Source organism: Rhinolophus sinicus, chromosome 3 (genome assembly GCF_057876585.1).
Source record: "Rhinolophus sinicus isolate RSI-liver-muscle chromosome 3, RSI-T2T, whole genome shotgun sequence".
Taxonomy (NCBI): domain Eukaryota; kingdom Metazoa; phylum Chordata; class Mammalia; order Chiroptera; family Rhinolophidae; genus Rhinolophus; species Rhinolophus sinicus.
In genome coordinates, this window is record NC_142503.1 from 6,694,517 (window position 1) to 6,838,353 (window position 143,837).

General features: G+C 47.0%; 2 protein-coding genes and 1 long non-coding RNA gene across 6 annotated transcripts in view; 1 reads left to right on the forward strand and 2 right to left on the reverse strand.

The window, feature by feature from the left end:
• Positions 1-15,015: 15,015 nt before the first annotated feature.
• ANKRD33B (ankyrin repeat domain 33B) lies at positions 15,016-83,158 on the forward strand. 4 transcript variants are annotated; one of them, XM_019746028.3, is made up of 5 exons: positions 15,016-15,569; positions 15,665-16,747; positions 55,306-55,435; positions 68,630-68,770; positions 76,525-83,158. In XM_019746028.3, the coding sequence occupies exons 2-5, from the start codon at positions 16,382-16,384 to the stop codon at positions 77,361-77,363; spliced, it is 1,476 nt and encodes a 491-aa protein (XP_019601587.2). In that variant the 5' UTR covers positions 15,016-15,569; positions 15,665-16,381; the 3' UTR covers positions 77,364-83,158. The 4 variants fall into 4 exon arrangements, with proteins under 4 accessions (XP_019601587.2, XP_074185175.1, XP_074185176.1 ...); XM_074329074.2 differs by having other exon boundaries at positions 15,016-15,565; XM_074329075.2 differs by having other exon boundaries at positions 15,016-15,561.
• LOC141570733 (uncharacterized) lies at positions 68,765-76,528 on the reverse strand. Its single transcript, XR_012495180.2, has 3 exons — positions 75,930-76,528; positions 73,794-74,042; positions 68,765-71,221 (listed from the first exon to the last, which is right to left on the reverse strand). It is a non-coding gene; the product is annotated as an uncharacterized LOC141570733 (long non-coding RNA).
• A 15,295-nt stretch (positions 83,159-98,453) lies between the features above and the next one.
• DAP (death associated protein) overlaps positions 98,454-143,837 on the reverse strand; it is a 49,146-nt gene continuing 3,762 nt past the window's right edge. The window contains exons 2-4 of the mRNA XM_019746019.3: positions 137,645-137,741; positions 101,722-101,764; positions 98,454-100,383 (exon numbers count right to left, since the gene is read on the reverse strand). Coding sequence (XP_019601578.1) covers positions 100,270-100,383; positions 101,722-101,764; positions 137,645-137,741 — 254 coding nt within the window. The 3' untranslated portion in view covers positions 98,454-100,269. The remainder of the gene's footprint in view (positions 100,384-101,721; positions 101,765-137,644; positions 137,742-143,837) is intronic.

The window sequence follows — 143,837 nt, forward strand, 5'->3', positions numbered from 1 at the left end:
TGAACAGGTCATCTGAAGGTTGACGTATAGCTTTGCCTTTTCCTATAATTGATTGCCATTAGTTGAGGTTTTTCTTATCAATGCCTGGACAGAGTTTTGAAAGGTACTGCTAATGAGGCACGAGTATTTTCCTTTGATTTTTCTTCCACTCAGTATCTGCAAAGTCCAGCATTTTTGGAGTGTCACTCAGGGCACAATCCCACTGATGCTTTTCTCCTATTTGGCTAATTTATTTTGGAGAGTTTTCATCTGGCTTCTAAAATATCATGAGCTTTTGTGATGATCTCTAAGACCGAGAAAACCACATTTCTTTTCTTGGGCCATTGTGCCTAGTAAATTTTTAGGCTCAATCTCTTCAATTGGTTTACTTATCACAAGTAATAGGAAAAGAGGGGCGTTAAATCAAACTTTTTTTTTTTTTTCAAAATTTAAAGTTTGATGCCCTAAGCTAATTCAGCTAATCACTACTTGCTTGAAAACTCAGACTGGCTTAAGAAAAATCTGATTTTTTTTTGTTTTGTTTTTTTTGTTTTTTTTTTTATTCTTCTTCAAAAGAAACTTTGGCAGCTGGCAGAACGTAAATTTTCACATGAGTTTCTCCACCACAAAAGGTTGTCTTTTGTTGATGGTGTTTTACTCTTGGTGATAGAAAAAGCTGAATCTTACAAAACCTTCAGCACTTTGTAGATTCCTGATATTCTTTGATTTTTCTTCCACTTAGTATCTGCAAAGCCCAGCATTTTTGGTGTGCCACCCAGGGCACAATCCCACTGATGCTTTTCTCCTATTTGGCTAATTTATTTTGGAGAATTTGCACCTGGCTTCTAAAATATCATGAGCTTTTGTGATGATCTCTAGGACCGAGAAAACCACATTTCTTTTCTTGGGCCATGTCTTGGGCCTATATGCCCCAGAAAATTCTCCTGTGCAGGAAAAACAAATAAACATACAAAAAGTCCTCTTAAAATATTTTCACTAAAGTATCATTTAAATCAAGAATTTCTGTCCTAGTTACATAAGATTTTTTGGAACTCCAACATACTGGTAAAAATACTCCTTTTTATTTGTTTTGCATGAATCCATATATGACATTGTCAAAAATTTTTGATGTCATCTTTAACTGCCCTCCCTAAAAGAAAAAAAATAAGTAAAAATGAAAGATTTTGACATAAACACCTGGTCCCACACTTGTAGAGTGATGAAGGCTGTGGTGGCTGGTGTAGATACCCAGGCAGGTCTGAAACTCGGAAGGCTGAGATCACCTTCGATTTCTAAGGACTGTGTCCTTGGCTTAATTCCATCACATCTAGTGGTACTGTGGGAAGATTGAAATCATCCATCTCTCTCGACAATAGTCTAATGTCATCCATCCAGGGTCGAGGGCAAATGCTAACCTCCTATACAGACAGAAGATGGTCCCAACTTCTATTTTTATCCTTTATTACAGTATACGTAAAATTCAATGTTATTTTAAAAATGTATACATATTTATATTTAAACAGAAAGTTCATATACTGTGCAGTAAGACACAGCAGAACAAAATTCAGTTTTACACTCCAGGTGAACAAAACATGTTTCCTTAACATATGAGTTTCGGCTGCAGGCTTTCTTGCTTTATTTTCTGCCTACCCCTACCATTCAGGAGACTTGTTATTGATCCTCTGTAGTTTGTGTTATGAAATAAATACATGTTTTTAATTTTCCAAATATAAAATTAAATCAAGATGACTAATATGTTTCACCAAATGTCACACACCTGCCATCCAGATTCTGACATCCTCCCCCACCAAATACTTCCATAAGAAGAAGTGCTCAACATGAAGTGACCTAGCAATGAATCTCAGGGAAGCAAGAGTTAGTTTTGAATCTCAACTATGCTGATTTTCTTAAATGAATGTAAAACCAAAATATTGAAATAGGCAGTCCTCAGGTTATAAATGAAGATGTGTATTAAAATTTGTTAGTCATTTATTTGGAATACAGAATCATGTCTCCATTAAACAAAATGTAATAAATAAATAGATAAAGGCTCACCAAGGCCCCATATCTATGTCAACTGAATTATAGTGAAGAAGTGACTTACAACTCGTGTGGACTCATGTAGATAAAAACCAGCCCATCCTCAAGTCTGGATGCTGGGGGCAGGAAACTCTAAATAGGAAAATTTGTGCTTCAGTGGAAAACTATGCATAGTTTACCTACAGGACAACCTTCCAGGTGTCTGATTCTAGTCTTCATTGTCTTTGAGCTGTTTCCATCTCAGTAAGTTGTAGGTAACTTTCCCAGGGCTGCAGTAACAAAGTGCCACAAACTAAGAGGCTGAGAACAGCAGAGAACACTCATTCGCTACCAGTTCTGGAGGCCGGAAGTCTGAAATCCAGGTGTCAGCAGGAACATGCCCTTTCTAAAGACCCCAAGAGACAATCCTTCCCCACCTCTCCCAGCTTCTGGTGGTGGCCAAAAAAGTTGGTGTTCCTGGCGGATAGACGCATCCGCCTTATCGTTGCCTCCGTCTTCACAGGGGGTTGTCTCTGTGTGTCTGTGTCTTTGCGTCCAAATTTCCCTCTTCTTATAGGGACAGCAGTCCTATTGGGTTTAGGACCCACCCTCATCCAGGATGAGCACATCTTACCTTGATTACATCTGCAAAGATCCTATTTCCCTATGAAGTCCCATTCACAGGTTCTGGGCGGACATGGATTTTTGGTGGACATTCTCCAACCCAGTGTAGTAACTGACAGCAATGCAAACCAATTCTTTTTTGTCGACATGCACATTCTGTCCTGTTCGAAGAGGTTCCATTGACTTCTCTCCCTCCCACCTGGAAAAACCAGTGTTGCCTTCATTTAGCACATTCATTTCAATATTCTTGATTTATAAATGTGTCTGCTCTTAAGATTCTCTTTTAAATGAGTTGGAACATCTGCCTAGTTCCTTCATTTGTTGAATAAAATCTTTAATAAGAGTTCAGTTTTAAATCTGTGTGAGTCATGATTTTACTTTTCTTTTTAAACAAATATCATCTTTTAACAGTGAAAAGAGGAGGGGAAAAAATGCACAAGGGAATTCCCTTTCCCTTCCATGGGCCCTGGGCCAGCCCTGAGCAAACCACTGAAGTAGGTCCAAGCTGTCTTGAGCAGTCTCTGACTTCCACTCCTCAACACCTACTTCAGACTTCCAGGAGGCGTCTTCTCAGGTTCCCAGTCCTGCAACCTGAGCGGTTGGCCCTCACCTGGGACCTGAGCACCTGATTCAAACGCTGCCTCCTGAATCCATCTCATGGTTCCCGGGGGAGCTAGTTGGGAGTAACTGACCCCTTCCTTACTAAAGGTCTCCATTATCTCCCACCTTTTAAAGAGACAATGCTTAAAAATAATAAAGATAAAAATAGAAAGACGATGCTTGCTAACCCACTTTAACCACTATTTAGTATGATTTCAAGTAATGTAATGAGATTCTGTTCCTACTTTTCCCAGTTTCTTCCTCTTTTATTGCTGAATTCACAGTGTCTAAGTCTTCTTTAAAAAAAAAATTTCTTCCTATGGCAAAGCAACATGCAGATGGTTAGAAAGTCAGCTCTTATACATTGGGAAAATTTTCAGATGAAACATGCATTTGTATTCTTAAACTGCTTATTTTTTTGGAAATGGGCAATTTATTTGTTTTACATTTTTCTTATTTATAAATTTTTCTATTTCAATTTTTGGAAGATGATTTGGTCTAAATTTTCAAGAGCCTTGGAAGGTATATAAATAATTCCACATATAGTAATAATTAAAAGGCTATAAAAAGAGAGTTGGGTCAAGATACACACACACACACACACACACTCACACACACACACACGGATGCACTGTGGTCTAAAGTAGTGACCACTGGAAATAAATTACAGGCTCATCAACACCGGGTTGTTTGAATAAATGATGGTGTGATTACACAGTTGGGTGCAACCACTAAGAAGCATGTAGATTTGTATTTGTTAGCATGTATGGTGGTTTGCGGGGGCTGTGGTAACAAAGTACCACAAACCAAGTAGCTTCAAACAGAAATGTGTTGTCTCAGTTCTGGAGGCTGAAAGGCTGAAATCGGGTGTCAGCAGGGCCAGGCTCCTTTGAAACCTGGAGGGGAGGGGACTTCCATGCCTCTTCCAGCTTCTGGCGATGGCCAAGGATTCCGGGTGTCCCTTGGCTTGCAATGTCATGATGCCACTCTGCCTCTGTCCTCACATAGCCTTCTTGTACATGTCCCTTCTCTTTTTAAAAGGACACCAGTCATATTTGGGTCATACTCCAGTATGACCCCATTTTAACGATTTACATCTGCAATGACACTGTTTCTAAATAAGATCCCATTCTGAGGCCCTGAGGGTTAGGACTGCAATACGTGCATTTTAAGGGAACACAGTTCAACCCATCAGCATGGAATTGTATCTACAACATATTTTTCAGTAGAAAGAGCGGGTAAGGAGATAGTATGCACAGTACTACTGCACTGAACTATGGGAGAAATCCTGGTGGAATCACACAGATTGGTGGGGCATTATGTGTCAACTTCCAAGGATGACCAGAAGGCCCTCTGTACTTGTTAAGAACTGGTTCTGATTGGGGAGGCCTTTTAAGTCAGAGTTTGCATATTTCATGGCATTCACCCAAACAGGGCTTGATGTCAGGTAAATGGACTTTGGCTCTGGAAGGTTTCGAAGATATAAATATTCACCTGAGACCAGGGAATGTCCATGGTTGTGCTGTGGGTGGCTCTTCCACCTTCGGGGTTGGAAAGCAGCACCTCTGGCAGGAAAGATTAGGTCTGCCCCAGGAAGGGTTTGGAGGAAGGAGTTGGAGGAAGGTCCTAGAGGACCAACTTGCCCCACTAATTGCCAAGGGTAGGAACACAATAGGGCTTTCACATGTCATGATGGAAGGGAGCTGGCAACTCCAGATCAGGCCTGTGGTTGCAGAAGTCTGTAAGGTTCTGGAAGCTTTTCCACGTTTGTTATTCCTGTGCTCCTCTGCCAGGCCACAAGGAAAGAAGGCAGCAGATGGAAGGGGTCCCATTTCCCAGCTGGTGAAGGGCCCCAGGTGTGGCAGGGCTAACAGTGGTTGTGTTAAAGAGGAAGGTGACGTTGCCGCCACAGCTGATGGGAAGCCGGGCAGTGGCCCTGGACATCCTGGAGGTGGCCCCATGTAGGTCCACCAAGGCCTCAACTTTGTGGCCCCCTGGTGGCACTGGGGGCTTGGAGAGTATGATGATGACATCGCTGCCTAATCTCTTTACCATCTTTCTCTGCTTCAATTTTTAAACTTCCAGAATTGCACCTGGGTCTCGGGGACCAGTACTTCCTGATGGAATGTGGCGTGACTGGAGGCTACGCAGAGCAGAGGGGCACGGGAGCTCATCCTTCAGGACGGTTGAGCAGGAGAAACAATGTGCCTGTGTTCTAAAGAGCAGCAGCAGTCATGCCAGTTCTAACACTTATGTAATGCTTATTATGTGCCAGCCGCTGTGTTAAGCGTTATACACAAATTAGCTCATTTCATCCTCATTAACCAAACTCCATAGAAGGAGCTATTATTTTCTCTGTTCCAGAGAAACTGAAACCTAAAGAGGCTAAACAGTAGCTGAAGGCTATTCTACTTGACAAGGGAAGCTCGTGTGTTTCCTATGAAACAGGGTGGAGGGGGTTGGTGGGGTGAGGGTTAATAATACGCCCAAAGAGGGCTCACTGGCGATTGAGATCTCCTGGGCACGCGCTTCATCATCAATAGCGTTCTTTGGGTTAAAATGTGCAGTAATAAGTCTGAGGGACACACAGGGTGGGCATTCCCTATCGGTGACCTGGCTGAGGGGAATTTGGGATAAACAGTGATATCAGTAGTGGTTAAGCTCCGAGCCCACACGAAATGCCTGAACCATGAGCACTACTAGAAACAGTCCTGAATCCCAGATCACCAAGGGATTTGGAACCAGAGGGGCCGCTCCCTCCTCCCACCCCTGGGTGGGTGGAGTCAGGAATTCATTGGCAGTGAGAGGATGGAGAGGGGGCTGGGCTCTAGCACAGAGGGTTCCCAGGATGCCTTTGGTATAGGAGGGGCCTCCAGATACAGGGGTTAGAAGGACTTGTGGGGTAGGGAGAGAGCTGGGCCTCTGCGATTGTCTTTCCTTCCACAAACGTTCCTGAGTGCTAATGAGTAATAATAGCTGATATCAACCATGAGCTTGTTCAATTACAGGCTGCCTGTTAAACCTTTTCCATGTATGGTTTTTCCTCAATCTTCTCTTACAACCTTGTAAGGCAGGTGTTGCTGTCCCTGGAGGGGGATCTTGAGCCGTAGAGAGGTTAAATTTCTTAACCAAGCTGAGACGCTGAGCTTTTTGAACAACGGGTCTCCAGGTGGCGCTCTCCAGGGCACTGGCTGTGCTCTTACGTGGAGCTTCAACGAACTCCGGAGCCCTTGGTGTGGGGAAGGCCAGGGATGAAATGAGACGGCCTGGAGAGGAAGGACACACAAGAGCCCTGTGGACCGCTGACATTGGAGTCGGGCTGCCTGCTGAGACCGAGTGGGGCGGGAGCGGGTAAAAGAATGGTGAGCACCAAGAACAGATACCAGAATTTCCGAGTGGGTCTAAGAACCCCCAGTGTGGAGACCACAGCCACATTTTTAGGGCCATTCTTTTTTAGCAGGCAAACTTTCCAGGGCAGTTGAGTAGCCTGGGCGATGATGCCAGAAGCAGCGTGTTAGGCGTGACCCCAGGGGAGGGGTTAACTGCCTGTGGCTGGTGGGTGGTCAGGGGTAAGGCCTGGAAGCAGAGAGTCTGATAAGAGAGGAATTTATGTGAGAGCTTGTAGAATTAACCTGCGTAAGGGAAAGGAAAACGCAGAAATGAGGGTGTGGTGCTGGGTGGTAAAAGAAGGGGTTGGAGGTTGGGGGATTTGGCAAGGCCTAGGAGCAAGGACAGGTGAGGCACAGATCCGCTAAGCGTCCATATCTCGGTGGGAAATACGTGGTCCATGAAGCTGCCTGAAATGTTTTCAGGTAGACCGAAAACAAAGGCAGTCTTTTCTAAATTCACAGAAAAGTGCCGGATGTGTAGAATTCTACCATCTCTATTTCAAGGGTCATTTTACACCACCATTTTTACTTTGTACCTTGTAGTGCCTGCTACTCTGGAGTGGCACACATTCACAGGTGACCATAAGGGTGAACCAGTGGCAAGTAAACATTGCTGAGTCCTTACAGAGAGACAATCATGCTTCGTGCAAGAGCTCTATGCATTAAATAAATTTTAAATTGCGAATAAATGAGTAAATACAAAAAAAAAAAAGAGCTCTCTGCACTTGCATATTGGATGTGAGTGGGGGGACACGTGATTTTATGTAGGGATGTCGTCACATTTTCTGCTGGTGAGAATGATCCTGGTTCATATGGTGGGATTTAATGGATGCTTATCAGCAGTGTCCCTTTGAGGGCTCCCTGAAGTCTGGGAAGCCTGAGAAATAGAGACAGGAAGTAGGTAAGGGGATGCTGCGAGGACGCCCAAAGCATAGAGCCCTAAGAGGCCTGGTTTGGGGAAAAGAGAAATTAAGTTCACTTTGAGATATTTTGGGGATTTAGAGAAAATGTCTTAAAAAAACAGACTGATAAAGTTTTCAAATCTTCAAAGGGTAGATTTTATGAGCCATATGGAAAAGTGATTTGGTTTCATTCCTCTGACAATCTAGGGAAGGGAGATTTGGGCCCAAGAACATGGTGTTCAGAGTGGAGAGTGACATGACGAGCAGTGATAAACTGTACGTCAGAGAGAGCTAGAGAATATTATAAGTCAAATCCACTGTGATACTCTGAACTCTGCAGCATGGGACATACTCCTGCCGGTTTGGCACTAAAGCTCTTCTGGTTGGTACTGGTGGGATTCAGGCTGGGAGAGCGGGGACAAGCAGAACCTGTCAGCCACACGTGTGTAAACCAAAATTAATTTTAGACTGTAACAAAGGTTAATAAGCATTCACTTGAGTGAAAGTAGCTACAGCCTGAGAGACACAGATCCAAGTAGTAAATTAAACTGTGTTCCTCCAAAGGGGAGGCTGCCTTTTATAGCAAAAGTTCCTACCCAGGTTCCCAATTAGGTCTGTTTATGTAAACAAGGTGTCCAAATTATGCAGTTCTGATTGGATGGGCAGGTCCCAGTCCATTGGTGGAGTCACGAAACTAGGGTTTCCATGTAATGGTTGACTCAGACGGTGTAAACAAGTGGGCGGAGGGAAGCTGGGAGTTCAGTCTGAGGTTCTTCCCCTTTAAAGAGGCCCTGAGGTGCCCCTGTCTGCAAATGGCTGCCAGGCTCTTATTTATAAAATGTGGGCCCTCGGTTGACCAGGGGGTGTCCATCTCAGCAGATAAACTCCTTTTTGGGATTCATGTCAAATGAATCTTTCTTCTTGGGATCCACAGTGACAAGACGATAACAGTGACCTGGGCAACCTTTTCTGTACCCCAGCGCCCCAATGCACATGCACTGTTAGGCTTGAACGAGGCTTGAAATGAGTTGAAGTATTGACTTTTATATGTTCCTCCAGTTCTACTGCCAACACATTCAGTCTGACACAAAAGCAGCCACTGTCCGTTCACGATGCCTCCCGTGTTAGGTCATTAAGACCCCGGTTTGGTTGCCTCACATTTTGGGTCATAACGACTCTGGTCTGGCTGCTCCACTGTCTACATTTGAGACCTTTTTTGAGGTCAGTGACATCGTTCAACCTTTCCAATTTGAGTGATTCATAGTCCCAGTGGTTGGTAGCTCTCAGGGGACACTGACTGCAAATCTTGTGCCACAGAGGCAGGCACAGGCGTCTCATCAGGAGGAGGAATTATAAGCTTTTCAGAGCAGGACTGTGTTGACTGCTTTTCTATCCATGAAATCAATACTTAATTCAAAAGTACTGTCGAAGAGACTTTCTGTGAGGGATTGGAGAGGAACAGGTCTGTGCTAAGAAAGAAGAAACCAGAAGGCAGGTCTCAAAGGGGAGATGATGCCTGCAGTCTGGTGAGGGGGACTCAGGAGTCAGCTGCCATCGCAGCGAGTGTGGGCATGAGTCACTGGAGGGGAGGATTCCATGGAGGAAATCTGTGAGGAAATGTGCATATTGAGACATTGATTGTGCATCTGGGGATATTTTGGGTCCAAGAATAAAATGTCAAAATGTTCTGGTGAGTCGTTGAGAGATCTATACTCTTACAGACATGGAACCAGAGGCAGTCACATTCAAGTACAAAAAACATGCCGATGAAAAGTAATAGCTGTTGGCTCAACCACAGTCTAGGTCCTAAAGGGGTGGATATAGTTCCCGAAACTCTGGTCCTCAGAACTGATGAGCTAATCGCTTCCAGTTTGGGTGGGATGGGGAGGTTGCTTTAGATGTAGGATCACAGGAAAGCTGGTGTTGCTCAGCCGTCTCCTTCATTGATTCATTCTGGAATGCTTCCTGAGCATAGTCGGGCATGTGCTGCGGTAGGTATTGTATAACTCAGAATGGTGTCTGTCCTTGAACTCCACAGTCCAGTTCACAGGCCTTCAGCCTTGCCCCTCTGCCGTCTATGTGGACAGAACTCCCACCATCTACCCCTTTCTGGAGCCTCAGGGCCCTGGGGGTATGGAATATGGGGTGGGGGGATCCCCACGCCCAGCTGTGCACTGGAGAGCTGGGGTGACTACAGTGTGGGCGTCCAGAGTCAGTCCTAGTGACGGTGTCTGTGTGTTATGCAGATGGTCACTGTTCAGGCAGAGAAGCTGGCTCAGTCAGGGCTGGAGCTGTCCAGCGAATGTAATAGAAAAGAAGCCCCTGCAGACCCCTGGGGCGGCAGTGGGGTGTGTGCAGAAGTAGATGACAGTGATTCAAAGAGTAACAGGGAAAACTGAGAGGGGAGACATGGCCTTCTCACTTTACAGACTCAGGGTGTTTGGGGGTTTGTCCAAGAAATATGTGTTACTTTGGTAACTTAAAAAAAAGCCCCTATATTTCTTAGATGAGTAAATGAAAGATGAAAAATGGAGCTTGTTGAAGGAGATCTTTCTTGCAGGATTCAGCTGTAAAGGCAAGGTGGGCTGGGGGAAGGAAGAGGAGGGTGTGGAGGAAAGCAGAGTCTATTTTAAGGTGGAGATCTGAGTGGGTGTGCCTGTAGGGGCGGGGCGCCTCTAACACTGGAGATTGAGACATAACAATGGTCAGGATGCTGTGAATCTCAGGTGGGGGCCAGGTGGTGGAATCCGGGGTGCACATTCTGGAGGAGATTGGTCCCATTTTCTCTGCAGAGCAGGAGGCGAGGGCCTTTGAGTAGGCTGGAGGGTTGGGCTAGAGAGGAGTGGGGGAAGATTTGAGAAGGGCACTCTGGGGACTGGAAGGAGGCGGTGGCAGGTGTCGCACCCCAAAGCCCACACTGCTGGAGCTGGGGCTGAGGCAGAGAGGAGACTAGAGGCACACAGCTCCTGGGGCTGGTAGAAGGACTAAGCATATGTAGGTCCATGCATGACGCCTATCTATCCTTGCTGTTTCACAAGCTATGCCTCTTGAAGCAGCACCCCCAGGACTGGGTGAGACCCAGAGTCTCTGTGGTTTGTGCCCCCAGCAGTCTGAATATGGTGGTTACACACCACCACATCTTGTACTGGGATGGGAGACCAGGGTCATGTAGAAGCCTTTGGTTGAGTAGGTCTTTTAATAGCTTTTCACATCATATATAATTCCCTAAATTCCCATCTCTCTCTCTCTCTGCCCCTCAGAGACCTAGCCGTTTCCCTGAGTAATCAGCAACCCACAAGTCAGCAGAAGACCTGACTAATGGTCACGCATCAGGACCTCTGGCCGGCTAAAGGTAACATCTTGACCTAAGTTAGGATTCAGTTCCTGAGTCCCAAGGTGGAACGACACCTGGCTACTTTACCATGAGACCAGACAGAGGGACTCCAGAAAAGACCTCAGAACTGTCCTCAAGACCTGAAGAAAATATTCATTACCCTTACCTCACCTCTGACCAATCAGCTCCTGACACGAACCCGAACCCCTAACCATGGTGTCCTGTGATTTTTGCTCTATGTAACCTGTAACCTACACGCCATCGGGGAGCCAGGTCTTTGAGCACTACCTCTCCTGTGTCTGGGTTTGGTGTCAATCCCTAAATAAACCTTTCTTTGCTGCAAACTCCTGTTTGTATCTTATTTGGCTTTGATGCGTACAGGCAAAGGAATTCCTGTGGTTTGGTAGCAGCGTCTTTCTACCTTTGGTGGTGTGTCTTTTTAAAAAAATTCCTGAAGATCTAAATACTTGGAAGTGTAAGTGGCTAAAGAAAGTTCAGGTTCCTGCTCTGTGCTTGAACTTGTATAAATTGACAGATGGGGCCTGGTCCAGCAGGCCATGCCTTCTCTTTTCTTTAACAGGGATTTGTCGGGATTTGTCCAGCATTAACCAAGATGGTGACACACCCTCTTAGATGCTGGGGATTAAAAGACCCTAATAAGGCATGGTCCTGGTAGTTGGTGAACTCTCAGGTTATAAGAAGGAAGATAGTTTTGCAAAAAATTATTGGAAAACGGTAATAAGCTATTAAAGGGGAATGAACAAAGGGGCAGTGATGAAGGGACAGCAGTGCCTTGTACTGGGGTGGGAGACCAGGGTCATGTAGAAGCCTTTGTTTGAGTAGGTCTTTTAATAGCTTTTCACATCACATATAATTCCCTAAATTTGCCTTAAAATTCCAACCACTTTTTTTTTTCTCCCAAGTCAAGTTGTCCTTTCAAACTCAGTTGCGGAGGGTGCTGCTCAGCTTCAAGTTGTTGTTCTTTCAGTCTTAGTTGTGGAGGGCACAGCTCAGCTCCAGGTCCAGTTGCCGTTGCTAGTTGCAGGGGGCACAGCCCACCATCCCTTGCGGGAGTCGAGGAATTGAACTGGCATCCTTGTGGTTGAGAACCCGCGCTCCAACCAACTGAGCCATCTGGGAGGCAGCTCAGCTCAAGGTACCATGTTCAATTTTTAGTTGCAGGGGGTGCTGCCCACCATCCCTTGTGGGAGTCCAGGAGTTGAACTGGCAACCTTGTGGTTGAGAGCCCACTGGCCCATGTGGGAATCAAACCTGCAGCCTTCGGAGTTAGGAGCAAGGAGCTCTAACAACCTGAGCCACCGGGCGGGCCCCCAACCACTTTTATTAAGATGAGGACCCAAGGGGTTTTGTCCTTGAAATAAACATGGCTTCTCTAGACCCCATTACTGCGAATTCCTGTCAAGAGCTGGACAAAGGCAGAAGAATTGGCAGTTAGGTGCACACATGCATATACTTCTTCCAAATATTTAACCACAAAGGCAGAAATCCTGCCTAAAAGAAAATGAAGTTCTTAAATGGTTACACCAGCTGCTGTCAACTGAATTGAGTTAGGGCCAAACAACAGCTAATCTCTTTAATAGGGAGATCCAAAAATACACACAGAGACTTTTCTTTGCATTTCTAAGCGGATCAGAAAGGTAACCTAACTACTAGCAGTTCTATAGATTGATCTCAGGGTACTCTAGAATGCTTCCACTTTTTGCAGTCAACTCAGGGAAATTTGCAGAAACTCCAAGCCAAATAAGTTCGGTTTATTTAAAATGTTTTTAAAAAACCTGTGACTAAGAGACGTCCCATCCCCCACTCACTTCTAATTTTTCACATAGGGATCAGAGTTGCTGGAGGGGCCTGCTGCAAATCTGAGGGGACTGAGCTTCTCCAAACTCCATCCAAGAAAATAATTCTCTGAGAGGAAGTGGAAGTGAGAAAGTAGAGCATCTCAGCCTTCATGACGCCAAGCCTAGGGTCTCCTTCCTGGGCCCCAGACCCACTCACTGTCCAGGCCCCGCCCCCAGGTTTTTTTCTTTTCTTTTTTTTTTTTGGACACCAACCTAGGCACTGGCCTGTTTTCTTTTATCTGTGGCCGTCACTCAGTCCAGACCTGAAGAAAGCAAGATTCAAGCCTGCCTGGGGTGCTCTTCCGAAGCCACCAAAGGCAAGCACACAGATTTTATTCTCCTGTTAACGAACTTTATTGCCACTATTCACGGGACAACAGGGTTAACAAAATGGATAAAAGTGCTCAGTTTTTTCTTCTCCATTTGCAAACACTCTCTCTCTCTATATTCTGGCCGTGCAGCACTCAACACAGGCAGCATAACTAATGTGTTTTCTTCATTTGGCCTTTTAGTACCGTCAAGGTGAATGGATACTTTACTTTTAATAATAATGAAAGTTAACACTTATTGGGTGCTAAATTCCAGACAATAAACAAAGGTTTAAAATCACTCTCCCATTCAATGCTCATCCAGCCTGGAGGTGGGACCCCAGTTATTTTGTAAACAGTGGGTGGGTTTGTCTCACCCTTAGGTAACCCCCTCCCACTTTGCATTCCAAACAAAGTTTGGGGATGGTGGCCACTACAGGGACCTTCCCTTTGCAGTCTTTAAACACTGTAATTTTGAAAGATCTTCCTATTGTAGGTATTACAGTTAGGCAGCCTGTTTCAGAAATATAACTGAAGTAGTAGATTTTTTTTTAATGGCCCAAAGACAATTTTTTCAACTAAATCAACAAATTGTGTAATTGATGTATATGAGACTTTAAGAAGTCATAAATTAAAATAGTTCACTGGAGCTAAAAATTCTTGGATAAAATACAATTTTCCAAAATGTTATTTATTTTAAAAGTCATCCTGAGTGCACTGGCAATTTCGATAAGCTACTTTCTCCTTCCTATGTAGATTTTGTACACATAATAAATAAAAGTGGACTTCACTAAAAAATACATATGCTTAATTGTGTGTTATTTGAGCAATGTTAAAAATTGCTTGTCTTTGTGGTTAATACGGAGGGTGGGTCAGGGGGTGGCCAGATCCAGGTGTGAACTGCCTGGCTTCTACAGCCGAGGTGGTGTCACCAGGTGCATTTCTAAAGGAGGAAAATGATCAGCTTGGGTCTGGAGTCTGAGCACTCACACACCACTACCTCTTACTTGGTGTGGAATGTTCCAAAAGCTTATCTTTAAAGGGAAAAGCACTGGAGTGCCATTGGGACTCAAATTTCTAACAAGGAAAGGAGGAAGTGGTGTGCTCTGAAGACAAAGCCTGAATTCCGTTGCTTGGTGACCGGGCAGACGAGGACCGAGGGAGAGGGCCGCGCTCCACGCTAGCGCTGCAGCAGCCTTCGGGAGGACCCGGGGCCCCATCCACCCGGACCGGTCACAGCCCGCTGAGCTTCTTACTTTAATACCACAGAGCCACTAGCAAGCCCGACCTTGCCACAGGAGCGAGGAGGCTGCAACTGGTAAATCCCCTACTTCACTTAACAAGCCTCTGGAAATGCTAAAACAGCTGTCAGCGTGAAAAGGGGAAATTCCCGGTGGGAATTTATGTAAATGTGGCCAGTTACAGAAAAAAGTATCAAATGCAACCCATGATTTGGGGTATTTTTGGCTGCGGAAAGAAAGCCCCCAGTGCAGAAGGAAGCCAGTGCGCTCAAGTTCACGTTTAGCTCTGGGTGCGCTCAGGCATGGACGTGTCCTCCAGGTGCTGCGGACGCGTTTCTGGGCCAGCACGAAGGACACTGAAGGCCCTGGTGACCACCAGGGCGGGCTGGCCCAGCGCCTCGTATCACAGGGGCTCAAGAGGCCTCACAGCTCACACCTCTCTCTCCTCACCTCCCATCCATCTCGAGTATTTTTGACCGTGTTCCCCTCCTGCCCAGACCTGGGGTCCTCAAGCTCGTGGCTGCGTCTGCCCCGGTTTGTTCACCTTTGGGCTCCGACGGCTGGCGGCTGGTGGGCACGTTGTCAGGAGCGGTGGAAAAAAGGGAAGGAAAAGAAGGAAAGAGGACAGAGAGGGAGGTGCTTCCCCTGTAGTCTCCGCATCACCCCTGAACCCGCGATGCTATCTGTCAAAGATGCAGCACCCCCAATCCAGGCTCGGGGTGCGTCCTCACCACTGCGTCCCCATGCACAGCCTTCCCACGAGGATTTAGCCCACGGTTCATCTTCTTCCCGGAGGTTAGGTGCTCCCCGCGGCAAATCCTCATCCCCAGCACCGGGACAGACGGGTAGAGGCCAAGCTCCAGCCCGGAGGGCGCTGAGAGTGGACCGCGGCGGTCGCCTGCGGCCTTGCTCTCTGCATTTGGCAGCCAGCCGCGGAGTCAGCGCCCTGTGGAAGCCTCACCGGGTTAATCTGCCTCAACTGTGTTTCCCGCACGGTGACTTTGGCTAGGGGTCGGGGAGGGGAAACCCTTCAACGCTCTGGCCCGGAGCAGCCTTTTCCCACCGAAACATCCCCTCTTGAGCCTCCGGGACGCCTTCCCCGCGTCGGTCTTTCAGGAGCAATATGCAAGCCACAGGTGGCCTGGCTTCTGCTTAGTCTGGGGAGTGCGGATTCTCCCCTCGGAGTTGGAACTTGGCATCCCGGAGTTCCCAGCTCCCAACCAAACGTCCGCAGCGCCGCCTGGGTCCCGGACCCCCACGGTGGACCACACCTCCCTCCGTGCCCAGTGCACCCCGGGATTCTCCAGTATGTATGTATGTATATATGTATGTATTATTTTGCTTCCCCTCCTTTTTTTGCTTTGTCTCCCCCCCCCCCCCTTTTCTCTCTGTCTCTTTTTTTGGTTTAGAGATTTTCTGGTCTTAAGCCTGGAGTGGAGCTAGCCCTGGAGCCCAGACTTCTGGGGAGGTGACAAATGGGTTCGGTGCCACCGACGCCGAGAAACTCCCCCGCCCCCGCTCGCAGGCCACACGCCCTGTGCAGCCAGCGCCGGGCCTCCAGGGTTTGGATGTTCCGGACGCGCTACGCGGGCTCAGCCTGCGGCGTCCCTCGACCTCCACCTTCGTCCTAATCTTGGTGGCCGCCAGAGGGGAGGGCGGGGCCACCTGCCGCCCGCGACACTGACGTTCGGCTTCTTATAGCTTCTAGCTCTCCCGCGCGAGCACTTCTCGGCTTCCGGGCAAAGCAGCCGGGCGCATTGTCCGCGCGGTGCCTAGAAGCCCCGGCTACGTTTTTAACTTTTGCCAGGAACGGGACGCGGGGCAGGGGACGTGGCGCTGGCACCTCCCCCTGCGCAGCCGCCCCGCCCGCTTCTCCGCCGGGTCTCCGCCCGCGCCCGCCGGCGCCCGCCCGCCTCCCGCCCGCCGCGCTCGGAAAGCCCCCGCGGCTCCTCCCACCCACGAGGGGCTCTCTCAATCCTCCAGTGACTTTAGTTCTCTAGCTCAGCCGCCTGGCGCTCGTTTCCGCGGGCCTGGAGCGCGCAGAGCACGGCCTTTCTGGGGCCGCAGGGGACAAGGGACGGTGACCCTTGTGCGCTCCCCACGTCCGAGTCTCCCGGCCCGCCAGCATGGTGCTGCTGGCGGGGCCCGGGCCGGAGAGCGGCGGGGCGCTCTGCGTGTCTCCGCAGCCTACATCCTCACCTCGGGACGCGCAGGCCGGCGAAGACCCCGCTGAGTACGAAGAGTACGAGGACTTCTCGCGTCTGCCCGACACCAGCAGTTACGCCTCGGACGACTCCTTCTACCCTCCTGTAAGCGAAGAGGAGTACGGCGCCGTAACCGCCTTGAGCGTCCGGGAGGGAGTCCCGGAGGACGTCCCCGAGGCGGCGACCCTCCTGCGCGCCGCCTGCTCGAACGACGTGGGCCTGCTGAAGGCGCTGGTGCGGAGGGGACCGCGCGTCGAGGAGGTGCGGGAGACGGATCCCAACGGCCGGGTAAGCCTGCAACCCGATGGGGTTCGGGTCCTCTCTGCCTGTCCTCCCATTCCCCGCGCCACGCCAGGCCACGCGGATCCCGACACTCTCCAGGTCCCGCGGTGACTTTGCTACTGCAAAGAGAGGCTTTTCCTCGCTCTTGGGCGTGAGGCGCGCGTGGAGCCTTGAGTGGCTGCCCCGTCCCAGGCTGGGGGAGGGGTTTGATTTGTCGGAGGTCACAGTCCCCGGGAGAAGCCCATCGTTCCGCGTCCTCACAGCGTCCTCTTCTCGTCCCTCCGCTCCCCACCCCGGTCCTCTGGTCCCTGAATCTCCTCTGGGGCCGGCTGGAAGCCTCTGGGTTGGAAACCTCTCGTTGGGTGTCTTCAACCTGGGCCCCCTCTGACTGTTAACTTCCTCGCCTGCAGGGGACAACCCCTTTCTCCCAGAGCCCCAATTGCCCCCCTCAGACCCTCGCGCTATCCTTTCCGTTACACCTCCCAGCGTGGGTTGGCTCTTGGCCTGACCAGGGTTCGGGGTACCTCCCAGATGGTCTGCTTACCACCCGCCACCCCACGCCCGGCTGTGCCTGGTGACCAGCCAGCGTGATCTCCCACTGATGTCCCCACAGTCACCGCCGCGACCCAGTGCCACTGCCCTCCCTCGCTCTGGCCTGGGGAACCCAGCGGAGGGGTGGACACCCTCCCGGTAGGGCAGGTGGGGTGAGGAAAGGCACAGCAAAGAACATTTAGAAAAGGAAAGAAAAAGTTGGCTTGTAAAGACTTGAGATGGGCTGGCTCACCAAAAACAACCCACCAAGCACTTGGAGGGAAAAACCACAAGTGACCACTGTGATCAAGTGCTGGGTAGTCTGTGCTGTGTGGACAAGTAGCGGTCTCACCTGATTGTGACATTCCCCAGGTCCCTAGGGATCTGCGGCCTCAGCCCAGCACAAATCAGGAGTGCAAACGCTTTTACTTGGAAACTTGTGTGACCCTGTGCTTTTGGTTTATCAGGGCCCAGTAGTTTGTCTCTGACTGGTCTGCGCTGGACTTAAACGTGCAGGAGCTGGGAGTGTCACGCCTGTGTCTAACTTGACATCGCATTTGAATTTGGGGAAGGGCCAGTGCTTGTTGTAATGTGTCAGGCAATGCTGGCCCTGAGTCCCTTAGGACTAAGAGAGCCAACGTGGGACCCTCATGGGCGGCATCACCTTAGTCTTGTTGGGTGGTAGTGACTGCTCACACCCCTGCCCTCCTCTGGCCTTGCTGGGGTAATGGGTTTTGAGCTTCCTGAGGCACTAGGGGCTGTTTCTCCAGGTGTACTTTCACTTTTTCTAGGTGAGTTTTCTCGCACAGATATTTATATCAGAGACCTCTTTTTCCTGAATTCCGCAGGGATCTGGAAGAACACGGGTGGCATAGGTGTCTCCCGAGTCCTGGGCAGCCCTGGGTATCCAATGGGCTGGGATGGGCACAGGCAGGGCCTCGCTTGCTGAGCCCCCACACTGAGGCTCCACTGGGCTCAGATTTGTTATTTCCATTGGGGATAAAAATTTAAAAGTTTGAAAACAGTTGCCTCGGAGCCAACTGAGAACAGTGGGACCCATCCCCAGGGGGCTTGGGCCTGACACACTGGGTGCTGGGTGCTTTTGAAAGCCCCTCCCTTAGCATAGTTAGGGGAGGGCAATGGAAAGGGGATGCTGGCCCCAGCCTCTGAGTGGCTCTGTGCCTCAGTTTTCTCATTGTAAAGTGAGGGCTAAGGACAGCTCATACCTCCGGGGACTGTGAGCATGAGATGCCCTGTCACACAGCACTCTGACATGGCCCTTGTTTCCTTTGCCATCTTGTCCTGTTTCTCACTCTCCTGCCTTCTCCTTGCTTGGAAAAGTGCATCCTCCAGCTTTTTTTTCCCCTTCTGCCAGGCAAAGCTATTTTTCTATCTGCTTTTCCTTTTGATTGAGAGCCTCCCTTTGTTTCTCTGCTTTAAGTCTCCTCCTCTCTGCTTCCCACCAAATCGTGATGGAGAAATGGCACATGGGCTGCAAACCGGAAGACCCCTGGGCTCTTTCATCTTCTGATCAGAAGGAGCGAGTCCTGTGTTCTGTGCTCTGAGGAGGGAAGGCGAGAGCTTCTGTTCTTCCCATGACTTCTAGATGCTATTGATCAAACGGTCTCTGTGTTCCTGGAAAACAGAAAGAATATAATGTCCCAATGTGCAAATGCACAACCCCGTGGCAAGTGGAGTGTAGTGAGTCACTGTATAGTGTTCTTTGCAGACCTACTGTGTGCAAGGAACTGGTTAGGGACTCTAGGAGATCAAAGATGAACCGAACAGTCTCTTCCTTGGAGAGTCTTAACCTTTAATTAGGTTGGTACAAAAGGAATTGCGGTTTAAGAGGTTAATAATTGCAAAAACCGCAGTTACTTTTGCATCAACCTAATAAGGTAGTTGAGACGAGAACTCAGCGATAATGCCTGGTGCTGATGGCCAGAAGTGGGCTGTCAGGAGCTATGTGGGGTAAGTGTCTTGGATGTAGGGAGCTGAGGACAGTCCTGGATGCCCCAGTAGGGGAGACTTTTGGAGGTGGTGGCAGGAGAACGTTCTAGTCAGGCAGACGGAGCCAAGAGAGCGATGGCAGGTACAGTGTGGTTGGTCGTGGCATGGCACAGGGGCGAATGTGGGAGCTAAAGCCAGAGAGGCTGACCTGGGCCACGTGATGAGAGACTGTTCAGGAGTAGCTGGCTAAAAAATAGGAAATTGGGAATCAAACTGGTTTCAGCTTGTCCACTTTGGGGCCACACGACTCGCTCACTGCCTTACCTTAGGGGCATCTTCTCTGGGAGGCCTTTCTTCCTACTCTGCCTATGCCAGCAGCACCCGGAGCTGCGTAAGGGCCATCCAGGGGTTCAGGGATTGAGGATGGTTATTTGAGAGAGTAGGTAACGTTTGAATAAAGATGTAGAGAAGGTATGGGGAGGGGAGCACTCCCGGCAGAGGGAACAGCAAGTACAGAGGCCCTGAGGCAAGAGCCCTTTGGGCCTGGTCTACATGCTCATTAAAATTACCGTGTTTCCCCAAATATAAGACCTGGCCGGACCATCAGCTCTAATGTGTCTTTTGTAGCAAAAATTAATATAAGACTCGGTCTTATTTTACTACAAAATAAGTATTTTACTACAAGTAAAATAAGATCGGGTCTTATATACTGTACTATACTATACTATAATATAATACTGGGTATAATATAATATAATATAATATAATGTAATATAATACCAGGTATGATACAATATAATATAATATAATATAATATAATATAATATAATATAATATAATATAATATAATACCGGGTATAATATAATATAATATAATATTGGGTCTTATATTAATTTTTGCTCCAGAAGACGCATTAGTGCTGATGGTCTGGCTAGGTCTGGTTTTCGGGGAAACATGGTAGAGGCAGTTAAAAACCTCCCAGAAAACCCTAGAGCTTTGGTTGGAGTAGAGGGGTAATTGCATTAACTGCGGAATGAACAGCTCACAGTTGCAGCCCCCAGTCAGCTTCTTACAGTGTAGAAGAGAAATGTGAAGGCTTTGAAAAGTTTTCTGGGCTGTGTTTGTTGAGCTTCTGGTCTCTGGTCAGTTAAGAAGGGAGTTCTGTCCGAGCTGACAGATGCTTGATTGGGTTGGAGTAACGAAGGATCAACGTGGTTTGTTTAAGAAAATTTGTTCTTTCCTGGTTCCTGAGATTGGTAGAATACTGGCTGCAGCTCAACGCACAATTTTCCTTCTAAAATATTTATTGTTCTAAAAGGATTACATAATTTAATATGCATCATGTAAATATTTGTCAAATAATTCTCCAGTAACATTCAAAGTGTGCTCTTGCTGTCTTTCAGATTTATGTTCCCTTTGACCCAGGGACAGTGAAAGCTGCCGTATTCTTGTTCTAATTCTTCTGCTTAAGGTGGCTCTGGAGACAGACCTCAATGAAAGGAAGTGTTTGTGCTGTCTTCATTGTTACAGGGCAGTCTGAGTGTCAGACAGCTCTTGAACCCAATAGGCCCAATTATGCTAAATTTAAAGTGCTGCATTTTTTTCTTGATGTAATTCTTCTGATGCCTGTTAAATTCCAGAGCCTCTGATGAAATTTTTCAGAGGCCACTCCACCCATTTTTTTCTATTGGCTCAGCAAAGCCCATCGCATACCCAGTATGGGGTGTGTGTGTCGGGTTGGTCTTCCTTGATTCTTGAGGGACTTAAGTGTTTTTTATTTTTTTTATTATGTAAATATATATATGTATAATATGTGCATTTCTTTTTATGTGGGAGATATTAACTTATTCTGTACATGTGATTTGTGTACTTTAAAAAAACAACATTATATTATTATTATTATTATTTTTTAAGTCAAGTTGTTGTCCTTTCAATCTTAGTTGTGGAGGGTGCTGTTCAGCTTCAAGTTGTTGTTCTTTCAGTCTTAGTTGTGGAGGGCACAGCTCAACTCCAGGTCCAGTTGCCAGTTGCTAGTTGCTAGTTGCTAGTTGCAGGGGGCACAGCGCACCATCCCTTGTGGGACTCGAGGAATTGAACTGGCAACCTTGTGGTTGAGAGCCCACTGGCCCATGTGGGAATCGAACCGGCAGCCTTCGGAGTTAGGAGCACGGCGCTCTAACCACCTGAGCCACCGGGCCTGCCCCACTTAAGTGATTTTTAGACTTGTAGTGGTGATCAGGACCTTCATCTTGACATGTACATGAGAAATTTTGTGGTTGGTTTTTTGAAGGCCACACAAGATGCATCAACTTTGGAATCACCTTCCCCTAAAATGAGAACCAAGTTGTGTGCAGTTCACAGCTCGCCTTTCCGAATTGACCAGGCCTCGGTATTCGTGGCCGGTATGTGTGTAGCATGGTCTAGTTAGTGAGCACAGAAAGTGAATTCTGGCCTCACTCCTTCCCACATGTAAGTTGAGGGCCATCAAGCCCAGGGAAAATGGGGGAGAAGGGAGAACGAGCCGATTAGACTGGGGGCCCACGTTCTCTGGAGCAGAGAAGGTGTCAGCTAAAGTGAGCCTCGGCAGGCCTGGGCTTGTGGTGGACAGCCGCTGCCTCTTCCACCTTCACTGAGCATGGCGGGGGCGCTCTGTGCCCAGTAGCAGTTGAAAGGCTGATGTGGTGGTTTTTTTTTTTTAAAGGACTTAATTGTTTTTAGAGCAGTTTTAGACTCACAGCAAAATTGAGGAGAAGGTACAGAGATTTCCCGTACACCCTGGCCCCCACACATACAGAGCTGCCCCATTATCAATGGCCCCCTCCAGAGTGGGACATCTGTTACAAATGATGAACCTACATTGACACATAGTCACCCAAAATCCATAGTTCACATGGTGGTTCATTCTCGGTGGTGTGCATTCCATGGTTTGGGCAAATGCATAATGACATGTATCCAGCATTATATCCTAAAAAGTACCCCATGTGTTTACACACAAGTACATCAGTTACCTGTGGCCACAGCAATGCCGCATAACAAATAACTATGAAACCTCACGCATGTATACAACAGTACACATTTTGCTAAGGGTGGCCCACCTCAGCTGATCTTGCTGGTTTTGCCTTCACCTGGGGTCAGCCACAGATGGCAGGGAGGGCCAGGAAAGTCTTGGCTGGGTGACTGCTTCGTGTGGTCTCATCCTCCAGGAAGCTGGCCTGGGCTTATTCTCCATGGCAGGCGCAGGGTTCCAAGACAGCAAGCAGAGCCACTAAGGTTTAATGTCACTTGCTGAAGCCAAGTGACAAGGCCAAGCCCAGATTTAGCCTCTTACGTATGAATTTGCTTTTGTTTGTATAGCATGTTATTCACTAACCTGAGGTGTTTCTTAGTTTATTTTAAATTTATTTGTATTAAGGAAGATTTCAGATTAGTACCCAACTAGAGGATACCAAGATCCTTCATGTCCTACCCATCCGGCATCAACAAGCATCACCTCCTGAGGGCCTGTTTTAATTATGACGGGAAGGGTTACCTTTCACGCTGTTTTTGTGTGTTTGTGTGGACGAAGGTTTCAGGAGTTTAGAAGGACCACCGTCACGAGATTTTGGAGCTGGAAGGGATTATTGGCCCCCATCATTTTGTAGTTGAAGAAAGGAAAGTGGGGCTCAGAGAAGAGGGTACCTACAGGCGACAGGAGCGCTGGGTTCTAGAAGGACCCCAGAGCTGCTCGTGATGCCCGTTTAAACCCCCATGGGTCTCTCCAAGGGGCTTCTGAGCTTTCCACCTTTGCCTCCTGGCTGCTCCTGAGAAATGGGCCAGCTAGAAATTTGGTGGGTGGTTGGGTGATTTTGAACATGCAATTTCCATCCTGTACTTGTGAAGAAAGACTAAGGGAGAGGTGTTATAAAAATCTAAAATAATAGGGTATATGAACTCTTTTGGGATCTCATTGATTCATCTACAACTCTTATCAATATAATAAGCAAGCTATTACTCAGAACCATTTTGAATGACAAGTTCTGGTAGATACGGTTACAATATAGGAAAAGCTGTATTATTTAGCTAATTATAAGTTACTAAAATTCAAGCTCTCCTATCAGACCCTTAGGTCAGTAATTTTTGAATGGTTGTAGGAGTATTCAGATTTTCTCTTTCTTCCTGAGTCTGTTATGGTAACTTTCATTTTTCTAGGAAATTGCCGTGTTTCCTAATTTTTAAAGGTTCATAGTATGACTTTTTTTAGAGTTCTCTTTTTAATCTCTCCTATAACTGTATTATATCCTGTTTTTCTATATCTTTCAACTTGTGCAGTTTCTCTTTTGTGACAAATATTGTCAAAAATATCTATTTTATTAGCCTTTTCACAGAATCAACCATTGCGCTAGATCTTTCTTCACTATGTCATCAATTTCTCCTTTTCTTTTTATTATTCCTTCAGGTTAAATTCTACCTATAACTTTCTCTCAAAGAATCACTTTGGCTTTTCCCACAAATTTTGGTAGATAGTATTTTATTATTGTTCTGTTCTCATTTACATTATGATTTCCTCTGTTTTTTGACTTAGAAGTTATTTAGAATTGTGTTTAAATTTTTTAATATATATTTTAAAGCTTTATTAAAAGGTTTAAAATATTATAAAGCTTTCGATTTTATTTTAATATTATAAATTATAAAGCTTTTATAATTATTTAACCTAATTCAGAGAATACGGTCTGTATGATACTTCTTTGAAATGTCCTGATGAGACTGGCTTTACAGCCTGTTGGACCAGTGATTCTAAATCATAACCACGTGACATTCTATGGTTTCTCCAAATTAAGTCAAAACAGTTACATATGTAAAACAATATGTGCTTCCCTTTAATTAAAAGAAATAAGGATGTAAAGAAGTTGTTAAAATATGTGAACAAAGAAAACGTTTCATTGAAGACAATTGGGAAGTATTATACTCCATTTAGACAGTCTGGTAGACTGATGGTGTGTGTGTGTGTGTGTGTGTGTTTGTGTGTGTGTGAGAGAGAGAGAGAGAGAGAGAGAGAGAGAGAGAGAGAGAGAGAGAGAGAGAGATCAGCTTTTAGGATGAAGCAGGATGTTAAGAACCCTTGATGTCATTCAGTGAGTATATACATAAAAGAATTTGGAAGAGACTGTTTTTAAATGGTGTTCCTGAATTTGAAAGACATTGAAGGTGGATTTCACTTATTTCTGCTAAGTCAGAAATAAGGAAATTAGGGTAGACGTGAAATCCCAAGTGATTTGGTGGCAAAATTGGATTGGAGTGGTGGGATTTGGGAGCAATTTCAAAGTAACGTAAAAACAAACGTGTGCTTCTGGAGGCATATAGACGTCAGCTCTGAATGAGTTCAGATCCCAGGTAGGCATGTGATGGGGTGGGGCGTCTCCTCTGGCTTCTGTTTCTGAGGTTTAACTGACTTGAACGAGACCACACCTAGCGAGGGAGGCACAGGTAGGAGGTGTGGAGGTGAGGCCCAGGAAGAGGCAGGAACTGTGCTCATGCGAGGTGCCCAGTAAAGGGTGTTAAATAATCTTATAGTAGCACATTTTCTGAGACAAGGCAGGGCGCATGAAGTTGGTTTAAAAATAAAGGAAGATGGAAATTAGGCTGAGTGGGAAAAGTCCATCTCAGCGGATTATATGCTGTATGATTCCTTTTATGTAACATTCTTGAAATGATGCAGTTGTAGAGACGGAGAACAGATTAGAGGTGGCCCGGGTTAGGGGTTTGGGGTGAGGACATGTGGTGCTACTGTGACAGGGTAGCAGGAAGGAGGGGGCCCTTCGATGGCACAGCCCTGCATCTAGAATGTGGTGGTGGTTACAGGGAGCTACACGTGGGCTAAAATGGCATAGAACCACACACACGTGTACACACACGTGCTTGTGTGACTGGTGACATCTGAACAAGCTCTGTGGGTTGCAGCCAAGTCCATTTCATGGCGGTGCTCTCGTACTGTAATTAATTAGGCAAGATTGACGTTGGGGAGGATGGCAGAAGAGGGCAACTTCCTGTGGGCCTATCCCTATTTCAAAATCAAAAGTTTAATAAAAATGAAGGAAAGCAACCCTTAAAAATGGTTAAGATGATAAATTGTATGTTGTGTGTATTTTACCACACACACACACACACACACACACACACACACACACAAATGAAAAATAATGGAGCAAGACATGCGTTACCTTTTTATCTGTAGCCTTTCCACTTTTGGAAACTAAAGCAGGGTCAGACCTGGTGAATCGGTAGGACTGGGACCCACCGGGAATATTGGCTGTTTGAACCATTGCTACTGAAGTCGTAACAAAGGGACCCCGTGGTGCAATGCTGGCATCACCTGGGGGCTTTTCCCAAATGCGGGGACCCAGCCTCCTCCCTAGATCCATCGACTGGACCAGAATCAGCACTTTACTCAGGTCTTGAGGTGATTGGCATGTACACTTGTTTGAAGAGCTCCAGAACCTTTCTTAGAATAGAAAACAGGTTTGGTGGCCAAAGATAGAAGGCTCAGGTTGGTTGCATGAGCCTAGACGAGTGCCCTGGTCTTTTGATTCGTAGCTTCTCCTGGCTCTCCCACTCACATCAGGGAGAGTCACTGCGTAGCTCTTTGTTCTACACCTTCCAGCTTTTGTATTTGAAAAGAGGATGGACCAGAGTCATGTGCTAAAAATAGTGACATAGCTCCCGGGCTCTGAGTTAGGTTTTTCCTTTGGTGTTAGGTAATGGGTGAGTTTCCAGGAAATTAAATCCATTTACAGTAGCAACAGGCGACGGCTGGACGCTGGCTGAGGAGACTCTGAGGCCAGTTGCTGCACGTGGGTTCTGTTTGTTACCGGGAAACGCATCTCCCTCCTCTGAGCTACATGCCTCCGAGGATCCAGATGGCTGGGGGAACTGTTTCATCCACCATGAAAAGGGACATGAGAGGCTCCGTGGAGCAGGGGGCGGGGCTGCTCTGGTGCGTCTTGTCTCTTGCACATCGTCCTCTGTTGAAGGGTCGGTTGGAACAGGCCACCTCCGCGGTCCCCAGGCTCAACTCCATGGGCTATGATGGGAGACGAGGCCTTTTCCGCAGGCATGTATTGGCCCTATCGGGGGAACTGCTCAGTCTGCCCTGCTCAGGACTTTCCCATTTTGGCACTGAGACTCCCACATCCTGGGAAATCCCTGTGGCCCCCAACAAACTGGATGGTTGGTTGCCCTTCCTGTGAAGGCGACCTTTGTGTTGGGAACCACATACCAAATGTCACCTAACTGAGGCTGAAAGACCCACAGACCACGGAATTCCTCCTTTAGCAGAACCTGGAACCCCTACTTTTGAGGAAAGCTGTTAAGTTGTTCTATTGGGGAGCATATCCACCCGGACAGAGCATTTGCCTAAACTTGGATGCTTAGACTAGACTAGGCTCTTTTATCACATGAGAGAGTCGCCACCCAGGCAGACTCAGGACAGATGCATCTTGGGGGGTGGCTTTTGGGAGACAGAGGAGCCCCTGATCAGGGAGGCCCCATGGGGGTAGGGCCCATGAGGGGAGGGCCGGCAGTGCGGGCTTAAGTTTCCACTGTCATATGTGAAAAGAAGGATAAATACATTTCTCTAAAAAAATTCAGTTACTCAAAATGCACCAGAGAAGCTGTGGATTTGTTTTTAATAGAAATCATTAACATTTTTCCTTTGGTGTAAACAAATCTAAATCCATTGGGTTGCTTTAGAATAGGACACAAGTGTACTGAGTTAAGTTAAAAAACAATAACACCTTATCTCATTTGTTACAGGCAGTGACTTACAATGACTCTATTGGATCCAAAAATACTTGATACTGTCAACTTAAAAATATTTCCTAATGCGTATTCAATGGAAGGGACTTTGAAAATAACTAAAAACATATCAACATTTTGTTTGCGTCTGGCAAGTTCTATCTATCAATTTGCAAATGGCTTGATTTCAACATAAGAGAGTTTAGCAAGTACATGGAGGCCATGTTTCCTTATCAATAACATGGTACTTTAGAAAAATGTCTCTGTAAAAAGAAAAAAGGCTCCCCTTCCCCCTCAAAGGAATGGATATTCCTGAGTGTCTGCTGTTAAGACATGTCTTCGTCCCTTCAGGCGGTTATGACAGGCAGCTATAAGCGGGTGGCTTATAAACAACAGACGTGTATTACTTATAGTGCTGGAAGTCTAAACTCAGGCGCTGGCAGATATGTTATCTGCTGAGGGCAGGCTTCCTGGTGCATAGATGGCTGGCTTCGCTCAGTGTCCTCACGTGGCACAGGGCTAAGGGAGTGCTCTGGGGTCTCTTATAAGAACAACGTGAATCCCATCGTGGGGGCTCTACCTTGATGACCAATCACGCCCCTCCCACCTCTAGACACCATCACACTGAAGGTTAGGATTTCAACATAAGACTTTTGGGGGAGACACAAGCATTCAGTCTATAGCAAAACAGTATCAAATGCTGAAGGAATACTAAAAAAAAATTAAAAACTTAACGTATTTTAAATATTTTTCCAGTTGCAGAAGAGGCATGTAATTTTTGAGTATCTGAATAGAACTACGTGTGCATGACTTGAACTCAAAAAATCCCAGGGTCTCTACCTGGAAAATTGGATGGACTCACAGATAAAGAGACAATCTCCATCTCTAAAATATGGAATTCTCCTGTTCTGTGATTTTTAAAAACATGTTTAAATGAATAAAGTTAAATAATTAAAGTTAAGTAGTCATAGGATGCCTAGAAATAGAAAAAAAAATTTTTTTTAAAGAAAGCTAATTTAAGCCTTTAGAATTCTGAGTGATGGGAAATGCCCCAAAATGCAAAATAAAAGGAATTTGAAAGGGAAAGTGAAGAAAAAAATGAATGTTTTAAGAACAGCTGTATTGATATATCATTTACATCCCATACAATCCACCCATTGAAAGTGTAAATTGAATGGCTTTTAACATATGCACAGATGTGCTCAAGCGTCACCAGTCAATTTTAGAACATTTTCGTCACCTCAGAAAGAAACCTTGTGCCCTTCAGCTGTCGCCCCCTGTCGCCCAGCTTCTCCAGCCCTAAGCAACCACTCATTTACTTTCTGTACATTATTTATAACACGATTTTTATGAAAGAAGAACCTAGATCCTTGTAACTTCATGTCAACTTGTCTTGACATTTACTCAATAAATGAATATAACATTCACTTTACCACGACCAAGTGCATGACGTGACTTGCTGGTTCTACCTCCAAGTGTCTTACCATAAATTTCCTATAAATTACATAATGTGATAAACAATTATGTTTTCTAAAAATATGCGAAGCCCCAAGTCTGACCCATTGCACGTTGAGTGCTGGGCCGAGTGGGCTCGTATTCATCTCTACTTGGCACCTGGGAACCCACTCCAGACCTTGAATCTGAAACCCCAGGGTGAGGCCAGCACTCTGTTCCATACACCCTGCAGGGGTTCCGGCCCTGCCCTCCTTTGAGAACCTCTGGTGGACTGCATTTACATCTTCTGGTCACTTTCAGCTCAACCTGGGAGGTTTTCTCTTCTGCCTAGGGTGCCCTGACTTTTTATTTTGAAGAGAAGTTGGAGCCCTCCAGCTTGAAGGTGACCCCTCAGCTACCTACCTGGGTGGGGGGTGGGGAGGGGGGAGGTAGCTGTGTTGAGAGCAGGGCCAAGCTGGTTTTACCCTTGACTGGGTCTCGGGGGTTGGGGGTTTGGGAAGTGCCCAGTAAGAGCTCTTCATGTCTGTATCTCCTGTTGGTTCTGTCTCTCTGGAGAACCCCGAGTCACACATTTCCTTGGGAATATTACCTGCTGGCAAAGCACCCCAGGCCTGTACAGCTGATGTCAGCCCTTGGCCCTGTAGCACTTCCCTGAAGTCAGACTTCCATTCGAGGTCACGTGCAGGATTTTCCCCACTAGCCTCCCAGCATCTGGTACTTCACATGTTTGAAGCACAGCTCATCACCTACCCCAGCCCCCACTACGCATTCCTTCTGTTGTCTCCAGGGCCAGCTCGGTGGTGTGCACTCTGTGCAGTCCCAGGTCCCTGTGCTTAAAAGGGCCCAGGCTTTGGCGTGATGCTCTGCTCTTGCTGCCTTGAAATGCATGCTTTTGAACTGGGCACCCTGCGTTTTCATTTTGCATAGGGGCTGCAAATTACACAGCTGGCCCTGGTTGGCCGCAGGCCACTGGTTGCCCATATTTGCAACCCTGGAGTTGGCCCAGCCTTTCTTATCTCCCACATCCGGTTACTTTGCACTTTTCAAGCACTAGATAGTGTCCCGTTGAGAGGCCCTCACTTGTGATTGGGATCTCACTGCCTCTAACTTGGGGTTTAAACAAATGCTGTATTTCCTCTTTGGTTTCCCCCCTGCATCTGGCTACTTTCCAGTCTGTTCTGCTACCACTTTTGCTTTAATTTTTCTATGTGTGGCTTGTGTTACAACAGCTGCATCTTTGCTAACTCTTCCTTGAAGGCCCCCCAAAATAGTGCTCAAAGTACCTGTTTTCCACTGCTTCTCTCTGTGTCACAGTAGCTGGGTGACTTGCTGTCCCCATAGCCTTGGCAGATCCTTATTCTCCCTGGAACACATGCCATCCCCTCTCTCTACTGCAAGACAGTCTCAGATGTCACCTTCCCCATGAACTTCTGCCGTGCCCATCTCTGGATGGCTTCTCCCTGACTCTGGAGTCCCATCCCAGTTTGCAACTTGTTTATGAAATTCCTTTCCTTCTGCTTGGTTTTATAGTGACTGGTCGACATTTTCTCTCTCTCAGAATGATAAGCTCCATGAAAGAAGATGCTCAGATCATTCAGTTTATGTCCTCTTTAGTCTAGCAGAGTTCGTTGCACATAGTAGGTGATTTTATTGTTGAATAAAATTGGGTTGTGTCTTGCTGCCAGTTATGTACTCTTGATTTTAAAAATACTTAAAAATAGTTTTAGGTCTTACATTTAAGTCTTTAATTATTTCGAGTTGATTTTTGTGATTGGTATAAGATGGGGTCCAATTTCATCCTTTTGTGTATGGAGGTACAGCTTTCCCAGCACCATTTTACTGAAGGTGCTATCCTTTCTCTATTGTGTATTCTTGGTGCCTTTGTCTCAAATTAGTTGATGGTATATGCTCGGGTTTATTTCCAGGCTCTCTATTCTGTTCCATTGATCTATGTGGCTGTTTTTGTGTCTATACTGTACTGTTTTGATTACTATAGCTTTGAAATATAATTTGAAACCAGCAAGTATGATGCCATCAATTCGGTTCTTCTTTCTCAAGATTGTTTTGAGTATTTGGTATCTTTTGTGGTTTCATACATGTGTTAGGATTGTTTTTGTCTATTATGAAAAAAGCCATTGGTATTTTGATAGAGGTTGTTCTGAATCTGTGTATCGTTTTGGGTAACAGACATTTTAACAATATTAGGTCTTCTAATTCGTGATTGGAATGAATCTAGCATATCTTCCCATTTATTTGTGTCTTCTTCAATTTCTTTCATCAGAGTTTTATAGTTTTCAGTGTACACATCTTGACTGCCTTGGTTAAATTTATCCCTAGGTATTTAATTTATTTTTTGATGCTATTATAAATGGGATTGTTTTCTTGGTTTTGTTTTTTGGATAGATCTTGGTTGGTGCAAAGAAATTCAACTGACTTTTGCATGTTGATTTTGTATCCTGCAACTTGACTGAACTTGTTTGTTAGTTCTATTAATAAGTGATTTTTTGTGGAGTCTTTAGGATTTTTTGTATATAGGATAATGTCATCTGTGAGCAGAGATAATCTTACTTTTTCCTTCCGATTTGGATACCTTTTATTTCTTTTTCTCTTCTGATTTCTCTCGCTAGTACTTCTAGTGCTGTGTTGGATAGCAATGGTGATAGAGGACATCCTTGCCTTGTACCAGATATTAGAGAAAAAGGCTTTCAATTTGCCCCCATTGATTATGATGTTAAGCTGTGGGCGTCTCATAAATGGCCTCCTCGCCCTCGGTGCTCCTCACACCTGTGGCCGTACGATTCTGTGTTGTGGGGATCTGTGCTGTCCTTTGTCAGATGCAGCATCCCAGGCCTCTACCTTCCAGATGTCAGTAGCATTTCCCCCGTCTCCCAAGATGTGACAACCAGCAATGTCTTCAGACGTTGCCAAATGTCCCCTCGTGGCAAAAATCACTTTCTGATTGAAAAATCAGTGAAATAGAGAATAAAAGCAGCAAAATTGTTTGAGTTATGGATATGCGTGCCTTTTTACATGGAGAAATTCCCGAAGTAGTAGAAGAATCTAGAATATTCAGCATGCCTGTTGCTGTCTTCTGCCTCGTCTCACTCAGTGTGGTCAGGTGTTTTTTAAAGTTAAAGAATTTATGTGGCTTTGTAGGAAATTTAATCTACCATCTCCTCTGAGATGCTCCCATTCCATAAAATGAGAAAAGGCTATAATTAGGGTTCCCAGCACTGTACACACTTCTCATTTTCTCATTTGGAGTATTTGTTAGAATCTTAACATTTGACTGTACTTTTCTTATAAAGAGCACAAATTGTGCTTTTAAAAAATGTAATATGAGATTAGCCCCAAGAGGCATGACACATCCACTCCGAATTTCACAGAATTTGACTCTCCTGGTTTTCATTCCACCTTCATCCGGTGCCAGGAGGATGCATGGAGGGGCCACCACACGATCACGGAAGTTTAATTGGTAATGAAGTTGGTGAGGAGTGAGGGATGACCCCTTCATTCTGAGCAAGACTGAGCAATGCACAGTCTACCAAGAAAAGTGCATCTGGCTTTGATTTTACAGGGATTTTTGTTAACTAATCACACGCAAGCAGTGTGCTGCTGTTCTTCCTTTAGAAAGAAAAAACACAGAAAAGAATTTGCATTGAATACGCTTCTTGATTCTGCATGAAGTTGCCTCCTTTTCAGTTTAATGGATTCATTTATTTAGTAAACATTTGTTGGATGTGTGTGCCCCACACCCAGTAGAGCGCCAAGCAGACCAAGGACAGAAACTGCTACTCACATGGAGCTCCCAGTGCTTTTGGAGGAGGGAAACAATGCACAAGATGATTAAGTAAAATGTATGAAATTCTTAGCAGATGAGGGAGTGCTCCGCTGGCAAGGCAGGGGTTCTCAGTGCTGGGCTGGTGCTGAAATTTCCCCTCCTCACTGAGGAAGTGGTTGTCCAGGGGAAGAGCAGTCCCGATGGAGTAGCAAAGACCAAAGAGCCATGAGGTGGGAGTGCCTGGAATATTCTGGAATAGCCAGGAGGCCAGAGGGGCTAGAGCAGAATGAAGGGGGAGAGCTGGCAGAAGAGCTCAGAAGTGTTTCGTGATAGCACTTCAAGAGGGAAGGACAGACTTAGGTAATAGGAGTTGGAGGGAAAGAAAAAAGACCCAATTTCCACTCAGAAGTGAAAGTTTTAGTATGTCTTGCTGCAATTGAGTGCTTTTTCAAGTGACACTATTCAAGGCCAGAGGTTCTTAAGGACTGGTTACGTTAAATTTAGTTGGGTTCATGCCTTTTCAGTATTCATGTAACTGAATCATCAAGTATTTCATGGATGCATATAGCATTGGAAACTGAGGTCTCCAGACCGTGCCCTTGACTGACAAATCCATATCTGGGCTGCTGCTCATCTAGTGTCCTTAAGCTTCACTTTTTTAGATCTGACTTTGAGCATGGATGGTCATGTCCATTTGACACAGGAAATTGAAGAATGTGATCTTGTGAGTCTGTGGAGCTTGAGGCTTTGTTCTTGTGAAGGGAAACCCTGAGAGAAACCCCTAGAAATAGAAAGTACTTCCTGGGGTGCTTGTGGCTTCCTCTGGCTGCCCAGAGGCCTGCCTGCCTAGTAGGTGTGCTGGGTGTCCCCCAGTGCAAGAGAGGCGCTGGGCTGTGGTGTTTGATGGTCATCCATGTGGCGCTGAGGGCACCATGTAGCACAATCATGAAGCAGAGTGGTAGTTCTGGGGTCAGGTACAGGGCAGCACCTTGGAGCTTCACTGCGATGGCCGGCCCCTCCTCTCCTGCCTCACCTGGAACAGGTGCACACATCAATCCACCATCCTCCAGATCTTCAAGGAAGGCTCCTCCATGCCAGGCCTTCTGTGGGAGAAGCCCTGGGGGACGAGCCCTGAGGCTCTGTTCGCATGGAACCCACAGATGGTCACGTAGTCTGGTAATGACCCTGAATTCTGGGTTAATGTGGGTCTTGAGAATTTCTCCATCACCTATGCTCCGGACCAGGTTGAGTGGGAGCTCTTTGTTCCATCATCTGACAGTAATATAGTCATGCCACCATCTATGAAGGAGAAAGAAAGGGCTGGTGTTGGTGCCACAGCCAGCGGCTCTTTTTACCTGGTTGGAAATCATTGTTCGAATCTGATACACCACAGTGTATCAATGTGTGTGGGGACCTTGTAACTTAGGGTGTGTGTGTGTGTGTGTGTGTGTGTGTGTGTGTGTGTATGTGTGTGTGTATACACTACTTTCTTTATTTTAAGATTTTTATTAAAAATATAGCTAACATAAAATATTATATTAGTTTTAGGGGTACACCATAATTATTCAACATTTATATGCCTAAAGAAGTGATCACCATGATAAGTCCAGCAACCATGTGACACCGTACCACACTATCGCAATATTATTGACTATATTCCCCATGCTGTACATTACATCCCCATGACTTATTTGTTTTATACCTGGAAATTTGGACCTAATACTCCCCTTCACCTTTGCCCCCCTTTTTAAAATTTTTAATTACAGTTGATATTCAGTATTATTTTGTATTAATTTCAGGTGTACAACATATGGTTAGACATTTATATAATTTATGAAGTGATCCCCTGACTGGTCTGGTACCCACCTACCGCTATACATAGTTATTACCATATCATTAACTATATTCCCTGTTTACTTTACATCCTCATGACTATTTTCTAGCTACAAATTTGTACTTCTTAACACCTTCACCTTTTTCATGCCACCCCCAACTCCCTCCCATCTATCGCCCCAACAAATATAGTACCCACCTGACATCATACATACGTAGTTATTACGATATTATTGACTATATTCCATATGCTATACTCTACATTGCAATGACTACTATGTAACAACAAATTTGTACTTCTTAGTTACTTCTCCTTTTGTCACCCATACCCCCAGCCCCCACCCATCTGCCAAATATCAAAATCTTTTCTATATCTATAAGTGTATTTCTATTTTTTTTATTATGTTCTTTAAATTGCACATATGTAAACAAAATCACATTGCATCTGTCTTTCTCTGACACTTCTCTCAGCACAGCACCCTCCAGATCCATTCATGCCACTGCAGATGGCAGGAACCCATTCCCTTCCCTGGCTGAGCAGTAGTCCACTGTATATAGTATGTACCACCTCCTCTTTATCCATTCATCCATCGAGGGACACCCAGGCTGCCTCCACATCTTGGCCATTGTAAACAATGCTGCAATGAACATATGTATGCACATGTCCCCTTGAAATAGTGTTTTGGGTTTCTTTGAATAAATTCTCAGAAGTGGGATTATTGGGTCCTTCTTTGTCTCTCATTATAGCCTTTGTTTTAAACTTACTTTGGTATAAGTATTGCTACACCAGATTTTGTTTGTTTATTTGTTTGTTTTGTTTCCATTTGCATGAAATATCTTTTTCCATCCCTTTTTTTTCTGTCTGGTGTGTCTTTCAATTTAAGTGAGTGTCTTGTAGTCAGGATATGTAAGAGTTTTGTTTTTTTATCTGTTCGGCCCTTCTATGTCTTTTGACTGGAGTATGTGATCTATTTACATTGAAAGTAATTGTTGATAGATATGTCGTTATTGCCATTTCATTATTCATAATTTTTTTTTTTTTTCTGTCTTAAAGAAGTCCCTCTAATATTCCTTGTAACACTGGTTTCGTGGTGATGAATTCCTTTAGCTTTTTCTTGTCTGGGAAGCCCTTTATCTGTCCGTCGATTTTAAATGATAGCCACTCTGGGTAGAGTACCCTTGGTAGCAGGTTCTTGCTTTTCATCACATTGAATATTTTGTGCCAGATCCCTTCTGGCCTGCAAAGCTTCTGTTGAGAAATCAGCTAACAATCTTATGGGGGCTCCCTTATAACTTACCAGTTGCCTTTCCTTGCTGCTTTTAGGATTCTCTTTGTCTTTAACCTTTGCTATTTTAATTATAATGTGTCTTGGTGTGGGCCTGTTTGGGTTCATCTTGTTTGGGACTCTCTGCACTTCTGGGGCTTGTATATTTATTTCCTTCTCCATGTTAGGAAAGTTTTCAGTCATTATTTCTTCAGATAGGTTCTCAATCCCTTCCTTTATCTCTTCTCCTTCTGGTAGACCTTTGATGTGAATGTTGTTATGCTTGATGTTGTCCCAGAGGTCTTTTAAACTAGCCTTGTTATTTTGGATTCTTTTTTCTTTTTGCTGTTCTGATTGGGTGTTTTTTGCTACTTTGTCTCCCAAATTGCTGATTTGCTCCTCTGCTTCATTTAGTCTGCTGGTGACTCCTTTTAGTGCTTTCTTCATTTCAGTTATTGTATTCTTCGGTTCTTTACTATGGTTTCTATGTCCTTCTTTTCGCTTGCTATCTCTTTGTTGATGTTCTCACTGAGATCCTTGAGCATCCTTATAACTATTGTTTTAAACTCTGTATTTGGTAGGTTGCTTGTCTCCATTTCATTTAGTTCTTTTTCTGGAGTTTTCTCCTGTTTTTTTATTTAGGATACATTTCTTTGTTTCCTCATTTTGGCTGCCTCTCTGTGTTTGTTTCTATGTGTTAAATAGATCTTCTATGTCACCCAGTATTGACTAGGTGGCCTTATGTAGTAGGTGCCCTCTGAGTTCCTGGCACAGTTTCCCTGGTCACCTGCTCTGGGTACTCCAGGAGTGTCCCTGGTGTGGGTTGTGTGTGCCCTCCTGTTATAGTTGAGCCTGATTGCCTCAGGTTGATTGGCTGTGGGGTTTGGCTACACCCACAACTTATGGGCTGCTGTGTATGGGGGGCTTACTCCACTGACTAGCAATTGCCTCAGCTCGCCCTGGTGCCTGTTGAGACTTCCCTTTGTGTGTTGCTTGTGGGGCTAATTGGGTGGTGCTTTGCTGTGGTCTGAAGCCAACCTCCAAGTATATTGGTTCTGTGGCTTCTTGGGAAGAGCTCTAGGTCACCCACTGCCTGTGAGCAGCCAGGGACTTACCTGGTAGGAGCTACATAATGATCCACAGTTGTTTGCTGACTGTGCTAAATCTGTAGGTGCGTGGGAGAGGCCACCCTGTGAACCGAGGACATCTGCTACCAGTACCAGGCCTGGGGTAGCTCCTCAAAAAGCCAGGACACCACGAGGCCTGCTGCCACCTGCCAGCTCCCTAAAGGTTCAGCCTCTGATAAAACCTCCTACAGTTTGCTAGTTGGGTGAGACAGGGTTTCAGGGAGTCACTACATGGGAAGAGTTGTGATCACCAGGTTGATGTAAATTTTTTTTTGGTACTACTGCTGAGCCTAGACGGACTCAGCAAAAGTCTCAGAGCACACCTAGGCCAGTTGCAGTCTGCCCAGTTGCCACCTGCCTGGGGTGTAATGTGGATGGGGCTGGCTGCTAGCGGAGAAAGTGCCTCTGGCTTTGGGGGAAGTTGGGTTGGGCAGGGTCCAAGTGGAGCTCACCAGACCAGTCAGATTCAGATTTGATCTGTGGGGGAGGGCTCAACACGGGAAAGATGGAGCCCACCTGTGGGCTGCATGGGACAAGGACCCCTTACAGGGAAAATGGCAACTGTCCTCCGTCTCTCACTATGAAAGCACATACCTCAGTCTGCCTCCGTATGCCTCTGACACCCCCCAAGTCACCCTCCGTCCACCAGAGCCCAGGGTGAGTGCCTGCAAGCGAGTGAGTCTGTATGTGGGTCATTTAAGAGGATGTCTGGGTTTCCCGAAGCCTTCTGTCCCACCTGGACTGTTGGAATCCCCACTACTTTTCACAGCCAGATGTTGTGGGAGCTCCTGTTCCCAGCACGAGTACTCTGCAGATTCTTACGTGGGGCTGGGATCCCTCACTCCTCTAGGGGGAACCTCCGTGACCGAGATATCCCTCTGGTTCTCACCCACCACTGAGGTTTGGGCCTGTTCCATAGCTCCACCTCACCAGTCTCGACGTGGCTTCTTCTTTATATTGTTAGTTATAGGACTTCCGTTTGGCTAGACTTCAGATGGTTCTCCAGGTTGCTTGTTCTGTAATTTAGCTGTAATTTGAATGTGTTCATGGAAGGATGCAGGCACAGTGTTTACCTGCTCTGCCGTCTTGGATCTCTTGTATACTACTTTCTTCTCTCTCTTTTCCATACAGTTCATAGCAACATTTTGACCAACTGAATGGTTCTCATCTTCAGTCTTTTCATGTGTAATTTTTCTTACGCATTATCTTAATGCATAATTTATGAAATTGTCATTAGTCTCCTGTAGTCAGAGCAGATTCAAACAGGGAAAGATCTTTCCAGTGCAAATGTGGCCCTTTTCCAATACATTTTCGTGTCCCAGGTCATTACTCATTGGTTTCCCAGCTTTTAACTTAACAGCAGTGCAAATGTGAGCCTTTTGCAATATGTTTCCATTACCAGGACATTATTCATGTGTTTCTGGCTCTTGGCAGTAGTGTGTGCTTGGCTAAGAGTTTGGGAGAATCTCTTGCTGAATTTCATAAGGCAATGATGTTGGGGTACATGAAGTGATTGCTGTGGCAGAATGTTTCTGATGTTAGTGATTTGTGAAAACCCTTCTGCATAGAGCTGGATTTTTCCCTGTGAATGATCACACCATCCTCTGATCCTTACTCCTTTATTCTGACATTGAACAGTAATATGTAGTAGGTATTTTTGTTTTTTCCAATGGAAATATTTAGATGTTGAAAAAGAAAGAAAAAAGACCAAGTATAAAGAAGAAAATAAAAACAAGACACCTATACTATTGGTAACCAGAAATAACCAAGTTAACATTTGATATCGTCTGTCAGACTGTTTATCTGTCTCTGACGTTTACCCTGTGAATAGTTTTGGATCCTGCTTTTTTCATTTACAAGCATAGTTTGAGCTCATAGAAATGTGAAACGTACTTTAGAATCTTGATTTTCGAAACCCGTTTCTGTATACGTCATTTATTTAATTATTTATTGGACATTTTGGTTGTTTCTGAAATTTTGCTATAGACATAATGCCCTGATGAATGGGTGTCTTAGTATATTGGAGGTTTCCTTTTTAAATCACTTTTTAGAAAGTCTATTATTGGGCTTAAGAGAGGAGACTTGTAAAGGCCATCTTGCTTTCTAGGAAGATTGTACTAATTTCTCTCTCCACCAGCAGGCTATGAAATTGCCTGTTTTGCTGTATCCTCATCAGGTTGCATACTAATTATTAAAAATATTGAAATGGCTTTGTTGGTCTTTGAAACATTAAAAGTCACATATGCTTACTGTAAAATACTAAGGTACCATAGAAAGGTAAAATGTCAAAGATGAAAATCACTGATCTTAGAGATAATTAAATTTTTAAGTATAACTTCAGAATCATTGAATATAACACGATACATGTAACCTGCTTTTTTCCTTAGCATCTTATTGAGGACATCTTTCCATGTCAGCAAGTACACAATCACTATTTTTAATTACTGCAATGTATTCTATTTTCTAGGGTTTTAAAATTTTATTTATTTAACTAAAGAGTTTCTGGTAGTTACTGAGGTTATTTCTAGTTTAAGTAATCCAGCAATTCACATATATTTTTGCACATTGATCTAATGATTAGGAAATTGTTGGGTCTTGAGTTTGGATCTGGGTCCTGCTACTGTCACATATAATTCTGCCTCTTCCTGGAGCAGGAGGAGTAGGTTTTCTCTCCATAACATCACACTTGGCCATGCCACTCAATCCATTGAATTCAGTGTGAGAAGTGACTTGTGGAACTCTGGCCATAAGTTTTAAGACGCAGCATACAAGTTGCCATACCCTTTTCCCTCTGTGATGAGACTCACAATGTTCCAGGTATTGGTTCCTCTGTCAGCCTGATTCCTAGCCCCCATGGAAAAGAGCGGCAGCCCACCTGCAGTGGACATACCATGTGAGCAAGGAGACATTTGTCAGAAGCCATGGAACTTTGGGGATTGCTTGTTATTGCTGCACAACTTAACTTATCCTGACATAGTACATAACAAATAACCCTCTAAAGAGCGAACCTACTTATACTCACTAGCAAGATACTAGAGTGCTTTTCCTTCCGTACTTTGCCAACATGAGTTATTTTCACTCTTTTTAATCTTTTCTAACTCATGGTCAAAAACTGATACCTCACTTTAATATGCGTGTCTTTGATGATTAGTGATGGTAAAGCTTTAGCTATTAGCCCTTTATACTCTTTAAAATGAAACACTGTTGAAAATTGAATATAGCATAAGTCTTTCTTTGCTCTGAACATTGTTTCAAGCATTAAAACTTTGCAGACGGGGAAATATCTGTACCTTACATTCCATTTTTCTGTGAATGTAAACTGCTCAAAAAGTAAAGTCTTATTAAAACAACAACAATAATAAAATTTTGCAGGTGAATGTTTGGAGCCTTTGATCAACTTATGTGCAGCTGATTTTGGAAAGACCAAGATGCATAGTAACTCTAAATAACAGACCAGAAACCAGAATGAATTGGAGGCAGCAGAGAGTTGTTCATAAGTCTGTGATTACAGGTATACTGCGTGCCGTGGCACCTCTTCCTGTGGGTAAATGAATCTTGTGGATGTAAAATTCTCTTTAATAGGGAATTAGGGACTTGGAATAATGAGTGGATGGAATGCTGACAGGCCCTGCTCAGAAGTGGTGTTTCAGAGGACAGTAGGCTTAGGGGCGTGGTGGGTGGGTTCCCCCCCCCCCCCCCCCCCCCCCCGTTACTGATGTGGGTGCCCGTTGAAGGCGTCTACCCACACGATTTGTTTCTTTTGCATTTGCATTTAGCTACTTTAAGAAACATTTATAACGCAGGGTTCTGTCTGTGGAGTATTCATTGTGTTCATTTCCCCAATCAGCTATCTTTTAACATTTATTAAAAGTTGAGGTTACGGGTGCCTGGAAGAATAAAAGCTAAGCAAATTAGCAGGCATTTTGAATATTTTAGTGCATGACTCAGTTGGATCTTATTTTTGCAAATGTATCAAACAATAGCTGCTACTAGCACCACAGGTGTCACTGACATGCTGCTCATCGAGGCTGGGGATGGGAGCAGGGGTATCCCAGGGCTTTTCTTCCTGAGGGTAACTAGGGAGTTGCAGGAACAGACATTTCTAAGCAGAGAGAACACATGCATATGGAGGATGGAGGGGAATCAGGCCAGGAGGCAGGCGATCCGATGGGGGCTTTTGCTGCCATTGCCGGTGAGTGAGGGCCAGACCCAAGGGTGGCTTCCTGAGCAGGAGAGGTGGGAGAAGGTCAAGTGGAAGAGATGCTGTGGGGACACAGAGCGAGTGTGGTGCCGGAATGTCGATGTGTTAGTTTCCCAGGCTGTTGTAACAAATTAGCATAAGTTTGGTGGCTTATACAATAGAAATTTATCCTCTCATAGTTCTAGAGGCTGAAAATCCCAAGTCAAGGTGAGAGCAGGTTGGTGCTCCCTCTGAAGATTGTACAGAAGGACCCTTCCTTGGCTCATCCAGCCTTTGGTGGCTCCAGGCATTCTTGGTTTGTGATTGCATCACTCCAATCTCTGCCTCTGTCTTCACATGGCCTTCTTCTTCTCTGTGTCTGTTTTATCTCAAATCTCCAGGACGACCTCATCTCAAGATCCTTCACTTAGTTATATCTGCAGATACTTTTTCCGATATCACATTCACAGATACAAAGGATTAAGACTTGGACATACCATTTTTGGGGGGCACAATTCTACCCGCAACAGGCGGTAGGTGAGGAAGAGAGGGTCGTAGGTGAGATGCCTGAATGGAGGGAGCCTTCTCAGCGGAGGGCTCTGGGGGGCAGGGTGTACAGAGGGGAGGCCCTGAGCGTCCCTCCAGAGATGAAATCATTCAGAAGTTCATCATTATCTGCAGTGCCATCTTTCTGGACTCATTCCTGTATCCCAATTGGACATTTCGCCCCATCTTCTGATTGCCTCCATCTGGGTGATTGTGACTGGATTTTTGTCCATTGTCCATTTCTTGCCTTCTTAATAAATGTGCAGGTGTGACAGCATGAACTGAAGACAGAGGGAGGTGGTGTAGCCTGTCAGGGCAGGAGAGGCCCTTCCCCTAATTCTGTTACTTTCCTCAAAACACACGGTATTCTCTGGCTCCCGAAAGAATTCGTCTTGCATGTCCCTGGGGGATGTAATGTTTTTGGCTGAGGCCAGGCAAGCTGTTCCCAGCCAGAAAAAAAAACAAAAAAACACACACACCAAAACAACCCAACAACTTAAATATGCACCAGTACCCTTAAAAATGAACCGCACTTTCCACTGTGAGCCTCTGGTTCAAGTCGAATCTGTCGTGTGTACAGGTGACTCTTTTAATTGGTTTTAGATTTCCAGGCCTTTGTTTGTTTACCAAGAATATACTGGATTTTCTTGCTGTGTTTCTTTTCTTGGCAGATGAGTTGGCTATATTCTTAGGGTCCCAAGTCAAGCCCGTCCTGTCTTCTGACCTCACCCTGCACACCCCCGGTCTGTTCTGCCTGATCACTTCTGGGAACCACCGTGTTCAGTGGCGTTATCTCTACCCAGTGACTGGTCGGATCCCAACCTGCTAATTGGTTTCCCGCCTGCCACCCTGCGCTTTCCACGCCCTTCGTAGCACTAGCAGCACATAGTTGGTTTTTAACCTTTTTTTTTTTTTTTCCTCTGACTGCATGTTGTTTATTTGCTGCACACTGATATTGGGTGACAGGAAGCCTTGCGTGTGGCTTGGGTAGTTAAGAGCGAGGCTCTCTCAAGTTCCTTTTTGGTGTTTTGCTGTTTTGATAAAGAAGAACCCAACTGCTTCTGCTTGAGGCCGCCTGCCTAGTCTGTGGGGTAGAGTGTGGTAGGGGGATGGAGGGAGGGGCTCCAAAGAGCCTAGCGCCTCTGGAAGTCTGGTGGCTGGTGGTGGCCACTCAGGTTGGGGGCCTGGCTTTGGCATTGCTGGCTGGCCACCACACTGCATCCTGGTGGCTTCCAGAGCCAGGTCACAGGTGGTCACGCTGCTGGAGGCCTCGGGAGATTGCCAGTGCTCTGGGGACTCCAGCACTGTGGCCATGAACGGGAGAGTGGACGTGCTGAAAAAGAAGCTCGCCCACAGTGGCCGGTCAGCCTTGGGGAGACCGGGGTGGTGGAGGGTGGCCTCCCCAGGGTACTTGGCACTTGCACAGGAGCCGTTACTGGAAGTGGAGCCAGGTGGCACTGGTAGTAGTCCTGGGATGGCTGCCATGCTCTTGCTTATTGGCCGGTGGAAGCCTTGGCAGTGACCCCTCACGGGCCTTGGCACATGATCACAGGTGGTGGTGGGGACTGGGACACTAGGCCGCGGAGCCCATTGGCAGAGGGAGGCCGCTCCACCACGGAGACGTGCGGGGTGGCTTTTTACCCATATTTTATGGTAATAGTTTCTTGTGGGATAATATAATATAGTAAAGTGCACAGATTCTAAATGAGCAGCTGGATAACTTTTAACAAATTCATGCACCTGTGCCATCATCCCCTTGTTCAAGATGCACACCATTTCCATCACCACAGTGCTTTTTTTCTTAACTCCTTTCTACTTAGTCCCCACCCATCAGAGGCCACCATTGCTCAGCTTTCTATCCCTAGGGGTTAGTTTAGTAATTTTTCCATTTAAGGTATAGAGCTAAATGATCTGGGGCATATTCCATTATGATTTTTTTTAATGTGGTAAAATATATATAACAGAATTTCCCATTTTAACCAGCGTACATTCAGTGGCATGAATTACATTCACGATGTTGTACAGATGTCACTGCTGTCTACGTATAAAACTTTTTCATCACCTCAGTACAGAAACTCAAACCATTAAGCAGTGACTTCCCATTGTCTCCTCCCCTTAGTCCCTCTAACCTACTTTCTCTCTCTATGCTTCTGCCTATTGTAAATATTTTACATAAGTGGAATCATACAGTATTTGTCCATTTGTGTCTGGCTTCTTCACTCAGCATAACATCTTCAAGGTTCATTCGTGTTGTAGCAAGTATCAGAATTTCATTCCCTAATTTAAAGGATTGATATTCCATTGTATGCATACACCCCACTTTGTTTAACCATTCATCTGGTGATGGACACGTGGGTTGTTTGTTCTTTTTGGCTATTATGAATAATGCTGCTAGGAACATGGGTATGCAAATGTCTGTTCAAGTTCCTGCTTTAAATGCCTTTGGGTATATACTTTTTTGTGGAGTTGCTGGATTGTATGGTAATTTTATATTTAGGTTTTTGAGGAACCGCCAAACTGTTTTCCATAATGGCTGCACCATTTCTCATTCTCACCACAGTACCCAAGGGTTCCGATTTCTCCACATCCTGGCCAGCATTTTATTATGTTTTGTCCAGCATTTTATTATGTTTTGTCGTGTGTGTGTGTGTGTGTGTGTGTGTGTGTGTGTGTTCAAGTAACCATTCATAGTCGGTGTGAAGAGGTTTCTCGCTGTGGTTTCGATTTGGGTTTGACCTCATGAGCATCTTTTCATGTGCTTATTGGTCATTTGTATGTCTTTGGCTAAGTTGTTTTTTATGCTGTCATTACTTCATTGAAATATAATTTACACTTGGATGAAAGGCATAACTCTTAAGAATCAGGCTCAATGAATTTTGACAAATGAATTTGCACATATAAATATCACCCAGATCATTACCCTAGAAATTGCTCTTATACCCCTTTCCAATAATCCCCTTCACTGTTTTTTTTTTTTTTATCACCATAGATTAATTTTGCCTTTCCTTGAATTTCATTAAATGGAATCAAACAGCACGTTCTTTTTTGTATCTGGCTTATTGTGCTCGATAGAATGTCATTGAGATCTGTTGGTATTGTTGCGTGTTATTAGGATTTTGTTCTTTTTGGTTGCTGAGTAGTTAGTGTTCCTAAGTTTGGGTCTAGCAGACTTATCCAGTGTTTTGATGAGTATTTGGGTTGTTTGTAATTTTTGGCTGCCCTAAACATTCTTGTGCACGTATCGATGTAGACATTGACTTTATTTCTCTTGGGAATATACCTGTGAGTGGAATTGCTGGGTAGACAGGGGCAGAACTTTATTAGAAACTGTCAGTTTTCCAGTGTGGTTGTTCCATTTCACACGCCCACCGGCGGGGGACATGCAACTCCCACACCCGCATCATTATTAGGGATTGTCAGTCTTTTTAATTTTTGTCATTCTGGTGGGTGTCGGTGGTATCTTAGTGTGGGTTTAATTTGCATTTCCCTGATGACTAATGATATCAAGAAACTTCACATTTGGAAAAGGTTGTAATTTAAAGTTTCACATTAAAAAAAAATCAAGTTAGAAGACATTAATGAACACCTGGAGGACGGACACCCTGGAGCCCAAAATATTATGTTGAAGCCGTCCGCCCTGACGGCTATGAGTCAGGCAGACAGATGTCAGTTTCAGTTACATCTTAAATCACAAAGGGGTTGCCAAATCAGTTTTAAAAGTGGGGGGAGGGAGTGGGGGGCACATAGTTAACGAATATTTTGAAAACAGAAAGAAGAAAATGGCAAGGCGCTCTCTCCTTTCACCTGAACTCCCACCTGAGAGGCGGGTGGGAGTGGTTTAGATTTGGGTTCTGATCATGACTTTTTCTGCTTAAGACCTTCAGTGGTTCTTCACTGCCTTCCTTAGCTCTCCATGTCTCCCCTTTGTGACTTCATGACCCATCGCCTTCCTCTGTGGGCAGCTGGGTGACTCTCCTTTCTCACAAGTCGTCAGCTCTCAGCCTTTGCACATGCTTGTCTGACTTGGGACTATCCCACCTTCCCTGGCAACACTGGGATTCCTGCTTTTGTTTGGCTGAGTGAGGCTCAGCTGGGTCAGTGCCAGCCCCTCCACAGCCTGGACCAGTTTCCAGTCCTCTGTCCTCTGGAGTCCTCTGGGACAGGGCTGGTTGCATAGTTTACTTTCCTGTCTCCTTCTCCAGACTGAAGGGAAGGGCTGTCTGGTTTCAAAGTGTCTTCTCAATGCCCAGCCTAGGTGCCTGCAGACCATCAGCACCAGCTTTTGGATGGTGACCAAATGCTCATGGGTTGATGAAGAGAGCATTCTGAAAGCTGTGTGACCCTCCCTCTTTGGGAGTCTGCTTTCCACTGCATTTGTTTTGTCACACACATTGTAGGGCTAATATTCTTACATCTGTAAGGCAGATACAAACCACAAAGTCTTGCCCTCTCACCTATTCTTTGTGACCCCTCCATCCCAACTTGTGATCGCCAAAGGCTGGTGTTTGCACAGGGGGACCAGGGAAGACTCGGGGTGAAGGATCAGGGAGCTGGGTGGCAAACGAGACCCATTAGTTGTCATTTGAGGGGGTGCTGGGCCAGGACTAGGTAAGAACTTCATACCTGCATGACAGAGATTGGGCCTGCCAAGAAAGAACACGCCTCCCCATTCAAAGAAAAACCAATCGAAGTAAAAATTAATGGGAAAAGCAAGCTGAGCTCTGTTTCTGTCATCCCTGAGGGGTAACCGAGAAGTTTGTACCCTGGGCTCCCAGATGCAATGTCGGCCACTGATAGTCACTGTCCACCCCTCACACTTGACGTCTTATAGACCATATTTCCTGGGGCTTGGGACGGAGCAGCTCTGATTCACCAGGTCTGGGCAGGGTTCTGCCGTCCTGACATGCCCCGTGGTGGTGCAACTGCTGCTGGTCCCCGGTCCCCACTTTGGGTGGCCAGGGTGAAACCTGAACCAATCAGAACACAGGAAATAGGTTGTTTGGAGGAGTAATGTTTATTTTCCATCCACTGGATTGGATTGTACTGAATTATGCCGTACTACATGACACAAACCAGTACTTGTGCATTGCAGACCCAATGCTTGCGAAAAAGATTGCCCTGAAAAAAATTGCAGAGTTTGATTTATCGTGAGAGGAACACGCTGTTGTCAGAGAGAATGCAGCAGACCAGCTGCGTGGGTGCTCTGGTCTGAGAAACACTTGGCAGAGTGGTGGACTGGACATCCAACAAGGGTTTCAACCCTGGAGGCCGACATAATGGGCAACTTGGATGCCTTTCTCAAAACTTTACAGAGCATTTTTGTAAGAAATTCAGAAAGCTGATCATAATCTACAGATCCTGAAAGGTCCAATTTGTTTTTTCATTTATTAATAGCATAGTTTCTTGGAAATTTATAACCCCCCCAGCTGTTTCCAGAAAAGGACAAACATAGCTGTATCTTTTTTCATACTGTTTCCACCCCCTAAACTCTGAACGTGTAGTCTATTGCTTCTGCAGTTGAACAAGCAAGAGATTGAGAAGCTTTATCTGAATTTTTCTCCCTTACACATTTTAACATTTCTGATTATTAAATAGAAGTAAGTGCTCACAGTAGGGAATAAAATGGACTTTTAATTTATTACAGAAAAGTATAAAGAAAAAGAAGTCACCAATAACACCATCATCTAGATTCAATCAGTACTGAAATCTTGGTGCATTTCTTTCTAGCTTTTTTTAATGCATTTTTGTTAGATTATTTTACTAACTTGTTTTTTAAAGTGTATATGTGTTTTCATTTTATATTATAATTTAAGCCTTCCCTCATGACTAAATTCTTCATATACCTTTTTTTCTAATACTTTTGATAACATATAAGATTATATAGTAGAAAATGTTCTTAAACTTTTCTTTCTAATTTCAAAAGAACATTTTGGAAAAAAGGAAAAAAAATAGTATTGTTCTCATGTCTTCTGAGAATGTAGTGAGTCTGATTTAAGCCCAAAGGGGAAATTTTCTTCGCTGTTTGTGGCATTAATTATATATATCTCACTATACCTAGCATATTATCTACTAGATCACAGTGGTGCATTATTAATGAAATGCTATTATAGTACATTTTACTTAATTGTGTATTTCTTTGTTTACACATATATTCAAATTAAATCCAAGGATCCAGATTTTAAGACAAAAACGTAAATTGTTAATATTTATAGGCTTCAGAAGATTGTGATTGGGTGTTGTCAGTAGTCTAGCGTTATGACTTATTGTTCATATTGGTTAATGATGCATGACATCGTCCCAAAGAATACTAGCTTAAATGAACAATCAGCATTTGTTTTCTCTCACAGTTTCTGTGGCTCAGGGATTCATTCAGGAGCAGCGTGGCTGGGCAGTTCTGACCCAGGGTCTCTCGTTAGGTGGCTGCCAGCTGTCTGTGTGGTCTGAGGGCTTGACTGGGGCCAGAGGACCTGCGTCTGGGTGTGAGGACAGCCTCCGTGCCCCTGCTGTGTGGCAGGGCCCTGCACGTGGGTGGGGGGTTCTGTTCTGTTTGCCTTTTCTGAATTTTGCTCTGCCAGCTGTTCTCTTTCAAGTTCTCTGCTGACCTTTGTATATCCATCTAAAAATCCCAAGCACTGCTTCAGAAAGATTAAGTAAGTGGTGAGAGGAATAAGTCATTATTGTGGGCAATCACTGCCTGCACGTCACTTGTTAGTTAACAGGCGTGGTTTTCTATCACTGAGTGCTGGTAAGATGACTATGTGAAAACCATTGCCGGTATCGGGAAAATTAGACAAGCCTCTGGTACATACACACACACAGCCCCCCACCCCCCACTGGATTGGAAGAGAGACTGTAGTTGAACAAAGTAGTTTCTTAAAATGACAATCTAAAATCATAAATCCAAACAACAGGTTTGCAGTGATAATAAAATTTACATTTTATGCAAAATTTAATCTAAACGGAAATTGTTCTGAATTATGACAACCTTGAATTTATCGACTCCTTATCCAAAGGTTGCTAGGTGGGCCCTGTCTCTGAAAGATTTCTCTTGACATATTTTATACATTTTATCTTTTGTAATTCTTGTTTTTTAAATTTAAAACAATTTATTACACATCTCTTTATTTGATGCATAAAAGCATGAATCAAAATACAAATATCACCCATAACCCCGTTGCCAAAATAACTTTATTTGTATAATTAAAAAAGTGTGTGTGCCTTGAAAAGACACTGAGACAGATCCAAATTACATAATAAAATCTTAAAGTCTCCTGTTATGTGCCTTGAAGGTATAGCCTGTTAAAATGTTTATATCTCCTTTTAGAAAAGTAAAAGATCTTTTATGAACAATAGCCATTGCAGGAGCCATGCACACATTTTAGTAGTTCACACAAAAAGAGGTGATATCATACTTGTATAGACTGTTGTGACCTGTGGCTATTATTGTTGTTGTTGTTGTTGTTATTATTATTATTACTTAATATAACCCCGCAAAGATCTTTTCACATCAACACCTGCATTCTAGCCTCCTTGCTGTTGGGGGCGACATAGAGTCTCATCGTGTGTTTAGCCAGTCAATTCTTGATGTATATTTCGGTGGTTCTCAGGCTTTTCCAACTACAGATCTTTATATAGATCTCTTGACATACTTTTGATGTCCCTAAAGTGAATTCCTTGGGGTGGAATTCTTGGGGCTGCTTCTGTTTTCTTTGCATTTGGCTGTTGCTTTCACATCTGTATTATACAGCCCCAGATTTGGCCGCACCAGCCTATGGGGACACCGCACAAAAGGCAACTGACTTCTTTGAGGTTTCCGTGGGACCTTAAGTCATTTCCTTACTTGAATGTGGAAGTCAGATAAAAAGCTCAGCACTCACATTACATATGTCAGCTCCTCAGTTTAGAGTAAGCTGAGTACTGTGCTGGGTGGGTGGTACTGAAACATGTCAGGGGCGGTTCATTCCTTCAACAAATGCTATCGAGTGTCTTGTAGATGTCAGGCACCAGGGAAACAAAATTAAAAAGATGTGCTCCTTCTTCACTTGGAGCCTGCCTTCTGGCGGGGAGTGGTGTGTGCAAGGCAGCCGGTGAGCGCATCAGAAAATGGGTGTAAAGGGGTTTGAACCAAGAGTGGGCAGGAGGATCAGACGTGTGCCAGGCAGACAAGGCCAGGGGGCTGTGGGTGGGAGGAAGAGTGCTCCAGGTGGAAGGCATTGCACAAGCAAAGCCATGGAACCGAGCCTGGGTAGCACTGAGGGTGGGCGCTGGGGAGAACCCAAACCACAGGGACTTGGAGCAGCCATGTCGGAGGGATCAAATTCCAGTCCTGGGTTTTGCTTTCTCGTCATGGTGCTTCATCATAAATGAGATTATTGAAACTATACCGAACACAACACACTTTACCCAACAAATTATGCCCATACGAGTGGTACACATGGCTGTCTCTTACAAATGTATCTTTAGGGGACCAGAATTTCTAAATTCTGTCATAAAGCTGCATAAACATTTTCCCCTTCCTGTTGTTGGTAGTATTTTTATGGAGAAAGATGTTTTATAGAAATGGATTTTCAAGTAACTGAAGTTTACTCTCTTGGTCTTGAACTTTAAAAAACTATTGCAAATGATGGACTTTTCCTCACATTCGAGCATGGCTAGTACCCTTCTCTGTCTGGATGGTCAGGAATAGCTCCTCTGTTGTACCATCTGGCTGTGGGTTTGTGTGCTTCTTGGTGTCTCAGTCTCTTCCCTTGGCGGTTTGTCAGCTCCCGTTTCTTCTGCCCACTGCCCCACCTCCCCTCTCCGCAGATGGAGCTTTTTTCAGTTGTTTACAGTGGTTGTTATAAAGCTGCGTTTCCTAATGAGAATGTTATTAATGTAAACATCGTGTTTCCTTTCTCCTTCCCTTTCTTCTGCCTTCCCCCCCTTCCCCGCCCACTCCGGTTCAAGCCGCTGTTTCTCAGTCTGGTTGTGTAGGACACAGCTCCCTGGCCCATGCTGGGATTATGAGCATTGGGGTGGGGGGGCTGGAGGGGTCGGAGGGTGGGGGGTGGGGGAGGGGTGGCGGCATTGGCAGTGTCCCCCTGCTGGTCCTAGGTTGGCCGCTCACAGCAGGTGTTTCCTTTCTTGTTCTTCATTGTAAATTAAAATCATGTAAGTTCCTTATAAAAAGCTTTGTTTTAAAGAATTCTAACGGTACAGAAACATATAGAGTAAAAAGTGAAAATAGTTCTTCCAGAGTGTTCCTTCCACACCTACCCTGTATTAATCAGGGGTCTCCAGAGAAATACAACCAATACAATATGTGTGTGTGTATATATCTAACTATATATAAGTGTGTGTGTATATATATACATATATTATATATATTTCCATATATATTATATATATCTCCATATATATAGGGAGAGAGAGCGAAAGAGATACACACAGATTTATTATATTGTAAATAATTGGTTCACACAATTGTGGATGCTTGGTTAAGTCCAAATTCTTCCTGGTAGGCTGGCATGCTGGAGTCGCAGGGAGGAGCTGTAGTTTAAGGCAGAAAACAGAATTAGTTCTTGCTCAGGGGAGGTCAGTCTTTGATCGATTCAGGTCTTTAACTGGTTGGATAAGGCTCACCCCATCATGGAGAACAATCTGCTACACTCAGCGTGTACTGGTTTACATGTTAATCTTATCTTAAAAATACCTTCACAGTACCATTTAGAATAATGTTTGACCAAATATCTGGGTACATGTAAAATTAAAACACATAAAATTAACCATCACACACCTCCTGTTGCCACGCCTCTGCAGAGGTTATTATTCTTAATATTTTGGTGTAATCATTTTAGGTGTTTTCTATGCATTATCTCTCTCTCTCCCCGTCTGTGTGTGTGTTGAGAGCTCTAACCCACTTAGATGATGATCACCTTTCTTCCTTTCCCCCCGTCCCTTTAATCTGTTAATATAATAAGTGATCTTATTAGAATCTTGGTGTTAGCTCATCCTTCCTGCAAGGAATGGGGTTTTGGTTTGTTTATTTTTTGATGTACAAGGCCTTACAATTTTTTCTTTTGCATTTTAAAATTTAATAAATGACATAAAATACAGTATAAGTAAATTCACATTGGAAATTTAATAACATTTGGTTAGAACTGTAGGCTGGTAATTCTCAAAGAAAAAGAACTATGATGATCTTGTTATTCACACAGAAAAAAAATGCAGGTGGGAGAAAAACCTCTGCCGGTGGAATCGATGGGTTAATATAAGCATTTTGTTTCAGGAAGGCAAACCCTTACAATTTTTTAAGCAGAAATATCTCAGCTCATTTTATTGTTGTTGCTCTGTCTTTTCTATGGTGTAGAACTTGAAAACTAGGCTTGTGTTTCGAGGGCCTAGAATTTCTAGCTAACCTCTAAATGGGAGCTTCCATTTGCAGGTAGATTACTTATTTTTTCTTAATAATATTATTTTATTTTCATGAACATTTTGCTGGTAGTTTAAAAAGCAAACTATTTGCGGCTTCTGCAAGGGAGCCATCTGCAAGTGGGCTACTGTTGATGCAGCAAGTGGATGATATTTGGCTTTGTGATTTATTTATTTATTTGTTTCTTTTTGACGGCTTAGGTGCATTTTATTGGTTTTCTTTCAGAAGACAAGTCTTTCGTTACAGTCTTTTTTGAGACCATGGTCAGGGGTTGCCAAAGTTACCTCCTCTTCCACCTTCCTGTAGGGGAGCACCAACACACTCCAGCTAAAGCAGAGTTTAAGCTATGGCTAAACACTAGTTTTAACGATGGGAAGGAAAGTCCAACTTTTGGAGCAGACCCTGGGAGGCAGGGCATATAAAGGGATGATTTTTAATAGTAAGTCTCTGTGGGAAGACTAGATGTTTCCAGTTCTGGGTCTGATACCATTTTATCTTGCGCCCTCAAATTTAGTATCTTTTTTGTTTGTTTGTTTTTGTTGATAATCTTCATTTCTGACTTAAGTTTATGCTAAGATTTCCAAGGCACTATCAGTACAGGCCTCATGCGCATTTGGGGGTCTTACCATAGGTCGTCGGGAGGGGCTGTGGTTCCACAACAGACCCCCTCAGTGGGTTGGGGTAGCAGGGAGCGGAGGTGAGGGGGATCCCCAAAGAGAGAGCGGAGGCTGAGCCAAGAGCCGGGTCCTTCAGAAGGTGGAAATTCTTCCTTTTAAAAACCTGCCGTCTGTAAGTAAAGGTTGGATGCCCTTTGAGATGTTTTTCAAGGACAGGTTTGCAGTATGTGTTCAAAGCTTTCTAACTATCTCTTTTAACCCAGAAATACTACTTCTGAGAATGTGTTCTGAGAAAATAAGGAGTGATATGCACAAAGCATTAGATCTAGGGGATTTTTATTGCAGGTTTTACTCATAATAGAGAAAAAGGGAAACAATCCCAGTGTCCAAGGGATTCATTAAATAACTATAATTCTGCATGCATAGATTACAACCCTCCACCCATGCTGGAACTATTACTGTAGAAGTATTTTTATTGACGTTGAAAGATGATGCTGATACATTCCTCACTGAAACTTATAGCCAATAATCCTATTCTGTGGTTTAAAGAAAGTGTGTGTGTGTGTGTGTGTGTGTGTGTGTGTGTGTCGGTGTTTTTCTTCTCTGTTTTCAGATTGTTTTCTGTAATAAATTATGAGCTTGTGTAATTATGTAAAAAGGAAGAGTTTACATTATGTTCAACATGCCTTATTTATGTCAGGAAATTATAGAATGCTTAAGAAATACTTCATCTAGAGAAGCTCAAAATGAGATTTTCGTGCGTGCCGGGTGCAATCTCAAGTGTCCAGACCATTTGTGCAGCAGGTTAGCTGGGAGAACGAAGTGATACTAGAGGCAGTGAGCTCTGGTTATCCGAGAGACTGAAAGCCTAAGCAGCTCGTAAGTAGAATTGGCCTGGGCTCACTTTATGCCCTTTTCTCTTTAAAATTAAATTATTGTGAGACATTTCCCTCTATGGATGGAATGACCTATTTCAAAGAATGCATAAATTGGAGCATATTAAAGAGCCTTGACTATAGTCACAAAATTAGAGTTCCTTACACTGCACTGTGGCTGTCAGTGTTTAAAAAAAATTGGTATTCTCTAAAACTTTAAAAACTCTAATATTTATGATTTAATACTCTTTTGGGAAAGCAACTAGGAGCCTTATTGAGATAAGCAGGTGGGGTTGTCCATGCCATCTCCTTGTTCCATGAAAAATTACATTCTTATTAAAAATATGGTAAAAATAGGGTTGGGCCGCGTGGAATTGCTCTGAACTGAAGCATGGGCGTGGCCGGCAGTGCTCAGAGTCACGTGATAATTAACCGCTGGATCTGAGAGTCTTCCCCTGGTTGAATTTTAGCATCTCACTGAATCCATGTGTGGGAGGATGTGAACCTGAGCTGTGGATTATTGTCGTTTGTTACGAGGTGTCTTAGATGAGGCAGCTGTAACAAAATGCAGTGAAATGCTAGCTTATCAACAACAGAAATTTATTTCTCCCAGTTCTGGAGGCTGGAAGTCTGAGATAGGAGTGCCAGCATGGAAGGTGGGAGGGGGTTCCAGTGAGGGCCTGCTACCTGCTTTGTAGATGACTTGTCATCACCCCCTGCGTGGCATCGGCAGGAGTCCCCTGTGGTGTCTCTTTTTTTCTGACACCAAATCCATGTCATTTCCCACATCAACTCCCGGGAATCAGCACAGACCTCGCAAGTTAAGGGCTCAGTCCCACAAGACTGTCCCCACTGCAGACGCCAGTCTCAGCCCAGGGACCACCTTCTGACCAGCTGGCTGTAAAGTTGGGGGCTTCCCACAGCCCCACCTCAGGATGGGTAATTTGCTCGAGTGACTCACAGAACTCAGGAAAGCACTTTACTTACTATTACTGGTTTATTACAAAGGCTGCAGCTCAGGAAGAGCCAAATGGAAGAGATGCACAGGACAAGCTATGGGAAGGGGTTCAGGGCTCCCACTTTTCTGGGTACACCACCCTCCCAGCATCCTGATACGGTCACCAACCCAGAAGCTCCCTAGACCCCGTTGTTTAGGGGTTTTTTGTGGAGTTTTCACTAGGTAGGCATGATTTGCTCTAGCTACTGTGTTTCCCCGAAAATAAGACTTAGCCAGACCATTAGTTCTAATGCGTCTTTTGGAGCAAAAATTAATATTAGACCTGCTATTATATTATATTATATTATATTATATTATATTATATTACATTATATTATATTGTGCCTGGTCTTATATTAAAATAAGACTGGGTCTTATATTAATTTTTGCTCCAAGAGACACATTAGAGCCGATGGTCCAGCTAGATCTTATTTTTGGGGACACACGGTATTAAATCATTGGCCATTGCTGACTGAACTCAATCTCGAGCCCCTTTCTCCTGGAAGATCTAACCCTTTAATCACAGGGTAGTTTTTTCTAGATACTAGTCCCCCTGCCTTGAGTTACCTCATTAGCATATAAAAGTGCATTCCAAGGGTTTGAGGAGCTCTGTGCCTGGAACTGGGGACAAAGACCAAATACTTACTTTTTATGATATCGCACCCCCAGCTGGTCTGTCTGCTCGCACTCTGGTCTCCTGGAATCTATTTCCCACCCAACAGCCAGTCACGTAGACAATTGGCAACTGACTGCCCAGACCATCCTGGCCTCCAAGGGTCTATTGCTTCCTTGACTTCCTTCTGGTCCCCGGGTGGCCAGCCATGTCCTCTGCCTGGGCATCCCCTCCTTGTCTCCTTGGCTTCTTCCCTCACCTCCTTCCCATCTTCCCACTGTCTCCTCGGTGAGCCCACCAGCACCCTATTTGAGACTGAGCCACGCTGCCTTGCCCTCCACCACCTCCCTTACCCGGCTATTTTGTTAGCGTCACTTCCTTACATGTCGGGCCTGCAGTCCACGCTCCAGCGCCTGAGGGCAGGGGTCTTGCTTCCCTGGTCTCTCCTGGGCACAGCGCCTCACTGGCAGTCAGCGCCCCAGGAACATCTGAGCACGAACAGACAGCTGGCTCAGGGTCCTCTGTGCACACCCCCGGGCAGTGGGTGCCCCTGGCTGTGCAGTGACCATGCTTGGGCTCTGCCCTCTGACCCGCTTCCCTCTCTCTTTCTAGACTGCCCTTATTGTCGCCTGCTACCACGGCTTTGTGGATACTGTGGTGGTCTTAGCAGAGTGTCCCCACGTGGACGTCAACTGGCAAGACAGCGAGGGGAACACGGCCCTAATCACAGCCGCACAGGCAGGTAAGAGCCAGTTTATCCTCCCCTCCCAGAGCTGGGGCCAGAGAGCAGCTGCCAGGCAGTGTGTGCGTGTGTGTGTGTGGAGGGCGGGGGTCACACCATCTCTGCTCGTGACATTAATGCAAGGGCGGAAATTGACCAGAAATCTTGTTCTGCTGCTAAGAGGTTCAAGAAAAGGCTGGTGGGTGTGCTTGCACATTCTCTGCATTTGGGACAGTTTACCCACTCGTGCAAAAGTCAGTATTGGGCAGGTCTAACTCTAGAACTGCTCCAGAAATCCAGCCTCGTCATCATTTCACATAGAGCATCGCACCCCCCGTTCCAGAGATGGGGACAGAAAGGTACTGGGAAACTCACTGGCAGAAGAGACATGACTGTGTATTAGTGAGAGATAAAGTATTAAAGTAGACCCATTTGCAAGGCCACCTTGCACTTTGCCTGTAGATGTGAAGAAGAGCCAGGAGCTCCGTGCTGGGAGTGTCTGTGGAACGAGGTGGGACTGTTTGTGAGAGAGCCTGAATGTGTGTCCCACTCAGTGTCCTTCTGCCCAGGTGCGCATTGCAAGAGGTGCTACTTCCACCAACAATGCCAAGTGCACTGTGGCTGTCCTCTTCCAGAGTTGCCTTTGGACATTGAGACAAACGTGACACCCACGCTTGTCCCTTTGGGACCACCCTTGATTTGTAACCGTGGTATTAACCGGTTTTTTAACTGACCGCTTTCAAAATTCTTGGCTTTCAAAAGGACACCCATTGCATAACTCAGGTTCTCAGTTGCAAAGAAGCTGCATCTGGCTGAGTTGGGAAGGACAGGCGTTGGTTTGTTGAAGGAATGCAGCACCTCACGTTGTCGGGAGTGGTTGAGCATCTGACTTGGTCAGAGCAGGGAGGCTGGAGAAGACGCCCCCAATCACCCTGCACGTTGATTCTGGAAAGCCGACGTCCACCACTGCCCCCCCGAGAAATACCTGCCTGTTCTGTCTTGCATGACAAGCCCCTGTGCCAAAGCCAGCGTGACTGACTCTGAGCTGGGGAAGGCTGGAGAAGCCAGCGTCCGGCGATTTCATTCCCTGTAATGGGAAGCAGGCTTGCACACTGCTTTTCCATCAAGATGCACAAGTGAGGAAGCCCCCTACCCTAGAGAGGGGTTGGGGCTGTGTTAACACATGTTCACTTTATCACGTTTCAGGGCGTGAAGTTTTTCCTCCAGGAGGTTTGCCAGGCTTTGAAAGCAGGGTGTTGCATAGCTTCCTGAGCTGCAACACTGTAAAAGGAAGGCTATCATGAGGCGGGCATTGCGTGAGCATGGGCTCACCATACGTCACCTCCCACTGCCAGGAATGGGGTCAACGGTGTGAAAGTAAAGGGCAGTCCTGCCCTTGCATAATGCTAAGGAGCTCTCTGATGGATCTGATGGAGGGTGCCCTGGGTGCCGTGGAATGACAACACCCCACCTAGCCTGGTGGTGTAAGACAGGGGTTGTGGAAGAGGGGGTTTGAACAGGGTGGTGAAGAAGTCAGAGGCAGGCTGGTTCAACTGATGTGTCGCAAAGCCACGGGGCTAAGAGGGGGCCTGGTGCATCTTAGCAACAGTGTAGCTCAGTGTGGCTGTAGGTCTGGTGTGCCTAGGAGAGGTGAGAGGTGGCCCCATGCGGAGGCAGGGACTAGATTATTAAGGGTCTAGGTACAACGTGAGAGAACGCGTTGGAGTGGCATGAGGCTGGGTGTGTGCTGGCAAGGTCAAATGATCCTGGTGGGCCCAGAGGCAGTTTCAGAGGCAGAGAAGGAGCCAAGTGCAGCCGGGCAGAAAGCTCAGGTCTCGTGGTTGTGATGTGGACGATGGAGGACAGGTGGAGTCTGGCATGGCTTTCTGCCTCCCGGATAGGGGGTGATGCTAAGCGGAAAAGTTTCCATTTGTGCTCATGTCTTTGAAATACTGAGACAGCTCAGAGGGCTCGATGGCGGGTGGTGAGTGTGGAGCTCCAAACTCGAGTCTGTGCTAGAGTACAGACGGGGGTCCGTGCTAGAGCACAGATGGGGGGGTCCATGCTAGAGTACAGATGGGGGGACCAGGAGTCCTGAGAGCGGAGTCCGTGGACATGGCCCTGAGTGTGAACAGGATACTGGATGGGAAGGAGACGGCTTTCGTATTGATTGATCAGTGCTCTTCATGTGGTAGGGACAGTCGTTGTGGTTTAATACCCACAGGTACTTTCTGAAGTGTTTGTTTCTTTGAAAACGTTTTCATTTTGTATTCACACAGGAATTACAATTTGTCTGTTTTTTTCATTTACTGTTGCAGAGGAATAATCTGTGTCCTGCCTGCTCTTTGTGTCTTTGTTGATACTCTGGCCTTCCTTAGACTTGGAAATCTCCTGTCTCCATCCTTGACATTGAAAACCAACAAATGCACAAAGAGGACCCAAGAAACCTCACTGTCATGTACGTCAGGTCCCTCTCTCTGTGTTTGTTAGACTTTATATTCTCATCTTAGGAACACTTTTCTGTTACCTCTTTGAATGCTGTCTGCCTTGTTTGTTCTCTCTTGTCAGGGTTCCTCATAGGTGTAGATTAGATCAACTGCTCCCCATTTTATAACTTCCTTTCATCATTTTTTTTTTCTTTTCTATCCCTTTATCCCAAGATCTGGGGACTTTATTCTTTTTTTTTTAATTCATCAATTTGTTTTTATGCCACTTGCTGATTCTCACTAGATCTGTTACGATATTATTGGGTGCGATTTACTGACGACCCAACAAAACAGGACTTCAACAATGAGGATATGGCCTTTTGCAACATGACATGTCTGAGGGCCATACGTGGAGGGTTGCTTCATTGGGCGGCTTCCTGATGTCAGGACCTGTGGCCAGCTTCTCAGAAATGCTCTGGACCTTTCCCTTCTATCCAAGCTCATGGCAGCTCCACTCATGGCTTCACGGTGCCACATGCAGGCCTCAGGAAGGAGGAGCAAACCCCTGTCTTGTTTTATTCTCTAAGATGGATCCACATTTCCAGACGCCTCCAGCAGGGTTTCGTTTACATCTCATGGCCAGGTCACGTGCCCCATGCCAAAACAAGTGGCTGGCAGGCCAGGTGGAACAACCTCATCTGACATTAGCCCCCAGAATCTGTGTGGTTAAGGAGAATGTTAAAGCACCCACATGTTAATATAATTGGCGACAGCAACTGCGTTGGATGTTTGAGAGTTGCAAGTTCTGGCTTTCTGCAGGACTCACTCAGCATTTGTGAGAATAAACTAGGATGCAAAGGCCTTGATCTGACTGTCACGTGTTCTCTACAAAGTTTAACTTCCTTGGCTACTTAATGCATAATAAAAATATGGCCAAATCTGTATTAGGCCTTGCCACGGAGAGAATATATGACAATAAATCCTCAAATAATCCCTAAATCTCATTCAGCTAGGAATTTCAATTTCTATCATCCCTCTCCTAACAAAAATAAAATAGAAAATAAGATAGCCAAAGCAATGAAGACTAAGTCCCAGGGATGGAGTTATGCGTTTACTTTCTCTGGTCCTTGTTCCTCTTTAACAGAGCGGCCAGAGTGTGGTGCAGTGAGGAAACCGAAGGGCTCTTTTTTCTAACTAGTGAGAATACTAAGTCACTTGGGTATAAGTAACCTCTAGTGCATCGTTAAAACTTGTTATTCCTCGAACTTACTTTAAAAATTCTGAAGGTGGGCCGGCCCGGTGGCCCAGGCGATTGGAGCTCGGTGCTCCTAACTCCGAAGGCTGCCGGTTCGATTCCCACATGGGCCAGTGGGCTCTCAACCACAAGGTTGCCAGTTCAATTCCTCGAGTCCCGCAAGGGATGGTGGCCTCCGCTCCCTGCAACTAAGATTGAACATGGCACCTTGAGCTGAGCTGCCGCTGAGCTCCTGGATGGCTCAGTTGGTTGGAGCGCATCCTCTCAACCACAAGGTTGCCGGTTCAACTCCCGCAAGGGATGGTGGGCTGTGTCCCCTGCAACTAGCAACGGCAACTGGACCTGGAGCTGAGCTGCGCGCTCCACAACTAAGACTGAAAGGACAACAACTTGAAGCTGAATAGCACCCTCCACAGCTAAGATTGAAAGGACAACTTGACTTGGAAACAAAGTCCTGGAAATACTGTTCTCCAATAAAGTCCTGTTCCCCTTCTTCAATAAAATCTTAAAAAAAAAAAAAAAATTCTGAAGGAAGTGCATTGAGAGCCAGCCAGCCTGGAGCTATTCACGGCCCGCTGCTGGGGACGCAGTGGCAGTGAGGCTCCCAGGGGTGGCCATGGTGGGCTCTGTCTGCCTGTGCAAGACCCAGCTCTGACCTGGATTTGCAGACGGTCTCACTTCAGAAGAGAATTTACCACCTGGCCAGGAGCCAGGGATACATGTTTCTTCATGTTATTTATCTTATCTTCTTTTTTTTTTTTTTTTGTTAATCTATTATTCAGCCACTCTATGTCTTTTTTTTTTTTTTTTAATTAGTTTCAGGTGCACAAGACAAAGCAAAACTTAGACGTTTATCATTTATATCCCTCACACTGTGTGAGCCCCCCCCCCCCCCCGCCCCCTTATCTTATCTTCTTATCACCAGCCATAATCATGATTTCCGTCTGACTTCATTGTGATTTTTATGGTTTTTTGAAGTGATTTCCTTTTCCTTAGTTTCTACGCTTTCACTTCAGAAATTAGAACTTGGTAAATCCCTGAGGTTTCCTCACATTCCCTCGCCTTTTCCCGTAAACCCATTTTCAGAGCCTTTCTGGCTCACCACAGCATTAGTCTCCTTGCAGTGCTGTTGGGATGTGATATTTCCCAAAGCAACACTTCCCTCTACTGGCCTGGTTTGGAAAACTCCGTTTTGAGTACCTGGCGTGAAACCAGTCAAATCTTCAGACAACCCAAATTCTGTTACCATTTTTCCATTTTCAGAGCAGTACGGGTTTATTGTGTTTCCTTTCTTTGAATAAAGGAGGAAACAATAAAGAATCTTAGCCCAGAATTGCTACTCAATAAAATGTTAAATGAATCAACAGTTAACAATTGCGTTGGCCATTTAGTCTTAGATAATGTGGGTTATAGCTTGATAATGAGCAACCTTTTTGATCCTTTTTGATAAGTGTACTTTTTCCAAGAGAGAAGCAGGAAGCCTTTAGCCTTTTCATTGACTAAATATTTATTGAACTTGCAGTGAATTGGACTCATGAGCAGGGCCACGAGGGTGGTGGCTGTCACCTGGGAGGGTGGACCATGGGACATCATGGCTGTGGTGCCTAATCCACTCTTAGGGACCAGGGAAGAGCTTGCATCAGAAGGATGGCTCATCAGGTAACTGTAAAAGGGAAAGGAGAGTGTCCCGATAGGAACTAGCGTGTGCAAAGGCCACTAGGTTAGAAAAAGCATGGCACACAGGTGAGTTGAAAGGAGAGGTGAGTGATTGCAAAGGAGAGTGGAAGGGCTTTGGGGTAAGAGCTGACGGTGAAGAGGGGATTTAGGGGAGGAAAAATAATCTTCCCCCATCCTTCTGAGTTCTTGACTGAGACCCCTGTAATAAAAGACAGATTAGCAAGAGAAAACCAGACCTTTGTAAACACGTATACCTGTCCTGAGGGAAAAATTAGTAACTCAGGGAGGGGGCTTAGAACTCCAGCTTACGTGGCATCTTCCACAAAGAACAATACATTTGTGGAGAAATGACAGGACAAATGGAAACAGTTTTAAGCTTCCATGGGTGGTCAACTAGGATAAGGGCTAGTTAGTGAAGTTTGTTATGTAGATTGCTCTGGTGCCATCTCCAGGCTGATAATGTCTAAAGTTGTCTCCAGTGATTAACTCTCATCCTTGGTAGAGTGGGAAGGAGAGAGAGCTTTGAAAATTTAATGTTTTGAGAGAGTAGATCCTAAGAGTTCTCACCACAGGGGGGAAAACAACCCTTACATTTCTTTCCTCTTCTTTTTTTGGTACCTATATGAGATCATGGATGTTACCTAAACTTATTGTGGTGATCATTTCACAATATATGTGAGTCAAATCATTGTGCTGTACACCTTAAACATATACAGTGCTATATGTTAATTATATCTCAATAAAACTGGCGGGAAATTTTTTAAAAATTAAGTAAAATAAATTATGGGGGAGGGCAGGGAGCTTTTCTTGTATCTGCTTTTCCTTAATTGCCTTCCGCTTAACATACTCCTTAGGCCAAAGCTGCACATTTTGGGGTAGCACAGTCTGTTGCCCTGTAGAGAGCAGGCCCAGATAAAAAGGAGCTAGCTCATTGAAGAGTTTATCTAAAGAGTTGAAACCATGAAGGGTTTTAAGTGGTAGTTGTGTTGGTCAGAAGAGTTTCTTTAAGTTATTGTGGTGGTCATGTGGAGAATGGATGGAGGGGCAGAAATGGGATAGGGGACAGATAGGAGAGGTGCTGTACCCCAGTTGGGATGTGGTGGCCCGGGTTGGGGAGTAGAGGTTGGGAAGGAGAAACAGGACAGGTTTGGCTGATATTTAAGAGGTGGGGTTGGCAAAACTCCATGATAGCTTGGATGGGGAAAGCGGGTGGAGGGGGAGCTGGAGACAAAGCCCAGACTTCTGGTTTGGGCCCCGAGGTAATTGTTGGTGTTCACCACTGTATCAGGAACGTGGGAGAGAGGGGCAGGTTTGGGAGAAACGTGTGTGGAGTTTGTTTGTGGGATGCCTAAGATGAAACATCTAGTAGACAGATATTTAGTTACGAAACTCAGGAAGAGAGACCGAGTTAGAGATAAGTGATGTGGGAGTTTTAAGGTCATACTGGATCCATGAGAGTGGATGGGATCACCAAGGGACAGTTTACAGGGTGACCAGCAGGCTTAGCCATGCACCCGGGGAATAGCAGCGTTTCAGGAAGGAGAGAACCGAGGAGCTCATAACGAAAACTGAGAAGGAGTGGCCAGATGGACAGGAGGGGAATCAGAAGGGTCAGCTTTCAGGATATCTGCGGAAAGAGTGTGTTTTAAAAAGGATGGAAGAGACAAGTGGTAAATGCTGTGAAGATGTCAAGTAAGATGAAAACTGACTAGTAACCACTGGGTGTTGCTACAAGATGGTCACTGGGGACTGTTGGAGGGAGTTTCAGGAGAATTAGGGGAATGTAAGCAGCAAGAATGAGAGTAGATGACGCTGGGAGTTAGACGGAAAAGGAGTCACATGCTTGATGGTGGGTGGCTGGAGGGCAATGACAGGCCAACAGGAGTTATTATTGGTCACTGCAGTGGACTGGATGTATATACCCCCCTTCAAACTCATATGTTGAATACGAATCCCCAAGTGATGGTATTAGGAGGTGGGGCTTTTCCAAGGTGATTAGGTCACGAGGGTAGAGCCCTCATGAATGGAATTAGTGCCCTTATAAGAGATCCCAGAGTGCTCCCTCACCCTTTACCATGTGAGGACCCAGCCAGCAGACGGCTATTTATGAACCAAGAAACAGACCTTCACTGAATCTGCTGGCCTGGATTTCCCAGCCTCCAGAAAGAACTGTGAGCAATGTTTGTTGTTTGAGACACCCAGTCTGCGGTAGGTCGTTATGGCAACATGAATGGATAGTCATATATATATATATTAAGATGGGAGACCCTTGAGCGTGCATATCATCATGGTGATGCATAGCAAACAAACCCCAGACTCTAAAATATGTGTATCGTTCATGCGTCTGAGTACGGGCTGGGGATCGACTCATCTGGACAACCTTTGCTCATGTTTGGTGGTGAGATGGACCCTGTTCTGAGGTGTGCTTGGGTTCTGCAGCTGGGGCAGCTCTTCCCCATGCACTTCTCACCCTCTCCCTGGGACCACTGAGTTAGCCTGGGCATGTTCCTAGGCAGATAGCTGAGACATACGCATGAGCGGGAGTCCAGTCCAGTTAGTGCATTTCAAACTTCTGCTTGCAGCCCACCGGCAAATGTCCCAGTTCTTGATGGAAGAACTTTGAAATCACATGGTAAAGAACAAGGTGAAGACGTTGGGCCATTAATGCAATCTGAGGGAAGTGCAAGGAAGGAGAGGTTGAAGAGAAAGAGGAAGTAATTGGACGCACAAGCACTAGAGGGTAGAGATTGGCATCTTGACCCTTGCTTTTCAATAGGAGGGAAGGAGGAGGGACTGCTTGTGGATGGGAAGTTTATGGGGTGATGGGGGAAAGTTGAGGGGGTTCCTTTCTTGTGGTTTCTGTTCCCTCTGTGAAGTAGGATGTGCGTCATCTCCTGGGAGAAGGGCTTGCTGTGAGGCAGGTGACTTAAGAGTGGGAAAGTTTAAAATTTCCCATGTGGGGCTTGTGGGAGAGTCAAGGGGAAACACAGAAGTGTTGTTGGGCTGGGTTGAGAATCCAGTCAAGCTTGGGTGCCATGGATTTCTACCCCATACACTTAACGAAGTTGCCATCAGCATCCAAAGCAGAACCAGACACCGGGGCTGTGGTGGTAGCAGGGGTCATCTTTGGCTTTTCTCTTTTGGTTACTTGGCTCAGCCAATCACCAAGGCATGTCCATTCACTTCTTCTGGAGTGCCTGAGTCAGCCACTCCCATCCACCGGTGCTCCTGGGGACCTGGCCGCCATCTTCTGTCCATTGCATGAGCTCCCCCAACCACTGGTAAGGCTTGGGGACAGCGTGGAGAGGACCTACACCCGGTAGCCAGCCAAGAGTCATCGTCCTTACCTTGCACTCTTGTCGAGTGGCCCTAAGTTAGATCCCCCTTTCGTAAAATATACTTTGATTTTGGAATCGTTTAGACTTATAGAAACTGCAAAAATTCTCCAGAGAATCCCTGTACATTCTGCACCCAGTTTTCCCTGTTGGTAGGATCTTACATTAGGGTGATACATTCGGCACAATGAATGAATCAATATTGATGCATTTTTATTACTAAATCAAGTCCATTCTTTATTCTGACCTCCTCGGTTTTTTCTTAATGCCCTTTTTCTGTTCCAGGATCCCACATTCCAGTTAGTTGTCATGTCCCCTTAGGCTCCTTGGCTGTGACAGTTGCTCAGACTTTATGACTTTAACAGTTTGGGGGATGTCAGGTAGTTTGTAGAACGTCCCTCAGTTGGGGTTTGTCTGATGTTTTTCTTATGATTAGACTGGAATTACAGGGTTTTGGGAGGAGGACCACTGAGGAAAGTGCCATTCTCATCACGTCATATCAAGGGTACAGTTAAAGAAAAAAATACACGATGACCTTTGTTACAGATATGAAGGTAGACATTATTCAGGAACGTCTCGATAGGTTGTAGGGACCACTGCAGTGGGATGTTGCAGTGGGAGAGCGAGATTGGATTCAGCTCCAAATGCACCAAGGAAAAGTGGGGACCTGTGGCCCAGGAGCAGGGTGGGGTCCGTATATGACAATGAAGAGGAAACATCAGGGGGAGGGGCTCTGGCTAACGTGACCCACATGATTGTTGCTGGAGACAAGTCAGGGTGGTGAGTCGTCACCTGGGGACGATGGGGGAGGAGGAGCTTGATCAGATACCAGGGGTGGAGGCTCTGGTGAAACTGACTCAGCAGGGGTTTTGCTAAAGCTGGATTTTACAAGGTGGTGCACACATGGGCCTAGGGGTAGGTCGAGGGGCCTGACGGAAGTGCAGTCAAGCAAAGTGCTTTGTCAGTGCAGGCTGTCTGTGTGGCTTGTCACTGCTGATGTTGACCTTGAGCGCCTGGCTGAGGCTGTGCCTGCCAGCCAGGTTTCTCTGTTGTGAAGTTACTCTCCCCTCCCTCCTACTCTGTGCCTGTTACTCTCTGGGCACAATCCACACAGTATCTCCTATAATTTTCACACTTGTAAGGTTGACAGTATCTCCCACTTTCCAAATGCAACAGAGACTCAGTGAAGGTGACTCATCTTCCCAGGGTCTCCCAGATTTTAAGTGGCAAGTCGGGAACTTGAACTTGGGTGTTCCAGAGCTCCGTCTGTTCAGTACTAAGCTCTCTTTCTACACTGTTGTTTAATCTCCCCACTGAAGCTATTTCATCCGGAATTCTTATTCCTTGGGTCCCTTATGTCTCTCTTAGGCAGGTAAAGCTCATTGGAGGGGACGGTGTTCTTGGCGTCTGTGTGATGAGCTCACCCTTTAAAAGGGCTTCCTCTGAGGACTTTAGGAAATCCTATTCAGTAAGGTCTAATCTAAGTTGGACTGGGCTTAAACTAGATTTCAATATGGTGCATGCTTGGGTTCTGTGATGCGTGGAAGACTGTTTTATCCACCTGTATCTGTCTGTCTGTGTATCATCTATCTATCTATCTATCTATCTATCTATCTATCTATCTATCTATCTATCATCTATCTATCATCTATCTATCTTACTAAAGAAAAGGAAAGCTCCTTTTGGTTAATTGTCATGGTTTCTAAGAAGAAAGGTTAATAATATCTACACATTCTTGGAAGCATCGGATCCACCCTGATTTCCTTGAATGAGGTCCCCTGTGTGGTAAGAGGTATTATTCTGCCATCCTGGGAAAGTCGGTGGGGAGCCAGGAGTGATTTCATGTCATTGGAAGCTCATGCCTGTAGTCAGAATGAGTTGACCACGTGTTGGTTTTCTGAGCTCAACATAATATGCAGAACAGATCTGTATGTATAATGGGCCATTTGCTTTGTGGGTTTTCCATTTTTCCTCTCCTCGCCTGTTCAAAGTGTTCAGAATATATCAGTGCTAAGGACATCGTGCTGAAAATTGAGACAGATACGCTCTTTCACGTTTTTAAAGAAATGGCTCTAAATGAATTGCAATTTGTTTCACTAACTCTAACTGACGGGTGCCACAGAGCGTTTAGCTGGACAACAAACCTAACTAAGACCAAAGGACCCTGTCCCCGCACCATTTAGAGCAATTAAGCTGTTTTGGGCACTGACTGCTAGCATTCTGCCCTCCCCCGGCACTGTAAGTGACATCAGAGGGCCAAGTGGTGTACATGAGGCAAAAGCATCCGCTGCTGGTTGGAAGCTGTGAGTCAGGGCTGGAGGCTCACACCCGTTTGTTTCTGGCTTGTTAATCTCACAACACAGTCATATTAGTCCGTGTTTCTCTCCCAGAAAAGCTACGGTTCACCTTTTAATTTTTGCAGTAAGTTCAAGAGATGGGCTGAAATCAATGGTAAGCAAACAATGCTTCTAGAAGAGTCTGCACTCTCATGTTTGTTGCTTGTTTGTTTTTAACCTGGAAGTTGATGAGAAAGATTTGATATGCTTGGGCAGCAGCCCACAGTGTCTGTGCACCCCTCAAGGAAGGAAACTGGGTCCCAGCCTCTGTCTGGGTGCGGGTATGAAGGGAGGACCGCGTCTGCAGGCTGCCATGGGAGGAGTTAATGTTGGGTGGCACTGGCTGGCCTGGGTGAGCCGAGGTGCAGGAGAGTTCGCCGCCATTGCAGGGACGTGGGGATTCTCCGCATGCCGCTGTGCTGTGGGCCTCAGCTCACTCCGCCTTCTCAGTAGACGAGAGAGCCTTGGGAAGCACCTGTGTCTCCAGGCTGTCACCCAAGGAGGAGGCCTCACGTCCTGACACTTCCCAAATCTCACCCAGTGCCCTTCCTGAAAGCAACCAGGAAGGAGCCTCGTGGTTGGGGCTTCTCCGCGGTGCACAGGCCTCCCTGGGGGGAGGGAGTGGTACCCAGTTAAGGACAGAGAGGGCACTGCAATGCCCAGGAGGCCCCTACCTGCAACTCTGACAGTGGGGTTCCAAAGGCACATGTTTGTGGGGGGCTGATTGGGGGCATTTCAGAGAGCTGGCTCTTCAGTGTGCAAGGATGGAGACCAGGGGACACCCAGAACGGCCACCTGGGCCGAGCAGAGCTTCCGCAGCCTGCTGCCACGCCTCAGGGTAGGTTAGCCGCCACCAGCAGGGCCAGGATGGAGATGGCAGCTGAGAGGGGGCCTGCCGGGTGGGCGGTTGGGGGCAGGGTGAAGGTGAGGAAGAGAGGAAGCTGTCTTGGTGTGGTTGGTCCTGAAATGAAGTCTAGCCTCCAGGGCAGTGCTTCTCAACGGGGCGATTTGGACACTGGAGGGACACATTTTTGGTTGTCACACTTGGGCAGGAGGAGTGTGGTTGCTACTGGCATCTAGTGGTTGGAGACCAGGGGTGCTGCTAACACCCTACAGTGCACAGGACACCCCACCACGGAGAACAGTCGCGCCCCAACGTCACTAGATCCAAGGCTGGGACCCTGCTCTAGGGGACGGGAGTGGGGGAGGGCGGCGTGGCATTTCACACAAGGACTTAGGCAGTACGGCCAGTGGGCAGCAGGCAGCACAGACATTTGATCCAATAGCGTGTCTTTGTGGCCCAGCTCTGTTTGAGCAACTCTCCCTCTGCACTTTGGCTTCCTGGAGGTGAGCCCGGAGAACCCTGGGAATGCTGCTTTTTACATGTTCTCCTTTCTCACCCTACCTGCGAGGGTCAGAATGAGTGGAAAACCAGTGCACTTTTGGAAGTGCAATGCGACAAAGGGGGGACATCTATATTCTCAAATGAATATTCTCACCTGCTTAGGTTTCTGGCTGATGGTGCTGGTAGCAACACTGTGTGTGAGAGAGGGAGGGAGGGAGGGAGGGAGGGAGGGAAGTAGGGAGGGAGGGAGGAAGGGAAGGAGGGAGGGAGGGAGAGAGAGAGAGAGAGAGAGAGAGAGAGAGGCACTTCTGAGCCATGGCAGAGGGTGGCAGTGTGCACTGGCCTATCCCATTGCTGCAATGATGACTTTTCTCCCTGAAGCCCGGGAGTCCTGGGAAACGGCCCTGAGACTCATTTTCAGTGTTGCATCTGTTTGCACCAGCATCTCCTCTTGGGGGCTGACAGCATCTAGGACCTTCCCCTGACCAGCAGTATCTGCTGAGACTGGCCCAGGAGTTCCACATGCCACCATGCAGCATCCCGGCTACTCATGTTCCCTCCTTTGCAGTGTGACAGGGCAGCTGAGCTCCCAGGTGAGTCGGCTGAAGGGAATAAGAATGAACCAGAAACAGCAATGCAATGACCAGGCAGGGCCTGGTATCTTCCCATTTCCTGGAGTCTGAGAATTTTTTCTTGTGGTCTGAGAGGCAAACTCACACACCCCGCAGATGGGCTGGTCCTGGAGGTCGGCCATGCCACGTTTCTCTCTCTAGGGAGGCCTCACTGGAATGAGCACTCTCTGTGGAGTGCGGTCAGTTCACATGTGCAATTCTCTTTGCAGGGCACGCCACCATCACCAACTACTTGTTGAACTATTTCCCTGGTCTTGACCTTGAAAGGAGGAACGTGTTCGGGTTCACGGCTCTCATGAAAGCTGCCATGCAGGGCCGCACGGAGTGCATCCGAGCCCTGATGCTAGCAGGTATGTCTCCACTTGTCCTGTGAGGTCCCAGGGATCTGGGAAATGCGGATTTTGCTCCCTTAAAGAATATGTGTTGAAGGGATGAATCAGTGCTGTAGAAAAAAAACGTAGTGGATGCCACGAAGAATAGCTTCTTTGAGGTGCATGGCTGTCCCCATTCACGGTGAAACAAGCACAACAAAGGCAGCCACCTTCAGGCTGGGGTTGTCACCCCCCCTGCTCCCCGATGAGCTCATCCCTCACTCTTTAGCCTCCTCCTGCCATACCTGTTCTTCAGAAATGTGTGTTCTGGTCTTGGCTCTGAGAGGCGAGCCCGTCCTGCCGACGGTGGGCACGGGCATGGCGGAGCTGGCCCAGTCACCACCGCACTCCGCTGCTTGCTGTGGTTGGGGTCACATGGTGACCTGGTATACAGCAGCTTCCTTTTTAATGATGAGTCACCATGCGGAAAGCTCTCAGGCTGTAGCTTCAGAGCAACAGGAAACCCCCTGGCCCTTTATGACCTTGGCATCTTGGAGGAAGCACTTCCTTCTCTGAGCCTCCCTGTCCAGTCTCTGAAACAGGATGATGACTTATTTCTCACCCCCCTGAGGATGGGCTGTGACAATACTTTGTAAGCTCTCAATGGCTGTGCAGAGTTAATGAAGTACTAAGCTAAATTCCATGTGACTGAGCTCGAGTTCTTTCCTCGCTATATACTGGAATCCTGATTGTCTGTGGCACCCCCTCATTGGGTTATTTTGAGAATTAAATGAGCAAATGTGTGTAAAACACACACACATCCAGGGTCTGGCTCAGGGCCAGCCCCTAACGTCTCAATCAGTGTGAGATGCTCCTGCCGCCATTATTTAATTTCATTATTTTAATTTTTTAAATTTTTTTATTTTTTCTGTTCCTGGCACTGGGTTCAGCCAATCCCGCTTGGCACTGCGAGTTCCAGAGAGGTGGCATCTCCCCTCCCGTCTTAGTGTCCTGAGGACAGCAGTAGAATTCTAAGCATCCGCCAAGGCTAGGAGTTCTGTTTAGACAACTTTTTTTTTTTTAAATAAAGTTTTATTTTGGAATAATTTCAGATGTATGGAAAAGTGACAAAGACAGGGCAGAGAGTTCCCACACAGTACTCACTTGTCTCCCTGTGTTAAGATCTTCCTGAGAAGCTGATGTTGGTACATTACTATTCACTGAACTTCACATTTTATTCGGATTTTACCAGTCTTCCATTAATACCCCCTTTCTGTTCCAGGGTCCCATCCAGGCGCTCACATGTAGCTGTCACGTGTCCCCAGCCTCCCCTGGTCTGTGACAGTTTTGCAGCCTTTTGTCCTTGTCTGTGACGTGGCTGTCTCCATACTGGCCAGTATACAAGGTCCTGCAGCCTGAGCCTGTTGTCATTTTCCTTGTGGTTATACTGGGGTTACCAGTATGTGCAGCTTGCTTTGGGTTTTTCCCCTGCTGCTTTTCCCTCCTGAAGGTTTTAGGGGATGCTATAAAAACAATAAATAAATTCAGTAAATGAAGACAGAGGCTTCAAAGAGGACAGCTTTCTTGGAAATAAAAAAGATCATAATTAAAATTAATCCCATTGGTTGTGGTTTTGACTCAGCGACAGTTTCAAATGTGAGACGTCCGTTTGAACATAGTTTAGGGTCTGCCTGACCTGTACTGGTGAGAGATGGCGCGTCCTGTTGAAACGTTTGGTGGTGATGACGCTTTTGTGTTTGGAGGAAGCCTCATCGGCTTTTACTCTGGATCTGGTTACAGTTGAGTACAGAACTTCAGGAATTTACTTTTCAACCGAAAACGTATGGTGTCAGTCACATCTGTGCATGCTTCCCATGAATTAATTTCAGTTACAAGGCTTTTTGTTTGTAGGTCAGTTGCCTTCCGGCCACTCTGGCAAAGGCACAGGGTCTGCCTGGGTCTGGTGGAGGCTTCAGGTGTTGGCTGCGTTCCTTCACAGGATGACAGAAACACCTTTCGCGTCTCTTGAGAGGTGGGCCTACACCTCCCAGGCGCAGTGTGTTGAATGCTAGTGCTGTTTTTCCCCCACTCAGTTATTTGGGTAACACATGTGTACCCCTCCCTCCTCCATGAGCCCCGCCCCCTCAAAGCCTAAAGTAATCCTCATGCAGACCTCGAGTGTGTCCATCCTTGATTGGTGGCCAGAGCAGAGTGCTCAACAGATGCAGCTTGGAAGCCGGGACCCCTGGTTTCAACCTTTAGCTCCTCCGCTTACCGGTTGTACCGAGGCCCAGCCACTTGACACTCTGTCTGGGCCTCAGTTTCCTCTTCTGTAAAACGAGGGAATGACAGCAGCTACTGCAGGAAGTTGTGATGCGGATCGAATGAGCTCACATGTGGAAAGCCATTGAACGCACGCCTGGCGTGGGGAACGCCCTCGGTCAGTGTTGGTTGTTTTCTTATTGGTGAATCTATGTGTTCAATAATTATCTGTTACATGAATGAAAAAAATATGGTATATTTTTCCCTTTGAAAAGTAACCTTGTGATGAGATTCCTAAACTTTCTTGTTGAGGTTAGTTAAAAAGCATGTGACTTGGGGTTTCTTAATCTTGACACTACTGACATTTGGAGCCAGGTAATTCTTTGCGGTTGGGGGCCATCTTGGGAATTGTGGGATGTTTAGCAGCCTCCCTGGCCTTTGCCAAAAGGTGACATAGCAGCCCCGACCCCAGGCTTGACAACCAAAATTGACTCCAGATATTGCCGAAGGTCCCCTAGGGGTACAGTCGCTTCCCAATGAGAACCACTGATGTAACTAATGTAGATACAAAAATGGAAAATGTGAAAAGAATCTTTTCCCTCTTATATACATTCTTCTTTCCAGCTTGTTTTATATTCCTTTTTAAATTAAAAATCCGACACCTTTTCAGGGAATTTTTGATCTGCCCTGTTAGGCTTTTGTTGTCATGTCTAACTTCTAGAATATTTCCATTTTCTTTTGTTAATACTAAGTTAGTTTATAGTTCTTTTTCTCAGGAAAGTGAGTTTCATTTTTCTTTTAACAGTAGATGTGTGTATATGATTTAAAAAAAAAAATGTCATCGAATGTCCTCGCTGGGGTTGGTGGACAGCAATAAGGATACTTATTGAGGTATTTAAAAAAAATTGCACAAATATTTCTGTCTTATTTCCATTTAAATATATCAATATTAAGAAAATGCCTTTAAAGGTATGATTGCTTGAATGTTTCCTTTGGACTGGCGTTTATGTGTAGCAGTGGAAGGTATTTTGAGAGCTCAGCACAGGATGGTTATCCTGAGGCCATTCTAAAAGCAAAATGCACCAGTATTAACACATATTAATTAACACATACACAAGTGTGTATCTCATTCTCATTTTTCAAGTACAGTATTCTGTACCTGAGTGTATTTTTGCACCCGAGTCAAATTTCCAAGTGGCAATTTCATTATATTCAATAGGAACCATTTCCTTTTAGAAATGATGAATCATTGAACTGGGTGCCCCCTCCTAAGCTCTTTACATTTTCCAGTAGTTCATAACATACAGACACATATCCGCTCTTATCTTACCTTTCAGGCAGAACAAAATAATGTTAGAATTATCATAACTTTGGATTTTAATAAATATAACTAGGTTTTGAGAAGCTGATCTGCTGGCCCTTTGGTTTTTGGCTTCCCGAGGAATGTCAGCTCTGCTGCTGAGAATCACAGGAAGGCTGTGGAACCTGTTCATTCAGTGGAATATTAATGCCCCAAAGTGACAGGTCTATTTAAATAAGTGGCTCTGGGAAGCCGTTCCGAGGACGTGATTTTCTCTGAAGAGAGACAGAACTTGGAAGCTGGCAGGTTCCAGACCTGCTTAAGCGAGCTGGCTGTATACCCGCAGAGTGCTATAACAACCGCAGCATTTGGGGAGCAAAGCCAAGCAAACGAAAACCTTGAAACCTCCTGGGATTCCAGAGAGCAAAGCGCAAGGTGTGGGGGGCTGTTTGGGGAGGAGCAGAGAGCACAGGCCCTGGCGTTGTGTTACTGACCGACGGTCTTTCTGTCCTAGGCAGACCCTGACCATGTGCTTCTGGAAAGCCAAAGAGCATACTAGCACGACAGAGGTTCTTTCTGTTTATAAGGAAAACGTGAATGCCCCGTGAACTGAGAATTTGCCATGTTGAAATAGTTTCAAGTTACTAAGCAGAAAATGGGCTAAAAACCAGGCATTGCATACCCTCGAGAGCAGCGTCTTAGCTTGGGTAGCATGAAAGCAAACCCCGAGGCAAGGACTTGGGGACAAGTAGTTTTTCTGGAAGGTGACCCCAGGAAGTGCTGTGAGGGATGCGGAAGTGAGACCCAGACGACAGGAAAGCGAATCAATGTGTGCTGATGACCTGGTCACCCTTGTGGGCCACCAGAAGCCCTGCCCAGAACCTCGGAAAGACCCAGCCCAAGACATGTCAGAAATGCCTTGTGCGGGTGAGGCAGGGGAGCCAGGGTGTTTGTCCTCCAAGGCGGGCCCCTCGGGGCCGGGGGGCTGTGGGGCGCACTCACTCTTTGGCATGTTTGGCAGTCCGCTGTCTCCTCCCTCCCCACCCCACGCAGTGGGCTGGAGTGCCGATGGTCTGATGCCCCCTGAGGGGCTCTTTCCTGTGACCTGTACCCTGATTTGTCTACTCATTATACCCCAAGTGCCCAAGATACAGCCCAGAGGTAGAGGAGGAGGAAGCCTGCAAGGGCTCATCCACAGTGGCCCCGTGTGACCGGAAAGGCCTCTGGGCAGGAGGGAGACAGAGCTGGGCTTCGGAGGGTGCGTAACATGAGCATGGGATGCTGGCGAAGAACGAGGAAAGGGAGTGACGCGTCCTGGGCTCTGCCTGCCTCCTGCTGGCGCATGGACCTGGCCACGACTCCGGGAGGAAAGCGCCCTGAGAGTGAGTCATGGAGGGAGCTTGTTTTTCTTCAGCACCTGTTTCGAATGCTTTCTGCCGCAAGTAACAGAAATCCTGACTTGACAGTGGCCTAAAGAAGACAAGTGTCTATTTTTCTTACCTCATGAGAAGTCTTGAAGTAGGCAGGCACCGTGCAGAGCTGGCCCTGGACTCCCTGGGACATCCAGGCCCAGGTGGCTGCCTCCTGTCCACTTAGCACGCCACCCCCAGACTGTTGACTGGTCACCTCATGACTGCATGATGGTCATTAGAGCTCTGGGCTGCAGATCCGTGCTGCCGACGGAAGCACCCTGGTCCCTTTCAGCAGGATGCCTTCTCTGTGGGGCCCGTCGATCAGCCGACAGGGAAGCTGGGAAAATGGGGAACAGGGTTGCAGTCACGAGGTTAGACATAATTCTCATTGTGAGAGGGTGGTGGGGTTTGGGCCTCAGGGGACATTTGGCAACATCTGGGGACATTTTTGGTCTCTACAACTGGTGGAATGCTACTGGAATCTAGTGGGTAGAGACTAGAGATGCTGTTAAAAGTCCTACAAGGCACCGGACAGACCCTTCCAGAAGTTATCTGGCCCCAAATGCAGAGAGTGCCGAGGTTGTGAGGCCCTGGGCTAGACCAGTCAGAGCGCGTTGCTTAGAGTGTGTTGCTCCCTTGACTAAAATAGAGGATTTTGTGTAGACAACTCACAGCGCTCAGCATGACAGCAAACGGACCCTGTGGCAGGCGCCCAACCATTGTCTGCATGACTGGAGCCCTGGGCGGAACAACATGGGGTAGGAGGTGGGGCTGGGAGGTGAGGGGGCAATAATCTCGTGGGGAGAAGGTGGATACAGTGGCCTTTGGGAAGTTTTCCGTATTCTTTGAAAGGTGTATGTGTGAAGTGTTCATCATCGGTAGTTGTCTTTTATGTTTTAATTACTCACCCAGGCCGTTATATTACCAAGTTCTTCTTGAAAAGGTGTAAGAAGAACCGGAAGAGGCATGCTAAACTTTGGACAGCTGTTCCTTTAGTTTTCCATTAGCATTTGAAAAATGTCTCTTTTCAAGCGGCGTTCATTAAGATTTTAATTTTGCAGTTTGTTCCTTTTTAAGTGACATGCAATTAATTAAGGTTTAGTGTGTCATCTATTTTTTGCAGTGACACTTTTACTGCCCCCTTTTCATTTCAGTCCGTTTATAAATTGTACTCTAGCTAATGAGTTCCATCCAGATTTCCAGTTCCAAATAATTACCACTCTCCTAATATGGCTATTCTTTAATGTGTCACAGAATTAAGAGCCTTACCAGCTGAAATCAGGTGAGCTGGATACTCCTGGGCCGTGGGGCCCCTGGGGGCTGCTGGGGCTCCCCTGCTCTTCTCAGTTCGGCACTTATTGACCAGATATCACATTTCAGACACCTGAGGCTGTGTGGCATATAAATACAGGAGCCTGCCAGGACTGCTCCCTGGGGAGCTCACAGACCAGATAATTGCCCCACTTCTACACATTGCTTTGCCAGGAGATATATGACTAATGAGACTTGAAATCCTGAATGATTTTTAACTGTATATGGAGCTGCGATTGGACCAAGATGAACTGAACAGCAATTTCTTATTAATTCTCATTTTACTACCAAGTTGAGATTTATGAAATATTAGGAGGGGGTAGAAGGTGGGATGGGGGAGATTTATGAAGGAAGAGACTAGTGTAAGGGCGGCCTGGAGGATGTAGGAGTCGGGGTTCTCCAGAGAAACAGAACCAATGGGTGATATATACTAAAAGTTTCCTTCTATGAAGGCATTTACTGTAAGGAATTGTTTCGCGTGCTTTTGGGAGTTGGCAAGCCCGAGATCTGCAGGGCAGGCCAGTGGGCTGGACACTTGGGTAGAAGCTGATGATGCAGTCTTGAAGCTGAATTCCTTCTCCAGAAAATTCAGCTTTTGCTTTTAAGGCCGGCAGCTAATTGGAGGAGGCCCACCCACATTACATATTTCAGGTAATCCCCTTGACTTAAAGTCAGCTGACTGTGGATGTGACCCACGTCTACAAAATACCTTCACAGCACACCTAGATTCGTGCTTGATTAAATCCCTGAATACTAGAGCCTGGCCATGTTGTCCCAGAAAACTGTCACGAGGAAGGGTGGGCAGTGCATGGGGCTGAGAGGCAGGAGACCTTCTCCTGTCAGCAACCAGGCCTCGGGCAGGCCCTTTGGCCTCCGCGACGCCCATGTGACCACCATCCATTCGGTAACAAACCTGTATTAAATGCGTGTGTCCTTCCAGGCAGGGCAGTAGGTGTTGAGGAAGCAGGCGAGATGCTGCCTGTCCTGGAGAAGCCCACAGTCTGGTAAAGACGACAGACCCATGAGCAACTCACCACCCAGATAGAAGCTTTTCCGAGAAATAAGAACCGTAGCCGTCCTCACGAGAGCTCTGTGAGGAAACAGTAAGATGATCAATAAATGGGACACACAGTGCTTTGCAAGTGACTGTTACTGTTGGTATTTTTAAACATTCTAGTAGCATCACAGAGTGTTCACAAAGCACCTTTGTTGTCACGTCATCTCTCCATTGCTGGCGAGCCAGGAAATCTTATTTCTTTAAAAATTCTGTGATTTAGGTGCTGAGTTCATGCAGTTTTATTTAGGAAAGACGAGCCATTAAATGGTGGGTTGTGTCCTAATAGGAATCACGGTAGGTGACTGATGCAGGCTCTCCAGCGGGCTGGGGGTTGGGTCTGTTACTAGGTTGTGGAAGTTTGACGGTTGCTTCATTCCGCTGTACTGTGTTTTCTGCCCACGGGAGGAAAAAGCTCTTGTGGCCTCTACTCATTCCTGTTTGTGTTTTTCAGGGGCAGATGTCCACGCCAGGGATCCCCGCCGCGGGATGTCTCCCCAGGAATGGGCTACGTACACGGGGCGCGTGGAGGCGGTGCGCCTCATCCAGAGGTTGCTGGAGCGCCCCTGCCCGGAGCAGTTTGGGGTCAAGTACAAGCCAGAGCTGCCGCTGTCCCCCGAGGGGGTTCTGAAGCCGGCGAACTCCAAAAACTGCTTGCAGAGGCTCAGTGAGTTTGTGCGGTCCACAATGACCTCCCGCGCCCGCTCACGCCAGGGCCTGGAAGATGGGGGGGTCTTGGACCACATGGTCAAGATGACCACTAGCCTCTACAGCCCCGTGGTGGCCATTGCGTGCCAGACCGTGTGCCCTGAGAACTCCCCCCGTGTGGGGAAAAGGCGGCTGGCCGTGCAGGAAATCCTGAAAGCTCCTGGGAACCTGGACACACACGCCCAGCAGAGACACAAGGTGGAGGGCACTGAGCAGCAGCCCGGGGCCTCCCAGGTCGTGGGGGTCTCCAAAGAGGGGGCCCCGAGAGCCAGCCTCCCGTCTCTCCAGCAGCCAGGTGCCCCGCGGAAGGCCAGCCTCCTGCCCCTGCCGCTGCTGAGGCCGAGCAGCGTGCGGCCAGGCGCGGTCATCCCCAGGGTGCGCGTCAGCAAGGCGCCCGCGCCCACCTTCCAGCCCGAGCGCGCGCCCCCGAAGGGCAGCACCAAGGACAGCGCCCACCTGCAGCTCCCCAAGTGGCGGTACAAGGAGGCCAAGGAGGAAAAGCGGAAGGCGGAAGAGGCGGAGCGGCAGCGGGTGGCAGCGGCGCAGAAGGAAAGGCGGGCAGTGCGCTGGCGGAAAAGGACGTGAGGGGAGCGCAGCCTGCGGATGGGGACCGGGAGGCCGCGCCCTCCGCTCGGGGAAGGACGCGCCCGCCTCCCGTCCTCGCCCCTCCCGCGCCGCGCATCCCGCTCGCTCTGGGACAACATCCTTTGGGGACTCTCAAAACAGACCATGTTCAGGCTGCTGAACTGGGCATAGCACACATCGATTTGCCTACAACCGGTTCCCCTAGCAACTAATACATCTAGTGGGCAATATGCCTAAAAGGCTACCTTTAGAACCTCACTTAAGAAATTTTTAAGATCGATTTATCAAAGGGCAATTTCGGTATAATTTTGTATTTTAATTATGGTCAAATTTGCAGCATTTTACCGGTTATGGGGCTCTTTGTATTTGAGACAGTTTTAATGCATTTGTCTGGAGACCCTTTGTTTAAAATACTGTTTCTAGCAATAATTATTTGCTATCTCTATGATTTCATACAGGATTTGTGGAACTCTTTTCACAGTCTGTTTTGGTCTTGCCTTCTCATTGTAGATGTGCAGACCCCTGTGTTGCTTATTAGATTAAGTGAGGCCAAATATATGTTCCTATTTGATGGAGACATTTTTACAGCAAAATGATCAAGTGAGATACAGGAATCGGATTTCCTTGTATCTTATTTTTTAAGCTCTCCTATCTGTTCAGTAATAATGAAGAAAAACCTTTTTTCAGAGTATGCTAGACCAAACTCATTTTAAGTGAGGGATTTTAGGTAAGTTGGATACAAAAGCTTTAACATATTCAAAAACAGATACAAGAGGAAACACTATTTTTAATAAAATGGAGGCAAACCTAATAAATTATTACTAGAAATACAAAATTAACTCCTATGTGCTTTTCGATAAATTGGATTCAGATATCCTTCAAAATGTAAAGAAGATGCAAAAATAAGGAACCCAGAGTGAAAACCACTGAAATAGACGGAGGTAATTTTTAGAGGAACGGGTATTGGAATGGACTATTTATTAAGCAAACTTGTTTTGGGCAAACTCTCCTGGAGTGGTTTGGGCGGTTCCCTCCTCCAGACTCAGTTCCAAAGATTCCTCGGTGTGGAATTACTTTTATTTCTCCTTTGACAACTGCCCAATGTTCAGTTCATCCTTACTCTGACTTTGTAGAATTTCCACAATGTGGGGCTTTGGCAGAGCATGGATGTGACTTGCCCTGGGCCACGAGCTCTCAGTGGCCGTTTTCTAGCTATACTTTTTATCTGTAAAACACTGAGAAATTCTAAGGACTCTGTGGCCATCTGGGTTGCAGAGTATCTGTCATAAATGCACTACTGACAGCACTTTATTTAAATAGTGTCCTACTTGGAAGCTATAGATTAAACATGTTACAAATTTGGAAGCTCTTGATTGTAACCATGGATTTGCAGGTCAAACCCTGCTCCCTGGTTTTTGTGACAAGCACCCCGCTGACTCATGGTGCATGTGTGTGGGCAGGGTGGCACTGGTCACTCCCTATTGCCTCCCACTCACACCATCTGGGATTGTGAGAATCTGGGATCTCATACTCACCTCTCCAAACACTCAGTGTCATATATTGAGATAGGTGTGATAGTAATTCAGCTTCTAAAGTAGAATTATACTGAGTTTTTCCCTCATTCCAGAAAGTCCTAAGAAGACGAGAACAGAGGTCTGGACCCACTTTTTACAGAGGACCACTGGTATTTGTGCCTAAGAGATGGGATTGGCCAGATCCCCTTGGATGAGATGAGGGCTGGTTCCCGAGGGGGAAACACCCCTAGTCTCCTGATGGTCTGATTTGGCCTCTTTTAAGATCATTTTTCATGTTTATGTATTTTCGTTGCTTTGAACGGCTGGCTGCATTTTCTCACTCAGGGAGGGGTCACTCCTTGCCCTCTCCTCCAGTCTCAGTCAGGGGCATTGGTGGGCTCCTGCGCTCCACGTAGCCCCTCGGCTTTGTCACCACATTTGTTCCCTGCCATCCCCTTCTCCTCCTCTCTTCTTCCTCCGTTGCCTTTTCTTCCTCTGCTCGGTTTCTTCTCCACAGTAGGCTACACGCTGGCCCACGACTCTGAGGTCTGAAAAGGGCAGCAAAGCAAGGCCATCAGGACGGCAACGTGGGGTCCTAGCTGAGTGATCTTGTCATGCCTTCTAAGAGTGAGTGTTGCTGGGTTTCTCCAGCATCTGTGCAGGTGGTTTCGAATTTTGGCTCAAAGCCCTCCTCCTGCCCCCCTGTTTTTTTTAGGGAGGGAGCCCTAGTGTGTTCTCCTGACAGATGACAGCACCCCCATGCTGAGTGGGGTGGGGGGTGGGGAAACTGGTGTCTGCTTGCACCCCTGATGTTTATTAACTGTAAATAGTGAATTTCAAGTTGACAGGTACCTTCTCAGGGATTTATATATAAACATAGTTAGAGGGAAAGTTGAAGTATATTTTAATACTTTTTAGTGTTTGCGTGAATTATGGTTAAACTAGACAGAAGACGCGTTGCTAAGATGAGGTCAGTGCTGCTGTTTTAGAGGGCGATGTCTGGGAATCGCCTCTCAGTTGAATTTCCTGGTTATGGAAACCCCAGACCCTGGTACCTGAACTGGCTCTGGGGTGGATGTGAAGTCACTTCCATGCCTCTCAGTTGCCTCCTGTGCAGGTGAACTCTTGTATTTCATAAAGAAATAAATTCACCCTGTATGTGAGTCGTGGTGGCTGTGATAACACAGATGGGCCATTCGTCGCATTTACCTCTAGAACTGGCTCCTTCCCGTCTGATATTGGGGTGTGTGGTGTGAAATGACAGCTTTTCTGCTTATGTCAATCGAGTGTGCTTCCGCTAGCCCAGCACCGCTGGGTAGAAGGAGGGAAAAGCTGAGAGAGAGAGTTCATCTGGACTGGCTTCGGTGTTTAGAGGCCACACTTGCCACGTCTTTGGCTACGTTAGAGAAATGCAGCACATAACATCAGGGTCCTATACTTTTCCAAAGCCACTCCCAACAGGCTCCCGGCAGCACGAGGTACCTCCAGAATATGAAGATGGGACATTGCAATACCTTTGTCACCTCAACTGCTGGCACTCCTAAGACTCGAGGCTCATTCTGTGGAAAAGGATAGATTTCATGATGTCAGTTGGAAAATGGGACTTGTGGGTGCAGAGGGACCATTCCAGGCCACCACTGCTCACTTCCTCCTGTGGTCAGGGAGTGACCAGGCTCCGGAAGTCCAGCGTGAGTGGAGATGAAGCTGTGGTCTGTGAAACTGAATCCCACGAGGTGGGGCCAGACCCCAGTCCTGCAATGGATGCAAAGCCTGCTGTCCCCACGGAAGATTCATGGGCACCAAGCTATGAAGAGAAGCATCCCTGAGAGGTAACTAAATGAGCCAAGACTAAGCAGTGGGTATGATTTGTCTCTTGTAGCCTCTGACGCGAGCACTCGATTTTCCCTCTTGTGCACACTACGTTCAGAGAGGAGAACTTCTGTTCATCAGTTCACTAAGTTTGCTCTGCGAAACGAGTTACGGCACTACTGTGAGTCAGGTGGTGGTCTTTCCCCGGGGTTCGTCTGGAGATTCACGCTCGCTCTTTTTCCATTCTAATAGAATGCAGTTGTTCCCTGTAGTGTTAGGATTTATCATAAACTCTTGTAAGCTCCCAGTCAGTCAGTCCTTTATATGATAAAGTGCCAGCACTTTTTCTTGTTTACAGTATTTGGGGAAATCCTAACATGCTACCCAAGTGTTCCCTCAGTCCCTTTCCACCCATGGTGGGAACTGCTTGGATTCTGCACTCGGCTGTGGGGACGTGGCACGCAGATGCCCTGCAGGGCCTGTTCCTGTGGGCCTGGGCCTTGGTTTCCCCTGCAGCAGACTCCCGTCAGCCCCCTCTCATCCAGGCAGCTGCCGGAGGGCCAGGGTCTTCTGGAAAAGGAAGGGTGGAAGGTTGGTCACAGTTACTCCTTATACAACAACAAAGTCATGTTTGTGACAACAAACGGAATTGGGGAAAAATCATCACAGCAGGTCTGTTAGCCACAAAGCACTTGCAACAGACACGGTTCTTCTTAGAACGCCGAGTACTGTCTTCTCCATCTTGTATCTCGAGGCATCGAGAACTTGATTTATCCATCTGTGTAGTTCTGTAGTCTGGTACTCATGTGTTTCTTCACTAAGATTTAAAATAAGGGGCTGAAAAATTCCTCTGGAAGTTATTTTTGGAAAGAAATAGAAAACCCCACCCCTACCTGGAATGCAGCTTCCTCACTCTGACCCCACCTGATGAAGATGTAGGGGACAGGCCGGGCCCCTGCCATGCAAGCACAGCCCTGAGCAGCAAGCTGTGCCAAAGTGGACAGTGTGTGCGAAGGTGTGTGCGCCCGTGCACAAACACACATGACCTGAAAGGAGACCAGGCTTTGTGCTCGCAGAGGTGACTGCTGCCATGCCTTCGCCGTGGCTCCCAGGGCTGTCAGGTGTGATCTGCGTGGACGGGGTGTATTCGGGAGGACTGGACAGCCCAAGGCCCACTGCGAGCACTTTGGCCAACGTGACCTGGGACATAGCCGGCATGTCCTAAGCCAGGTGTTTTTGTTGAGAGGTGGTGTTGGCCCAGGTGACTGATATAGGAGCCCCTCGGTGAGGTCCTAGAGCCAGGTCTGGGTCATTGCTAGTCACAGAGATGTGAGCGCTGCTAGGCATTCAGCCTGTGGCCACGGGGAGGGGCTGAATCCCCTGAAATTTGGCACCAAATTAACCGTAGAATCCTGAGGAAGTCCGGGGGTTTCCTGAGCCTAAGTGTTAGGTACTCTAATCAAAAGGAACAACTTGGGTTTTGAGAGACATTGTTTCATCATCCTGTGGCACCTTTATGTTGTTTTTAAGGGAAATGTAGGAGAGACAAGAACGAACCCAGCTGTTCCAGGTAGAGCTGTGGCGTGTGATGGCCTGATGCTTTCTCAAGTTTTGGGAGGTTATGTTGAAGCACTTTAGCACCAGTTTTGGAGCAGAAGTTCTAGAAGCTGGTTGGGAATTGCACAGCTGTGTAGAATTTGATGAAAACCGTAAAAGGATGCTCTACACCCAGAAATGTTGTCAGCAACCCGTGGAGCCCTTGGAACATTGTGAGGGATTTGAATAATGCACCCCATTTAAGTAAACTGCTACTCTCATTTCAGTTCTCTTCATTCGAATCATTGTTCTGCATGGCAGTTAGCGGGGGTCTGAGGGTGTGAACGGGCCTGCACTGGGTGCCAGGTTCCAAGGTACGTTTCATCGTGGTATAAGCTCTGTTTTCTGAATGTAAAGCTATTTTCCTTGTCATTTCCAAAAATCTGGTAGGTTTCTGGATATTGTAAAAACATTGACTACAGATATAATTCTGTACATTCCATAGTGTTTTATTTTGAAGTGAGAGTTTTGTTAGTTTATAAGAGATATTTTCCTATTTAGACCTCAGGGCTATTTTGGGACCTACAAATAAATGTGACCCCAGCAGCTTCAGTTCTTGGTAGCCAAAAGGTTAGTAAATCTTTAAGTTAAATATGATCTATTGTTCAGCAGAAAGAATGTATCTTTCCCTTTTCAATGTTTAACAAATTCTGTACTTAATGTTTTAAAGTATAGAAAAAATGCGATAATGTAAAAATGTGGGGAATTTGTGGCTACAGAATTAAAAACCACTCATGAAATAAACATTCTTATGGTACAATAGTGTGATATTTGAGTAAACCTAAGTGTGTATAAATTAGAAAATGAAACCATGTGTACCAGTATTTTTAATGTCACTTACTTTGATTGAAATAAATACACACTTTCTTCTTCTGATACACTTTTACTTGATTTTTCAATGGTAACATTTTAAAAATCATGAGTTACCCATGAATACTTTCTCCTACATTTAAGTAATGTCTTTATAGTCCACCTCTTCTCAGAAGTACACACTGACAGGCAGGCGTCCTTCAGCCATGTTGCCATGTATTTACATATGTAAGAGGAAACAAAGATAGTTTTGTTTATGTGTCTATTACCTAAATGACCCAATGTAAATGATCTTTGGTTTCATGTCTTTACTTAAAACGTGTCCCTGGAGAGCTTTTTAAAGAATTTAAAAATTAATTTTCTTTTCTTTTAACAGCTATGTTAGTAATGCTCAAACACGAGAAATCAACCCAACACTGTCAAAGGGTCTCAGGTGACAAGGGACTCAGCCTCCCACTGGGAGTCCCTCAGACCGATTATGTATGCATCCTTCTTGAAATACATCTTTAATGTTTTCTTACCTTGATGTGTTATACAAATGAGATCCCACTGTCCATACGTTTTCTTTCACTCGTGTTGGGGAGAGTATGTGTCCATCCCTTCTTTCCTGTTGATTGCTGTGTTTGACCATTTCTTTATGTTGAACTATTAACTGTTCTTGGGTCTTACCTCTTAGAAGTGATGAAGAGCCTCGAACTACGTATTTGTATACACAAGTGAATGTTTCTCCGAGACAAGTGTAGAAGTGGAATTTGCCAGGTAGGAGGGAAGACATCTGTTCATTTCAATCATTGTTGCCAAGCTGCCCTTTCCACAGGCGGCTGAGTGCTGGCCCAATGGCTATGGGCAAAACAGGTTATTTCTCACCCACAGCAACATTGGCTGTTCATCCGACTCTCAACGTTTTGTTCTTCTATATGTTCTTCTGATTTATATAGTACTTCGTTTTTTCTTTTTAGCTCCCCAAAATGACATTCACACACAATTCCTCATCGAGGTTTTATGTAGTGGGGCTGAAAACAAGCAGCTCCTGTTTATTCGGAAAGTTCTAGTCGCATTTAGGAAACCTGAAGTCTGATGCACTAAAAATCATAATTCTACTCATCAAGAATCATCATTATTAAGGGAGGACCTATATAGGAAGTCAGGTTTTAAATAAAACGTTGTTCTAGGTCAAGATTGTTATTAGAAATTATTTGTATTGGTGAAAGAGCAAATGACATGTGTGTGTGATGGGTGGAAATATTAGTAAATAGGAAGGTGACATACACGGGATACGAGACCTCTTTACAAAGTCTGAGAACTGGGGCATGGAAAGTGAAGGGGTGGAGGGGAGGTGGTCTCCTCTGTATTTCTCCGACTGAAACTGCATGAGCTCAGTGAGACTGGAAGTGCCCCCTGTGGGAGCTGGGAGGAGGGTGGGGTGGGGCTGAAGCGTTCCCTGGGGGCGCCCCCGTCTGAGGGCTTCTGGAGCGGCCTGTCCTCACCGGACAGTTGTGTGGGCTTCTGCATGCAGCCCTGGCCCTTCACGTGGTCACGGGCTCCCTGAGGGTCACTCCTGCTGCCTCTGTTGGCAGTGACCGGGCTGGTTTCCATCAGGGACATGAAAGGTGGCCTGGAAACCTCCAGCCTGCTGACGGCACCAACTTGGATGAGCAGGTGGTCCAGGTGCAGTGTTAGCTGCCTGCAGCCTCCCATCCCAGGTCACATTGTCCCTGCAGGAGTCGCCAGAGACAGGTCTCAGATCACTCTTCCTCACATTTTCCTGGCTGAAAAAATTTAAATTATGTAAGTCAAACTCAAATCCACCTTAGTACTTCAAAAGCATTATTCAAAAAGCAAGACAATCAAAAAGTCGGCTGCAAAGATATGATTTCAACTTTTCATTAGCTCTTCTTGCAAAAGCTTTATTTAGTGCCAGGAGCCTAGTTTGGAAGTTGGACGGAGGGTCCCTCTCTGGACCTCCAGGCAGGAGGGTTCAGTGACCTGGACTGTGGTGGGGAGACTGTCACCTGGTAGTGGAAAAGGTTATAAAATGTCCTCACTCCTGGGCAAAGGATCCCTGAGCCATCCCATTGCCCCTCACCCCTGTCCCTAGGCCGCCCCCTTCGGGAGGCGGGCCCAGCTTTTACCTGCTAACTCTCCTCAGTGGACATTGAAAGGTGCAGACTACGTCCTTCCTGGCCAAACCCCATCAGAGTGGGCTTCCCAGACCCACATCTCATCAGAAATACACCTGCTTGGGCCCCACCTGTGTTAGTTTCCTGTGATGGCAGTAACAACCGTGTTTCCCCGAAAATAAGACCTAGCCGGACCATCAGCTCCAGTGAGTCTTTTGGAGCAAAAATTAACATAAGACCCAATATATTATATTATGTTGTGTTGTGTTGTGTTATGTTATGTTATGTTATGTTATGTTATGTTATGTTATGTTATGTTATGTTATGTTATGTTATGTTATGTTATGTTATGTTATGTTATGTTATGTTATACCTGGTCTTATATAAGGGTCTTATATTAATTTTTGTTTCAAAAGACGCATTAGAGCTGATGGTCCGGCTAGGTCTTATTTTCGGGGAAACGTGGAGTTTATCACAAACGTAGATGGCTTCACAACACGAATGTGTTCCCTCACACTTCTGGAAGCCGGAAGTTTGAAATCACAGTGTCTGCTGGGCCACGCTCCCTCTGATGGCTCCAGGGGAGGAGCCTTCCTGCCTCTTCCAGTTTCTGGTGGTCACCACAATCCTGGTGTTGGTCGGCTTGTGGGAGCCTGCCTTCCTCTGTCACCACATGGCCACCTTTCCTCTGTGTGTGTCTGTGTCCACATTTTCCTCTTTTTATAAGGACACCAGTCATTGGATTAGCACCCACCTGAATCCAGTATGACCTTGTCTTAATTACATATGCAAAGATCCTATTTCTAAATGAGGTCACATTCACAGGTACCTGGGGTAGGACTCCAACGTATCTTTTTGGGGGGACACAATTCAACCTTCAACACCACGCCAGACAGCTGAGACACAGGGGGCCTGGGTGTGCCTGTCTCCCCAAACTACACCCCTCGGAGCCCCCTTCTCAAGGCTCACTCTCCAGCACTCTCCCACCTCTCCCCGACCCGATGGCTGGAAGCCAGTTTCTTCCTCTTCTCTGGGCCACCTCTTCGCCTGGGCCACCTCAACAGCCAGGTGTCTTGAAACGCCAACTAGGAGCTGTTGACCAATTTAGGTCTTTAGCTGTGACCTTGCCGATGAGTTGTAGGTCAGGAGCCTACAGCCCATGAGTTCAAATCCAGCCATTGCTTGTTTCTGTGAATCTAGTCGTACTGGAGTACGGCCAGCCCACTCACTGCCATATTGTCTATGATGCTTTTTCTCTCCGCGGGCACAGGTGAGTAGTTGTGACACAGGCTGTTGGCCCACAATGCTGAAAATATTTGCTCTCTGAGCCTTTACAGAAAAAGCTTGCTGACCTCTGCCTAGGTCCACATCACACAAGGGATGAAGGTGTCCATCTGGGTGTGGAGTAGGCGCCCAGTCCTAACATGTGCCAAGGACAGCTCTTTTTCAAATTAAGATATAATTGACATAAAACATATTGGTTTCAGGTGGACAGCATAGTGACTCAATATTTGTACATATTGTGAAAGAATTACCACAGTAAGTCCAGTTAACATCTGTTACTCTACATAGTTACAAAATTCTTTTTCTTGAGATGACACCTTTTAAGATTTACTCTCTTAGAAACATTCAAATGTGCAATACAGTGTTATTAACTGTAGTTGCCATGCTGTACATTCCCTACCCATGACTTATTTATTTATTTATTATTATTTTTCATAATGGAGTTCCACATGCCTAGCTTGGGTCATATGCCGTCCGTCTCACATATTTATTTTATAACTGGAAGTGTGGACCTTGTGACCTGCTTCACTGATGTCACTCATCCCTAACCCCACCTCTGTGAACCACCAGTCTGTTCTCTATATCTATGAGCTTGGTTTTTGGTTTTCATTGGTTTGTTTTTGTTTTTGGATTCCATATATTAGTGAGATCATATGGTATTTGTCTTTCTCTGTCTGACTTAGTTTACTTAGAATAACGCTGTCAAGGTCCATTCATGCTGTTGTACATGGCAGGATGTCTTTTTGTGGCTGAATAATATTCCAGTGTATCTATACCACGTCCTCGCGCTCCATTCATCCGTCGATAGACACTTAGGTTGTTTCCGTATCTTGGTTATTGTAAAAAGTGCTGCAATGAACATAGCAGTTCAGATACCTTTTTGAGTTAGTGTTTTCACTTTCTTCAGATAAATACCCAGAAGTGGGATTCCTGGATCATATGGTAGCTCTATTTTTGATTTTTTGAGGACCTGCCATGCTGTTTTGCCGACAGCCCTTGATTTCCTCCTCAACCTGTTTCTTCTTCAGCTTCCCCGTCACAGTACCTGGCCTTACCTTCTAGCCAGGTGTTCAAGCCAAAACCTCTGCTTTCATTACCCTGCCTTCCGGCTCTTTCCCACTACCCCATCTACTGCAAATATTATTGCCTGCATTGTTTTGAAGGCCTCCTACAGGTATTTGCCTCATTGGCGAGGGAGGGATTCTTGCCCTAGGGTTATGGGGGTGGCCCAACAGCCGGCACTGGACAATTGGGATGCGGGCAGGTCACGCCTAGGGGAGGAGCTGTGTTCCTGAAGCTGAACAGGAGCTGGAGGAGCCCCAAGCTCGCCCAGGGCTGACTCCTCACTGCATCTGCCCAACAGTCAGAAAACTGACCTGCCACCATCTGCTTCCTGCTGGCTGAGGGGGTAGTGGTGGCTGGCCCGCTACCAAATGTCTCTCGAGATGTTGCTGATGAGGCCATGTTGATGAAGGTGTTGGTATTAGACCAGGAGGACGTTACACGACAATGGAAACCAGCTCAATCAGCTCGTTGGAAACAGTGGTGTGGAAGTGCTCAGCTTTATTAGACTCAGCCTGGCTCTTCTCCCAGAAAAGCATACGGGGAAGAAGCGGCTTGGCTTGCTTAATTAAACCAAACAACACTGTGCATATTCTAAGCTGTGTGGAGAAAGGTCTTTGGAGACAGACAGGTCCAGTCCTGGCTTTGCTACATGTTTTCTTTGTGGTCCTGGCAATGTTAGTCATTTCCTTGAAGAAGAATGAATCTCTGAATGAATGCTGCACACCCTGCCTGGGGCCAGGACACGGAGACGCTGGGGGCCACTGAGCACAGACTCCATGCTCGTTACCTCGATTGACTGTCCTGGGGTTCTCCATCTCCTCTCTGTCTCCCTGCCCTCCAGGTGACCACATATGTCTCTCAAGAGCCCCAGCGATTCTCCTGGGAGGTAGATCAGCATAACATGGCCGGCAGTGGGGATGAGGACAGAAGTGTGTTTAAAGGCCTTCAGAGCTGCAGTATCCTCGACTATGAAGTGTTCCCACAGAGAGAGTCAGGCCAGAGCCCTTCAGCCCCAGGTCCTGTGTGAGCCCCAGTCCTGGCACGCTGCCTTGGACCACACATGGTCCAGCGAGTGGAAAGGTTCTTTGTTCTTTGTTCCGGGTCTGCAATGCAAGCATTGCCTAGTGGACTCTGTCATTTGTGCTTGGCTTAGCTGCTGTGGTGTTCTCAGTGCCAGGAGCAGCATCTCAGGCTGACTGGGTCAAGATCTTTCCAACCGTAATGAGAAGGAAGAAGGATAGCCCCCTGGAGAGGTCCAGCATTTCTCCCCAGAGTCTAGAGTGGAGCTTGGCCAAGAGGCCCATCCTCAGGCCTTCTGAGAAGACGGGGCCCCTATGAGGTGGATGGTAGCTGCTAACCTGCCCTCCGGCCATCCAAACACTTAGAAAAGTAGGCAAAGAAGGAAAGTGGACTTTCCATGAGACAGTGAGAGCCTTGAGTCTCAGCCCTGTCATGCTGAAAGTGCCATCTCAGCACCATAACACAATAGTCCTGAGCTCTGGCCTATGCTGGCATCCTCAGGGCTTGACCTCAGGAAGGTGGAACCGGACGCTGCCCCAAGACATTGGAGAATGTAACCAACAGACATGCTTTCATTACTTGGATCCCTTTTCTCTGTTATAAGCAGATAAAAACTATTCCGCTTTCTTCAAGAAGTTATGGACACAGGGTGCTTCAGGAAATCAGGCTAAGAAATGCACATTGCATGCTCCTCAGACAGAGCCCGTGGCCCATAATTTCCCCACATCCTTGATGAACTGAGGGGCCCAATGGGGTCTTATTTGGATCTCTTTATAGACCAAGCACAGAGAGTGATGGCTCCCTAACCTTCAGAGGGCATTTGTTCCCCTGAGAGAAGGGCCTTGGTCAGAGGCAGCTCCATAAGGAAATGGGGGCCAAGGTGACCCAGGTAGCCATTTGATGCCTGGGGTCCTCATCTCTCTCTCCTAGAGGATTATGGGTGCAACTGGTACCCAGAGTTTGCCGAACTGTGAGGTATGATGGCACAGTTCCCAAGACTGCTCTCACTTCTGACACCAACTGCAAATTTTGGGGGTGGGGGAGTCCCCAAACTACACCCATGTTCAATAATTCTCTAAAAGGACTCACAGAACTCATTGTAAGCTACTTTACTCACTTATTACATGGAAAGGATGTATATTAAAATTCATATTAAGCCAAAGGAAAAGATGCATAGGGCAGAGTATAGGAGAGTTCCAAACATTAAATTTTCATTGTCCTGAGGATATGTTATCCCCCCGTCATCAGTGTGTGACAGTCTGCATGGAGTATTGCCAACCAGGGAAGCTCACTTGAGCATAAGTGTCCAGAGTTTTTATTGGGGCTGTGTTACATTGGCAGGATATCTCTGAGGATCCAATATAGATGTTTGGCAACCAGAGGACTTAAGTGTTCCTCCAACTTTCGGGACCCTGCTACCACCTGGGATGACTTCTGATGGTGGATGGGAGCCACGTAGGCAGAGGACGATATGAGGTCTTCTTGGAAATACAGAGGACACTAGAGATGGCCTGGATGGTCAGAGAGTGGGGATGGGAATTAGATGGGTGGGGATGAACTGAGGGCAGAAATGACAGTGGAGTGTTCTTCTCTTTAGACTGCTGGTGGAAAGCATAGAACTTGGTGTCAGATCCATCTTAGCTTTACCACCTACTAGCCATGTGAATTAAGTAAGTATTTTACCACATCAAGCCTGTTTCCTCATCTGTATAACAGCAATGACAACAACACCCACCAGATAGAGTTGCTGTGAGTGACTGGCACATAGTAAGTGCTGAATAAATGTGAAGAGGAGAATGATGATGGTGGTGATAGTAGTGGTGATGGTGATGGTGGTGATAATCGTGGTGGTGATGGTGGTGATGACTATAGTGATAATGATGATGGTGCTGGTGCTGGTGGTAGTGATGGTGGTGATGATGATGGTGATTTAGGTTCAGAATCTACTCCTGTGGGAAGTCTGTCTACTTTGATGCCTATATGAGTTATGAAAAATAGTGTAACTCTATTTAAATGTATAATACTTTAAACAAAGTTTTAATTCACAAATGCCCCTTTATCATTGTCTTATTAGGTTCAGGTTATCTAATTGTCCCTGAAGAAAATACTTGCTTATCAAACTAATGTCAGCTCTCTTTTTTAGACATTGCAACAGTTTTGTGCCTGCAAAGTAATAATCTTTTGGTTTTGTTTCCTAGGATAACTTTCTTTTTTTCTCTGTTATTTATTGTTTCAATATTATTTTATATTAATTTCAGGTGTATAGCATAGTGGTTAGGCAATTATATAATTTAAGAAGTGATCCCCCTGACTAGTGTAGCACCCACCTGGCACTATACATAGTTATTACCATATTATTGACTATGTTCTCTATGCTTTGCTTCACAAATCCATGACTATTTTGTAATTAGAATTTGTACTTTTTAATACTTCATCTTTTGCACCCTGCCTCCCAAACCTCTCCCATCTATCACCCCAACAAATCTAGTACCCCTCTGACACCATACCTAGCTATTACAATATTATTGATTATACTCCTTATGACATACCCTATATCCCTGTAACTACTTTGTAACAACCAATTTGTACTTCTTAATCCCTTCCCGCTTTTTTAGCCACACCTCAAACCCACCTCCCATCTGGCAACCATCAAAATGTTCTCTGTATCTATGAATTTTTTTCTGTTCTGGTTATTTATTTTGTTATTTGGATTCCACATATAAGCAAAATCACATTGCACCTGTCTTTCTCTGTCTGACACTCCACTCAGCACAACACCCTCCAGGTCCATCCATGCTACCACAGATGACAAGAACCCATTTCCTCCCCTGGCTGAGCAATATTCCATTGTATATATGTACCACCTCCTCTTTATCCATTCATCCATCAACAGACACCCATGCGCCTCCACATCTTGGCTATTGTAAACAATGCTGCAATGAGCATATAGAAAACATCTCGAAGTAGCATTTTGGATTTCTTCAGATAAATACACTGAAGTGGGATTACTGGGTCCTTTTTACTAGCAACCTTGTGGTTGAGAGCCCACTGGCCCATGTGGGAATCGAACCAGCAGCCTTTGGAGTTAGGAGCACAGAGCTCCAATCGCCTGAGCCACGGGGCCGGCCCCCTCCTACGTCTTTTGATTTAAGCATTTAATCCATTTACATTGAAAGTAATTGTTGATAGGTAGTTTTTGCCATTTTATTATTAATAATTTTGATCTTTTTTCTTTTTCTTTCTTTCTTTTTTTTTCTGTCTTAAAGAGTCCCTCTAACATTCCTTGTAATACTGGTTTGGTGGTGAACTCCGTTAGCTTTTGCTTGTCTGGGAAGCTCTTTATCTGTCTTTTGATTTTAAATGATAGCCTTGTTGGGCAGTTGTAGGTCCTTGCTTTTCATCACATTGAATATTTCGTGTGTATCCCTTTTGGTCTGCAAAGTTTCTGTGAGAAATCAGCTGACAGTCTTATGGGAGCTCCCTTATAAGTTAGTAGTTGCCTTTCTCTTGCTGCTTGTAGGATTCTCTCTTTGTCTTTAACCTTTGCCATTTTAATTATAATGTGACTTGGTGTGAGCCTGTTTGGGTGCCTCTTGTTTGGGACTCTCTGTACTTCCTGAACTTGTATGTTTATTTCCTTCTCCAGGTTAGGAAAGTTTTCAAGTAGGTTCCCAATCCCTTGCTTTCTCTCTTCTCCTTCTGGTACCCCTATGGATGTTATGCTTGATGTTTTCCCAGAGGTCTCTTAAAGTATCCTCATTTTGGGGGATTCTTTTTTCTTTTTGCTGTTCTAATTGGGTGTTTTCTGCTACCTTTTCTTCCAAATCACTAATTCAATTCTGCTTCATCTAGTCTGCTGGTGATTCCTTCTAGTGCATTCTTCATTTCAGTTATTGTATTCTTCACTTCTGACCAGTTCTGTTTTATGGTTTCTATGTCCTTTTTATGCTTGCAACCTCTCTGTTGAAGTTCTCATTAAGTTCCTTGAGCATCCTTATAACCATTGTTTTGAATTCTGTATCTGATAGTTGGCTTTTCTCCATTTTGTCTTCCAGTTCTTTTCCTGGAGTTTTCTCCTGTTCTTTCATTTGAGATGTATTTCTTTGTTTCTTCATTTTGGCTGCCTTTGTGTTTGTTTCTATGTATTAAGTAAATCTGCTATGTCTCCCAGTCTTGGCCAGGTGGCCTTATGTAGTAGGTGCTCTGTGGGGCCCTGGCACAGTCTCCCTTGTCACCAGCTCCAGGTGCTCCAGGAATGTCCCTGGTGTGGATTGTGTGTTACAGTTGAGCTTTTAAAAAAATTTTTTTTTATTGAGGAATATTGGGAACAGTATGTTTTTCCAGGACCCATCAGCTCCGTGTCAAGTCATTGTTTTTCATCTAGTTGTGGAGGGCACAGCTCACTGGCCCATGTGGGAATCGAACTGGCAACCTTGTTGTTAAGAGCTCGTGCTTTAACCAACTGAGCCATCTGCCCACCCACAGTTGAGCTTTGATTGCTATTGACACATCAGTGGGTGGAATTGACTCTCAGGCTGATTGGCTGTGGGGTTTGTCCACATCCACAGCTTATAGGCTGCAGTGTGAGGGGCTTACCCCACTGAGTGGGATTTGCCCCAGCAAGTTCTGGTGCCTGTTGGGACTACCCTTTGTGTGTTCCACTTGTGGGGCTAATTGGGTGGTTCTGTGCTGTGGTCTGAAGCCAACCTCCAAGTATGTTCATTCTGAGGCCTCTTAGGAGGGGCTCCAGGTCACTTACTGCCTGTGATCAGCTGGGTACTACCTGGTAGGAGCTACACAATGCTCCGCAGTTGTTTCTTGCCTGTGCTAAACCTGGAGGTGCATGGGAGAGGCCATGCTATGAACCAAAGATGTCTGCCACTAGTACTGGGCCTGGGGTAGCTCTGAGAAAAACCAGGATAGCCCGAGGCCAGCTGCTGCCTGTTTACGCCCTTAAGGTTCAGCTGCTGATAAAACCTTGTTTGGGTATGCAAGTTGGAGGAGGCAGAGTCTCAGGGAGTTACTAGAGTGGGACGAGTTGTGGTGACCAGGTTAATGTAAATTCTGGTTGGGTGCCAGTGCTGAGCCTGGAGGCATCAGCAAAAGTCTCAGAGCACACCCAGACCACTTGCTGTCCGCATGGGGCCTGAGGAGTCTCATAGTTTTCCTGGAAAGATTGCAGTTTGGGGGCGGGGCTGGCTGCTTGCGAGAAATTACCTGCGGCATTGAGGGAGTTGGGTGGGTGGGGGTCTCAGTGAATTAGCAGGATGGAGCAGCGGAGCTCACCAGGCCAATCCGATTCAGATTTGGCTTGAAGTGTAGGGGGCGGGCTCAACACAGGAAAGATGGCGCCTGTCTGCTGGCTGCATGGGAGCAGCACCCCACACTGGGAAAATGGCGACCATCCTCCAGCCTTTGCTTTGCAGCCACACACTTCAGTCTGTGCCTATATGTCTCCAATGCCTTCCGAGCCACTGTCCCACTGCTGGAGACGAAGGTAAGTGCCTGCAAACGAATGAGTCTGTGCATGGGCTGTTTAAGAGGACGCAGCCTTCCGTCCCACCCAGACTATCAGAATCCGCACTGTTTTTCATAGCCAAATGTTGTGTGGGCTCTTCTTCCCAGCACCAGTACTCTGGGCTATGGAAGTCAGTGTGGGTATGGGGTCTCTTGCTCCTCTGCAGAGACCCTCCATGGCTGAGATATCCCTCCTGATTCTCATTCACCACACACAGGTGTGGGGCCCATTCCATGTCTCTGCCCCTCCTACCATACTTGGTGTAGGCTTTTCTTTATATCCTTAGCTACAAAACTTCTGTTCAGCTAGACGTCAGATGGTCTCCAGGTTGATTGCTCTATAATTTAGTCGTAATTTTAATGTGTTCGCAGAAAGAAGCAGGCACAGTGTTTATCGACTCTGCCATCTTGTATCTAGGATAACTTTCTTTGGGATCCTTTTGATATGCCAAGAGCCTCTATGAAGACAGTTAAATAACTTCACCTATTAAATGGAAAACAATCAGCGTTAAGGCAGGGAAAAGAACTTTAGCTGTGAAACCTAAACGATAAACATATGAGAGACTTCATTAATTATTTTACCTGGTGTGATGGGCTTAGCATCACCTTAGGGCTGTTACATATCTATGACGTGACATTACCTGTAATTGGAATGGGTTTTCTTATGCTTTATGGAAATCTGATTTATGGTCACTACACTGTTTCTTAGGTTTTACTTTTATGGTTGTTTTGTGGGGAGGATTATTGTTTTGTCTAGAGATCCTTTCTTCTCCCAAGTCTCCTTCTTATGCCCAGCTTACACTTGTCTGAGAGGTGGCACTTGACAGCGTGTGGGTTTCTCATACTGGTCCCATTAGGGAGGAGATGGATGCTCACCCACACTGCTCTGCTTTCCAGTTTGTAGATACATTGAGAAGGTCCTGGAACCACAAACACTTTAACAGCCTCTCTGGGTCTGGTATGACACAAGATCTGATGTTTGTTAATTTTGGTGACCAGAATTAGGATGAGTCTTAACCTAACTGAAAGTGGGGCTCATTTATACTGAATGACTTCTACAGTCACACAGGGCTCCCCCAGTTATTGACAGCACCCTGAAATAGCGCTTTTTGGAAGTGACTGAACCAGATTATCTTCTCGCCAACTGACGTACAGAGGCAGGGGCACCATTTGCGCCGAAGGCAGAGAACGTTATGATAAAGCATGTGACTTGTGCAAACTTGCTCCGTCTCATGTCCTGAAATGATTTTTATATCCCATGTGATGTAATCGAGTTGTACAAGTTGCAGCTATGAGCACAGCTAACGCATTGGGCATTTTCGGTGTCTGAGAGATACAAAGGGTGTCAGCACCTCAAGTCTAAAATAGCTATTGTGGGGTGATGGGAAAGCCCCAGGGGTTTAAGAAATGGCTACGTTCCCAAAGAATTCACAGCTAGGCTTTTGCTCCTCTTTCTGTGATGGAAATAAGGATGTGTGCAGGGGCTGTGTGGGGGTGTGGGGGGGTTGCTGTGCTAGGAGACAGGGCTGCAAGGTGAGCTGATGCCGCTGGCCTGAAGTGCTTTATACACCGGTGTCATTCCCCTCTACCTCTTGCTTAGCTGCTCTCTCTGCAGAGATGCTCATTTTCCTCTTATGCTTCTCGTTTGGCCGCATGGACTGATAACTCTGAGGTTAATAAGCTTGAGACACACATGGTCCATTTTGGAAAACAGGCTGCAATCGTTGTGAAAGAGGTTTCTAGACCTTCTGAGAATATTTAAGTAGCTGAGCCAAAAGTCTGTTTGTCCTGCCTATCTGGGTGAGCATGCTGAGGAGGCCGCGGAGGGACCTTCATCTCTGCTCTTCTTTGTTTCGGTGGCTGAGAAAACAACCATGATGCTGTAGAACCATTGCAAACTCTCCCTGAAGGGAAAGGCTTGCTGTATCTAAAATGTCCATTGCAACCAGGAGAAAATCTGCATTGTAGCAATTTGCTATTATCTGCTCCAAGGACTGAAAGGCAGAGTTTGAGCTCCTTTAGCTGCTTCTACTTGAGCGTACCTGTCACTAAAACACATATTTTTTCAAGATTCCAGCATGAGCGGAACTTGCTTTAATTGTTTAGTTGTATTATTAATGAGTCATGGACTTCCAGAACAGGACTATTAAGGTTTTTCAGCCTCGGCACTGCTGACAGTTTTGTGTGGATACCAATTTGTGGTGGGGACTGTCCTGTGAATTTTAAGATATTTAACAGCACCTCTGGCCCTTGCTACACACTAGCATCCCTCCCCAAGCCCCTGGAGTCACAACCAAAGATGTCCCCAGACATTGCTAAACGTCCTCTGAGGGTAACATTGCCCCAGGTGGAAACCACTGCCCTAGAGATAATGGAGATTTGTATTAGAACGCTAAGCACATTGCATGTTCTCAAACCATCTCTATTTAAAGAATCACACAAGTGGGTTTCTGGCAATTTGCACAGAAACCGAGCCTTTGTGGTACCAAATGTTGGACTTTCTCTTTTACGTGACCCTTGGCAGCACAGAATAACAATGCTGAAATGTCATCAGAAAGCTCATCTGGGGCTTCTGTGCAGTTCCAAATCCTGCAGATTCTATCAGTTCATTACATTAGATCACGTTGGGTCTTTTCCAGTTGAAAAACTGGATGTTTTTGAAAGCATGGCAGTTGGATTCATAATATTCAGGATTAAAGGGGAAGATGAGAAAAAAAATTATTTTCTCTTGTCATGAAAGCGCTTAACTGAATTTTAGCAAGTCTGTCTGAAAGAGCCAGTTAAATGTTAGACAGAATGTTGTGAGATGGGCCTGTGGTCAAAGTTAAAACAGATCCCAGATGCTTTGAGGGTCTCAAGAAAAATGAGCTGCAATGAACCTATGTTATGTGTCAGCTTGGCTGGGCCACGGTGCCCAGATATCTGGTCACACATTACTCTGGATGTTTCTGTGAGGGTGTTCTGGGTGGGAAGGAATATTTAAATCAGTGGACTTTGAGTGAAGTATAGTACCCTTCATAATATGGGTGGGCCTTGTCAAATCAGTTGATGACCTTAATAAGAACAAAGACTGACCCCTTCCCAAGCAAAAAGGGAATTCTGCCAGCAGATGCCTTTGAATTTGAACTGCAACACTGGCCCTTCTCTGGGTCTCTAGTCTGCTGGCCCACCCTGTAGATTTTGGACTTGCCAATCTTCAATAATCACATGAGCCAGTCCTTTGAAACAAACACCTATCTATCTATCATCTATCATCATTATCTACCTACCCGCCCACATCCTCCTGGTTCTGTTTCTGGAGAACTCTGGCTAATACAACTATTGAGGACATTCCAAGTACTTGAAGTTTCCTGGATAAGCACCTCCACCACCCACTCACCCGTTTTTCAGGAGCATATGGCTATATCTGCCTCCTGGGAGGGTTACGCAATGGCTGCTTTTTGCTTTGTTTTGTACTGCAGAGGCCAGCAGGGTGCCAAGGATGCCTGGGGAAGAAAAGTTTACTTGGGTTTGTAAGACGAAGCATTTAACCAGTGCGCAGCTGTGGAGTCAGAAAAAGCTGCAGAACACCAGATAGAGCACCACAGGCCGCAAAGGCAGGGGGCAGATGTTTTAAAATTAATTACAAACCTACTGGGTCTGGCAGTGTCTCCCCTGCCCCCCAGGCCCTCCCTCTGGCTCTGCCCTTTCTTGGGTTGCCTGAACGTGGTGTCTCCACAACGGGTCCTCATTCAAGCTGAGGGCCTGCCACAGCCTGCAGATTTGCTCCTGCCGCACACAGGGGCTCACCTGCATTCACACCTAGCTCAGGACCAGCGACGGGGAGCAGCATTGTTACGCTTTGGGTGTGTGCTTGTGAGTCAGCATTTGAGATTGTAGTATACCCCTGGTCCTCCCCTGACCAATGGGGCACTGGGTGAGAAAAGCTCCAATCTGTGATGATTCCGGATCTTGGGGCTGAAGGCTTGAGACTATTTTCGGATCCTACTCATCTGGGGAACAGGAGGCCTTTGGGGAAAGGCAATGTCTTGTCAGAAGCGGCTCCCGCCCCCAACTCCCAGGCTCATGACTAATGATTCCTTCTCAAGTCTGTCCCCAAGGGCCCACCTACAGAGCCAGCTGCGAGGCCCTGGTAAGACGTTTTCATCACTTGCCTTATGCTTTTCCATTTTAGGACATTTCAAGGTAGATGACTACACTTGAGGTGCCAGGTGTCCCATAGTTTGACTCTGTCTGGGAAACAATTTGTGCAAATACCTGTCATGTATGTGTGTTCACATTTTTACTGAAACCATCTGGCAACGCTTGTAACATGTAAAAGAAAAATCTCTAAAATAGAAGGAAAAACAAACCACGAGAAGAAATGCAGAGTCTTTATTACAATCCTTATTAATCTTGAAGTTAACAATTGATAAACTCATTCAGGGAAACATTTTGCTTTCAGTGACCTAGAGCCCACAGGTACGTGCCAGATGCTGCTAAAGGTACCTGAGAAGTGCACCTTGGGAAGCAGCCTGGCCGTCGCTGCAAAGCCAACAAGGATCACTGATGTGTCTTAATTCCCGGAGCGGAGGGTGCAGTGGCTCACAGGCCTGCCTGCTCTCGGCGCTGTCTGATCCCTTCTGAGACACAGGCTCCAGGAGGCGGCCGGGAGGCTGCATCTCCAAAAGCCAGCCTCAGTTTATACCAACATCCTAGTGATTAAGACGCACACCCGATGTGGCGCGGCAGGGCCTGGAGGGCTCCATCTCGGCTTTTGAAACGGGGTGGGAAACCGAACGCTGCCCTCAGAATGGGAAGTGCAGAGCTTCTCCCTTAGGGATGGGTGAGAGGGGGGGGTCTGCCTACGTATGTGTCACTGCGACCGGTCAGCAGCTGTGGAGTTGATCACGGCGTCAGAGGGGCTGGGGGGTACACCGGTCACAGCACCACTGCCAGCCTGCAGCAAACACCACTGCTGGTGATGGGGCAGCCCCACGCCCTCTCCAAAGCATCTGCTCTGCAGGAGGTTAAGTGCCGAGGAAAGGAGCCCCCTGGCTTTTCAGAAAGCTGGGCATCTACAGCTGCGAGCCAGAGAGGCGTCCAGGCTGGCTCTGGGCAGGAAATGGGTGCAGAAAGTGGGGCAACCCCACCGGTCCAGGCAAATGTGCATGCGGGCAGGAGCTCTGGACAGCTGGACTGATTGACAAACAGGTTTTAACTCAACTGGAATGTGGTGTTTCTACGTTTCCCTGGAAACACAAAACGCAGGTTTTCATCTGGTCTTTCTATGCATCCAACGCTCCTGTTGTAGCGTTCCAGAATGCGCTGTGTGCCTGCTCCTCTACCTGGTTCTTCCCACCCCTGTCCTCTACCTGGTCAGTGAGCACTCCCAGAACTCACAAACGGCTCTCGAGCTGAGCACTGAACAAGGCAGGTCTGCCTGGCTGCCCCGGGCGGGAGCCGTCTGGATGTGGCGGCAGCACGGACGTGGGACCCACCCTGAGCTCTCATTCCAGAAGTACTCCTTTGGGCAAACTGCCTACAGTCTAACTTTGTAGCACGATGACTCCTGGAGTAACAGAACCATTTCAAAGATGCGAGCTTCTCTTCTGCTGTCTGGGGAGTGCCTGGTGCCGCCCTGCACAGCAATCCCTCGTCACAGGGAGAGAGACTCAGTGCTGCTGTCGTCTGGCTCTCCCTGCTCTGCCTTCTAGAACACTCCCCCGCAGTTACCACCCTCCTTCCTCACGCTCCCTCAGGTGGTTAAGACTTTACTATCATTGGACTAAAAATTATGCAATTATCAAGCTGTCCCCCTAATCTTAACCTAATCCACCCCCCCACCCCCCCAAATTTGTGCCCTATTGGTTTTAAGACCACAGGCAGGGACATTAGGCAATTGCTGAGACAAAACTACAGCTAAACTCTGAACAACTTCGTTTTATTCAGGGCTGGCACGTCCTCCCAGTGGCCCAGGGGGCCTCACACACCAACCAGGACTCCTGGAAGCACGGCTTGGGGTCTATTTCTAGTTTCCGACATGGAAATGTAAGGCAAAGGAAGGCACTTTGCTTTGCCTTAGATTTCCCAATGGAGCAGCGTTTTGAAGAAAACGCGGCTCTTTGCTGGGGAAATACCAAATATTGGGGAACCGAGACATGGCTGGGGAGGGCGCTGGGTCCTCGCCGGTCACTTGCGAGGCTGCTGGATATTCTGGGTCCTCGGAGAAGAGTGCTTGTCCATGGACGCGTGGGGCTTCTGGTGAGCCACCTGGGCGGCCGCCGGTGGGAAGTCTTTGTCACCCTGTCAGAAGACATAGAACAGCAGGGGTCATGCAGGAGCAGGGCCACGACCCCATGCCCACCGCGTCCCTGCAGGTCGGGGGACGGAATGGGGACCTGTGGGCAGGCAGAAGCCTGTGTCCTGGGGCAGCGTGGGTCCTGAAACTCTGTGGAGAGGAAGGGGCACTGAGACCCACGCACCACCCAGGTGAGAGTGTGAGCTGTCTCTGCCCCTACACCACGAAGTCAGGTCATTATACGGCTTACCGGGAGCTAGGTTTGGTGGCTTTCTTCTGCCAGAATGGTTCTTGTAGTCTTTTGAACTGGGGGCAAGACAGACCCAAACCCAGGCTCTTAAATTCAGCTTTGCCACCACAGCTGTGAGTGGGGGCACCAGTTGGGAAGGACACACAGGGCAGGGCTGAAAAGCGTGAGACAGCGCCTGACAACCTGCCAGGCCTCGGAGAAGGTCCCGAACTGTTTCTCAGGGAGGCACAGCCTTCCTGTGCCACAGTGCACACGTGATGGGGGCTGGGCCAAGGCACTCTGGCTGAGCCGACGGCCACGGTTGACTTTGGACTTGTGTCCACATTTAATTTTCTCACATGTAGTAGATTTCCCACCCGTCTGTCCCAGTCTCTGGACGGCTGTGGTGAGCTGTCCCTGGCAATGGCGTTTTCTTTCTACATCACATGCTAAGTGCTCAGGTGTGCTGACAGCCAAGGAACCATGGATGGTATCAGGGTGCCATCCCCAGTGAAAGTTTGCTGGTGGGAGGTCTGTGGTTATAACCAAATCCTGGGTCTCACCAGAAGATGGGGCTTTTGAAACGTAAAGGTGTGACTAAATCCCATGAGTTTAGTCCAGGGCTCAGCAAACATTTTCTGCAGTGTGTCAGACAGTGAATATGTCAGGCTCTGCGGGTCATACTCTCTGCCTCAACTATCTGACTTGGCCACTGTAGCATGAAAGCTGCTAGACAGTGTATGACTGGGCCATGAAAACTTTATCCGTGGGCACTGAAATATGAATTGCATACAATTTCCATATGTCACGACATAGAATTTGTATTTCGATTTTTTTTCAACCGTTTAAAAAAGGTAAAAATATTCTCAGCTCACAGGCCACCCAGAAACTTGGCCCGTGGGTAGTTTGCAGAACGCTGGAAGAGTCTCAAGAGAAGGGCAGGGCGAGGGAGGAGAGGCGGCCGCCGGCTCACGCCGCGCTGCGTGGTCAGTTCCTACGTCCCTCACTACGCGCTCCATGGACACGAGCCGACGAAGCGGCCCGGCCCTGGGCGAGGAGAATGGGGTTTCACAGAGACAGAAGGAACCCGGAGGTCACACGCGGAGGCTCTTACCCGGGCGATGACACCGGAGATGAACACGGTCGGCTTAGGCGGACTGCAAGGCAAGGAAAGGCAGGTTAGAGGGAGGAGGAAGCAGGACTCAAAACTCTTCCTCTGTGCTATTGCATCACAATGACCGCCTGGCAGGGGGCTCAGGACACAGGAGGAGTCCCCCTCTTCCTGAGGTGATTCAGACAGAGTGAGAGGAAAAGACTGTAGCCAACAGCCCGTGAGCTGCTGAAAAGCACTTTCTTTTTGCTTCATCCTCTGAATGTAACTATGGACCAACTTATAGTTATGGTTTCAGGACATTAGGGACACAGGAGCTGCCTGAAGCCAGAAAACAGGGTCACACTGGATGAACCCGGGGAATGCAGCTAAGGAGCTGCCCGTCCTGCAGGCCGGGGGTCCCCCTCCACTGTCCTCGTGGCTTCTAGCAGCTTCTAACTGGTGAGATGCCAGAGTCCCTGCAAAGCTCCTGGCTCCTATGGGGACTCAGTAAAAACGTAAGGTCCCTGTGAAGCTACTGTCATTTCTTTTTTTTTTTTTCTTTTTTTTTTTTTTTAGTTGTAAATAGGTATTTTATTTTATTTTTTTAAATTTTATTAGTTTCAGGTGCACAAGACAAAGCAAAACTTAGACGTTTATCATTTGTATCCCTCACACTGTGTGAACCCCCCTCCCCCATCCACTATCCCTCTGACATCGCACACAGCCATTACATTTCCACTGTCTATTCCTAATGCTGTACTCCGCTTCCTGTAACCATATACATACATATATATATACATATACATACATATACATATATATATATATAAAATTATAGTTGGCATTCAGTATTGTTCAGCTTCAGGTGTACAGTGCAGAGATCAGGCATCTACATCATCCCTGAGGTGGTCTCCCAAATGGGACAAGTGTCCATTGGATACCCTACAACATCTTTACATTATTGATTACGTTCCCCAAATTAATTTTCAGAACCCCGTGGCCATCTTGTGGTTACCGACTGTTTTCTAATCCCCTCACCTTCCCCTTATCCCCACCCCCCCCACCTGTCTAGCAACCCTCAGTTTTTCCTCTATGTCTCCAAAACTGTTTCTGATTAGTTCATTCACTTATTCTTTTCTTTAGATTCCACATATAAGTGAGATCATATGGTATTTGTCTTTCTCTGTCTGACTTATTTCACTTAACATAATGTTCTCTAGGTCCATCCATGTTGTTGCAAATGGTAAGATTTCTTTCTTCTTTATGGCTGCGTAATACTCCATTGTATAAATGTACCACAGTTTCTTAATCCAGTTGTCTACCGAAGGACATTCTGTTGTTTCTGTGTCTTGGCTACTGTGTATAGTGCTGTGATAAACATAGGAGTGCATAAAGATTTCTGAATTAGAGTTTTGGATTTCTCCGGATAGAAACCCAGGAGTGGAATTGCTGGATCATAAGGTGCTACTGTCATTTCTTAACGTCCTAAATCATAGCTGGCCTACACCACCACCGAAACTGAGGGGACAGATTACAGGACCAGCGTAAGGTATGCGCACTGTTGAGAAGCCGACAAACCAAAACAGGCACTGGTAGCACGTTGGCTCTTCTCCTAGACTTTCCATCTACGGAGAGGCAGACACTCTTGTTTTCTCATTAAATTCGTTTTCCTTACGAAGAGTCAGATTGTTCTGTAATCTTCTTTCTGCACTTAGGATACGGGGAGCATGCTTCCATGTTATTGTATGCTCTTCTAGGCATTTTAACAATGGCTGCACGTGTCGTAGTTTTAAAACATCAGAACAGTTTCAGGGAGATTCAGGTGTGTACACCCCGGAACGGCTCGAGCAGAGGTCAGGAGACCCGGGAGCCACCGGTGACCACAAGGCGAGTCCAGGAGAGGGAGTGTGATGGGGGCAGCGGGAGGAGGTGGACAGTTTTGTTTCAGGATCGTCTTGCTGGGCAGACAGGGCGGATCCATTCTGTGAGCTGCCCGCCTGCCTCCCATCAGCGCTGCTGCGGGGTCCTTGGAAGAAAAAGGCTGGTCTTAGCTGGGTGTCACTGCAGGCAAAGTCCGCATGTTCTGAAAGTTCACTGTTTACATCCGAGTTGAGCACAAACACCTGGAAGTCCCCCAAGTACTTTCTGTTGCTCCATGAGACGAAGAAACTTCAGTCTTACTCAACAGCACAGAAACGTACCCCTGACCCTGGTATCACTTAGCAGCTCTCGGTGTGTGAACAGACTTGGATTTTTCCCGTTTTATGATGTGGCCACAGGATCAATAGCCAGCCAGAGAGGAGTAGGCTCAGCTCAAGTGTAACCCCGTGTGCGCTTGGATTTGTCTGAATCCCAGCATGTCCCGCAGTGACTGCCCCACGCCACCCCCGGGCTCGGCCGGGCGCTCACGGCCAAGGGTGGGGAACCGTGTTCTGGATTCTAACACTTTATAAATGTTTGAAGTAGGGATGGTTTGCTTCTGATAACTAATTATGCAGCATCACCTCTGTCTTTATGTGCCATGAGCTTGTGATTGCTTCCAGCATTTCCATTGTTCATTGGTTTTGTAACCCAAGTCAAGGCCCTGTGGCAGCAACAGAGACACTCCCACTATTCCCCCACCCCCCACCAAGAACCTGATGAGAAAGTCACCTACAAGGAGTGAATCTAGTCCGAATAAACACACAATAGAGGAGATTAGCTCCTCCACCGCACTGAGCCCCAAAAGACGGCCCAGGAAGGTTGGGTCATCATATATATGTATATACACATGTATATACAAAATATATATCCCTCCCCCAGATACACATATAATGTTCTGTGTATTGTTCAAAAGCAAACAAGCAAAAAAGTTATAATCATTTCCAATTCTGTGTTGTGTGTAGAAAACAGGTTATGCTCCCAGCACCTAGCCCCGTGTGTGGAGGAAGGGCCTCCAGACCTCAGAGCCCTGTCGTGGCGGCCCACACTTCCACCGATGGCCTCTGTGCGTCACAGGTGACCCTTCGCATTCTGGCCCTGGGTGTCTCCTACATTCAACACAATGAGAGTGGGTTCTAGATCTTGACTCGAGTGCGTTTGGGAAATGCGTGTGTGGATGGTTATGGTAAGAGGTCACAGTGACCTTGCTCCAACCCTGACATCAGAAAATGCATCTAGAAATTGCAGCCTTGCTTCTGCGTCTGTGGCTGTAGCAGGTACGATTATTATTCTCCTGGCGCCCACTTTAGTGTCTCTTTCCAACGAGCTTCTCAAGGAGACTGACAGCATGACTGCTGAAAGGCCGCGGGGACTCTGGGGGCTAAAGGAAATCCTTCCCCGTCGCCCAGTCCCAGCTCAGTCCTTCAGAGGGTCAGGGGCGGAGGGTGGAACCCAAGGGCCCACAGGGAGCATGAAGATACCTTTGAGGAGAAAGCCTGCAGACCAAGCACATCTGAGGGGAGGTTCTTGCTCTAGGATAGCACTTTTTTTTTTTTTTTTTTTTTTTGTAAGAACACCAAAGAATTGTGCTGTACTTGCAAAGTCTTATCTAGGCTGCAGAGGAGACTCCGGCCTGCGTTAGCTCGGGTACACGACCCCTACAGACAGAGAGCAAGCTCTCCCCTCCCTTCCAAGTTTGCTTCAAAACCCCAGCTAGCTCAGCAACTAAGTTTTCAAAATTTGTTTTTACCTTTTAAGCTATTTTTAATTGTACAATTCAGTGCCATTAAGTACATGCCCGAAGTTATATAACCACCAGCACTGACCATTTCCAGAACCTTTACATCGTCCTCAACAGGAACTCTGTGCCTAGTAAACAACAACTCCGTGCCCTGCCCCTAAACCCGGCGACTGCTGTCCTGCCTTCTGTCCTAAGAACGGGACCACTCCAGGACCTCAGAGATGTGGAGTCATACGATATTTGTTCTTCTGTGTCTGGCTTATTTCACCGAGCATAAAGTATTCCAGGTTCATCCACGTTATAGCGTGTGTCAGAATGTCCTTGCTTTTTAAAGGCCGAGTAATATTCCACGGTATGGACAGGCCACCTTTTATTTATCCATTTGTCTGTCGATGGACATGGAGGTCGTGTCTGCCTTTTCGCTCGTGTGGTCAGTGACGCTATGGCTATGGGCGTAACGGTCTCTGGTTGAGACCCTGCTTTCAGATCTTTTGTGTGGATACTCAGAAGTGGAATTGCTGGGTCATGTGGTAATTGTATGTTTAATGTGAGGAACCGTCAAACTGATTTCCAGAGAAGTTCTGTTTCACATTCCTGCCAGCAATGCACAGGGCCTCTGCGTCTCACAGCCTCGCCAACATCTGTCACTTTCTGTCTGTCTGTTTTGTACTAGTCTTCCTAATGTGTGTGAAGTACTATCTCATTGTGGTTGAGGTTTAGCAAATGTTTTTTAAAGCATAAGCTTCTCTGCATGAAGGAATAGTGACCATCAATCCGTACGGATCATTCACTCAAGGTCTTTAGGACATAAACACCCCCACTCCCCACCACCACCATAATCGATGGTAAGGACATGCGGCAGCCACCTGTGAAAAGACAGGAAGTGGGCCTCTCGGATAAATAGATGCGAACAGTGGTATCTCTTTTCACAGAGCTCTTAGTTTGCTGAGCACGTGCTGCAGTGCAGGTTTCCATCAGGCTTGGCCAAAGGACCCCCGAGTTCAGTGCCTTTTTCCATTTTCAATTAATACCATCTCAAAGTGGTAAACGATTGTTTATTACATTTATACAGTAAAAACACATTTTAAACTCCTTGAGATATCGTAGCTTAAACAAAAATTCACAAACGAGAAACCCTGGTAAGGAGTCTGTTCACAAAGCTGTGTTTGCAAAAACACGTGTACTTTAAATTCCATTAGGGTTCCATGCAAAGCATAACCTACATTTCCAAGATTCTAGAAACTGTGATCGCGTCTTTGAGGATTTATTTAATTTCATAAATACCATTCTGACAGATGCTGTTTTGAAGATGCAATGTTACTTTCTCTCAAGAAACAGAGACAGTGAAAAATATCACTGCTGCCCTCCCCACATCCTCAAACCTCTCCAGTTTTTAAAAACCACACTTATTTAGAATGAAAGGAACTATAAGCGTAATTAGTGGGGATTAGAGTCCAGGTACCACTTCCTATACGTCACAGGAACTGCAGCTCCGTCCCACCTGCCTGGCAAACGCGGCCCCTGCCTGCGCCATGCCCGTAGCTTTCTAGTGTCCCCCTGTTAAGGACCACAGCACATCTTAGCAGGGTCATTTATTGGTCACTCATCCTGAACAAAAGTTTCCTATTACTTATAAACTTCCTTGATGGATCAAGTTTATGCCTTATTGGCATTCCAGACAGGCAGGATGAAATGGCTGAAATTCTTAGTGAGTGTGGCTCTGGGGGATGCAGGCATCCTCAGGGCGAGTCTGCCGGGCTCATCTTTAAATGAAAGTCCTCAGGGCTGAGAAACGGAATTAATATTTTTAAAACTCCCCCCAAAATCTAAAACAGCAATTACTGAAATAAATGTCAATACACTTTATTCAACTCAATATATCCAAAATAGTACCAGTCCTCATGTAATCAACAGAAAAACTATCGAGATGACAGACTTTCCATTTTGTGTGTCCTAAGATTTCACGACCTGTCAGTGCAGGTCCCGGGTGATGTGAAGTTTTCTGCCCCCTCTAGGCTGTAGACTGTGGCCGGTCTAGCTCCCCGCCCCCACTGCACCCCGTGGCCATCAGTAGCACTGAGTCATCCAGAAAAGGCTACACGAGGACCTGGGAGAGGTCAGCAAATGACACTCGCTCCCCGCCCAGTAAGAAAGCACGAGTGCTCAGAAAGGGATTTTCCCCTAAAAATCTCCCTGGAAGTCCAAGCTGCCTGTGAGTCAGGGAGAGGTGCTCTCATAAACACTCAGGTCCGGAAAGCTGTGTCCCAGTCTCGATTTCATTTTCCAACAAGCAGCTAACAGTGCTGTGAGAAGGGGCCTGTCTCTCCCGACGCCCAGCCACAGAAGCTCCGTTTACCCCGCAGCCTGTCACCACGGGGGTGGGGGGAGCTGGCGGCTCCCAGACCACAGGCCTTCCAGGGTATGTGTGCTCGCCCCAAAGGGGACAGAGGCTGCCAACCCCCCAAATCCAGCCGCATGAGGGCTGATGGCGAAGGGCTTCCCTGTGCCAGGGCCACAATGTCACCCACACACCTCAGCTGTGCTGACCGGGCCCCACTGGAGCCAGAGAGAGAAGCAGCACTCTGTCCTTGGGGTGTCATGCCAGCTAGGAGTCGGGGTGTTGCGATGTGGAATTATAAACGGGGACCGTGCCAGGAAAGAAAGGGGCAGGGTGCTCTGCTAGGGCATATTTGGGGGCCTGAGTCACGGAGGGCGGTCAGCGCTGACCCCGGAAAGGTGACATTCAAGCTGAGATCACATGTGTGCATGTGCACGCACGTGTACACACGCGTGTGCTGGGAAGAGGGACATGACGCCAGAGCACAGTGAGTGGATGGAAGGGGCAGTTTGCTTTGTTAGCACAAAGCCAACGCGGTCTAAGGGGGGCTCTCTTCTCTTATAGTGATGGGGGTGGGTGATTTGGGGTGAGCTTGGCTCGTGTGACGAATACCTGGGAAAAGCCGTCTTCTTGCTGACCCTCCCTATGAAAGGCTAGAGCCCTGACTGCGACCTAGAAGCAGATTCTGCTACTATATTTTGACTTTGCTCTAAGCTTGTGGCTTTGTGTTTTCAGAGAGTTTATGGCAAAATATATTCCCACCTAGGGTGACTTTAAATATATTTCCTAGTAAAGGGATGGAAAACAAATCCTTTCTACCCATTTTAGTTCTTGAAATATCTTTCTTGCTTGGTGTTAATTTATTTGGGTTATTAATCTTCTAGACACCAAAATAGTAATTAGTGTGGCTGGTGGCCAGAGGGGAACATCTCACTTGACTGCACCCAGACATTTCTTTGCAATGTCATTCTTCAGAGTTTGACAGTCAAGGTTGTTTCTCTCTTCAGCTGATTTCAGGAGCCGAGAACTTCCCCACAAGATGGCACTGCTAGTCCTTTTATTAGCTTGTGGCTCTCAGGGCAAAGCTTTGGTCAGCGTGGGGTGGATAACTGGGAGCTGACACTCCTTGTGGGCAGGGGCGACTGGCGCCCTAGAACAGGTGTGTCCCCGTCTCCCTGAGCAGCGAGTGACAGTTTGAACCCGAGCGGGGGCATCTTCACTTCCCCTCTAAACGGTCCCAGAAGGCTGCTCCAGGCCTCGTGCTCTTCACACACAGGTGACCCCATCACGTGAGTCGCGGCTCGTCCCTGCTCCCTCGACCCTGCGCTCTGACCTCATTCTCCCTCCTTCCCTGGACGCAACAAATCCATTCTAAAGACTCAGCTTGCACCTTAGGGATTTAACTCATGGGGGTCATCCCGGGTGGGGAGATGTCCACATTCATCACAACAGAGGGGCTCAGCATGTCTGAGGGGAGGACCCAGGCCACGCTTCCTGACAGGGCGCGCGTTGTTTGGAAAACCCCCCTCATTCTGCCTCCATCTCTGTGCAGCTTGGGGAAGACTCAGACGCACAGAGGAAAGCTGTATTAATGGGCGTTGGAGGGCTGGGCTTTCGAGACGAACGGCTCTGGGTTCAAGCCTCAGTTCAGAGGAGCGGCCTCTCCGAGCCCGTGTCCACCTGTAAAACGCGAACAACCCCTATTCCACAGAAGGGTGGGGAGTTTCAGTGGAATGATGTACACACCGTACTTAGAATCCTGCCTCCACTGACAACGTCACACGCAGTGGTCATGAGCACTAACTGCCTACATGACACAGTGCAGAAGTTGCTGTTTTGTCTTCTAAAGTGTAATTTAGGAATTCTTTTCTTTTTTTAAAGACTAGAGAATCCTAGGGCTCCTCTGAGCTTCTTTGAAGAATGACAGGGTGTCCACCTTAAGTTTTCTCATTCCTATTCTAACACCGTACGGTACCAGGGGGCAGGATCTGAGGGCATTACAAGCAGAAAGGGGGGCCCTAGGGTCAAAGAATCTGAACCCCTGCCCACCCCACCCAAGGCCAGCTGTGTAGGGCAGAAAACTGAGAGCCTCCTTAATGTCGCTGAATGGTCCAGAAAAGGTACCTTTTAGGAAGAATGTAGGTTATCATTACAGGAAAGGGCTAAGATTTAATATTAAAAAAAAAAAAAAAATTAACGTGTGTGAGTTTTACCACGTGGCAATGAGGAAGATGCTGGGAAAAAAGACAACAAGCCTGCCTGCTGGTTGCTCCACAGCTAAAGTGTTGGAAGACACTAGCTGTAGGGGGGCCCACTCACTCTAAATATGCAAATTCAGGCAATACTGGCTGACGCCCGGAAAGGCTCCCAGGCTCGGCCAGGAAGTGCCTGCCCTCTGCCGCCTCAGTGACAGTCAGCTCGTTACAGCCGGGAAACCCTGGTCTCCCACACAGCCCGAGAACACGGTCCACAATGATCAGACAATCTGTGTAACTACCATAGACGTAGTATAAATTCCAAATGTTACTTCATTTCAGCAGGTAACTTTTACACTTAAAACTATCCCGTCTTTGATGCTGAACACATTTGTTCGTTCTGGTGTCTGTCTTTTGAATTTCAATTATAGGGAAGTGCCAATGAATAGTTAATATGACTGTACAGGTGCTAAAAATCAGAGCATTTATCATCTGTATCGTGAAACCAGATCTAGTCGGCTGTTTTCAGGGTCAAGGGTCACGTGTTACTAGGGCACGACTTTTAGGAGGAGAGTGTCCATGGTTCAAAGTACAAAGTACATACTATCTCGAGGACGCGTATTACACCTTTAAATAAGGAAAATCATTGTGTAAGTAGGAAAAAATCTGACAAGACAACTGCTAATAGAATTCCTATTAGAAAGAAGTATGCACTGATATTAAATTGAATTACAAACACCAAAAACTTACCTGGTCTTGTCTACTCCTATCTCTGGAAGTACAGGTGGCTGACCTTACATGGGACCAGCCACCATGAGGATGGTTTGTGGGGAATCTGGCAACAGAAGAGGAGAGGTGCCAGATTTCATGTGCTCTTAGGAGACTCTCCCTTAGCCACAGGAGCCCTGCATCTAGCAAAAGTCAAGACATGGCCTGGGAACACTATGCACGGCTTAGGTTAAAGTCGAGTACGTGGCATGATGGACAAGAGCTGCTGGATTTCCGTGTTGCTGGGTTCGCCAGTAATTACATCCTTAATCCACCCTCCAAATGCACGGCAGGGAGGGATCTGGGGTGCTGAGAGCGACCAGCCAGCCAGGCAAACACGCTAAGCTGCCCTCCTCAGTGGTCTCTCGACCTGCACACTCGGCTGCTCCCCAGCTGCGTGGACCCTCCTCAGACCGTGCCACACCCTCATGCCTTTTCCAGGGTTAACAGAGAAAGAGGTGCCATGTACGCAGGAAACTAAGCCCACTGGCAATGCTCTTACTTTCTCAACCAGCTAGTGAGTTAGGATGACTTCCCTTCGATCCGAGAGGCACCCCACCCACATGTTTAGAGCAAGCCTCTAGAATATTTGGATAGCACGGGAGCACAACAGGGTGGATGTGACACAGACACATATCACCGTCACCTGAGGTTGCGAGGAAAGCACTCTGAGGGCTGATGGGAGTGTTCACTCACTCGATCACTCACTCCCTCCCTCCTTCACTCCCTCCCTCCGTCGCTCCCTCCCTCGCTCCCTCCCTCACTCCCTCCCTCACTCCCTCACTCACTATTGAACAGTCAGGATGCTTGGTCTCTGGAGACCGGGTCACTTTGTGTTTACTCGTCTATTAGTTGGTGCCATTTATTTACTCGCCGTAGATCTATATGTACTGAGTGCCGAGCATGCCTCACAATCAGGAAGCATTCGTCACACCCAGCACCTCCTGCTTCTTGCCTGTCCCGTGGCTGCAGGGACACTGGCCGCCGCTTCTCATCACTACCCTCCTCTTCCTCCCGTCCACTGATACACACCTGACATTCACCCACGTGCAGGGCTCTGGGCAGGCTGGGTAAAGACAGGAGACATCAGAGAGCTGGTCCGGGGCCAACGAGGTTTACCAGAAGCTAACGTGGAAACGGTCACCATGATTTCCCAGAAACTGACTGTCCCTGCTTCCATGTGGCTAGTGTTGGTGGCAACCACAAGAAAACTGAGCATGTCCTTATGGACAGAACTTCCACAAGCGATTTCCCGTCAGGGCTGTTCCTGATGACATGTAGAGAACCCGAGACTCTTCCTGAACTTGGCAAATAAGGGTTTCAAGTGAAGAACGGCAGAGCCAGAGGGGAGCACGGGATGAAGCAAACAGCCGACGCGTGTTGCACGGGACCCCAGGCCTAGTGCTCGCCTTGCCACTCCTCCCCTCTGGGTGTCTGCTTCCGTAGGGCCCTTCCCTTGCTTGCCGTGGGCACAGCCAGATAATCTGCTTTGCCACCAAGGAAGCATTCAGTGTGTCTTGTTATTAAAAAGCAAGGCAGATAAAGGAATGGCGGCGACGCAGTCCCATGGGGCTGAAAGAACAGGGCCGCAGACAAAACACGTATTCTGAGAGCCAGTGTCCATGGGTTCTGGAGTAGAATTGAACTTGGTTCCTTATCTGAAATGGGGACCTAATCACCCCTCTGGCGCTCACAGGATTTGAGGAAGATCAGACAGGCTCCATGCATTAGGCACACCGCACACACAGGGTGACTCCAGGGGAGCACCCTAACGAGGTCAGCGTGTAAATGGAAGCAGGTTTATCTCAGTTGCGTCACAATGGGGAGGGAGGACGGCTCCCATCAGGAACCTGAGGACCCCATGGGACCTGCTAGGGCTGTGGGGAAGGGCTCCAAGCAGTGACCTGGAGTTCCCTACTGGGCCTCGCAGCTCCTGGAGAAATGGTCCCATGGCCACAGCCACAAAGAGAGCAACCAGGAGGAGACCCCCTGGGCTGGCCTCTCCGCGGGCTGGACATGACATGCTTCGAGGATATTGGGGCTAAATGCAGACTTCATGTTTAAGAAACCAAAGGAGAACCTGTATTTATAATCCTCACTATGAGATGGCGTTCACGAATAGACCCCCACACCAGAACCTTCCTCCTTCCACCACGGGGAGCAAATAAATCCGCATCCAAGGCCCATCTATTCCAAGCAAGCGATGGAAGGTGTAAGAAGAGCACGGCCACAGCTCACAGGAGTGTGAGAACCTCCACGGTTAGTGACGTCGGTGAATCACAACCACGAATGTAAATGATGTGGAATGCCAATGAAGGTTGGGGGTAAAAAGGAGTTGGGGGCCTTTCCCCCACTTTTAACACTTGCTGCCCTGCAGGGAGGCGAGTTTTCTTCCATCGGAAGAGGAGACTATTTCAGTGGCAGAGCTGATTCTGGCTGGGGGCTCAACCTGGAACAGCTGAGCTCCAGGGCAGCACGGATGCCCAGGGCGCGGCAGGTCCACGCATGCGGATCCCTGCATGTCAACACCGGGCCCGGGCCTGTGCATGGAATAAACATTTACTGAGCAACCACCGGCGCCAGCCGCAGGGCTGGGTGCTGGGGACCTGCCTGACCCACATAGATGGGAACTGCCCTCCGGAGCCCGACTGCATAAGGGCGCTGGGCTCCGCAGGGTGGCCTGGGACGCAAGACAGACTTGACCTCCTTGCTCATGAAATGAACCCAGTGCCCTGGTTTCTCTGCATCACGTGCTATTGTTTTGTTATCCGGAATCAGAACACTCTGCCTGACAAATAGAAGTCCTCGTGTGGACAAGGGGAGAATATTTGAAACCAGAATTATTCCAGCAAATCTGCAGGTGGCCTGTGCTCGCACTGTGTCATCGCCTGGGTTAAGGCACCCGACGACCCAGCTGTCACCTTGGAAACCAGAGGAAAGGACTCTCAGGAACGGAGACACCAGGAGGAAACCTGGAGAGGTGTGGGGCACGGAGGCTGCCTAGGGCAAGTGGGTGCACAGTCTCCCTTTGCTGTGAGGCTCCCCAAGGGAACCAGCAGTGCAGTGTTTCACGTGAGATCCGTGAACAAAGCCAGATGAACATGGTTGGCATCTCCACTTGTTTCAGAGCGGCAGCAGGCAGGGGATGGGAGTACTCGCACGAACAGTCTGAAGAGAAATTCTGTCAGGTACAAAGGCCCCCAAAGAGGAGTTCTTCTTAAGCTCCAGATGCAATTTGTTGCTTTTCCTTGGAATTTGCCTCAAAAAGGTGCTGATCCGAACATAAAGAGAAAACCAGCATCTTTCTGGTGCAGTAAGAGGGCTGTGAGACAGTCTGAAAATGAGTATCGGGGACCTAAGTACAAGCATTTTTGCATTGCGGTCTTTAAAAACGATGACAATGGCAGATGGCACTGTACTTGCCTTCTGATCCTTTTCTGGGAGACACACAGCAGGCGGTCCCCAGTGCCTCTTCTCTGACCAGTTACCCTGGGATGGCCCTGTGTACATGACTCCTTGGGGACCCTTCAGCTTTAGGCCTTGGTCCCTGTGTAATTACCATCAGTGACTCTTTTCACTTTCTAAAGCACACCAGTTTAAATATGTCACACGGTCCCTGTAAGCCGAGACACAGAATTCTAGAACGATCCTCAACGTTCCTGGGGCTCTTAGGTGTTTCATCTTGCATGGAAGAAACTGTTGGTATTCCCTCTGCCTGTACGACCTTAATCTTAGCCAGCCGTAAACACCAGCTCAAAGAGGGCTCACAGGTGATCTTTTCGTTGCTTTCCCTGACCTTTCACCCGAATCGCCTTTTCCCCAGCTGTGTTCACACAAGAACTTCCCACTGTCACAGTAACGTGTAGGCTCTTGCACGCCCAGCTCTCCTTCAAGGTCGAGGACGAAGGTTGAATTTGTTGTGTTCCCAGCACCTGGCATGGTGTCAACAAATGCTGTCAGCACGGAGACATGTCACCGGCATGGTCTGTGAAGGGAGTGAAGTGACCCTGGGGATTAACTCGGGCTGCCTGTGGCTCATGTCTCAGGAATGCACGTGCCTACTCATGCACAGAGAGCCTTGGAGGCTTGCAGAGGAGTCCTCAGGGATATGTGGATGAAGTTTGGCTACCGGCCAGTCTGGCTGGGCTGGATCTGCTGGCGAAGGAGAGATAACCTGTAGTTCCCAAGCGAACGGCTCTTCTCCAGTGTTTGCCAGGCTGATCTTAAAGACTGAAAACAGTTTTTCTCAGTATTAAGAGAGAGCTCAGGCTAAGAGGTACTTCTTCAGATCGTCTCAAGTCAAACCTGAGAGTGGTGATGGAATCATGAGTTGAATCTTAAATGTTAGCACAGATGCTGAGGCACAAAAGAGGGGGGTGAGGGCCTCACTAAGACAACTTTCAAGAGTGTGAATGAACAAATTTAACAAGAAAAACCCCATCAACCTTCTATATGCAATTCCCGGCAGCTGCCAATAAGGGCTGGAGGTCTTTGCAGGACTCTTGCCCTATTTCTCTAAAAATCTGCAATGGTTCAAAAAGCGCAGGTGACCAGACTGAGGCATAAGCTGAAAGGCAGCCAACTCGGTAAAGAACCGGCATCTTCTTCATGAAGTGTGACTTTACTCCAGACAAAAACACCCCAAGTCAATGCAAAAGGACTGTAATGTCCAAGGCGTTTTCTCCAGGCTCGGAGAAGACAAACGCGTGCCGTCACTATCACACCCTTGACACGGACAGTTGACCATGCTTCGCCTCTTGAGCTGGACTCTCAAATACCTGAAGGATCCAGCTCTTCACTTAGATATTTCCTTCTCTTGACCTACGGCCATCCCTGATTCGTGGCTTCGATCACCTGCAAGTATTAGGAAACAGGAACGGCTTCCGTTGACTTTCATTTATCACGAGCATCTAAGAGCAGGAGTGAGGAACAGGGCGAGGAATGGCTCAGTCTGGGGCGGCAGCCACGTCACGAGGAAGAGCTCCAGGAGGCTGCAGATGCAGGCGGTCACTTGTTCGCATGTAGGATTTATTTTCCCCAAGAAATGGTATTACTATTAATGATGCTTAGGTCCCTATTCTGTCTCATAATCCATGTAGCCCACATAGGACACGAAACGCCAGTGTCCGAGTCTCAGGGCTGACTGGTTTCCGCAGCCATGGGAGTCCTGAGACGCGGGCAGGGAGGTGAGCGCCGGCCTCCGGGTGGGTTGCTCAATTTGCTGTGTCGGGCACTTCACACTTAGGCACAGTTGTGTGGGCTTCTGTTTTAGAATTCAGGAAGCATCCCCGAGGGAGTGGCCCAGTGAAGTCAGCTCTAAAAGAACTCTTTTCCCTAATAATGAAAGGAATATACTAAAGGATCCAGAAGGGATGAGTAAATTATTAAACTATGAAGACGTTGCTATAAATATGCAGTGCTAATTCAATAATTCATAGTGGACTGGTACAACAATTTCTAAGGCTCATAAAATACTGCCGGCTTTTGGTGGTCGCTAGCATCGTGGGGTGCGTGCCAACTGCTTCTTCACCCGGCAGCCTGGGTGTGGCGGTCCCAGGGACCCTTCTCCCCGGCTGGCCTCCAAGGAGCCCTGGGGGGCAGGGAGCAGGGCCCCGGCTTGTCTCGGGGCGGGAGGAGACAGGGAGTGGGCCTGTGAGGCTTCTCGCCAGGCACCTGGGCAACGCTGAGCAGACACAGGGTGTGGCAGCCTCTCACCTGAGCCCAGGAACAGAACAGCCTGTTCCTCCAGCCCCAGACGGGCGTGGGGACATGTTCCTTCACATGTGCCTTTGTGCCTGAGAGTTTCCATTATGGCCCCTGATCTCTTACTCAGAACCGTGGGGTCAGGTACGTTTCAGATTTTATAAAGGCAACACGTTGCATAAACTGTATATAATGAACACCCTGGAGGGGTCTGGGGCAGCACCCTATATTCAAGCCCATTAATATTTTGTACAGCAAAATGCATGGAGGTTACACTAAGTAGGATAAGTAAGGACTATAAATAGCCTACATCAGTTCCGTTTTTGCCAGCGTATGGGTTTGAGCACGAAAATGTGAAAACCTGTGCAGTTTTCTGAGCCGACTGGACAGCTTGCTCTGGGGACACTAGGGCACTTTCCGCTTCCTGCCTCCTCTGTGGCTGCTCCTTTTCCCTCCAAGAAAGAACGGATTTGGACTAAACAAGATGGTATAGCTCTGAGGGGGCAAGAAGAACCACAGGCATTACTCCTGGATTACACGGGGAAGCTGCGGTCAGCTCTACACATTTATCTCTATAGAGCAGAATTGGATTTATGCACGTAGGCAAAACCTTTGGCAAGGCAGAATAAAACAAAGGCAGGCGGGTTTTCTCCCCAGTGGCCGGCGCCCTCCCCCCCGCCCCCAGCCTGTTCAGGGCTGAGGGAACTGCATGCTAACAGATGTGGGCACACTTGCAGGCCTTCCCCTGATTTCAGAGCCCGTCTGCCCAGGTTCCAGCGACCTGCTCCGTGAGGCGTGCAGCGTGGGCAGCACACAGGTTGCACTGGCCTCCTCTTGTAGAAACGCCGAAGCAGCACAGTGACAGAGGAGGCATGTCACCCGCAGTCACAGGGCTGGGAGGAAGTGGAATGTGGACAAGAACCTAGGCCCTCAAATCCTCCAACAAACTGTTCTTACACGGGCCACACACAGCCCTCGGGACTGTGGTCCAGCACTGTTCTGCCCCATGCTAGTCCTGCCGCGTGGTGTGAGTCACCTGGGTCAGCTGAGCTGTGGAAACACTGCTTCCAGGAGGCTTAACCGTCCCTTAGTGTACTAGAGCCCTGAGCCGTCGTAAGGAAACCAGATTAACCTCATTTAACCCATGTTTCCTGAATGCATTTGAACATGGAACCCTTTGGCCAGAACTCCCGTCAGCATCGACCACTCTGGGACACCGAGGAAAGGCAGTTTCAATCATGTCCCAGGTTTTACATCGAGTTGAAAGCGCCTTATCCATTTGGAAAGCGTTTTACCTTGAAGGCTAAAGGAGCAACCACCACGATTTACAGAGAGACCCACATGAGGGGATCCACTCTCCCGCCCTCTTCCTTCTCCTCTGCTTCTGCGTCACCGCGGGGCCACCACAGCCATAGCCTGCGCTCGCTCCACTTCTGTCCTGAGTGAGGCAGTGCACCAGGCCCACACTCTCTGCCGTCTGGTCACTTATGGTGAAGCAGGAGCACCCACTGGGGCCCAATGCTGAGGAGCAACGCAAAGCACCGCGTCTTCCCCGAACCACGTAACCCTGGCCAAGTGATTTCTCCTTTCTTCACCTGGATCCCCACAACTGTAAGACGCAAGGGGGGCGTCCAGAACCCACATGGAGAAGTCAGAGGGGATCGGCATGAAAGAGAAGCCCGTGATCTGTTTCCGAGGCGGCCGGGGCCCAATGTGAAACAAGCGATGAGAAATTCCTGGCAGGCCTCCACTCAGGGGAAGGACGCGCACGCTGATGGGAGTGGTACAGCAGGGGCCGGCAGGACCCGTGAGGTCTGGGCTGAGCTCTGGAAGGCGAGCAGTCAGCTGAGCGAGGATGTGCATCGACCTGTCCAGTGAGGTTCTGAACAGACGAGCAGCAGACACATGTCGGGCCGGGGACGGGGGAAGACCAGGGGCAGTTTCTGTCCTCTCTGCAGTAGCACGCCTGAGCTACTCCAAGTTTAATATTCAACACTCTTAATTACCACGACACCCAGCACTGACCAAAGCGGGAAGATGGGACACTGGCAGCGCAGGCACTGGGGGCACCCGCCCTACGCACAGTCCCTTCCCCACGCATCGCACCACTTTGGTGCATCACTACCTCCAAGGGACTGGAACGCTGTGGAGCCCTGAGAGCCGAGTCAGCCTTTACCAGTGCAAATGAATTCCACGCTGCCACGCCACTTAGCAGGCAGGTGACACAGGGCGCGGCCAGGGCACAGAAATGACTCGGAGGCAGATAAGGCCAAACGATAACTTCAAGGAGGAAAAGTTTAATCTTAAGTTATTAATTCTTCTCTACTCTGCAATTGCTTAAAATATTTTCTGTCAAATGGCTTTCCCACATGTGACCAGGACTCTCAATAAAGACTTGGGTCATTTAACATTGTGACCCAGCGTGTGCACAGACACACCTACAGCAAACAATTCCGACTCTCACAGCCGGGGATGCCCTCTAACATTTCCTGCTTGATCTCACTCCGTTAAAAGAAACACAGGGGTCTTCACCCACGGAACTGACTTTATGACCCACCAATGGCCCACAATGTAGTTCGGAAACCACAGTTTCCTCTGAGGAAACGGCAAACGTTCCCAAGCCTCCATCTTTGCTCTGACCAGACAGCAGGGCACTGAAGGCAGCTTATGTGTGTGATCAGGTGAATAATTTTCCCAATGGAGTAAAAGCTTATTTAGTCAGATTTCACTAAGCTGAGGTTTATGATCGTTAGCAGAAAGGATGGACAAAGAGGCAACATAAAGAAGGTGGTAGGAAGTATACGACAACCCCTTAAAACAATAAGCTTTGGGGAAGAAACTCAAAAACCCTACAATGAAAATAATACACAAATAATTGATATGCTTATTACAAATAATTCTTACTTACACATTAAGTCGTGTCTGCTCTATGAGGAATTTTACTGGCAACATTCGAATTACACAAGTCTGACTTATAGTACGGTCACGAAAGGAACAATACCACATTCCTTTATAAATATTTTATAACTCGGAATTTTAAAAACTGTATCATACTACCACTCACTAGAATGAAGACAAATTGGTGATGGTCCACTGCATGAGTTTATACTTTACAAGTGCTTTTTAGGTTTGCCATTCAGAATATGTACACACATTCCTATAAAAAGTTAGGCCGATTACGTGGGATAGCAGATAACAAAAAAGTCCCATTTCACACGATCCCTCAACAGTCTGGTTAAGACAGTGTCCCTGTTGCCTAGGGAACAAGACCCAGACGGAATGTACTCCCAGAGAAGACTGAGGCAACGTGCTAAAGAAATTCCACACTGGAGAAGGTGTCATGTCCACCCCATTGCCCACGTGTGTTTATAAGCTTCCCGCTGTGCAGCCCAGAGGGCTGAAAATGGGTCTGGCAAAAAATGCCGGGTTACACGGGCTCATGTGGCTTTGTCTGGGGCAGGGCCTCCCTGGCCAGGCCACAGGCGGAGGTGCATTGGGAACTCCCTGAGGGGGGCCACAGGAGGACGCCTGCCCGACTTCTCTGACCACAGGGCTCTTTTTACCAGGCAGGACTTCATAGGGCTGGCATGCTAGGAGGCAGGCTTCCGAACTGCTCCTGCAACTCACAATGGCATTGAAAATGCGGCGGATGTAAACTAAGCTGACATTTAGCTACTTGTAACATGTCCCAGAGGACGCACTCAAAAGGGAAGATGGTTGTGCTAAGTGAAATTTATCAATGTCTCTGTCATATGCTTTACGGCAGTGACTCAACGTGGTCCCCAGCAGCCTCAATTCACCCGGGAACTGGATGGAAATGCACATTCTCAGGCCCACCCCAGACATAGCAATCAGGAACTCCGGGGGGGCGGGCTGGCCATCTGTTACACCCGTGCCCAGGAGATGCTGATGCAATAAGCAGGCTGTGCCCTAAGGTGCAGAGCTCATGGGAGAGGCGCAGCCCCACGAGGGCCAGTCACCAGCACCTTCAGAAACAAATTAGGGAAGAATCACTACGGCACGCGGAGGCACCTAAGGCAAGGACACAGCTCTAATCTACGCACACGTGCGATCAGAACTATCCTTCCTCCTCTCCCACGCCCTCTAGAACGACTCCGTCCAGAGGCTGTGGCAGAGGGGAACGCGCTGGTATGCCCTGGGTGTCTGCCAGTGGCCAGGCATCACGCTGACGCCCTAACCAGACTTTCTCACATTAAGTCCTCTCAGAAAGATATGACGGCCTTATTACAAGATGGAAAACAGGCTCAGGGCATTGCAGGTGTGTGGCCAAACCACAGTGAGGCTCTGGGCCTTACCTTGCACAAAGAGGGCATGCTTCTACTCTGTGAGGGGTTATGATTTTTGCCCCCATTTTATACCCAGAAGTCCAGGCTCTAAGAATTTAAGTGTTTGCACAATGACACAGGCAGCGGGTCACAAAGCTGGGCCTGAACCAGTTTTCTGCACCAGACTCTGTGCTCCCTCCCCCCCCCCCCAATGCAGAGGCGAGATGAAGTGGGACACCCTAAGGTGCTGTCCCTGCAGCCTAGGGGCAGCCTTGGGTGTCCGGGGAGGAGCAGAGCCCTCACGGGGGCGCTGGCTAAGGCATGAAGACACGCGGGTTCTCTAGTGAACGGTGAGTGGAAAATGCAGAGGTCTGAGGGCTGAGCATCAGGGAACACTCATCGCGGGAGGGGAATCTCATCAGTCTGCCCTGTGTGTTCTCATTACATTTGAAAAATGAAAAGCGTAATTAGGACTGGCAGTGATGCAGGCGTGCAGTCAGATCACTGAGACTAAGCCGTGCTTCCTGCCCACATTGGAGGCCCATGTCCTCGGGGTGAGAACTGTGAGAATCATGCGGGAATCCAGGCCCTTGAAAAGTTGTCTGACGTGAGTAACACTGACACCTAAGTTCAGATACGTGTTTTGATATCGCACAGCTCTAAGAAGTATAGGATGAGGGTTCTTAACCCAAGGGGCCCAGAAACAGAAATTAGGGCTGCTGTAAGTTAGTTGAGGGAAAAACAAACAAACCAACCCTATACATTTATTTTCATTACCATCTATCTGATAATTAGCATTCTCTTTCCTTAGGAATTCAGGCAACAATCCCCAGTTGCCTTAGCAGTATCTGTAACTTTTATATCACATCAGCGTTACTGAAGGTTTCATGAAATATTGCTGCATTCATCACTACTTCAAAGTGACAGAAGCAATTAGACCTATCATGAAATCTTGTTATTCAATCTTTAAAGAAATAAATATATCATAATTTAACATTTTGATAACTACATTTCATATTTCTTATGGCCAGAAATGCTGCACTATGAGTGCACAAAAGCAAAATCAGGAAAAATAGAAAGAAAAAATTCAAAAGGTTGTGGAAAACGAGGAAACAGATACGCAGACTGGAACACCTATTAGGAGATCGGGGTTTCCCGTGTAGGTTCCTCTAGTTGAGCCTCACATGTGGCTGTAAACTTCCTGTCCCCACGGTGGATGGACTCACCTGCACAGCTGCTCAGCAGCTGTTTCTGGTGGACAGGGAGGGAGGCCCCAAACGTCGAACGCTGCAGCGGTTAGACATCATAGGCCGATGTCCCTGGCTTGCTCCTCAGAAGGCTGCTGCTGCGTCTGATACTACAGAGCATCCAGGAAATAATGGCAATGGCTCTACGCGGCATGGCAGTAACCTCCAGCCGGTGCACTAATGCTCCCACCACCTGCAGCGGACGCTCGGGTGCCTGCGTTTCACGGCTGTGCCTGCCCCATGGTCCCCATGGGACATCGAGCAGAAGCCTGACTCATCAGTGGGTTCTCACAGCAACATCTGCTGACTTTGAGAAGCTCAGGCAACTGGCAGTTGTTTGCCTGTCCTGTGGGCCATTTAACGGGCAGCTCCTGAGGACCCAGGTAGGGTTTCCAGGTGGGAATTCCTGCCCGTTCTCAGGAATTGTTTTCCCTTTCCCGTTCCCGAATCCCGAGATTTAAACTGTCTTCTGTTCTCTACGATGAATCATTTCCACAAAGTGACGGCCGATACTACCTACCACCTGGGTTCAAGGAGCCAATTTTCCTGATTTCCCGACCAAATTTTATCGCGATTCGGGAACGGGAAAGCAAAAAACATTCCTGAGAATGGGCGGGAATTCCCGCCTGGAAACCCTAGACCCAGCAAATGTGCTTATGAAATAGGTGCTGGGTCACATCGAGGCAAACAGCAAGCACCCCACGGAAGCAAGTCACCAGAGTTCATCTGGGAGGAAGCAAAGGGAAAATGCTAAGAATTAACAGCTGTCAAGAAGTGATGGGTAACTGAGGGATTCTTGGCAAACCGTGCTCCAGAAAGAAGCAGGGCAGGCTGCTGCAGGAAGGATGCTCTCCTGCCTTGTCCATCATCCATGCCCTTGGCCATGAAAACTCACCCTGGAATTTGAACAACCGCACCGAGGTATTTATCACCTTCTTTACATGTCAGCTTGTCACATGTAACAATTAGTTTGATGATCCCAAATTGGACCTGACAAGCTGCCTCTTGATGCGGCATGCCCGGATTCAGCAGAGATGAACACCGTTTTAATTTCTCCAGCCGAGGATGCAAGGATGAAACCAGGCTGCTTTCATCATTTCCACGCCACTCAGCACAGGGCCCACCTCACTGCGACGTTGCCCCTCCACCGAGAGCTGTGGCTACTTGTAAGAAGCGTGGTGTCTCAGTGTCGCTCACTGAGCATTGATAGTTTTCAGAGGTGGACAGGATGTGAAGGGCAGAAGCAGAAACTGAGCACCATCAGTGGAGAATCAGTGGGAAAACGATGAGGCTGAATAAACTCTGAAATTATGTCGATAGGGGAAGAAGACTTGATTGAGAGAAACTGATTTACAAACTTTTCAGGAACACAACTGTGCCAGGTATACACCCTCTGAAGTCCGGACGTGTGTGGGTAGCAAGAAGAAGTCTTTTCTCCTCGACCCCTCCAGCCCTCCCACAGCCGCTGCTGAGTCTAACCATGGTCCCACTGCATGTGCGTCAGCTGCTGGCCGCCACACCCCAGGCCCAGATGCCACGGGGATGTACTGTTACCCGGCGGAAAACCATCGGGGAAAATGATGATGTCGCCATGACGATGCTTAGCCACTGACAACAAACCCTGCCCACACCCGCCAAGCAGCGACTGCCACTCATGCCACTTCTTTCTTGCAATTACTATTCCCCACCACCCTTTAAGGACGGCAGTTATGAAGGAGCCCGCGGAACCGAATGTCAATCACAGAAGCCGCACAGCGAGACACTCAGTGTTCAATACACTGAAAAATCCTCTTTACACGTCTTTATGCTTCTGGCCACGGCAGCCACAGGGTCCTGGCCATTAGAAGGGGCAGCCATCCTTCAGAGCCACGTCCCTTGATGAAATGCTAATGCTAAAGAAATACAGACAGACAGACCCAACATAGGGGCCACCTTGCCTCCTTCTGGTCATCACAATGTCCTCCAAAAAGAGTCAAGCAGCTAAAAAAAGCGCTCACCTACATTTGACCCCTCTAAAACAGTACTTATAGTAACAAACACTTAAGCTGATTAGAAGAGGGAAGATACTGTATTAGTAGCCCACCAGATCAAAAAAATTAGAAGAATGTTAAAAACCATGGAAATTAAATCAAGCCCCACTCAACCGCCCCCCCGCCCGCCCACACACAAGGTCACGCAGCTACTGTTTCCCCGAAAATAAGAACTCGCCAGACAATCAGCTCTAATGCGTCTTTTGGAGCAAAAATTAATGTAAGACCAGGTCTTATTTTACTATAAGACCGGGTATGCTATGATATGATATGATACGATATAATATAATACTGGGTCTTATATTAATTTTTGCTCCAAAAGACTCATTAGAGCTGATTGTCCAGCTAGGTCTTATTTCCGGGGAAACAGGGTAGCTAGTGGTAGAGCCAGCCCAACTCTTGTCTCCTAACTGGGTCTTTCTATCGTACCCTGATGCCTCATGAAAACAATTTGGTGGCTACAGAACCTTGGAAAGTACACTTAGCTCCTCAGGGTCATCCTAACAAGACTATTGTTAAACCTGTTTCCTGGGGAGGAAATAACAGATGAGGACTGGAGGCACATATAGGGACGACCATTAATACCCAGGCAAGAGATAAAAGAAAACAGTTCTTGAGCATTTTTAGTAAAGAAAAAGACAGCAGCCACAGTCACTAATTAACACTAGCACTTTACAAGGAGAGATTGTACTGTGGGCTGCAGGCCAGATACCAAGGCATGAGAATGAATGTGTGAAACCAGGCTCCCGCCTCGCTAAAACCTTGGTGAGTTGGCTGTATGTTGTATTACGTGCCATTGTCTTCATCCTCATTGTAATGCTGACCTGTGCCGCCTTCGGAGGTATGAAACACATCGCTCCTAAGCATGTATGAAAGGAGACCCCGGCTTCCTCTGGGCCTTGGGGGGGACTGAGTGTCATCCGAGTTCAGGTGCCAGGTGTCCACCTGGAAGGGGAGTGAAGCAAAGTCCGAAATACAAATGGTGACTTGTTTGGGTGCAGAAAAAAACGGAGAGCACGAAAGTACACCCCAGAGATTTGTTCAACAAGCCACAGAGCACAGACAGTCCATTTCCTTGTGCTATCCTAAAAGCCATACAACAATTTCTAGAACCGACTCTAAGATGATTGAAAGCACAGCACCTTTGGTCCTGTTTAAGCCTGAGGTGACTTATCACCACCGCACAGGAACCGCGCTATCACCAGGGAACGCAGACGCCTCGGTGAGGACAGAGCCATCTCCCCAGGTTTCCTGAGGCCTCGATTCCGTTTTCTCATCTCCTCCGGAGTCTCGCGAAGTTCCAGCCTCACAGCAGGAACTCCGTAAGTGTGTGCCTGTTATTAATCCACGTGTGCTTTTACTTCTCTCCAGAGCTTGCAGGTGTTCATTTTTCCTCACTCTGCTTTCACCATAAAAGTCCCGTAAGAGAAGCAGACTCCTCTACAAACCTCATGTTACAGATGAGGAGCCAGCCCCGAAAGTTAGTGCTTTACCTGGGACCACCCAGGAGCCACCAGCCAGGACCTGGGGAGCCCTGGCTCTGCCCCCCAACGTGGGACTTTCCCATGCTAAGCATGCTACGTGTACATTTCAGGCCAACAATGGAAGGCTGAGTCTTGGGAACTATGTTTACCTAAATGGCTTGATTTTGCAGTTACAATGTGGTCTAGGATAAGAAAGCAAGCTAAGAAGAGTAACGGATAAACTAACGGACAAAAGGCCCAGCCTGAGCTGGTCAATCTCAGCACTTATCTTTTCTGGTTCCTTGTCCCCTAAGGGAGGACGCTGACTCAGTGACAGAGGGAGGAGCCCTGGGGCTTACCCCAGGCCTGGGTCTCTAAGGACGCTCATCCAGGGGCGCCAGCTGTGGGCACAAAGTCAAGCTCTGAAGGCCTAGAAGATGCTCAGGCTAGAATTCCCAGGAGGAGAGGTGGGGGTTCAGCAGACACCAACTGACCCAAGCTCTCCCCCTCCTCTCTCCCCTGCAGGCTGCCCTCTGACCCAACAGAGTCAGCAAAGCATTTCTGTAGAAATCCACCCTGTAGGCTCAGCCTTGCCAAAGTTGGAAAGGGTTAGCATTTGTTTTTATCTATAATCACATTTGGAATCTCTGGCAAAATGAAAACAGACTCTTCCATTCTTTAACAGCATTTGTTTTGCGCCCATGTGGCACCACCCTTCCCATTTAAGACTTATTATTTCTTTTTTCCACTTAAAGTCATAATGAATTTAGTGGCCATGAGTCACTGGTTTCACACTGACGCCAAACTCCTCTAACTGTACTTTTCTGGTCTGGTCTCCTTTCTTGGCAGCTGACCTTGGGAATCTCGGATCCATGGCTTCTCAAATGGAAGTGGACCCTGTCTTTGTGCCGTGTGTCTCTGACACACTGGGCTGGGTAGCTCCCAAGTGGACGGTCATTTTCCTGGCTCTGTGGCTCCTGCCATAGAGATGTGAAGGCTTCCCGGGGAGCGGCTGCCATTATTCAGGCTGTTGGGCTGCCCTCGTGGAAGCCTGTGCCACTGCAGTTACTCCAACACTACAAAGCTTGTACAACCGCAAAGCTTGAGTTGACAATTGGGGTAGAAGGAAACTCACAGAAACTTTTATCTGAAATGAGCTTGAATGGAAACCAGTCTTTAGTAATACAATCCTAGTGTGGAAGATATGTCTCTGAACTTTGAAATTCTAAGTAGAATTTTAGGCTTTCTTTTCAATAATTTTTCCCCAACTCTTTGGGAAAAGAAAGCTGGTTGCCAGAATATAGATGGTGGGCAGCAGAGTGGCTAGTCTTTGGAGTCAGATTAAGATTCAAATACTAAGTCTGTCAGTTCCTATCAGAATGACCTTGGGTATGTCATTAGCCTTTCTCAGCAGAATTCTTCATCCATAAAATGAGGGTCTACCACCTCCCCTGTAAACCATGAAGACAAAATAAGACTATATACAGAGGATGCCGCCCCCAAAATGTATACACATTTTAAGAAAGGAAAAAACTGTATTAAAATCGTAATATTCAATGTATACTGATAACAAAAGATGAACACAAGTCACGTGTATACACTTTTTTGGCACCCTCTGTATATACAGCCCCGGTCTAATGGTGGCTTGTATTTGTCATTATTTGGCTCTTAGACTGTCTGAATGACGCTGAATTGTTTATTTGATAGCAGGGACAATCTTCTAAACTTCTCATTCCTCAAAGTCCACTTACGATGAGACATAACCATAAACTCAAGAGGCTGAATGACAGATACCTTCAAAACAGATGAAAGTGCGATGGAAAAAATGCTCCATCCTGCCCTCTGGTCAGTTCCGGACATCACTTGCTCTGCCTTTGCCAGAATGTCCCTTTACGCTGCCCCCTGACCAGCAGTCTCCCCATACGAGTCTGTCTATCAAAATTCTGTAAGTGCTTCTAGATTCGGAGTCTCAACGTTTCCACGATCATTTTATAGCCTGTTCATCAACAACATTCATGTCATTTATTGTCCTAGTTTTTCCCTCAACTCACAGAACTTATCCAATATGGTAGGCTATCAACAACCCTTTCTCCAGAGTCTGCTCTCCACTGAATCCAGGTATAGCAAAGGTTAACCTTAGCTGCAGAGGTCAAGCTACCCTGTAGGTAGGAATGTTGTTAAATAAATGGAACCAATTAGTATTCCTAGAATCAAACTTAAACTTTATACGAAACTGCCTTCCTCGAAAACATGTGCCCACATCAGAACTTGCATATTTCTACTCTGTCATCTTAGCTTTCCTTCCCTTCAATCCTACCTCCCACGACACCCACCTAAAGAGTAAGCAGCAATTACTTCTCTGCATTCAGTTATACTGGCCCACGATGCTCTAAATTTCATTATCACCACACTGAGAAAACCTGCTACAAAGGAACACTTAACAGATGTCATTTATAATCTTCACTCTCCCACTTTAAATCTTTAGTCCTGACTTATATAAATTCAAAGTTATCCAGAATAAAGGTTAGTGGTGGTAGTCCCAACTTTTTGGACAAGTTCCTGCAAGACCCCAGACACTCTTTTTACTAGTGGCCTGTGTCCTCCCCGGAAGGTTCTGCTCTGTAGACTGCCAGGGAGGCCACAGCCCACCCCTTCCGACCAGCACACCAACAAACAACCCGTAATGACTGTGCCTTATTTGCCAAATCCTTCGCCTCAGGCTGGCCCATACTTCCTAAAGCCATTTGCACATAGATTCTATTCTGGCAGCACATCCATCTTTCCAGTAAGCCCACATCAACAGAGGGGCAGAGAGCTTGGTGACCCTGGTGATCAGCACTGAGCATGACTGAGTGAGTGATCAGCTGGTGGGGACGCTGACAGGTGTGCTCGGTGACAAACCAGCATGCATCTTCATTTCCTCTCTTGTCCCCCAGTGAAAGCCTCCGGCCAACGCACTCTGCAGAGGGCCCTGGCTGCCACCAATGCGGTTAAGAACATCCTGTTGGGCTGTCCTCCATGTGCTCCACCTGCGGTTTTCCTAGGAGAGGAGGGCCCACCCCGAGTCACATGACCCAGTTTTGGCCAATGAGTTTGCTAGAGGGCTTCTGGCAAAGCTTTTCTTGCTCCTAAATAGGGACTCAATAAGAGATGCCTGTTTCTTCCTCTGGATACCACACGTCTGGACGTGTTGGCTGGACCTGCTGCAGCCACCCCACCACCCACCTGTGAAGAAAGCTACTCCAGGAGGGAGGCAGAGCTACCAGTGGGCCCAGAGGTAGACCTGGCAGAGGCTGGGGCAGCCATGTTGCCTGCAGCCAGCACCCCCCACCCCGACCTTCTTCACAGGAGACAGCCCAAGTCCTTGCTGCCTGGTCCACTCTGAGCTGCGTGCACTGGAAAGCACCTCCCCCTCCGCCCCAAGTGTCCTGGTAACCCTTCCAGGGAGGCATTTCACCGGTGGGCGCTTCCACCCTCCCGGCTAAGAAAATGTGGGGGCTGGATCCATGCAGGGCTGGATTTCCCACCCTGCGTTCGTGAGGGCTTCTTTCTATAACTGAGGTGACATTCACATGTGATGTAATTCACCATGTGAACCACTTTCAAGTACAGTTCAATGGCTCTTTTAATACACTGTATGCCACCATCACTCCATCTAATTCTAGAACATTTTCATCATGCCGAAAAGAAAGCACTCACTCCCTACCCCCCACCCCAGCCCCGGGCAATCAGGAATCTGCTTCCTGTCTCTTTGGATGTGCTTATTCGGGACATTTCATAGAAACGGAATCCTGTGATACGTTGCCTTTTGTGTTCGCTTCCTTCACTTAGCGTGATGCTTTCAAGCTTCACCCAACGGTGCAACACGTGTCGCCACTTCATTCTCTTTCGTGGCCAATATCCCACTGTATGGAGAGACCATGTTTTGTTTATCTGTTCATCATCTGGTGGACATTTGGCTTGTTTCCACTTTTGACTACGGTGAATAATGATGCGACGAACACTCATGTCCAAGTTTGTGTCTGGACACCCGTTTTCAATTCACTCGGGTACAGCCCTAGGAGTCAAATTGCTGGGTCCTGCGGTGATGCCGTGTCTAAGTTTCCGAGGAACCACCAAACTGCATTCATAGCAGTAAGTCTTTTTTTGTTTCTTCAACAGAACTTTTTTTATTGTGATAAAAAACATATCATAAAATTTACCATCTGACTCATTTTTCAGTGTCCAGTTAGTTTAGTAGTGTTAAGTGTATTTCCAGTGCTGTGAGACACAGCTCCAGAATCTTTTCATCTCGCAGAACTGAAACTCTATGGCCGCTCAACAACTCGTTTTGCTCCCTCCCCCTGCCCCCTAGCAACCTGCACTGTACTTCGTGTCTTGATGAATTTGACTGCTTCAGATGCCTCATGTAAGTGGAACCACACAGTTTTGTCCTTTTGTGACTGGTTAATTTCACTTAGCATCCATTTTGTAGCATGTGACAAGAGTTCCTTCCTTTTTAAGGTTACGTAGTATTCCACTGCCTGGGCATACTGCATTTTGTTGATCCACTCATCTGTCAGTCGGCATTTGGGGTGTTTCCACCACTTGGCTATTGTAAATAGTACTGCTGTGAACATGGCGGGGGGCAAATATCTCTTGAGACCTTGCTTTCAAAAGTTCCTTTGGAGATATAACCAGAAGTGGGCAAAGACTTCTTTTTAACATAAAAAACTTTGTGGATCTCTGCCCAGTAGGTGTTCTGCTTTTGGTATCAAGCCCCTTTAGGTCTTTAGTAAAATCTGACCCCCCCACCCCCATGGAGCGCCTGGGTTAGGTGACCTCGCAGGTCGTGTGCAGCTCCAAAGCTGATGGTTCTGAGAACTGCTTGATTGTACCACCGTCCTCATGACTCCAATCCAGGTTCATTTGACATGAATGACTACAGGCCTGCCTGCGAGGATGCACACAACTGAAAACCAAAGCACACGGCCTGTCTAGAGAGAGCGGAGGGCCCAACAGAATCTGCCAAGAATACTTTTCTTCCTCCACACCGACCCTCCCTCATTCATCTCTTTCACCAGTGGGAAAATAAAAAATAATCACGTCAATAAGTTAACTATTTTACTTTTAAAGAATCCAAGTCTAAGCGAATTATTACTGATTCACCAAGTATAGTAGTCACCCCTTACCCCAAGGTTTCACTTTCCACGGTCAGAAAACATTAAATGGAAAATTCCAGAAGTAAGCAATCTATACGTTCTAAATTGCAAGCTGTTCTGAGTCGCATCAGGAGATCCGACACTATTCCACGCGTTTCCCCCAGGGACAGAGTCATCCCTTTGCCCGCGTCTTCACACTATGCTGTCCGATAATGGCACTGGTCAGTTGGTAGCTGTCCCAGTTTTCAGCGGGACCCCAAGGGTCATAGTGTTTGTATCCAGTAACCCTTTTATTTAATAATGGCCTCAAAGCCATTCATAACTTTTATTACAGTATACCGTTATAATTGTTCTATTTTATTATTAGTTATTATTGTTCATCTCTTACTGTGCCTAATTGATAAATTCAACTTTAAATAAGTCTGCACGTATAGAAAAAAGCATAATATGTATAGGTTTCGGTACTATCCGTGGTTTCAGGCATCCAGTGATGGTCTTAGAACGTGTCCCCCACAGAAAAGGGGGGAGTAGTACTGTATTTTCTGAATGCTCTGCATTTTGAGACATGGAAGTCAGTGGAGTTTATTTAAATAGAGGGTTTCCAAATTTTCAGGCGTAGTAATTTTAATGTAATAAACTCAACAAAGGGCTCTTGTTTCTATGTAGTTAGTCTTACATGTAGCACAATTCTATGAAGGTATTATTACACATTTCATTCTATAAAATCAAATCACTGGAGAGTTGATTTAAATTCAGTTGACACGTTTATGTGATAAGAAAACACTCCTGATAAACAGTGCCACCCTCTGAGTAACACCGTAAAAACAAAAGAGTCATCTGTTCCGAGAGGCCGACTCCAGTGCAGACGCGCACGGTGTCTGGAGGGGAAAACTGATCGCGCCATTTCCTTCTGATAAAAGGGGCTCCTGGGGTGGAGGGAGTGTGACAGTCTCGGAGGAGCTGGAGGCTGGTGCAGGGAGAGGGAGCAGGCAGAAGCCCATCAATCACCCCTGGTTTCTGCATCCGTTCTGGAAGCAGATGTCGTGCCAACACCGCCTCTCAGCCAGTTACCAGCAGCCCAGGCACTGGGGGCAAGTGGGCCTTTGGCACTTCCCTTCTCACCCCAAACTGAAGGAGTCCAGCTGGCTGCTGTAACATCTGGATGCCCACGCGCCTCTCCCTCTGCGGAGCAGCGAGCCTTTGGTTCGCCACCTGTCAGATTCATGGCTTCCTCTGGTGCCCACGGGTGTGAAAGGAGAACCGAGAGACCGCGTTCCAGGCAAGATGAGTACTAATGCCCATCACTGTCAGGACACCAAAGATGCCCGCAAACCATCAGGTCGGGGACAGATTCTCCCTCACGGCCGTGGTGGCACCTTGATCTTCCAGCCTCCAGAACAGAGACAGAACATTTCAGTTATTCTCAGCCCCCCAGTGTGCCGTACAGGTTACAGCAGCCCTGTGGTGGGTAACACAGCTGTCACGTAGCGTGTTTCCCCGAACATAAGACCTAGCCGGACAATCAGCGCTAATGCATCTTTTGGAGCAAAAATTAATATAAGACCGGGTCTGATATTATACTATATTATATTATATTATATTATATTATATTATATTATATTATATTATATTTTATATTATATTATATTACATTATATTACATTACATTATATCATACCTGGTCTTATATTAAAATAAGACTAGGTCTTAAATTACTTTCTGCTCCAAAAGACACATTAGAGCTGATGGTCCGGCTAGGTCTTATTTTCGGGGAAACACGGTAGTAACAGCTGTTTTGGGCGAGAGCCATCAGGGGGCTAAAAGCAGGAGGTGAGCGTCTGACGAGGAACAAACCCGAGCAGCACTGCCACAGTCGCTCTCAGAGACGCGCGGAGCAGCGAAAACTGACAGCCACTGGTGCGCAGGTTCCCCGGGGGGGGGGGGGGGGGGAACATGACCTCCTGCCTTCTCCTTTCAGCTTTCATATGGCAAACAAGTGTCCTTTTCATGAGCTCCATGATACAGACACTGTTGTACAATTAATAAACATATTGGGGGAGACACTTTGAGGCTGTGCAAATATCCCGTTTCTCCTCAAACGTCACCCACTAATCGCAGCATCCATTGGGGACCCTGTAACCATCACTGTGCTGTCTGCCTTGGGGCGATATTCTATTACCCTCCTTCCTGGCACATTTATTAATTGGAATTCTTCTCTGAAGAGCTGTCCCTTCTCCTCATCTATGTATGCAGTGATTTACATCAGGATGAACTCATGGACGCTCGTTCTACTCTGCGGGTTCTAATCCGACCCTGCCATTTATTTGGTTGCCCCTGTGCCAGCCCTGGCCGTGGGGGCTCCTTCAGGCCGGCCTCTGTGGTGTTCTGACAAATCCCCGTCCTGTGCGGTGTACCTCCTCATGTTCTGGCACTGCAGGGGTTCCAGGCTCGTTGAGCGTTTTTCCTGTTCTGGCTCTGGAAGTAATTAATCACCTTTTCAAGGAACCCTGGTTTCCTTGATTGGGGAATGGTGTTTAGAAACCAAGCCCTGGGCCTCGGGATGCTGCTCGAGGCTACATGGGTGTCAGGAGTTTCCAGGACGTCTGTGAACACAGCCAGGAGTACACAGTCCTAACATAACACCAGTACGGTGTATACACTAACGCTCCCCCCATCTGTATTTCTGCATGTATGTGTACATCGGTGTGTATCTGCCATCCATCCATCCATCCATCCATCCTACGAGTTCATACCAATACCTTCAATTCTGACTCAACACCACAAAGTTCATTTTAGTCTTCCTTTCCAATTTATAACCTTTCTCTGACATCGAGAAACCTGGCTCTCACTACCCACAATATACTTATTTGTTCAATCTTATTGTACACATAAAGCAATTTCAGAACTGCTAACCCATACTCCTGTAAGAAACACACTGACTAACTGGAGTACGGCATTTACATCCCGTTTTTTGTCTTTAGCCTTAGAGTATGCAGTCAGAATACTGTTTTCCAAAGTTACTTAGGTTAGGTCTTTTCTTCCCACTCTTTTCAATGGGTTACATTGACCATTTGTATTACAATTAGGTTCATCTGTTACTATTTGTATTCCATTTTGCGCATCTCCCACATGCCAGGTGGTTTAAATTGTGGGCTTATTTTTCGGTTGTGTGGAAGAGGACCAGGTTGTAATCAGAGGGTGTACTCAGCTGAGCTCAGAGAAGGCTGCTCCCTCTGCGCCCTGATTACCCGCCCCCATTTCCCCTCCTCTGCCTCTTTTCTGCCCACCCCAGTCCACACCCAAACCTTCCATTCCTACTTTATTCTTCCTGTTACCTATCCTTTTTAGTATCTGTACCAAGTGCGATTCATGGTAGGACCTCAGTATGTGTTTGACACTACACTGTTTTCTTTAGTGGCTCCTACTGAACCCTGAAATCCATTCAGCATCTGCAATTTCTCCTTTACGTAATGAAACTGGGTACTTCATCTCAACTCGCTGAGAAAAGGCTTTGAGGAAAATCACGCTTTCCTAACTGGGTCGGCTCTAAGAAAGCCTCCAGCAGCCACTCAGGGAAGTATTAGTTAACAATAATGAAGCCTATTTCTCTCCCTGGATACGCATATGAAGAGTTCTACATAACAAGAACTCAGCTTGATGAGAATTCTAGGGCAACATTTCCGAAATTCTGCTACATTCTTTCCCCACCCCTTTAAAAAAAAAGCAGCATCCCAAAACAATTTGGCAGCATAGGAAATTTCTGTAAATCTCGAGAAAATTGCAAGATTAAAGGGATTAAGAATAGCATAAATATCTGTAAGAAAAATAATCACAAGTAAAAGTTGTGGTTTTTGGTGTTTTGGTCACATAATAACCTCTTCATGGCTGCAGTTGTTCATTTTCTCTGTAATCAGTACTTGATTATCAGATTAATGAGGAAGGAATGCACCAGAGGTGAGTCAGTAAATGTGAAGCCAGTTTAAAAACTTTGGGAAGGAAAGCAAAGAGTTTTACCAATGCAGAGCAAGGAGGAAATTGGCATCTGAGACTATGCACTTATTTTCATATTGCGAGAACACTTGGATCCAAATATGAAAACATAACACTTTAGGACTAGGATAACATGGATGTTGACGTCACATGCTGTGACATTTCCAAGAGAATAATTAAATGTTTGACAAATTCTGCAAAGAAACAGGTCTTTCCATATGTAAAGTATTTGCAGTCTCCTGAAGCCTTGTTGTAAATGGATAATTAGACCACCTACTGATGGCGAGGCTACATGGGTGGGATTATAAACTGGAGAGATGTGGAAAAGGTTATGGGCAACCCCAGAAGCAGTCTGCGTTGACCCTAAAAACACCCTGTCAATTCAGGGGGCTTCTGCAGCATATGAGAGGTACTGGCTTCCCAGTGAGGGCGGACTCAGGGCTGAACCGCGGCCTGACCACTGACTGGCTATATCCCTTTGGGCCGATAACCTCCCTAAGCTTTGGTTTCTCATCTCTATAATGGGCATGGTACTACCAGCTTACAGGTAGTGGGAGCTTTAAGACGCCGTGTGAAGCACTTAGTGGGGCCCAGCACAAAACAGGCGCCCGACTGCTAAGCATGGCCTAGTGACTAAGAGCAAGGACGCTGGGCCCAGCTGCCAGTGCTGGAATGCTGGCTCTGCCACTCGTTTGCCATGTGACTTTGGAGAAGTCACTTAACCTCTCTGAGCTGTTGAAGTGGGAGTAGCAATGTGGGATGGGGACAATAATAAATAACCAACTCTGAAATAGGGATGACAACAGTAATTGCAAGGAACAAATGAATTAATATAATATATGCAGAGCACTTAGGACAGGGCCAGACTCACTGCCCTCTAAAATATTAGTGATGATGATTAACTAGAATTATCAATGAGCCCACCAGAAAAATGGGGAGTGGCCTAGTGGTGGAAGCAAACGAGTCTACGGAGAACCAGGCCCGGTGCAGGGGTTTGGAAGGGGCTGTGTTGGCAACATGTGTCAATAGCCTGAATCCACAGAGGCTGCCACATCTGTCCACAGAGTGTCAAGAGGCCTAACCCAGAGCAGTCAAGGGTGAAGCCCAAGTCAGGAGGACACGAGCTAACACACCCACTAGGAACACAGTACAGCCATGTGGCTGCAAGGAACCAAGACAGACCCGTGCTGTGTGTCATGCAGACCCCACGCTGCAGTCAGCCTGCTTCCAGATACTTGGTTCCATAGAATGCCGGGAGCTCACTCCTTTCTCTTACAGTCGTTTGTCCTCTGGTATTTTTATTTAAATGGCACGTCTTTGATGAATGCTGTATTTCACTCACGAAAAAAATCATAGAAAGAAAACGAACGGATTGTTCTGTCCATATTTCTAAACATGCTAATAAATTATCATCTCTCACTGAACTGACACAGTGTTACACAGGAAATAGCTATTTGTACCTTATTCCACTTAAACTCACACAGAAGAGCATGTTTCATTAACTTTCCAGGATCTTTTTTTTCCAGGAAAGGCTTTGTCCCTCATTCTTTGTCTTCCTTCGTAAGGAAACTGAATGAAAAAGAAACACCGCAGGGTTCCTAGTGGACAAATTACTGTAGGCCCCGCTGCTCTCATGCCTGATTCTGACGTCAGGAGTTTTCTGAAAGCCCAGTTTCCTTGTAACTCGTGTGGAGGCACCACTGACCTGAACTGGCCCTAGTCTGTAAGTTTGAAAACCGTGTCTCCCTTGGTGTGAGCACCACGCAGATGTGCTGCGGAGACCTCGGTGCGCAGCTGGATGGAATGTGCACCGCTTTTCTCCAAAAATCTGTGTCACTCTCCTAAAACCTCTAAATTTCTCAATTCTGAAATAAATCAGGCCCCAAACTTCACAGATACAGGACTGTGGCCCTGTAGGTGTTACTGATGCTGTTACCATCCAAACACAGCTTTGTGAAAACAGCCAGGGAGAAACACAATGCTCGAATTTTCTTTAAACTGCCTTCTTTTCAAACCAGAACTTGGACTTGAACCTTCAGGTTGCTGATCTCAGATTTAAAACGCACAACAATCACCCAGAAACTTAGCCTCAAATTCTGTCTGTGCCTCACGTGGTGGCCCGGTAACTCCTGCCATCCGAGGTTCCGCAGAAAACCCCGGGAAGTGCAGCACACATGTAAGAGGACCCGTGGGGCCTCACAGAACACGCACGTCCTATTTAGGGGGCACACGTTCACGCGAGCTACTCTGCAGGAAGCCCATTCAGCTACGGACCCCAGAAGACCTGGGTTTCAATGCCGGCCCCTTAACTTGCAAGCGCACGACGTGGGCCAGTTTATAGCCGCTGTGGACGAGTTTCTGCGTGTGTGTCAGGACACCGCCGCACTGCTCAGGACGACGGGGCTGGACGGACTGCATGCACGGCCCGCGAACGCGCCAGGTCTACAGCAGAGCGGCTGGCTGCTCACACCCTCCCCACGCTCGGAGACGCCTGAGGACAAGCTGTAGGCAGAGCGCTTACTGTTCACTTTCTTCCCAGTGGACAAGCTCACAGAGGCGCTGTCACGTGCACAGGTTTATTACGAGGCGGACGGAAGCGGATTCGCACCGCGGTCCTTGAACCAAATTTGACATCAGAACCTCTAAGGCAAACAGGTCATCACAGAGAGAGGGACATGCAGGGAGAGGAGCTGTCCAGGACCAGGGCGCGCTGGGTGGCCTTTCAGGACACCTGGGCTGGCCGCGCTGGTTCTCCATACGGCTGAAGAACTGGGAGAGCCCAGAAGCTTGTGGGCCTTTTACAAATCAGTAGTTCTCTACCCTGGCTGCACAGAATGCCAGGCCCACCCCCGAGATTCACCCACTGTGGCATTTTCAAAGGTCTCCCGCCTACTGGCCAGACTGATGGCGGGCTCGGATTTTCTCAGGAAGCTGGGCCGGCTCTCATGCCCCATCCCTCCTGTTAGGGAGTAGAACCGCCCCTCACCGATTAGGGAAGGAAAAACACACAGCTACACACGCACTGCCCAGGGGTTATCAGCTCAGAGCAGAGAACAAGTGTTAATGTTTAACAGAACAATGGTTACTGCGAACTCGCTGGTGATTCACCAGGACTCTCCCACCTGGGACTTTCCCACTCTTGGTCGTCCTTGTCTTTCTCTTCTTTGGTGTCTCCAGAATGTGGGTGTTTCTGCACAATTCGCATTCCACCGGCTTTCACTAGAATGAAAACAAAGTGGGGGGTGTGATCAGTGTGGAAAGGGAACCACCAGAGAGCACTAGGGGAACCAGCTCCAAAGGTTTTGGTTGCCCACGGCCACAAGTGAGTCCAGATAACTGGCCATGACAATGACTAACTACAGAAGGCCAGTGTTGCTGGGGGACGATTCAGGGTGACATGGCCCTTAACGCTCTCCTTTACTCCAGATCCAGGTAGAAACTCCCCAAGGCTCTTGTTTGTTTGGTCCTCTTATAAGTCTGTCAGAGAGCACAGTGTAACCAGAGTACAATCCACGTAAAGGAATTTGGCTGCCTGCCTTATGTTCTGCATATTTTGGTGCCGCAAGGCCCCACGGAATCTTTGCTCTGTGGTATTTTCTCAAACACTCACAATGCTTTTCCTTTAAATCCTGAATTGTCCTGCATTATTATTTTTAAATTACAGTTGACATACAATAATATATCAGTGTCAGGTGTACAGCACTTATATTCCTTACATGAAGTGATCACCATAAGCCCAGTACCCATCTGTCACCGTAGTTATTACAATATTATTGACAATATTCCTGATGCTGTACTTATATCCCTGTGACTTACTCTGTAACTGGAAGTTTGTACTTCTTAATTCCCTTCCCCTTTTCTGCCCATCTCCCACCCCTCCCCTCTGGCAACTATCTGTATTTATGAGTTTGCTTCTGTTTCATTTTGTTTGTTCGCTTGTTTTGTTTTTCAGATTTCACATATAAGTGAAATCATATGGTATTTGTCTCCAACAACGCTTCTGATGGGGTGATACAGCCACAAGTGACATGGGACAGTTGCTGTGCCAGTCACATACAATAATATATGTGCCACTCAGATGGCAGTCAAGATTTCTGCGGCAGCCTTTCCCAAACCTTAGTGTTGGCAGATGTTAGTTTTTTAAAACAGCCTTCACATACAATTCATACACAAGTCACCCATTTAGAGTGTATCATTCAATGGTTTTGACTATGTTCGTAGGTGTACAACCACTGCCACAATCAGCTTGAGAACATATTCATCACCCCAAGTAGAAACCCCAAACTGGTCCCAATTTCTCCAATGCTCGCCGACACGTGTTATTATCTAGCTTTTTAATTATAGCCATCCTAGTGGGTATGAAGTGGAATCCAATCGTAGCTTGGTTTCTATTTCCTTACTGGCTAATATGTTGATAATTGTTCTACAAGAAAAAAGACAAAAAACGTGGATTCTAGGATCTAATAAGTGTGGCAAATGCTAGGTTAAACACATTAAATGGGTTTCCTCAAGACAGATTTTCTCACCCTTTTGTGAGGGGCACAGAGCATGCCATCTTTCCCAAATGCATTTGGCCACAGAACTTTTTTCTTTTGCAGTAATGAGGCTGTGTGTGTGTGGTCATCCTTTAGGACGATAACGTTCCATGGAACAGAGTTTGGAAATGCTGGCCCCATATCCGAAAAGCCGATCTGCTTTGGGGTCAGCAAGCTACTCCATGTCCTCAGCTAGATGGTCTCAGAGTTGGCCCCTTAAAGCCTCACCGCATCCTCCAAAGAAAGGGGATAAGAGCAGCACCCTAAGACTGAAAAGTTGAAATGAGAAGAGAGGCTACAGAAATCCTAACCTGCAGTGTGATGGTGTTTGGAGGTGGGACCTTTCAGAGGCGATTAGGTCACGAGGGTGGATCCCCATGAATGGAATTAGAGCCCTTGTATTGGGACCCCAGAGAGCTCTCTTGCCCTTTCCACCATGTGAAGACACAGAAGATGGCCATCTACGGTCACCTACTCTTATTAAGGAAGAAGCCCTTATCACACACAGAATCTGCTGGCACCTTGATCTTGGGACTTCTAGCCTGAAAAGCCATGAGAGATAAATTTCTGTTGTTTATAAGCCACCAGTCTGTGGTATTGTTATAGCAGCCCGAACGGGCTAAGGTAGAGGTGTTTGGTAGCTTCCTGGCACAGGTGAGTTCTCGGTAGAAAGTAGAGCTGTGTCAACTGTACTCATCAGCCCCCAGGCTCACCACACCTCATCTTCCCTTCTCAGGATAGTGACTCCCACGGTTCTGCCATCACACAACAGTCAACGTGTTAGGCCATGTCCTCTGGCATTTCAAATTTCAGTGGGACCCTGCTGAACTAGCAAAGTCCAGAACAAGTTTCTTTAGATGCTGAAGAGCAGGAAGGAGAATGTGAAAGCCCCCTCCGGCTCACACCCTCTTGTTCATTAGTTTTCAGTTTCCGTGGGAGAGTCTGCCAGCCCCCCAGCTTCAGGAAGCTGATGATGCCTGCTTCATGGCCAAAGGTACTTAGCAACGGTCTATTAAAAAAGGCAAAGCAGGGTCTTATTCATTTCCCTTTTATATATTTAAACATATCAGACATACTTGTCTTATAGGTGTAGATCCAATGATTGTATTATCTGACATCCTCAGGAGTCTGATCCACTGTCTGTTTTTGCCTGCCGACTCACCCTTACTGGGGTGACTGTGAGCTTGTCTTCAGTAGAGCTTTATCTGAGGGGTCCCTCTGGGGCCCAGCATTAGGCAGAATCCTTTTGGAGAAATGCTATACGTGCTCCTGTTAGGCCAGGAGTACAGGCACCTGGAAACCCTTTTTTACGTCAGATTCCTCAGGAATTGCCAAACAGTGTAAATTTGAACCCACAGACCACATAAAGGCAGGCCTGCATTCACAAATTCTCAAGAACACTTTTTTCTCCGTCCGGAGCCCAGGCTAAAACAGATCAGCTTTCTCCCCATCCCACTAGCCACATTTGTTTCCCCCACCCTTTCCCCATGGATTTGGCCTCTGAGCACCCAGCTTTCTGCTGGGGTCTTGGGTTAAATGAGGCGGTTGGGGTGGGCTCTGATCCAGGACTGGGGTCCTTATAAGAGGAAGAGACACCAGGCCACTCCCTGCCTCATGTGGGCCCAAGGCTCTTACTAACTGCTCTGAATTTCAGTTTCTTCTTTGGGTGTGGCTCCTAGGGATTTCCCTCACGTTGGGCTCAGATGTTTTTCAAAAAAGGAGAAGAAAACAAAAACATCATTTGCAGGTGGCTTATGAAGATTTCTCAGGTGCTACAGTATGCCAAACCTTAAGAAATGGAGACTGAAAATAAAATTCTGTAGTACATTTAGGATGATTCCCCACTCTACTGAAATGTAAGATTGGAGAATTCTGATTTTTTTTTTTTTTTTTTTTTTTTTTTAGCCAAAGGAGGAGGCTGGGAGAACTGTACCACTAAATGTTCTTTTCTTAAAATTCAGGTTGCCCTCACATCTATCCCACTCCCATCCCATTCCCACTAGAAATGGATTAGAAGTGCTGCTAGGGGCTTCCTCCAAATGCTTACGTTGCAGCCCCACCTCCCAGGAGCTCAGAATATGACTGCCTGTGGAGACACGGCCTCTGCAGGAGTGATTAGGTTACAAGAGGCTGTTTAGGTGCAGCCCTGATCCAACAGGACTGGTGTCCTTATAAGAAGAGGAAGAGACCCCAGGGATGCAGGTACACAGAGAAAAGGCCCCTTTGGGACACAGTGAGAAGCCACGAAGAGAGGTTTCAGCTCCTTGATTTGGACTTCCAGCCTCCAGAACTGAGAGAAAATAAATTTCTGTGAAGACTCCCAGCCTGTGGTATTTTGTTGTAGCAGCCTGAGCTGACTAATACAGATACCCATTTAAAAACGATCTCCTCATCATTTCAACTTGGCAGACATAAAACTTTAAAACTATTACCCCAGATGTTTTCTATAAACTAAAAGTAAAAAGGGCTGTGCAATTAACTACAAAGAAAACTGACGATGAATATCAAGGTGACATTTGAAATAATCGTCATCTGAAGCGCACAGTGGCCTGTCTACTCCTCCGTTGAAGCAACCACACGTGTCAAGGCTGTCACTCTGCACTAGCACTTCATTTAACTGAGTTTATAAAAACAATTAACTCTATCAATTCCTCACAGTATGTGTGGTGATTCATGCAGCAATAAAAAGTGGCAATAATAATAACTCAAGGCTGAGACAGATTCATTTGAACTTGCAATCCTGCCAAAAAGTATGATAGCACATATTTCATATTTATTGTGATTGTTTCATCATTGTCACTAGAACTCTTCATTTGCGAAAATACAAAGGCAGAATAATTTTTGCAGAAATCTTTGCAGAATATTCGCAAGTGTAAGTATTTTTAAGAGAGACATTTGAAAAAAACCTTGGAATTTTGTTGTGCTGGCTGTTACTCAAACGAGAGCTTTACATTTATGCTCTACGGTCACCTACTCTTATTAAACAGTTTTAACAACTGGCACCTGGCACTTAGAGAGACCGCCAGTCTTCAAGTCCTTGGTGCTTCACTGTCCGCTCACCCCGTGTCCTCCTGCGTCACATGGGGACGACACCAGGACTCAACTCATGGGTCACACAAGAGTAAGTGAGGGACCGTGCAGCGTGCCCCCCACTGTGCGCTGCACTGGTGGGGTCAGCTGTCACCAGGAGGGTCGTCAGTACGCCATGTAAGTAAGGAAGCTTCTGGAGAATCGCAGATACTGGACCGTTCTTTAACTTGCTGCTCTTTTTTCATCTCGCCATGTGCAAGGCACCATTCTAAGCACTGGCCCTACATCTTCCCACTTTACAGTCACCCCATGGAGTAGACCCCCAGGCAAGAAGAGGGGGAAGCCAGGGGTCACAGGGCTGGATCTGACCCGGTGGCCTGCACCCTGAATCCTCCCCTGTAGGCCTTTCCTTCAGGAGACACAGCATCATTGCTCCACCGAGAAACAAAGTGATGGCCTACGGCAGGCCTGGTTACTCTCCACCTAGGCAAGGGAAGAAAATATGTTTGATGTTCAAAGTTCTCTGCAGAGCAGCTTCCCGTCCAAGGGGCAAAGGGAGCAAAGGAAGCGTCCTCCAGTCAGACTCTGTCAGGTAGGAAATACTGAGGAAGCCACTGACTCCTGTGGCCAGGTGTCAGGGTGCCTTCCAGGTGAGGGCGTCACTGCTCAGGCTCAACAGCAGGCTAGGAAGACCCACCGCTGGGCAGGGGGATGCGAGGGGGCGTCCCCGGATCACTCAGGACTGGAGGCGCCCCAAGAACCAGGGCCCGGTTTCCAGCAGGGAGCAAGGAGGGGCTGTTAATTCACACACACACCCAAGGACTGCAGGCGTTGCAGCCAGACTCGCCAGTGTGTGCCATCTTTGTTTCCGCCTGAGAGGACAGAGGTGAAATCTAAAACACGCCTTTGAAATGCTACGGTCCACCCTGCCTGGAAACTTTTGAAAAAATGCAGTAACTAAAAGGGTCTCTTCTTTGTTGGCATGTTGAGAGCAAAGGCAGACAGGTCTCTCTCCTGTACCTTCAAACGTTGACCGGTGATTGGGCTGGGGGCACTGGGGACACGGTTAGCAAACCTGTGACTATGGGTTATTACAACACAAAACTCATTAGTCTTCCATTCCTAGCAACACGGTGGCCTAGAGAATATCAAAACCTTCCTGCAGAAGATAATTCAGGGAGAATTATCATTCACAACCTTTAAAATGCATCCTTAACTCGTGTCTGATTGATTAATATGACTAAGAATTAAATTATTCTGAAATGACTAAAGAAAGCAAAGTGGTCTATTTCTCATTTTACCTCCAATAAATACAATTGTGCTTCCATTTTCATTTGACTCAGTTCCAGAAGGGACGTGAAGGCTACTTTTCGTAAGCATATATAAAACTAGTAATGCTCAACGCTACCACACATTAGATTTATGAGAACTTTACTGACATATGGCTTTGGCTTCCTTGGGAAATGGAGGGAAACGGGGCCAGCAAAATGTGTTTAATAAAGAGATGTCATCCACATCATTGCTACCAAGTCAGGAAGACTGGCAGAAATGAGTAACTGCGGCTTATAATTCGTCCTCCTTTCTGCTGAGGCGCCCTCGCATTGCCATTAGCTGAAACAGAACCTGACCGATTCTAACTTTGCTATTCTGTAGTTCCAATCGCGCTCATACAACACGCAGTCTCACCCTGTTTCCCTGCACATGTTTTGTGGTTGAGAGCAGGGGAGAGGTCTGAGATCATTAACAAGTG

Coding starts and splice junctions, on each gene's coding strand:
- ANKRD33B (XM_088796432.1), top strand. CDS start 16,382: ATGGTGCTGCTGGCGGGGCCCGGGCCGGAGAGCGGCGGGGCGCTCTGC. Junction 16,748..55,305: donor AGACGGATCCCAACGGCCGG/GTAAGCCTGCAA, acceptor CTCTCTTTCTAG/ACTGCCCTTATTGTCGCCTG. Junction 68,771..76,524: donor CCGAGCCCTGATGCTAGCAG/GTATGTCTCCAC, acceptor TGTGTTTTTCAG/GGGCAGATGTCCACGCCAGG.